Source organism: Sarcophilus harrisii, chromosome 3 (genome assembly GCF_902635505.1).
Source record: "Sarcophilus harrisii chromosome 3, mSarHar1.11, whole genome shotgun sequence".
Taxonomy (NCBI): domain Eukaryota; kingdom Metazoa; phylum Chordata; class Mammalia; order Dasyuromorphia; family Dasyuridae; genus Sarcophilus; species Sarcophilus harrisii.
In genome coordinates, this window is record NC_045428.1 from 297,659,531 (window position 1) to 297,803,709 (window position 144,179).

Consider the following 144,179-nt stretch of genomic DNA (forward strand, 5'->3'; position numbering starts at 1 on the left):
TCAATATTATTTTTCTTTTATGTATTATCTTCTCCCCTTCATTTTTTCTTTTTAAAGATTTGGTTCTCCCCCAGAAGTTAAAAACAAATATATAAAAATATATATAACTATCTATAAATATACACATATGTTATATATGATTTATACATACACATACATACATACATCTATATATATATATATATGTAAGACAATACTGTATACTTCTACTTGTCAGTTTTTTCTTTGAACATGGATAGCAGCTTTCTTCAGAGACTTAAGTCTTTCCATTTCTTTCTTAATCAACCAATTTATTATTTCTTATATTACAGTAATATTCCATTATAATCGTATATACACAACTTGTTTAGCCATTCTCCAGTTGAAGGGAATTTATCTATAGCCAATCTGATAGGTATAAGATGTTAGCTCAATGTTGTTTTAACTTGCATTTCTCTAATCCATAATGCTATCTAGAGCATTTTTCTTATGATTATATAGTTTTGATGTCTTCATCAAAAAGCAGCCTATTCATACCCCTTTATCAATTGTTAATTGGGGTATGACTTGTATCCTTATAAATTTAGTAAAGTTGTCTCTATAGCTTTCACTGGAATTTAAGTTCCTTGAGAGCAGGGACTTTTCCCATTTATTTGTAATTTCAGTGCTTAGTACAGAGTTGAGCACATGGTAAGTGCTTATTAAATATTAGTTAATGATTAACTCATCAAATATTTGAAAGCCTCCTCTGTATGTGACATAAAGAGATAGTCTTTCCCAATCAGAACAGATTCATTACCTATGAAAAAAAAAAGTAGCTCACTTTCTAAAAATATTCACAGGCACCCAGATCTCCACATTTGAGAAGAAATATAAGTATTCTGCATCTGACTAAACTACACATACAAATATTTTATAAGAATAATCTGAGTATATGTAAAGAAATCCATTTTAGGAATTTCTACACCATGCTTGATAGCTAATAACTGTAGCTTGAGCTATTCAACCAAATAATCATGCACTGACAGGCTTCTTTCCTGATAAGTCCTTCTCTTAAAGACCTCCCATATCTCTCTTGTCACTAAAAGCTGAATGAGTTCTAAAATTACACATTCTGTGAGGGTCACCTCAAAAGTTTTTACATGAGTCTCAGTCTACTTTGATAGTATGAATATGACCTCTTCTGATAGAGAAAGAGGGAAGGAAACAAGCATTTATTAGCTGCCTACTTTGTCAAGCTCTATCCTAAGTATTTTACAAATAGTGTCTCATTTGATCCTAACAACAACCCAGTGTAACTATTATTGTTCCCGTTTTACAATTGAGGAAACTGAGGCATACAGAGGTTAAAATGATTCTCCTAGCATCACATACTTAACATCTGAGGACAGGTATTGAATTCAGGTATAATTGACTCAAAGGCTAGCACCTTCTTTTGGTGGATAATTGGAAAGCAGAAAACCCATTAAGGTGACCATAATGCTATGGACCAATCAGACATCAACATTAAATGATACAATTATAAAAGAAACTATCTGAAAGCAAAAAAAAAAAAAAATACAACTTTTTTTTTAATTCATCAGGATTCCACAATAAATCTTTATATACACCATCTTTCTCAGAGGCTGAGTACATTTTTGTACATATTCTTTATGCCTCAAAATATTTATAAGCTCATATAATTAGACATGAAGAGAATTTTTAGGCCTTCTGGTACTTTAATTTTCCATTTGAGTAAACAGGTCCAGATATGTTAAGTGACTAATCTAAAGTTACCCAGATAATCAATGGCAGTTGAAATGCAATCTCCAATTTCCTCTGACTCCAAATCCTGTGTTCTTCCTATTGCTACCAAGTACACAGTGCAGTCAAACCTGTGGTAGCTACAATAACACCTATAGTCTATCAAAGCTGCCTCAAAGCCCAAGAATATAGACTGATATAGGGACTTGAGAAATTACAGTTAATGGTGTTTAGGGAATGCACATATTTGGAATCGTGCCTCAAATATATGTCTGACTTTCCTTTTAGAGAATTATAGTGTCTTAGAAATGGAAAGGATCTTAACCCCCCTATCTATTTTGCAAATAAGGAAACTGAGTTCCAAAGAGATGAAGTGAGTATCCCAAAGACATCACAAACTGTGTGTCTATTTTATTTCCCAAAGTTTGTTCACTAAATCTAACTGCATCTCCTAGTGCTGAAGACATATCTTATTATTTGCTAAACTTATATGGTTCACACTGATTTTAGAAACATGAAACAGTGTTAATATGTCTTCATTTTATGGTGAAAAGTATTATCTGAATTTGAATATAAAAGAGAGATGCTCCCAAAACTTCTCAAACATCCAAAAAGACAGGGAGAGAGAGAAGAAGAAAGGGGGGGGGGGGGAGGGAGACAGAGAGAGAGAGAAGAGAGAGAAATCTTGGCAAGCAATGTAGATCTTTAGAAAGTAATCATTACAGTAGCAACCAGCGAATGGACAACCAATAACTTTATCTAGATCAATGGTTCTCAGTGAGATTCAGGTACCTTTTAGGTATCCCTGAGATACTTTTTAGGGAGTCTGTAAGTCAAAATAATTTTCACAATAATATGAAGATGTGTTCATTTTAAAACACTAAATACTGGGTATATACACACATGCTATACATACATATTTATGTATACCTAAGCTCTTAAAGAGTTCCTCAATATTTTTAAGAGTATAACAAATTTGTAAGATCAAAAATTTTGAGAACCACTGGTCTAGGTAACCTTTAAAGTGCTTTACAACTTTAATCAATAGTCCCATAGTCTAACCTTTATATTTTGTACTAGAGCATGGTCAGAGGCATGGTCAGAGCATGGCCATATATTAAACATTGCCATTAAGCCAGAAACTTTCTTTTGAAAACTCTCTAGGTCTGCCTTTATGAAATCATGAGAAAATCAATTCAGCTCCATGCAATTAAGATTTACTAACAAAGTAGCTACATGGCACAGTGGATAAAGTGCTGGGCCTGGAATCAGAGTGTTCTACAATTTAAATCTGGCTTCAGATAATCAGCTGTGTCACTTTGGACAGGTCACTTAACCCTGTTTTCGTTTTCCTCAGTTTCTTCACATGTAGAATAAGATGGAGAAGGAATGACAAAACATGCCAGTATCTTAGCGAAGAAAAATCTAAATGGAGTCAAGAAGAAGAGTTGGACATGACTTGAAATGACTGAACAATAACAATACATCCTAATATATATCCAGTGATATATCAGACATTGGACTTGTTGAAGTAGATATAAAAGCCAAAGCCTGAACAAATATTTATATTATACCTAATGAGGAATAATATTTATCTATATAAGTTTTGTATCCTTCTAATAAAACATAAGCTTATACTGAGGACAGTGGGTATTCTTCATATACTATACATATACATATATATATGAATAATTACTAATTCATCATAAAGTTCATGGTGAACTTAATTTTATCTAATTCTTTTGGGGATACAACATGTTCACAGATAAATGAAAAGTTAACTTGGAGAAGGAAAAAATATGAAAAAATTTGGAGAAGGGAAAATAATTCAAGACTTTTCAGAGGAAATAGACCTGAGATGAATATTGAAGAAGCAGGTAGGAATACTAGTGTCTTGCAGTCATAAGAAAAGACTGAAAATGTATGGAGATGAGAAGTGATTGATGACAGCACGTGTATTCCTTTAACTTAGAAGGAAAAAAAAAGAGATTAGCAACCAGTTAACAAGAGTAATTAGTTAAAGGAGGAAACTATCAGAAGATCTTCTTCCCCCACTTCCTCTCCCATTCCCTATCAGCTGATATGTTACAGTATACTTTTGTCAAACTTACTTGTGGCTAGGGATCAGCACAAAGACTGAGTACTAGAAATATATATGACATTCAAGAAATTACAAAGAAACTGACTTAATATTCTTACCAAGGGAGAATGCAAAATACTAACTGACATTTTTAAAGCATTTTAAAGTTCTCAAAGAGCTTTAAATATCTACCTTTTTTGGAAGTCATTTGAGGCCAGATTATAAAAGCCAGAATGAGGAATTTTAACACTATGCTACAGGAAGTGAGAACTAACATACGTGCATGTGTGTGTATGTGAGAGAGTGAGTGTGTGTGAGTTCTCCCCAACAGGGGAGTGAGGTGATGAGGAAGATTAACATGCTTATGGTATAGAGAAGGTCTTGAAGTATGGGGGAAAAACAAAAAAAATTCTGTATTTAGAGAAACTAAATAGGATTCTAAGGAAATAATTCAGGTAAAATGTAAGGCAAGTCTGTCAATGTGAATGGAAATAATAATATATATGAGAATTCTGAATAGAAAATTAATGTGATTTGATGACTGACTAAAGATAGAAGATGAAGACTAAGACTACAAAATTTCTAGGTCTCAGAGACTAGAAGGATCATGGTTGAAATGAGAAACCCATATAGTCTTAGATGTACAAGGACCTTTTGAATCACTAAATACAAATGCTTCATTTTTATAGATGAAGAAACTGAATTTCAGATTTTTTATTGTTTAAAAGAATTTATTAAAGTATTTTTCTCATAGAGGTGAAATGAATTACCTAGTGAATTTATAACAGGATCAAGACTGGAATCAGTAGAGGACATTGGATTTTTACTGAAAAAGGGTAAAGAAGGGATTGTTTGGGGATGAGAGTAAAGATGGGGAGTGGGAATCGATTGATCAACAAGCAATTATTGATACCTATTGTTGTTTATTCTTTGTTTTAAAAGAGGACCAATGATATCTTGAGTTGATGCATTGATTTGCAAGTGAATTGGATTTTAAGGAAGGCAAAGTTGTACAATTATCACACTCTCTTCCAGTCTCACTCTTCAAAAATCATAGAAGGCAGTGGCAAGACAAAAGTCAAGGTGATTGGCAATGGCTCAGATCAATAGATGATCTAGTGTCTGACTAAGCTTCAAGTGCTCCCCAGCACCTGCTTCAATTTGTTCTCATCTCTTTATTCTGCTGGGGAAGTCATCACATGCTGGGGGTGAGCATCCTCCTGATTCATTGACCCTTTTGAAGTCAGTGATTTTCCTTGGCTTAATGATTACCTTCAGTCTGGTGTACAGTTTTATTGGTATGGCTGTTGAGCTTCTTGGAGTCACTGATGAAAAGTAGCCACCAGAAATAAATGATTGGCTCTGAAAAAGGTTCAACAAGCCTTCACATCAAATGGGTTCATCCTCCTGAATACTCCATACAACCTAGTGTAGTGTCAGGTATTAAGAATTAACGTTAACAATTACAAAGAATGAAAGGGAAAACTAATATGTATAAATTTGGACATTACAAATACCAATCATTCTATCGATAGACGAGCATGAATTTAGAGTTTATCAGATGTCAGGCTGAGTAAGGGAAGATATAAAGAAAAATGAAAAACAGTTCTTGTCTATGTAGAGATTACAAGGCAGCCTTAGAGGGGCAGGCACTAACAGCTGGGAAGAATGGGAAAAGTCTTTACCAGAAGATTGCACTTGAGCTGTATATTTTTCATCAACTAGAAGCCAAAATACATGGACATTGGGACAAATTTCAATCTAAAGGTTAATTTAAAAATTTAAATAAAAATTTAAATATTGCTATGATTACATCCAGGGGGGAATTCTATCTATTGATAGGAATTTCAACCTCCTTCATGAATGGTTGTGGTCAAAATATCATCTGGCCATCTCTTTGTTGAGTCCCTTTGAACTTACTAGATAGACCTGACCATTAGGCTTGATATTGGATCTGTTAGATTCTGTGTTCCACTGGCAATCTAGTACTGTGTATACTGAGATGAAACAGTAAAGGGAGAGGTTGGTAAAGGCTGAGTATTAATATTCAGTCTAAATCTGCAATGGCCTTTGGGAATCTTTCTTGTTTCCTGAATTTATTTACCTTCACATTTTCCAAATGCTGTGTCTTGATAAAGTTTACATCTAATTTATAGTTGAAAAAAATATCTTCTAAAAGACATTTATTAGTAGTATGCATTGGGAAAAGAACAAAATCAAGGATGGAATAGTGCCATTTCTTAGTCCTTAAAAAGAAATACAAGTATTGCACTTAAATTTAAAAAGTGTACATATTACTGTACATAAAATAGTATAAATATATTACATATAAAGTACATATAAATGGTAATGCTAGCATAATGTGTTACAACGGTACAATTTGCCTTTAGCAAATCACATTCCAACATATTTATTTCTTATTTTATACGGTGCCTGGAAGGAACAAACCTCCCTGGGCACTTTATACTGAAAAGTAAAAAAACAAATGGGGAAATCATTGAAAATGGTATTCTATTTCCTACCCTGCCTGTTGTGTTTTGGTAGTATATACCTCCTTCCAGTCCGGAGGTAGCTACATTTCAGTGTTAGCTGAGGGATTACAGGTAAAGTTATTTCTTCAAGCTGGTTGGATTGAATTCTACTCTCCTCAATCAAGCCAACTTCCCACTGATCTCAATGGGAGTGTTGCCTGAGAAAAGATGGCAGAATTAAACCTTATAGTTTGTGAAGGCATTTGAATGTTTTTCAAAGTAGCTCTCACTCCTTTCTGTATCACAGTGACTCTTTCTCATACAAAGATTTCATTTCCAGAAGGAGCACTGCATATGGAAAAGATATGGAAAGCGTGAAGCAGATTGGAGGTCTGGCCGATATCATTATGTGTGAAGGAGCAAATGTTAATGCATTTTTTTTTTAAGAGCAAAGCCTAATGCATGTCTTGACTATTTGCTCCACTGAGAAATTGAATATTGAGAAATCAATCTTGTAGCTTTACATGAGCAGAGGTTTATGGGATGGGGACCAAGCCAAGCTGATATAGCCAGATTTATTTTGCATATAACCTTTTTAATCTCTACACATATGAAATGCAACATTGAAAGACTTCGATATTCAATGAAGACTTTCATTGCTTGGAGAAATAAGTCAATAAGCATGATATTCTTTCCAAGACAAGATTATCATATTTTGCCACTGAGACTCATGCTATCCACCCAGGGTTTTGGCACAACTTTTAAAAATAATTACAAAAATAACTAACAGATATAATAATACTGTATATTAACACAGTACATAAAAATGCCATGACATCTTTGTTATTCTTCCCTTGCAAGAGAAAAAAAAAAAAGGGTGTCTGTTAGGGTGGTGTACAGTAGTAAATGAGTTAGCAGAAGAAAATGAAAATATTTCATCTAAATAGCAAATCAGAGCAAGTTTCTGAACAGGTCCTTAGGTGCACCTGGGTTTGATTACAGAACTATAACTATACTCTCTAGGAAGAGACTCTCTTTCTATATATATATATATTTTTTTTTTTCCTTCCTTTCTTTTTTTTTTTTTTTTTTTTTTTTGGTAAGAACTGGTCAGTAGTCAAGGAGGCAGATGGCCAGAGAAACAAGATGTATTTTGTATATGTTTTTTATTTAGTGAAAGGTGAAAAGCCTATTGGCCTAGTCTGTTTTTTAATTTGTTAATTTGTTTCAGCATTTTTTGTGCCTCCTTTACCAAGTTGTTGACCCTTTGTTCATCATTTTTTTTTTTGTATCATTCTCATGTATCAGTCTCAATATGGGCTCCTTAAGACCTGTCCCACAAAATGTAAATTTCTGTAGGTAAAAACCTATATATATATATTTTTTTTGGTCTTAATAACCCGAGTGCATAGTACAGTGTATGACTCATGGTGGTAATATTCAATTGTTCAGTTCTATCTGACTTTTCATGACACCTTTTGACAAAGATACTAGTATAGTTTGCCATTTCCTTCTCCATCTCATTTTACAAATGAGGAAACTGAGGCACACAGGATTAAGTTACCCAGGATCTCACAGCTAGTAAGTGTCCATGTGAGTATTTGATAAATATTTGTTGAATTAATTGGAAGAAAGCATCGAGAGAGGCATTTTATATTACCAAGTTCTGAAGATCAAGAGATATAACATTTATTGAGAATCTTCATCATTCAAGGTGCACAGCTACTCAATAGTCAAATACTATTGATGCGCTACATGTTATCTCTTATTTGCTCTTGAAAAAAAAAAATTCCAGTATCAACATCCTAATCAAGTTCCTTATTACCACCCATCAAGGTAATTATAATAAATACTTTATCTTTTTTATCTTCTAACTTGTCTTCCTAACTCCAATCTTTTATCACCCCATCTTAAACTATCTGTTCTTCACAGAACTGCCAGATTTTAAGGATTTCAAAAGATTTAGCATGGAAAGAGATCTTAAAGATCATCTGGTACTATCGTCTCTTTTTAGAGATGAGGAAACTGGAATCCAAATTTTGCCAAATTTATAAAGAAGATAAGTAGGAAATGGGGAATCCAACTACTTTTACAGCCAATGTTTCTCCTATTATATGATACTTTCACTTTGTACAAAGACAGGATTATCAGCACAATAAGTGCTAGCATTTCTTTAACATTTGAAAACCAAGGCTCAGGATACTTTTTATTTTTCTTGCTTTTTATGACATGGCTAATATGGAACCACATTTTACATGACTTTGATGGGGGAACCCTGAAACTGTCTCTGACTTTGGGGAAATGCTTGAAAAACTCCTTGAACCCTCTTCTGAGGGTTCTCCCCTGAAAAAGACCTACCCCAGGGAATCAAGATAAGTAGTTTCATTCTGTTATCCTGGAGGAGACCAGCACACTCCCATTGATAACACGCATTACTGATTACATTTTTTATTGAGTTGAAGATTAGTCCAGGGACACTCATTGAAATCTTCTATTCAATTAGAAGATTTTGATCTGATTTCAACTCAAATTGCCCCCAGTTCCCAGTCAAGATAAAATAGGCATTTGCTAGCTCAATTCTTCACAGAGGCCCAAAGCAGGACCATGCCATGCCAAGGAACCCCTCCTCCCCATGAGGACCTTTGCCCGCTGAGAAAGCATTCTCTTCTCAGCATTAACCCCTCTTTATCTCTCTCACCTATTTCCTTAACAGGACCACATCCCTTTACCTCTCTGTCAGGAACTCTCTCTACTAGGAACTTTAACTTGCCACTGAGGAAGTCAGTCTTCCCAGCAAAGGCTGACTTCTCAGTTCCAACAATAAACTTCTTTTGCCAGTCTAACTTTTTGGATTTGTAAACTCTTTTACAAAGGACCTGCACAGACCAGAAGGGGTTCCCACAACTCTCTTCCCTGCACCAAACCTCATTAACTTCATATGCATTTTGCTGCACAATAGTTTGCATTTGTGTTCAACTCTTTGTGACACCATTGGAGTTTTCTTAACAAAGAACCAGAGAAGTTTGCAATTTCCTTCTCCACCTCATTTTACAGATGAGGAAACTGAGGCAAACAGAGTTAAGTCACTTGCCCAGGATCACACAGTGTCTGAGGCAAGATTTGAAGTGAGGAATATCAATTTTCCCAACTTCAGCCTCAGTATTTTATTTATTGTGCCAGATAGCTATCTTTCAAATATATAATTGATATATTGCTCACCTTCTCTGAGGGTAGGTGGAGACTGGAGGGAGAAAGAGAATTAGGAGCTCAATTTTTTTTTAAAGTTAAAATAAATGGAATATAATAATTAAGCCCAAGGGAAGTTAAATGATTTGAGCAAGATCACATAGATAACATATATAATCTTAGAAGTCAATTCTTCCTCTTTCATTCTGTCACTTCTCTGCTCAAAACCATATATTGATTTACCAAAACCTTACATTGCTTATGAAATAGTCTCAACTCTTTAATCTGACTAATCCTTCACAATATAGCATTAATCAACCTTTTCCTTCCTTGATTCAAATCACTCTTCCCCACTCTTGTATATATTTTGCATGTGCTTCCTTGGGGTTAATAATGTCTCCCTTGAGAGTATATATGTTCCTCAAGAGCAGGAATATCATATTATTTGCACATAGCACAATCCCTGGCACATAGTTTTTACTTAATAAATGCTTACTGATTAATATGCTCCCATACTCAAAATATATGAAACAGAATTTATCACCTCTTACTTGAGTTTTAATAGCCTCCTAATTTATATCCAGGCTTAATTCTCTTCAATATATCCATTATCCAGCTGCCATCCTTATTTTTCCTGAGACAAAATTTTCACCACATCCAGATGGGAGATCTTGGCCTTTTTAAGCTAAGGTCTTTAACAGATCTCAATTTGACTGAGGCAATGCTTAGTGATTAAGGCAAAAAATTGTCCCACTGGGGATCCAACTGGAACTGGCTAGCTGGATAACATAGCTCTTTTTATTTGTTTTGTTTTGTTTTTCCTTTCCCTTTTCTTCTCTCAATTCACATAGGTTATCATATCCTTACCTATAGGTGCTCTGTCCAAAGGAATGTACATTTTGATTATTAAAACTTCACAAAATATCTCAATATTTACACACTAGAAACAAACCTTAAACCCTAACCCCAATTCACTCAGACTATCATGAACTGACCAACAATCCATCATTATTTGGGCCTAGAATGGCTTAGAGTAAATATAAATAGAAATTATTTTTGTTTTGTACAGAAACCCTGAGGGTCTTCCCTTCTAGACTGATTATTATTATTATTATTTTTTGTCTTTCACTAGGTAAAAAAAGACCATTCTCTACTTCATTTCTTACTTAGCCTTAAACACTGATTGGGTGTTTCCTCAGGTCTTAACCTGTTAAAGACCTTGGTCTTCTGCTCCATCCAGGACTATCTCCAATGGTCTGGAACTACATCTTGCCATTCAGGTGACTTCAGGGGAGAAAGTGAGGCTGGTGACCTTGCACAAACCTCCCTCACTGAAATTCAGTTTGTTTGCAAGTCATGGCATCTCTTCCTTGATGTTGTGGTGTGCTTTGGGAATGAAGGACAAACAACAATCTCTTCCTATGTATTCACCAATGCAATGAACACTCTGCCTTATTAGCCTTGAAATTTCACAATCTTTATCTTTTTTCTAGGCCCATTTAGGATACTAAAGCCTTTCCAGATCTCATTAGTTTTGGGTAGTCTCTTTCTTCTCAAAGCACCTTCTATTTAACCATTTGTGTGTGTGTTGGATTACCTATTATAGTGTAAGATCCTAGTTACACAGACCATAGCAAATCTCAGGAGTCTTGAGTGACTCCTTGGTCAGTTTTCTATGGTGCTCCAATGACAGGTAGGTGGCCCAGTAAAAAGAGAACTGGGTTTAGAGTCAAGAAGAAATGAGTTCAAATCCAGCTTCATATACTTCCTACCTAAATGATACCTTACTTTTCTCACTCACTTTTCTCAGCTGTAAAATGGGATAATAACACCCACCTCCACACAGTTGGTTGAGAGAATCAAATGAGATAATATTTATAAAACATTTATCACAGTTCTTGTTTTTCTCCTTAGCTCTTTATTTACATTTTGCTTTTGCTTTTGCACCTTCTCTAATCCCCAAATTCACATACCCTTCTAAAACAGTTCCTGTGAAAGTCATCTATGATTGCTTAACTGTAAATTTCAATGACCTTTAATGTATTCGCATTATTCTTGTCAAATTTGATCATGATACTCCTGCCTCAGGATAAAGCTACAGTCAAATGAATTGTTCATAATATTATATTTGGGCACAATTGTGAATGATAATAAAATTATTTTCAAATGGTCCTCAGGATACCACCTCGCAAGGCTTAATGAGATTTCTCTATTAAGAAAGTTCTTGATGAATTAGAATTTTGAAGAAAGTCATTTGATAACTTGATTTTTATACCAATTCATGTTCTCCTCTTCCTTCATTCTCATGTCTTACAGTACCTGTCAGTATAAGCTGGCCCAAGAGAAGTGACTTTTACTATTTGCTGTTTCTTTGTTGTTTAATCAAATGGTGGGTGGAATCAAGGTTGACTGATCTGAGCAGTAGCCAAGCCAGGATTCTTGGAGAGTGAAAATGTCAGCTGACCTATTGGGAGCTATTCCAGATCCATCTGGAGCTTCCTCAAACACTCTTTAATTACCATTTTGTATTTCAAATGTACCACCCAAAGAGAGGCCTTTTAAAAAATAAAATAAAATGATAAATCTAAATAAGCAGAAAGGCAAGTAAATCTCATAAACTTTCATTTCCCTACAAATTTCACTTGGCTGGGGAGAGTTTTAGCTGTGCTTTTCCAAGAATAGTTTTGCAAAGGTTTGCGTGAATCTAGAACAGCTTGCTAATGTGGACTTTTTCCTTGACTTAGTTTTTGATTTGTTTTGTTTCATTTTTCTTTTGAAATATGGGAGAAGTAGAATAACAGGAAAGATGAGTCAAAAACTTTATGATTATGTCACCATCTTCTCTTCTGAGGCTCCAGGGAGAGACACTGATTTGTGTGAGTCCTGGGTCTTATATGACAGTCACATAGTATATCAAACTTTGCATCTGTGCTGTCACTCCCACTCACCAGCTGTCTTAAGTATGTCTGAATGCCCTTCAAGGGCACATATTTCTTTATTACAATAAAGTTCAATCCAAATCAGTGTGCAATAAGTGAATAGAGCACTGTACTCACAGCCAGCAAGACATGGGTTCAAATTCTGACTCAGATACTTTATTTGCTGGGTGATTCTGGGCAAGATACTTAAATTCTCTTGTTCTCAGTTTTCTCATCTGTAAAATGGGAGGGGAAGGAAATTTATTCTTCTAAAGCTCCTTTCTAGCTCTTCATCTATTATTTTAATAATCATAGCATTTTGTAAATTTAGGGCAACAAGGAACTGTAAAATCCCTTATTCCAGACTTCTCAAATTAAAGAGGAAGAAACTGAGGCTCTGAGAGGAGAAATGATTTATGCAAGGTCATACTTACAGAGTAAGTAAGAGAAAGCCTTTTGACTACAAAGTGGTATTTCCTACCAAACCAAGCTAGCTTCTAAGCATTCTTGACATCCAGATTTCTTTGATCATGATCATATACAACAATGGAATATATTGATCTCTCAATGATATCACACACCCGTATTATGGAAGTTTTTCTGCAAATAAATGAACCTCAGGAAAAGTCTGAAGTGTACCACTGTCATTTCCAATGTTACCTATGATTGCCTAATTGCAAATTTCTATGACCTTTAATTCATTCTCATTGTTCTTGATCATATTATTCTTCATATACAATCATTCTAGTCATTACTCGGAGTTTTCATTTATAAGATTACACATCTAGACTTGGAAGGGTATTCAGAGATCAACTAGTCAAATTCATTTATTTCATAAGTGAAGAAATTGAGGTGCCCAGTGAGATGAAATTACTTTCATAAGTATATTAGATAAGATTTGAACCCAGCTCTTTCATTTTTCAAATCTAATACTCTATCCATTCAATTATTTCCATTACTGCTGTTTTAACAATATACACAAGAACTTGGGATGCTACTTTCTGTGTTCAACCAGATTAATTATAAATATAGACTGAAGTTTATTTTAAATTTAGTTTCTATAGTAGTAATAGAATCACCAAAGTTCAAAATTATATATAATTTCCTACCCTAGTAGTGCTGGCTATGAAATATGCACCATAGCTTACTCCTAAAGAAAAGTATGCATATTGCTTCCATGCTTTGTGGAAAGACCTAGGGAAAATGAGCTTATAATAATACCCAGATTTTACATGAGTGATTATTTTTATTTAGGGTATCAACATCTTTCTAGTCACCCAGTCTGATCATCTTAGAAGCATATTTGATTCTTCTTTCTTTCTCTATCACACCCACATCCTCCCATATCCTATTAATTTCCAAGTCTCATTGATGCTTCCTCTACAATACTTTTCTAATCCCAGTTTCTCTATTCACAAACTAACCTAGTTTGTTTTCATCCCTTCTTTCATGTATTATTGCAACAGTTTCCTAACTTGTTTCTGTATTTCCAGTTTTTCCCCTTTCCAATCCATCCTTTAACCAATTGCCATATTAACAATTTTAAATATATACATCTAATCATGACATTCCCCTTGCTCAAATATTTCATGTCTTCTTATTTTCTCTAGAATGAAAGAACATACCCCAAATTAATAAAATCTTCTGCCATCTGACTTGCACCTCCTTTCCAGACATTTCATAATATTTTCCTTCATTCCAGTCAAACTAGACTACTAGCTCTTATAACTTTGCGTGCCATTTCCTCTCCTTAATCCTGTAGGCTTATGTGATTTACTCTTTCTTCACATCCAAGTTATCACTCCAGGTACCATTGCCTCCAGGAGATAAATTCTGTGAGCTTTAGGTGTTGATGCACTATCCAAAGATCTTTTGTTTTCTTTGTTTTTTTATTTACTTATTATTTTATATATCATATCCCCTCAGCAGAAAGTAAGATTCTTGAGGACAGGGATTGTTTTTGCTTTTGCTTTGTCATTGATTCCCCATGCTGGACACAGTACCTTGTGGCTTTTAATAAATATTTGTTGATTTGAATCATAAAATATTAACATATCTCAACTGATACATTCAAATAAATATCATCCCACAAATTAGTCACCATGACCTGGAGAAAAAAAAAAAAAATTAGAAACACCTAATTTCTTCTTGAAAAAAATGGTTGGAGGTTATTTAGGCAAAACATTTTATTCCCTGTCAAATGTGATCAATATCTTGGTTTTTGCTTCCATGTTTTTGTTTTGTTTTTGTTTTTTCTATAAAAGGGAATTCAGTTTCATTAGGAGAAAGGAAAGGGGGATTTATTTTTTCCCTAGGAAAAAAAATTAAGATGTGAAAATAAAAAGCATCAGTTCACAAACTTATTCCAATAGTGGGGTTTCCATTTCTCAAAACATTTTTGAAACTTTTCAAATTGTCTACACAGATATTATACAAATCTCATCCCATCCACTTCTGCCAAAATGAGTCTCTTCATTTACAGTCATACATTATTTTGAAGGAAGAACATTATTACTCAGCATGATCAACCATCATATTCCCCAGATTTGGCTTGATTTTTGGCTTTTATAACTACCAAATCCACCTTGGAAGAATAAAACTTTATTCCCACCAAGGCTATCCAAAAAAAAAAAAAAATATATATATATATATATATATATATATATATATATATATATACTACAGACTCTGATAATAGTTTGAAAGGAGAAATCCCCAAATGTATTTACAAAGATTGAAATACTTATACAGCCTCATTTGGGTGTCAATGTTTGGTATGTTTTTGTTGAAAAAGCTTCACATTACCACATAGACACTGTTCACATGCTGATAGGAATTAAGATCATGCCAGAGATCGCTGTGATGAGTTGGAACTTCTATATCCCAAATCTGGAGTATGACAAAACACAGACATCTTTGAGCTGACACCAGCCAATTGTTTCATGTGAATTTGGAAAGTGATCTGATCAAAATCTGGGAACTGGCAGACCAATTCCATTTTGTTTTTTTTTAATTATTATTATTAAGAAAAAGCAGTTTCCATGGAAAAATGTTTGATTCCCTAGGTATATTGAGATGCAACAATGAGGAACAGTGAGATTGCTGCCACTCAGGCAAATTCTGATCCAATTTCTTTGGTCGACTTCACTTCAACTGTCATATCCACTGTCTGCTGTTAGCTTTGGGGCCAGGAAAATCTGGCCATCTTCTCTGGGTGGGTATATTTTCCTACATTAAAGGGTGTTATGACAAAATATATGCATACTTTGAATGTTAATTAGACATTTATGAATGTGGGAAGAAATGTTGTAATTTATACTCATGTGGGAAGACTATTGCTTGGCTTTATTGATTTCTCATGTGATCACACTAATTGCAATATGAGTATAAAAAGAAGCAGAAATTAAAAATGCAAGAATCACATCTGACATTCTAGTAACATAAGTGGATTTTAAAGTTTTATTAGAAAACAGAAAATGTTACTGAGGCACAGAGATTTTGGAGACTTGAATAAAATATGGAATCCCCAAAGTATACAACTCTTCTAAGATTATGGAATTAGCAAGAAATAAATTAGATGATGTGTTCAAACTTGTAGCATTTCATCTATTTAAATGGCAAAAATCACCATGGAATATGAGTACAATAAATAGTCAATGTAGAATGTTCTCCTAGTTTTCTGCTTTTTCATTTATATTATGATTTTACCAGATAGCTGAGCATCCCGAGTCTGACATTTACTAATTATGTAACTATAGGGAGCTCTGAACTTTAGGACATCCCCTAAAACTACTAAGTAATAAATGGATTGTACACTGTGTAAGTGAAAGATTTCCCACACTAAGGAAATTACATATGTTAATATGTATGTACATTAACATAACAATAACACAATTAACATATGTAATATATATGGACATATATGTGCATTGTATGGTTATATCGATACTGATATATGTATATTTATCTATATCTATATAGAAACTTGTATTATCTCACTTTTATCAACTCTTTTGTCCTCACTAACCTCCCTAGCTAGTATTGATTGGATATTTGGCTATTCAAATATGGTTTCTCTTCTATTCTCAAATTTATTTTTCCTTATTTCCCCCATTTCTAACTTCTGCTAACCTTCAGCATTGTATAATTACCACTATCCACTTTACTTCCAGTTCTGAAGGGTTATATGCAGCTGAAAAAAAAATGATGTATTGTCTAAAGCCTCTAAAAGTTTATGTTATTTAACTTCAACTAGCCCTCACTACTTTATGGAATTCTTTTTATTCAGTTTTTATTACCTTTCATACTCTCTATATTAGCTCTTCTATGCCTTCCCTTCTCACTCTAAACCATCAGATCTGTTCTCCCATCCCCTCATTATCATAAAATGACTGCTTTTTTTTAAGGAAATAAAACTTATCCAAATAAATTATTTCCAATCATTTGATGATTCAGCCAAACCCCTCAACATACTCCTTACCCATCTTTTGTTACTTTTCACTTTTCAGCCTGAGCTGAGTGACCTTTACCAAAACTAATTACTTCCCCTCTATTTTAATTCCCATTTGTTACTGTTTTTGTGACTTTGCTTCATCAGTTATCCCCTTCAATCTTTCCTTTTTCATAGACTCATTCTCTTCAATCTGCAAACCTCATCAGTTTTCTGAAATATTAAAAATAAGTTAAAATACCTTTATTTGACCCTCCTATTTCCTTAGAACTTTCATACTATCTATCTCTTCAATATTAACATTCTAAACAAAGACTCAGAACCTTTACTACTTACCACATACTCCTCATTAATACTTCTAATCTAGTTTTTCTCCCCATATTTCTTTTGAAATGATTCCCTTATAGTCAATTATAATCCCCTTATCATGAAAGTAATGACTTTTATTTTTCTATCCTCATTTTCTTTGGCTTTTTGCAACCTTTGAGCCTGATATCTCTCTCATCTTATCAATACTCTCTCCCATGGTTTTAATCTCCATTGTTTTCTCCCATCTGGACCTGTGATTCCAATCATGAAGGGAATTCCCTCAAATGATGGAGAACAGTTTGTTGTTGCTTTTCATTTGTTTAAGTCCTATTTGACTCTTCATGACTGTGTTCAGAGTTTTCTTGGTAAAAATATTAGAGTGCTTTTCCATTTCCTTCTTCATTCATTTTACAGATGAAAAAACTGAGGTAAAAAGGGTAAAGTGACTTCCTTAGGGTTATACAGCTAGTAAGTGTCAAAGGCTGAATTTGAAGTCAGGTCTTCCTGATTTCAGCTCTGGTGCTGTATGTACTACACCATCTAGATGCCCCAGAGATCAATTATTATTTATCTGCAAATTAAAGACTTAAAAGACTTGGAACACCAGAAGTCATAGGCATATAACTGGAATATGTCAGAAGCAGAAGTTGGAACCATGTTTTTGTGACTTTTAAGTCAGTGCACTTTTTCAATATTATGCTATTTTTTTCATATATGTGTTGCATGTATATATATATATAAACAAAAACAAGCAATCAACAACAACAAAAAAAAAACCAACCCTCATATTTGTTGAGTTGCACTTTACTTAAGAAAAAACACATTATCAAGGTATTCCTACCTCTAATCACAGTTTTTCTGAGTTTCCTCTAATATCGTATCTTTGGTCCTTCTTTCTCCTGTTGTTATATTCTCTTCCCTTTGTAATCTCATTCAGCACCATAGGTTCAACTGCCATCTTGAAGCAGATGGTTATTAAATTGATATTGTCAGTCTTGACTATTCTTCTGAATATTTTTTGACTGACATTTCCAAAATACTTACAAGAAACACCAAATTGATATCCTATCTCAAATTTTAGAATATTTCCGGCTATTTCATCTTATTTTACTATGGCTATATAAATATTAGCACTCAATCAATTGATTTCCTATTTTTGAAATTTTGATGTTATAGTCAAACTTCTCCTTCTCTCTCCTCATACCTAATCAATTGCCAAGCACACTAATTCCATTCCAACTCTCATAGTTACCACCTCATCCTCATTAGTAATAGAATTTTTTAATAATAGTATTATCATCTGTCTGGATTTTTACATTGGTTTCATAGCATGTTTTATCACCTACCTTCTTTTGTCTTTTCTAATTAAATCACAGCAAAATTGGAATAACCATTCTTATACTCAATTTATATTTTTCTCTTTTCCATAATCTTAGATGGTTTTTTAAATAATCTATTGTATAAAACTGATATACTTTAATTTTTTATCAGTCACCAAGTCTATAGCCCTCTTCCTTTTTCAGATTTATCTGGAATTAGATGTGTTAGCATATTTCACATATTCTGTGATCAAGTCAAACTGGACTGCTTTCTGTGTTATTCATTCTTTGTCTACATACTGTCCCTAATGCCTGTGAATGTCCTGCTTTTTCTTCTTCACCAATTAAACTTTTACCTATCTTTTAAAAATCAACTAAATTTCTACCTCACTCCATTAAATGTCCTTTGAGGCATTTGAGATTCTAATCACATTTTCTCCCCCTACTTTTTCTTCATCTCCCTTGGCTTCCATGATACTCCATTCTCAGGGTTCTACTACCTCTTTAAAAGTTCATTTTTTTTTTATTTCCTATAGACTCCAATATTTCTAGTTATCCTTCCTTTATTCTCTACTCCCTCTGCTTCCTATGAGATTATCTTACTCTTAATTCTTCAACACAGGTGTGAACTCAGTCCATTGACTACACTCTTTGCCTTGGTAATTTGATTTATTTGCATGCCTTAAAATATCATTATCATTCCCAAATTTATATTTTTAATCTTAAACTCTCACCAACCTCTCCTTGTATTTCTAACTGCTAACTATATATATATATATATCTTTGTAAATCTACTCAGTTCTTCAAACTCAACATATCCAAAACCAAAATCATCTTTCTCCTAAAACCTTTACCTTCTACTATTTTATTTATTTTTTGTTAATGGCACCATCATCCTCCCAATCATAAACTTTTCTTCACTCCTCTTCAAATGAGTTCTCTAGTCTTCTTGATTTTACCTCAGTAATATAGTTTATATCTCTTTTCCTTACTCTGATTGCAAGGATACTATTCCAGGATTAGCATTCTAACTAATTAAACATTTCATTATATTAGTTTTCCTCCTTGATAATGTTATGATTATATCATGCCATTATCAAAATTATCCCAAGCCATAAGCCATTATCTAATATATCACTTCTTGAAAAGATAACCTTCTTAGCTAACTTTCTTAAGTTCTGTTTTCCAATTCATTCTTCACACTGCTGTCTGAATATTATTAATATTACAATATCCTGATCATTACATGGATCTTCTTCTACTAAGAAAACTTCAAGTATGCAATATGTCTACTGAGAAGTATTTAAACTCCTGATTCTGATATTTAAAGCTCTCTACAATCTGGTTCTAACCCATCTATCAAGCATCATGTAATACTGTGCCCTGCTCTTTAGTCTACTTTCTAGTCAAATTGAGTTACAACTTAGCTCTGATCATCCTCAAGATTGGCAAGGGCTCTTTCCAATCCTCTAATTCTTTCAAGACCAGAATTATCTACTTTATATGTTTTCTGGCCCAATCCTCCAGATTAAAATAGTCCCATTCTCCTTAAACCTCCCTAGGACTTCAGGACTCTCTTTCTCTTACTAACATCATAATCATGTGTACATCGATAGTTTTCCTCCCATTAGATTTCAACCTACTTGAGAACAAGATCCGTGCCACATCTGTATCTACGTAACCAATTATTACTACGATGACTTGTGTATAGTAGAAACTTAAAGAACATTAACTAAATGGCATTGAGTGGTAACCATTCCCTTTTAAACAAATTTGCCTTCTTAAACTCTGTGCTCTTATACATCATTTTTATCAAATCAGTGTATCATATTTTTTCCAATTAAATGTATATTCCAGTTGCTAGAGAGTGTATACATTTCATTGAAATAACTTGTACATATCTTGATTTCAAGTTGACAATTTGAATCAGTAATAATGAACAGCCTGCCAGTACTTTATATGTCACCTATGTGCATACCCAGAAGCTAGTATGCAATGGGCACATTCAGTAAACAGATGAACAAAGAAAAAATAGCAGCAGAATGTGGGATTCAAACAAATGGGGATTCTTTGCATAAAGTTGGCAAATGCAATAGAAGCCTGGTATTATAACTGATATTTGGAGTTTGGAGATTCTGAGTTGGACTATTGGCTTCCTGACCTTTTTCATTAGCTCTTTTTTCATATTTGCAGTCTATTTGGAATCAATGTTAAATAAGTGTATGTCTTGAGCTAATTTCTGGTGTTTAAAAACCCATATCTTAAGAGATCTATCGCGCTATCTTAAGAGATTGTATTTATCAGAGATATAATTAGTTGAGAAGTGTGTGGGCTTTGCATAAAGGCACCAATGTGGTAGGAAGGCTTCTATTAAGGGTTAGGGAATACTCTTTCCCTGTGTTCCTCCTTAAAATATTTTTGGGTTCCTGCTTAACTGGTCTTCCAGGAGATCTGGCCACAATAAGGTAAAGGTAGCACTTTTGCATCACCAACTCCCACAGTTTCCTGTTACTGTGGGTAAAGAAAAATGGATGATTCCCACATTAAGTTAGATTATGTCATTTTGTTAATAGTTGGTATCCATGGTTTGAATACTATATAAAAACATTTTTAGTTACAGTTGGGTCTTAGAGGCAACTAAGTATTTCAGAATGCTGGATTTTTATTTTGGAAGACCCGAGTTTAAATCTTGCTCATATAATAGCTGGGAAGATCACATAACCTCTCTCAGACTCAATTTCCTCATCTGTAAAATTAAAATGATAAGACTATCTCTTTGACAGGACAGTTGTGAAAATAAAATGAGATTAGAGGTGTTAAGTTATTTGTAATTGTTAAAGTACTACATAAATTCTAGATATTATTTTTATTACTTGGAAATACTATAGGAAGGAAATAAACATCTTGTCATCAAGCTTACAACCTCATCTAAAGCCAGGTGTTGGAGGCACTGTGGGGACTGGATGGAAAATGTTTTGCACTACTGGACCTTGTCGCACACATGTCCTCTCAGTGCAGAGTTACCTTTCTCCAGGTCGAACTGCTCAACTCATTTCTTCAACATTGGATTCACTTTCATCATTTAAAATTTAAGTTCATTTATTATTTAATAAGTGTAACCTCTGTGGTATGATTAAGGTTCTACGGCTTTAAGTTGCTTTCAGGGAATGGGAAGGTAATTTTTGCTGTGTCAGGAGGGCACTTCATTTCTATTCACCACCTGGCTCATGGAGTTTTTATTTAAATTGAATGTTAATTTTCGCTGTTTTAAACATTCAATTATTAGTGACAATAGCAAAAATGGCATGAAAATTCAAAAACTATGAACTGTATTCCTGTATTTATATGCATATATGAGCATTTATAATGTTATGCTTACTCATAAAATTTTAAACCAAAGAGTGAAGCCATAGTACAACAAACTGAGTTACAGGAGTTAAAATTGTGTCCAGTTTCTTTCAAGTTTTCCAACCAGCTTTGCCTAATTTCCTACTTAGAAGCATCACTTCTCACCTTCATACAAAGAATTTCTGGGTTTTAAGTTCTTCATATGTAAAATGAAATAGTTGAATTAAATAGACTATAAAATCATTTCTAGTTCTAGATCTTATGAGCAAATAAGAAACCTTAACTTTGCCATCTTCTCTAATTTAGAACTTCCTGGTTTGAGGAAGTTAACTATTTTTGTTTGTTTAGAGATCTCTCTGCTAGGTTTTGTTCAGAAAGTATATGAACATAAATGTAAACATGAGTTAATGGATTGCTTTAACGAATGATGTCTCCATTTCTACTCAATTATATTAATCCTTTAATAATTTAGTGGTTCTGATGGTTGACAGTGTCAAATGTTTCAGAGAGGTCAAGATGAAAACTAAGATAAGGACAGAAATTCTTTATTATCATTATTGAGGATTTATATTAATGTGAAAATTACTTTTTATAAAAATGTTTCCAAAAATGATTCTGGATTCAAATCCTCCTATCTTATCTGGTATAAACCAGGTAAAGGTAAAGTTTTAGTACTAATTTCGTTGTCCCATTGCAGTCCTGTCCAAGCCAAGGCGATCTTTTGACTTGCTCATATCCCTTGGATTTTATGTTTGATTAATGCAACTTTAAACATTATTCAGAGTCTACAGTGTTCAATGTGAGTCTGTCTAGATCTACTTGCATTCCTTTTTCTGAACCCTGCTTATACTCCAGTAACTGAATTCTGTTTCATAATTCTACTAAGGTAGATCCTCAGTTCAATTTAGAGTCAAACTTCTTTGACCAACAAGTTCTGAAAAAATGCATTTTACGTTTAAGGGAATATGATGATACTCAGACCAAGGTCTGATAATAGATCTTGATATATGATAATAGGCCAAGATAAATGAATAGATTAGAATAATTTATAAAGTACAATATCAATTTGAATGTAAACATTAATTTACCAAAATCTTTATAAAACATTGCATTAAGTATGCAAACACACTTCCTGAAAGTTTCCCTAGCTAACATGCATAATCCAAAGAAAAAAAATAAATTTAGATACACTAGAAAGATTCCAATTTGACTGGGAATTGGGACATTTGAGATCTAGACCAGCTCTGCTACTCTCTTCCTTTTTGACTCTGAGTAAGTTTTTGAACCCTCTGGGATTTGGATTTCCTTCAAAAATCTGGATGAAGCATATCTTAACCAGTTCTCTATTTTTGAGCATTAACCATGGTAAATTCCGGTCAACTTAAATCTGCTGTTTTTCCTACATAACATTCCAACTCCATTTCCAGAACAGTAATCCTATTGTTTCTCACCTCCACCTCTTGGTATCTGCCTGTTTATAATTCCTTCCAATTATCCTGCATTTACTTTCCATATATTTTGAATTAATTTTATATATTTGTGTATATTGTCTTCTTACTCTCTTGCATAGAACATTAACTCATTGAAGATGGGGACAGTTTTCATTTTGTTTTTGTATATGCAGTGCCTATTACTGTAATGATCACAGTAGCAAGAGCTTCAAGCTTGGATAAATTGAAATAAAAAGCATAGCATTGGAATATTTCTCAGTTCCTTTTAGCCCTATTATTTGAAATTCTAAGGAAAGGGAATTTCCTGTGTTCCTGAACACTTATAGAGCATCTACTATTTGCCAGGCATCATAATGTTTTACAAATGTTATCTCATGTGATCTAAAATTTTAAAACTTTCCCAAAATTTAGAAAAAATAAGGTTGATATATGCACAGCTGATGAATATTTTCATCCTAAAAACTTTTTCTTAATGTATTTTTCCTTTTGTTAAACAACAAAATCAATGAATTTCAGTTGTAAATGATTATACACATATATGAACATTCTTTAACATACATACATACATATATATGTATATATATATATGAATATGTATTTATTTCTTTCAGAATTATAAAGATCATCAAAGACCTCAACTCTGGCTACCCATGATTCTAGACTTGGTTAGTCAAGAGATGTATGAATCTGCTTCCACCGAATAACAGCTCAGTCCACAAATCTAACATAAGGTATTAGAGGAAATGAATTAGCAAAATCAAAATTTTACTTAATTTAGTTTTTTTTTAATGAAAAATCAAACACTTTAATGTGATTATCTTAAATATGGCTTAATTGAAGCATTTCTTAATAACATTTTATAGATTCAATAATACTGTTATTGGGATAATACTAAACTGTGCATTATACATTTTGCTATAAAAAGTCAGCTTGATGAAAGAAAAACAACAACAACAATAACAACAACAAAATTTTGAGATTAGAGCCATGCATGGCAAATTGTAAATTGCAGAAGATTTATTTTGTTCAGTTTGAAAACCTTGAATTTATAGGAAATACTTTGTACAAGATAAAGATTTGGGAAGGATCTAAGGATCATCAAATTTAGGGTTTCTTAAGCTTTTCCAGTCATGATCCCTTTTTGCCTGAGAAATTTTGATATTGCCATGTGTACATAAGTATATAAAATAGCTGTAAAAATCAAACATTTACTGATAATAAATCACAGTTTCCCTACCCCAGTAATTAGTTATGTAATCTGATATGGAGTCATGCCCAAAATTTAAGAAGTTGGGATATAGTCAATATCTTCTTTTTAGAGATGACCTGACTTCAAGATAGAGAGATAAAGAGATTTGATTAAAACTATAGTGATAGTAAATAACAGAGGCATAATCTGAACCCAGGTCTTTACCTCATGTTATTATACAATTATACCAAAAGAAAAAAAAAAGGAAAAAAAATAATTTAGTGGGTTTTTTTTATTTCATCAATTTGCCTACTCCTTGGAACAGACACAAAACCAGGATAACAACTCATCCTTTGTGATTCTGATTTACCTCTTCCCTTAAATTCTCCATAAATGAGACACCCACCTTGCTAGAGGTTTCCTTCTAGGGTCTTTAATACTGTATCTGTACCAGTACAGCACTTGAGTTATTTATCAATTGCATCTTGCCTTTTAAAAATGATTGTTTTTTGCCTCTATTTCTAATCATGGTCTATCATGATACCTTTTGTGTAGAGATGTGCTGGCAAATGTTTTGACCTTCAGGAGAGAAGGGGACATACACACATGCACATACAACATTTTATAGATAAAACTGCTCTTTTCTGTCTAATCTGAATTGTTAAGATTTTCTCCAACACTTTAAGCCTAGACCATCAAGAAAACAATAAATCAAATCTTGATTTGTAGGCTGATTTCTTGGGTTTAAATTCTCACACTGAAATTTTTTTTCTTTTCCCGCTGGATAGTATTTTATTTTTCCAATTACATGTCATAAGAATAATTGGAATAAAAATTTTTTAACATTCCCTTTCATAAAATTTTGAGTTCCAGTTTTTTCCTTCCCTTTCTCCCCTTTCCCGCCTCAAGACAGAAAGCAATCTAATATAAGTTATATATGTATAATCATATTAAACATATTTTCAAATTAATCATGTTGTGAAAGAAGAATCAGACAAAAGGAGAAAACCATAAGGGAAAAAAAAAAAAAAGTGAAAATAGGATTCTCTGATCCACATTCAGGCTCCATAGTTCTTTCTCTAGATGTGGTCAGCATTTTCCATCAAGAGACTTTTGAACTTGTTTTATATCACTATGTTTCTAAGAAGAGCTAAGTCCATAAAAATTGGTCATTTCAGAATATTGCCATTATGGTATATAATGTTCTCTTGGTTTTGGTCATTTCACTCTGTATCAGTTCATGTAAGTCTTTGCAGGTTTTTCAGAAATCTCCCTGCTCATCATTTCTTACACTACAATAATATTCTATCACCTTCATATACACATTCCCCAATTCATTGGACAGCCCCTCAATTTCCACTCAAATTGAAATTTAAATAATTGATTCTTGAGACAGTCTGCTCCAGCTCCAGCTCCAGGACACTCATGCTCTGATGCCCCTTTTTACATATACCACTGTTTATAATATGATATGGGGGACTTTCATTTTCCATAGCTCTTTGTGGCACCTGAAGTTTTGATGGCTTAGAGATCATTATTATTCCTAACTATAAAGAATTAGTGATAGAAATAAGGATGGGGATAGGGATGAAGATCAGATTAGGGATAAAGCTTGAGATAGGAAGGAGGAGATAGATAGGATCTGGACCTGTTGTTTGATATAAGGAATTTCTAGATAAGAAAACTGCCTTCTTTGCAATTGATATTCTCAGAGAATTTACCAGACTACTGCTAGCATTCTTGAAGTCTCAAGCCAGTATGTTTCAGCATGCAGGAGCTGAATCTATTATTAACCTGGCTCCAAGGCAAGTTCTCTATCTGCTACATCACCTTGTTTCTCTCATGCTGCTGTTAGACAGATTATTTCTGTGTCCATGAGTAACTTGGGGTCACTGTAAGCATTATGCTATTTTCTAAATGGAATCTATCTTACTCTTTCTCTGATTCGATTGTAGAATCGGCTCATTGTCTTTCTCTATTGCTTGTCCAAGATATATATACTGATGAATTAATTCAATTGACTGACTGAATGTCACATTTTAAGCAATGTCATCCTATTATTTCAAAACTTTGGGCTAGAAGACACATATTAACAGAAACTTAAAACATTTCAGAGATGACTATATTCATTGAAGCTATTCTCTAACTATGTAGTCCTGGGTAGGCAACAAATGCACAGCTCAGCCACATATCCAAGATTTAAGAGCTAGTGTTGTCAGGATTTACTATTACTTCCATGATCAAATATAAAAATCCTCATTTTGGATTTTAATTCCTTCATAACTTCTAATCTTCTTATAACTTATTCCCTCCCCTCCATGTACTGTGCTTTCCAAAGGCAATGGTCTCCTTGCTCTTTCTCACATAAGACATTCCATCTCTTGACTCTAGGCATTTTCACTGGCTGGTCCCTAAACCTGAAACTCTCTCCCTCCTCATTTCTGCCTCTTGCCTTTCCTGGCTTCTTTCTGTGTTACTTGACTAACCATCTGCAAGAAGCCATTTCCAATCCACTTTAGTAACATCTCTCTGAAATCATTTCTAATTTATCCTATATCCATCTTAGTTGTATGTAGTTGATTGAGTATTGTCTCTCTAATAAACTGAGTTCTTTGAGATTAGGAATTGGTTTTCTGTTTGTTTTGTTGTATCCTTAGAACTCAAAATAGTGCCTGGCATAGGCACTTAATAATAGTAGCTTAATAAGTGCTTACTTGCTGACTGCCTCATTGACATGATAGGTATTTAACAAATGATAGTTCACTGTAATTGGTAATAGAAAGTGTCCAGTAATGTTAAGAGCACTGGGGAGGGGTTAGGGTAGATGGGAATCTTAAGGTGTTCAGAAAAAAAGGAGTATATTCAGATTCCCAAAATCATTGAGAATAGTTCTAGTAAAATGAAATTTAGAATTATATAGTAAAGGAAAAAAGGCAATCTAGAAAGAAGCAACGAAAAACTGTTTGCTTTGAAAACAATGGCTAGTGTTAATTACATAGGTTTTCATGAATTGGAAATTTACTATTTTATATTGAATCCTCTCATTTTCTGCTGTATATATAGACTTTTTTTTCTTTTCTCATTTTGAATTTGTTTAAAATGAATAAAAAATAAAACAAGTAAAACAAAAACAACAAATAAAAAAGAGAGAACAGTACTGGAAATAGACGAAAGAATCAAAGTTGGTTCAATGTGTGAGAGAATGAGAGGAGTTTGGGGGAATCCCAATGATTTATAGGTGATTGTGGTTTGTATCTGTAAAGAAGGAGAGTAGATAAATGGAGAATTGGGATTAGATGAATCAGAGAAGTTTCAGGATGGTTACCGTACCAAATACAAGGGGATTAAGAGGAGAGTACATATGGCAGAAAATTGGGTGGTAGTCTTTATGTCAGATGACTTATTGTATATGTTTTTATTTAGTGTGTTTCCAAGTTCCCTTTCCTCCACAAAGGAAGAGAGGAAGTATCCGGGAAGGACAAGGTGATTTAGAGGTCAAGAATTCAGTGAGATCAGTTTAACTGTGAAAGTGAATCTATAATGTCAAAGGGATAAAACCAAATCTTAGAATATTAAAGTGTCAAAGCTGGAAGAGACCTCAAGGATCTTCAGATCAAATCAATGAAGCCCACAAAGGATACATACAGCAAGCTAGATTGACTAAAGCTCTGTCTCATGGTTAATAATAATAATAATAATAATCCATCATATTTGTATCACATTTTACAGTTCACAAACTGTTTTCATATCCATTATCTCATTTGACCCTCACAACCCTGCCAGGCAGCTTAGCAATTATGAGAGGTTAAGTGATTTGCCCGAGATCATACAGAGAATTAGAAGCCCAGACACTTGATTTTAGGCCATCTTCTTCCAGGGTTATTATGGAGGAAATGCGTTGTAAACCTTAAAGTGTTATATAATTGTGAGTTATTATTATTATTATTTTAAATCTGGCACTCAGCCCACCACACCATTATGCTAGGGTTAATTATACATTTGCAAATTATCCTGGACTTTAGTTTCTTCCCTTTCTCTTTCCCTTTAGCTAATATACTACATATAAATACTTAGAGCAGAGGATAGGGAAGAGAAATAAAAGAAGATGAAATGAAAGCAATTCTCATTTCAATTCAGCTGGCAAAAAGAAGACCCCTGATTGTTTACATGTAAGAAATATTTTCATGGGGAAAAAATGAAACTCTTGTCTAAAAGGCAGCAAGGTGCCACAGTGGACAAAGTACTGTTCCTGGAGTCAGGAAAAACTCAAATCCAGCCTCAGAAACATGCTAACTGTGTGATATTGGACAAATCACTTCATTTGTCCTTTTCAGTTTCCTCAGCTGTAAAATGGGCATAGTAATAACACCTACAGTCCAGGCTTATTATAAGTAACAAATAAGTTAATATTTTTAAAGCACTTAGTGTAGTGCCTGGTACATAGTAGATATTCAATAAATATTTATTCCCTTCTGTCTGCAGAGCCAGAGCAAAACTCATACATTCTAATAGCTTTCTCACCTCTTTTCTTCAATATCATTCAATTTTGTTTTCTTACCTAATTTATCTAAAAGGGAAAAATAAAATATGTTTTTAGAAACTATATTAAGCAAAAGGTATTTTTTTTTAAAAAACAGAGCCTATGCCATTTAAAAATTGTAGTTAATTATTATGATAATTGTTTTAATTTTGAGGACAGCCTGAAAGGGTCTTGAGCTCCCAAGAGTTCCACAAATCATACTTTGGGAACTGTTGTTCTAAACTACTTTTCACTGGGACAAGTCAGAATGATGTATAAATGACCCACCATTCTTGTGTCAGTTGCCTATCATCTCTGAAAGAATATCACTAAATCTGCTGTAAGAAAAGTTCTATATTGTAAGTGATTTGGAAAAATACAATTATCCTATTAGGATATAAATAATTCAATGTGACTACTATACCAGTTTGCACAGAACAAGAGTATATGGAATGGGATGTTTTAACTCCATGAAGATCCATACTTAACAATGCTATATACAAAGTGATGCATATAATGATTATTTTGAAAACACAAGTCATTGGTGCTGCCAGAACGAAGAGCATGCATTTATCTGATCAGCAGTGATTCAGTGGGAAGACCTTGATGCTTTCAATATCTTTCTATTATACTCTCAAGCCTGATTTGGAACTGTACATTCAAAAGTTCACCCATGGAATTAGATTGTCCTCACCAATTTAGACACTTAATGGAGATAAGAACCCCAAAGGGTGGCTTCTTTCCCAGTTTATCCAAAGAACTTTTGTCTTCTAAATTAAGATAAAAGGGCATCTCTGGCAAGATTTCAGGTATAGTATTTTCAGCTTTCTGTCAAGTCAATTATTACAGTAATTTACTGTGTTAATGGTACCATTTTGTTCTTTCTGATCTCTGCCTAAATGCAAAGGCAGCAGTTAAAAAGGGTTGCAGAAACATTGCTTCAACTATAGAGGAAAAAAAAGGTTGTGATTATAAATAATTCAATTTGTAGAATAAATAATGCACTTGCAGAAAGCAAAGTAGTATTGCCAGAATAGCTTCTATGAAGGCTATTTTTTCTAACAACCCTAATGGCATTACCATTTCACATGTGAATATGAAGAGGAGAGACTGAAGCATCTATTATTTTATTAAATATTACATGCATACTCTAGTAATGTGAACTTGTGCTGCTAAAAACTGGATGGAAATCTAACCTTGCCACTCAATTCTATAGATAACAGCATAATTAGAAAAGCTGGCAAAGCGTATATATAAAAAATTAAAACTATTCCAACTAGAAAAGATCTCAACCTTGAACTACATAATTTAAATTTCTTAAGAATTATCATCCATCCTCTCTTGGCTCTTCTTCCTTATCTTCTTCCTTTGTTCTTCATTCTAATCATAGAAATCACACATTTCAATTTCAGAAAGATGCAAAGATTCAATATAAACTTTGATCAAATGTTGTTTCTTCTTCCAGGACTCCAAAAAGACAACAACAAAAAGTTCCCAAGCTTGTAAAGACTCTTTGCCACTCTTGATTAGAAGCCCAGTGGCTGACACAGTAATTGCTCTGTAATCATACCACAGTAGCAGACCTGGTTTATGCATATAATCTATATTCTAATAGCAGTCAACAGGTCACCAGTTAATAAAAATACCATTAACATCCCCCTGTGACTAAGAAATGGAGATATTCATCTCACTAGGCCAGTGGTGGGCCAATATAATTTCCTTGGCTGTTAGTGTAATTAACTGTGCTGGTGTGAGGATTTCCCTTGAGAACTGGAGATAGGATGACCTTGAATCAAGCATCTGATGGTAATGTGTTGGTGGCCATAGTTTCTCAAAGGTTTGGGTCAGTTACATCTTTTCCCCTCAGCTCAAGGGACTTTTATGGCTTCTGTATTCAGCTTTTATGTAACCAGGTACAAAATGAAGGTAAATAGGGGTAGCCTGGTCTAAGATAAAACTGGGAAGTGGATAGAATTTGTCTTAAATTTCTTATAGTGTCTAACATAACAATACTTTTGCTAGGTGCCAAAATTATTGTGTGTGCCCAGCAGTGGGAATTTGTCATTCTGTGAGGGGGCACTGTAGTAAGGGACCCCTGAGACTGTTGTTATGGAGCTCCTTGAAGTCTCACTGTATCGTGTAGGCAAAGGGAGGATCACCTCAGGAGAGGAAAGAAAGCTTTCATGTCTATGTCCTGGAGAAAAACACTGGCTACAGGGACTTAGCTACCGCTTCTGTCTCTATTCTCTTTTATCGATTCCTTCCTTCTCTCATGTGTTCCCAAGAGAGGTTCACAAAAAAAAAAAAAAAAAAAAGACATTTCTTCCAAATATTTAAGGGAGGATGGGAGTAAAGGAGGCAATGTGACAATGTGACAGAACACTCTGCATGATGAAAAGATGTCTTAAAATTCTGTCATAATATGAGCAAACATTGAAACATTAGCTCTTGTTTGTTTAATTGGTGAGGGGCAAGGGAATTTAAAGCAAGGGGAGTCATGGTGGGTAAACATAATCCCTATTTTCTGTTAACTGTCTTGATAATTAACAGGTAAAGGTTTTTAATAAAAGAAATGGAGAGGAAAAGGAAAGGGGGGGAGGAGAGAGAGGGGGTGAGGGAGAGGGAATGAGGGAAAGGGAGGAGGAGATGGAAAGAAAGGGGGAAAGAAAAGAAAAAGAGAAAATAGGAGGGAAAGAAGGAGGGAGAGGAAGAGGAAGAGGAAAGAGAAGAGGAAGAGGAAAACTAAGAGGGAGAGGGAGAGGGAGAGGAAGGGGGAGACAGAAGGAAGGGGGAGAGAGAAGGGAGGGGGAAAAGAAGAGGAAGAGGGAAAGGAAGGGAGAGAGGAAGAGAAAGAAAGAGGAAGGGGAGAAGTAGGGGGTAGTGGAGGGGGAGAGGAAGAAGGAAAGGAAGGAGAAGGGGGAGAGGACAGGGAGGGGCCTCCTTGTCTTAATTCTAACTCCAATTCTACATTAAAAAAAAATTAGATGAGTAAATGCAAATTAAGTAATATTTTTGTACTATCTGATTAAAAGAATGAATATGAAAAATACAGAGAAGCCTGGGAAGAGTAATAATATCAATTGACCTTGAGGGAAATAAGCAGAAACAAGAAAACTATGAACAATGAGTTTAACAATGTAAATTGAAAGAAAGATGAAACAAAACAAAATGAAATACTACGTGATTATAATGACCCCAATTGGCTCTCTAGAAGGATTGAGAAAATGTACCTCCCATAATTTGCAGATGTGAAGGACTAAGTATCATTCTATTTTTCTTTTCATTTTATATTTTATTTCTACTACCAAGCACTTATTTTCTCTTGTCCCACCTTTACCCTCTTTAAAAAAAAAAATAAAAAATCTTTGTAACACACATGCCTGTTCAAGCAAACCAAAATCCTAACTGGCTATGTACGAAAATGAATGTTTTATTCTACATCTTGAATTTATAGGTGGCACAGCAGACACAGTTCTGGGTCTAGAGTCAGAAAAATTCATCTTCCTGAATTTAAATCTAGTTTCTGACTTTTACTACCTATGTGATCCTGGGAAGTCACTTATCCTGTTTTCTCCAGTTTCCTTATCTGTAAAATGAATTAGAAAAGGAAATGGCAAACCACTCCTGGATTTTTGCCAAGAAAACCCCAAATGGAGTCACAAAGAGACAGGTACAGCTCAACAACAAACAATAACAACAGGATTGGGGCTGGGGAGAGGAGACTGGGAGAGAAAGCATGTTTCATCAGTCCTTAGAATTCTCTTTGTTCATTACATTGATTAGAGTTAAATTTTAGACTACTGCATATGTTCAGATTCAGTTTGTGTATTATTTGCCAAATTGCTCTCTTTTCTTAAAGAATAGCAAAACTTTGTTATAAAGGATGGTTGACTGAACAGCAAAGCAGCAAGGGATATATTCAGAAATGAAGGTGATATGAAAACAAAAGTTTTTGTTTTTTTAAAAAAGACCTTTAGCATCTTATTCACTCATCTATAAAGCCCTAGAAACCCATCTGAAATCAGTATTTTTAATGCAGGGCTCATAGTCCTCCCATTATACAGCTTGGGGATGGTTTATAAACTCAGGTTTCTTTTTCTTCAACAATACTAGGAAAGAAGAGGGGGAAACATCCCGATAAGAAAACAGCTGCTTAATTGTTCAGATGAAAAGATAGGACCAAGAGAGGCTTTGCTGGGTGGATCTATTTTAGCATATGGACATTTTATAGTCAATGTGTTGTCACTGGCTGATTCTCAGAAGCACTTCTGAAGCATCAGGGTGTGAGGAGCCAAAAAATCTCCTATCGAGAAGGACTGCATCCATTCCCTTTGACCCATGCTGTTTAATTCCTGAAGCTTGCTATTTTGGTAATGTCACAGCATAGGGAGAATGACTGGAAGTCTGCAAAAAAAAAAAAAAAAAAAAAGGGGTGGGTGGGTTTTATTTAGAAATGTTCCCATTGTTTATAGTTCTGTGATTTCATGGATCCCATATGGGCTAAAAGAAAAATAAAAGTAATGGGTAAAGAAGCGTGGATCATGAATGGTCTGGACCTTTTCTTAAGGATACCAGTCACCTTCAGAAAACAATATGTATCTGACTCTATATTAGCATTTGTTCATATATAGAAAGTCATTGTCACAGGATCATTTCATAGCTGAGACAGGGGATTACTTTGTTATTTAGGACTAAACTGGTTATACTTAGCAAATAATAGGATCTAGAGCTGGAGGTGACCTATAGGATATCTAATCTATTGATTTCATTTTACAATTGAGAAAGCTGGCAAAAAGCTATTATTTGACTTTCATAAGGTTACACAAATTTTGAACCCAGTACTCCTGACAACAAAGGTAATGCCCTTTGAACTCTATTACACCACTATTAAAAAGCACTTTGTTCACAATACACTGCCTTGTCTCCTTTTTTCTTAATAGCAGAGTAACTGAATTATAGGTAGTAGATCTAGAAAAGAGATAGATACATAAGAACCCATCTGATACTATGACCTGTCATTAAAAAAAAATGAGAGAAGAAAACAGCCCACATACAACTACTCAGTCAGATATCAAAAAGAGAAGTATGACATAAAAAGAAAAGCAGTGGAAGTTCCCAATAATTCACAGAAGATGCTGCTTGGAAAGAGAGTCAGTAAAAAATGTTCAGATGCCTGGAATGGACAAAATGATAACTCAATTTTCAAAAGGGAGAATGAAATAAAATCTTTGAAATATGGGGAAATGAATTTAACTTTGATTCCTGGCAATATTCTAAAATCCATTAATAAAGAGTATTTTTTTTTCTTTTACTAGACCTATGACTTGATGTGACCCCTAGTCATTCAACCAATACAAGTAAGAGGTAGGACTCAGATTTAAGTCTTCTTGACTCCGATGGGAAGTCTTTAGCCATTGTACTCTTCTACCTCTCATCTCTTGAAAGGGAAATAATAATTGTTGTGAATTAGGTTGAATTCAGAGATAACTTATAAACATGGATTCTAGAAGACGAAGGTGGTGAGTGAAGATTGAATATCCCATCAAATCCCATACTTTCAGTTTTCATTGTTGAAATATAGTTACATCAAAAATGAATGTGGAGCTTTGAAAGATTTAGTAACTTTGATCAAAACAATGACCAACCCCAATCCAGAGAACTGAGGATAAAATACCTTACACACTGGGAGTTCAAATTGCGGGATGTGTACTATACTAAGTCCAATAGGAGGAAACAGGAAATAGAGAAAAGCAGAAGGCTCTTATTTTGTTCAGTCATTGTCATTTGTGTCTTACTTCTTGTGACCCCATTTGGAGTTTTCGTGGCAAAGATACTGGAATGGTTTACCACTTTTTTTTTCTCCAGCTCATTTTTACAGATGAGAAAACTGAAGTAAAAAGAATTAAGTGACTTCCCCAGGGTCATACAACTACTAAGTGTCTGAGATCAGATTTGAACTCATGAGTCTTCCTGAATCCAAGCCTGGCTCTGTGCACTATGGCACCATCTAGATGCCTAGGGCTCTTATTACAGTAATATTTATTGGGAGAAGGAATTCAGGCAGAAGACTCTTAAATCAATCAATCATTAAAAAAAATCCTAAAAAGAAAAGGCTAGAAAGGGAAATATGTACACATGAATTTGTCCATAAACTCATAGACTATCAGAACTAGAAGTGATTTTATCTCATCTTATCCTCTCATTTCATAGGTTAAAAAAAAAAAAAGACCTAAAAATGTTTTGATTTGTGCAAGATCATATAGACTTAAGAAGTCATATAAATTGTTATATCATCTCACAGAAGGATTTCTCTTATATTTAAATATCTCAATGGAAATAATTTCTCTTGGTAAAGTATTCCAAATTTAACAAACTTTACAATCAGGAAATTATTTTAATACCTAACCACAGTCTCACATGCTATAGCTAGTGCTCATTGCTTCTAATTCTATTCTGAGCTGAGATTAAAAAGGAAATTTCAGGTCCTTCCAGCATGTTCTTTCTACCCATATTAATATGGAAAAATCTTATGTGGAATATTTATAACTGCATTATCCACTGACTATGCACTGTGTATCTTTATATGCCAAATAGCTAACTAGATTAAAGAAATGCAGTGTGCACAGTTGATAAATAACCCACCTAGAACCCACTTTCAAAGTCTACTGGTCTCCAGCTTTATTATTTAAAAAAAATAGAAAATGTGCAAATGAATTTGGAGAATAGAATTATTCCTTTAGCACAAAAGTGATGAGAAAGAGGAAAGGAAAAAGAAAAAAGAAATGAAAAAAATTGAAAAACATAACAAAGGAAAGATATAAAAAAGGATGGAATTAATCAAATTAATTCAGAAGAATAAACTAAGGAGGGGTGGTGATAAACAAACCAAGAAAGACAGAGAGAAGACCATTTAATCATTTCAATGTCTTCAGAATTATTCAGAAAAAAAGAGACAAATCTAAGCTGGCTAAGCTGATCATAAAAAATTATGAGTAGGGAAGGAAGACTCTATATCCAAACTGATCAATATGCAATTGTCTTTTCTCCCAATATAGATGTTCTCTCTGGACTTTTGCTTAAGATACGATCTTAAGTTTGCTTATAATTTTATTAAAGTTTTTTTTTTTTTTGCTAGTATATAATTGTGAGTTAGGGTTTAGATTCACTCTCTCTCACTTGGATAGAGACATAGATAACATGAATACCCACTTTTCAAAACAAGGAGGGCTAACTAGATTTTACAGTCTGGATTCAAGAAGACCTGGATAGGCTAGAATTTTGACCTGAATCAAATAGTAGCATGTTGAATAATGATGAATGTAAAGTGCTGTGAACAAAAGTATGGCACAGACTAGTCTTGGGCTCATTTTTTTGTATCTAACATATACTAGTTGAACGATCTAGGTGTAATTACTTTTATCAACAGTACCAGCAGGCAAGTCTTTAGGATTCTTAATTACAGATGAGTTACTTGTATGAATTAGTGGAAGGAATTTTCATACAAGACTTCCACAATATTAAAGAAATCATTGTTCTAAGGGCAAGAATTTCAAAAGAATTAATGAAAAAAAAAAGGTGACCTAGCTATATCAGACCTAAAACTATATTATAAAGCAGAAGTCATCAAAAACATTTGGTATTGGCTAAGAAATAGAGTAATCAGTGGAATAAGTTAGGTTCACAGAACAAAATAGTCAATGACTATAGTAATCTAGTGTTTGACAAACCCAAAGACCCCAGCTTTTGGGATAAGAATTCACTATTTGACAAAAACTACTGGGAAAATTAGAAACTAGTATGGTAGAAATTTGGCATTGATCCACACCTAACACCATATACCAAGATAAAGTGAAAATGGGATCATAATTTTGACATAAAGTGTGATATTATAAACAAATTAGAAAACAAAGGATAGTTTACCTCTCAGATTTGTGGAGAAGGAAAGAATTTGTGACCACAGAAGAAATGAGTACATTATTGATCACAAAATAGATAATTTTGATTATATCAAGTTAAAAAGTTTTTTAACTTACAACTACTAATGCAGACAAAATTAGAAGAGAAGCAACTGCTTATATCCCAAAGAGATCTTAAAGAAGGGAAAGGGACCCACATGTGCAAAAACATTTGTAGCAGTCCTTTTCATAGTGGCAAGAAACTGGAAACTGAGTGGATGCCCATCAGTTAGAAAATAGCTGAATAAATTATGCTATATACATGTTATGGAATATTATTCAGAAAGACCTGGAGAGACTTACGTGAACTGATGCTAAGTTAAATGAGCAGAACCAGGAGATTCTTGTATATAGTAACAGCAAGATTATAGGATGATCAATTCTGATGGACATGGCTCTTTTAAAAAATGAGATGATTCAGACCAGTTCTAATGATCTTGCGATGAAGAGAGTCATCTACACCCAGAGAGAGGACTGTGGGAATTGAGTATTGATCACACATAGCATTTTCACTCTTTTTGTTATTGTTTGCTTGCATTTTATTTTCTTTCTCACTTTTGGTCCTTTTTGATTTGACTTTTCTTGTGCAGCAAGATAATTATATAAATATGTGTGCACATATTGGATTTAACATATAATTTTACTATGTTTAACATATATTAGATTACTTGCCATCTATGGGAGGGGTTGGGAGAAGCAGGGAAAAATTGGAACATAAAAATTGGAACAAGGGTTAATGTTGAAAAATTATCCATGCATATGTTTTGAAAATAAAAAGCTTTAATAAAAAAAGATGAAATCAATGTTCTAAATGATGATGAAGATGTCATAGAAGAGATTTCCAGCAATCTACTTCATAAATTCAAGTGGAAAATCATGGTTAGACCACACTTTTTTTGAGGGGCAAAAATGATTGTCCTATAAGCTCAGTCAATAGTGTGATATGGAGAAGTAGCTTATTCTCTACCATAGTGTGTCCCAAAAGTCTCAATGTACTTTTGCTGCAATCAAAGCTGTTCAACTTTAGTAGATTCAAATTGCACTAAGATTTTTGGGACACAGAAATGTTAGTGTTCATAGGACATAATGCTGCTAAGCTCGCACTCAGGAAAACCAGCAACTGAAGCCTCCTTTTGACACATTTGTGACCACAAGCAAGTCACTTAACCTCTGATCTTCAGTTACCTCATCCATAAGATGGAAATAATGAAATCTGTAATATCTAACTCAGAGAATAAGTCAGTCAATAAACATTTAAGTGTCTTATATGTGACAAGCATTATAAACTATGCAAAGTTTAAAGGGGCATGTAAATATATATATATATATATATATAATTATTATTATTATTATTATTAGTCATCCTGGAAAGTGAATATTACTTCTGGCTGCATTGAGAAGTATAGTATTCAGGAGTAAAGAGATAAGAGGCCCTCTGTGCTTTGTCCTGGTTATATCATAGCTAGAGAGCTATTTCAGGAGCAGCATAGTGAATAGAGTAGAAGACATAGGTCAGAAAGTTTCATTTCCTGAATTCAAATCTAGCTTTAGACACATATTAGCTGTATGACTTTGAAGAAGTCACTTAATCCAACTTGTCTCATTTTCCTTGTGAATAAAGTATGAGCAAAAATGAGAAAATGTAGAATATCTATAAAATGAACTGGAAAGGGAAATGGCAAACCACTTTGGTATCTTTGTGAATAATTTTCTTGACTCCAAATGGATTCATGAAGAGTCAGACATCATTGAAGCAAATAAACAACAGGAGAATTTTGGAAACTGTACTTTAAGATATACACTAATATATGGCAGAATCTTCCAGGAAAGACAAGTAGGGTGTAATGAGTGATAAACAGAGCTATGCTGGAACCAGATGGAACCAGCTTTTCTGTGTGAACATTTATATCTTGGAAATCAGCAAATGCTATAAATCAGGGCTTGATTTATTGTTTTATCAATTGTCTACAATTAAGAAAGTGATGGGAGAAAGGTTAATACTACAAACTTAACTGAAAAGTAAGACTTTAATACATTTTCGACCATAGATCTAGTTATCTACTTTTACTAGTAGACACAAGGTCTCACAAGGTCATTCCAATTTGAGATTAAATGAAAACAAAATAAAAAAAAAAAAAAAACCTCAACATAGACATCATTGCTATAAGTATCAGGATAAAGAGGAAAGTGTAAAAACAAAAACAAAAACAAAACAAAACAACAACAAAAACAAAAAAAAAATCAGTAGGTTGAAGCTTTAATGAGGTCAATATTGGTTTGAGTTAAGAAGTAAATCTCTTAATAATTAGAAGATCCAAAGAAGAGTAGGTCACTTTGGGAGAGAGTAGATCCCTCCTTATTAAGATCTCTAAACAAATGCTAAGAAACATTTATTGTTATGGTTGGGGAAAGGGAAATTTCCTCAGTATATAATTCTAAATGCCTTTTTGAACTCAGATCCTGGCACTCTATGATTAATAGTCATGTAGTTTTAGGAAAGTTGCTAACACTTTTTTGCTTCAATTTCCTAATATGTTAAAATCAGTTTAATATTTTTGTGCTTCAGTTTCTTTATCTGTAAAATACATTCCTGTCTTCATATCTTAGTGCCTCCCACATAGCAGATGCTTCATAAATGATTATTTGATGAATGAATGAAAAAAAATTTGCTTAAAACTTTAATATTTCAGGGCAGAGACAAGATGGTGGAGAGTAGACATGTCTTTATCTGAGATCCTCCTAGTATACCTCAGATCATCACCAGATCAAACCCCTGAATTGGTTTTGGAATGACAGAACGCACAAATATTTGGAGTGTAACAAATTTCCAGAAGAAGATACTTTGGAAGAACTTCAGAAAAGGTCTGCTTTAATTGGACAGGGGGAGAGGCTGCTGAGGACAAGTTCAATGCAAATAGCCTGGGACAGGGCTCATCCCTCATCTGGGAATCTATTGCAGGGTTCTTAGGCTATTCTCTCCTGGTTATAAGCCAGTAAATCAGGAGATTAACTATGATACACCAAAGCAAATATAAAAAGCAAATAGTGAGCCTCTGAACCCCAGAAAAATGTGGGACCTGGTCACACCTACCCAGCAGCAGAAGTCAATTAGCAGCACTGGCCCAAGGCATCCTAAAGGGGTTATCACTCTTTTGCCTTAAAAGCAGACCTTAACTTTTAAAAAAAAATGAGTAAAAAAGCAAAAAGAACATTTATTATATAGCTTTTATGAAGAAAGAGAAGAACAGACCTCAAATCCTGAGGATCCAAAAGGTAAATCATCTCCTAAATCATCTCCAAATGAACCCCCAAAGAGTGATATGAGTTAGTCCCCATCTCCCAAGGTTCTCTTGGAAGAAATCAAAAAGGATCTTAAAAGAGAGTTAGAAGAAAAACAAAGAAAGGAAATGAGAACATGCCAAGAGAATTTGGAAAAGGAAAAACATAAATTATCTAAATCAATAGATGAAGCCAAACTGTTATTCAATATATATATATATATATATATATAAAAATCAGACATTTTACAATTGATACAAAAAAGCAAAAAAAAAAAGTGTGTCAAATCTTCTCCTTAATAAATATTATGAACCAAAAATTTTGATTATTCTGCACATGTCTTCAGTAAAACTAAGGCAGCTCTGCATTATATTTACCTCTGTCACAGCAAGAGGCAATGTCAAATCCAAGTTGTAGTATGTCCATTATGGCACATTAAAGTTTAGAGATTTCTGTATATTTAATTGGTATTAATTAATTAAGTCTATATTTAATTGGATTTCTAAATTTCTTTAGACAACCGAAATCTTGAAACTTGAAACTTATTGTATTTCTATCTTCCTCTCTCCCAATATTAGTATCTGTCTACAATAAATGACCCCCTTTGGATTTTCCTTTATTTCTAAATTTCCTCCTTTAGTATTCATTACACTTTCTTGCAACAAGAACTTTTAGTTCACTTATTAGATGAAAGTTGTTGATGAAAAATATGTCAAAATCATAGCGAATTATCTGAGATTGTAATGATAATATGATGCCAATGAAGGAAGACAGTGTGGTAGCAGATTATAAAACCCTGAACATGAACAATTTGTTCTAATCAGATATTCTCTTTAACCCTTGCTTAATTATATTCCCACCTTCTCTAAAAGTAATCTTTTAGTCTTCAAGTTTTCAAAGAACACTTTATTTGAATTTCCCCATTGCCCCATTATATTCCACAGTAGATCTAATTATTTGCATTCATGTTACATATCCTTTAGTGGATTATAAGATCACTGAGGACAGACTATTTAATACATGTATTGTTTTACGTGTTTATATTTTTGATAGCTAACACAGTATCTGGCATATAGTAGACATTTAATAAAGATTTGTTGAGTTGAAGAAATATATGTATGTGCTTTTATATATTCATATGTAATAAGCTAAAGAATAATACCTAATAACAAAAAGGAAAAATAATTAACAATTCATCAATTGAGTGGTTTAATTTCAAAGATTAACTATTAACTTTTTAAATTATACTTTATAGCCTACTCACTCTTGGTGATCAAATATATGAAAATCTTAACTGACTTTGGCTTCCTTATAAGAAATATAACACTTATAAGAAAGAACCAACTTTGAGAAATGAAAGCCCAATTTCATGGATTAATGGCCATTAATGGTTTGTTATCAAGGAGAAGATTCTAGTCAAATAAAATAGCTTATTTATTTATTTGAAATAACAAAGAATAATTATATTGCTAATTATTCTTTATTATCATGTAACACTCCACCTACTCAGCGGTTAGATTTTTAGCAAACTCTCTGTAAAAATATTTTTGATCATTCTCTTTTGCCACAAGATTATTTTTGCATATCTTCAGTTAAGGATAACAGACATACCACTACTGATTTATTTGAAGAAAAGGTATTTTGAAAATTATTAACAATAGTTTCCGTTCTTAAGTCTGAATTTTCAATTCTTCAGTCTAAAATCCTTCAGAGCTAATTTATTTCAAGTAAACACCTATGTTCCACAAGGGCTATTAATTTCTCAGTGTTTTTTTCTATACAGCTATTTGATATTGACTCAGTTATTTTATAATGTACAATGATCAGTTTTGGAGGTTAATTTTTTAGCAAGTCCCTCTGGCATTTGCTTCTCCTTTGCACTGCCTGCTAAACATTACAACTTGCCCTGAAGCTAAGCTCTTCAGGACATATAACTGTAGCAGTTCATTAGCTAATTAGTGCTTATTCCTTAAATTATGCTGTTCTTGTCTAACCTGGGAGATGAACAGCAAATTATTCTGGCTGCCCTCTCATCTCCCATGTTACAACAAAACTGAACTGTAGGGGAAAAAAATCTCTTTTCATATTTCTTTTTGTCTACCTGACTGTTTGGTTTAATTAGGAAAGAATTTTTGAACAAGGGCAGAATATACCTCTGGTTCCTAAAACTATACTCCTACAATTGACTTAAGTTTATTCAGAAATAGTTTACCTACCATTTGTAAAAGAATCAAGTACTATGTTAATAAGTCTCCATTGCTTTGGCTGTGTGTTAAGACAATTTGGCAACTTGAAACCCACGCTGATTTCTTATGGACTAAAAATAAGTGACCATATCCAACAAATAGAAAACCATATAGCCTTAATTGAACAGCTATAAAACAGATTTCTATTGATTAGAAATCCATTTGGTAAAATGTATGCATATCATTGTACACTAGATTTATATGTTATACAATAAAATCTCAAAAAAAAAAACATGAAAGTATTTATTATATTGCCTATTATCATCTTGTATACTTGATAAAAATAATAGATGACATTCACATAGCACTTTAAGACAATGAAACATAAATACAACCAGAATTTATTAAGTGCTTATTAGCAAGCTCTGTGCTAAGTTGAAAGTTTACAAAGTTTACAAAGATCTTTATACGTTTTATATCGTTCAATCTTCTTTAAAAAAAACTTTGTAAAATATTCTACAAATATTATCTCTATTTTGAAGAATAGGGAACACAAATTCAGTGAGATTAAATGATTGGTTCCCAGTGACCCCCTAGCAAAGAGGGTTTGTGTCAGCTGCAGATTTCTGCTATTTTCAAACCTAGTGTTCCTTCCACTAAACCATTCTACCTATTGTTGTATGACATGACTTCATACATATGAGGTAAATATTGGCCAATAGATGATATTGCACCAATGATGCTATTTCCTAATATTATTAACTCATATTAACTAAACCCTATCATGACATTATGAATTCCTGCTATAACACTCATTTTATTACTCTTTACTATGAAAATCAGTATTTTGTCATATTATTTCACCTAACATTGTGTTTTCACAAAAATATTTCCACAGAATTAATTAATGCTGATAAGTAACATACATTTGCCTATTTTGATATTAAAAATAGCAGTAATTAGAGACTAGCCCTTAGGTAAAAAGTGGATCAATCAATTGATAGCTACTCCACCAGACATTGCACACTAAGCATTGTGAATATAAATATAATGGGCATGTGGTCTATAATCCCAGTCCTTATGACCCTATGTGGCAGATTGTATCAGTGTGCTAAGTGCATGCAATACCCTAAATGGAAGAAATTGGAGGTCTGGCTTCTGGGAGACTTATGATGATATATAATGGAAATGCCATGGAAAGACTTTGGAACATGTGTAGACATTCTCTAAATGGCACAGGTCTGCTAATCACATAGCAACCTCCATATGGCACCTTTTTTGTTGGCTCCAGTTCTAAAACCAGAACTGTTGGTGCTTTCAAGAAAGCATTAATCAGTCCAAGTCTTGGCTCTCTTTGCTGAATCTTGTTCTTGGTTCTTTTGCTGGTGGAGTCTAATGAATGACAATGCTCTGAGGGGAGAGAAAGTCCTCTCTCTCTAAAGTTGGCACATGGCCCATGAATACATGTCTTAGTTCTTTACTTTCCTTGTCATTTGTCCTTTTGTTTTAGGGAAAGGTATTAGAGCCTGTGACCTTGTGAGTTTTTAAAAGTCAGGAGAGGAATCATTTTGGAATTTGGATTACCAGAAGTCTGACAGTTGAGTTCATGCTAGGTTTTTCAGCCAATCCAACATGATTGTTTCAAGTAGAAAAGAAAGAGCCAAAATTCACCCAGAAGCAATGCTGCATCTGATAGAACAAAGGGTACATAGAAATCATGCTAAATTTGAGTTAACTTTGCTCAGGGACTAAAGTATGTTCCTGAGATGTTTGGGGAAAATATTTGCTCTTTTGTTTTCACTATATCGTCATAGAAAAGCATTACCACCACCCCCTAAAATCTAGCTGATATCAAGTGGCCAAGAGGAACTGAGGTGCTAATTATTGATGGATATGGAGGACACATCTAGAATTGAAGTTTCAACCAATGACATTAGAAGACACTTCTAGCCCTCAGAGGTTCCCTTAGAACTCTGAATGGAAGACCTGTGTCTTTCTTGCTCTTAGAAATTGAGACCAGAGAGTTCAATTTATACAAACAAAGGAAATAACAATTCTTGCCTTCAAGGGACTTCCTTTTCTTTCTTTTTTTTTTTTTTTAATTTTTAATAGTTTTTTATTTACAAGTTATATGCATGGGTAATTTTACAGCATTGACAATTGCCAAACCTTTGGTTCCAATTTTTCCCCTTCTTCCCCCCACCCCCTCCCTAGATGGCAGGATGATCAATACATGTTAAATATGTTAAAATATAAGTTAAATACAAAGTAAGTATATATAAAGTGACTTCCTTTTCAATGGATGTGGAAGCACAGAGTGTAAAATTTGAATCATAATGGAGTACCTCTTTTGAAATGTGAAAATAACTATAGACAGATAGGACCACCCACCTCATCTCATTCATGAAACTATACATCTTTATTTAAGACAATCATTAATTAATACTTCTATGCATAAACAACTAGTCACTGATAATAATGAAAATTCTAAAAGGGTAGCATAAAAAATCATGATGATGATTCCATTACACATATTAGCACTGAAAATTATATTTACTAGCTGTTTGCCTTCAAAACCCTTTAATTTGTTCTTGTCCATCTAAAATGAACAGGTATCTCTGCTGCTGTGTTTAAGACTGTGTAATGGTTTTAAATCTAGGACATAGCCTTTTATTGCATGTCCAATCGATTTGTTAAGAAGCTGATCCTGAGCTAATAGGGCTGTGGACATTAAAATTCATTCTTTAAAAATGTTATCTGAATTGAATGTTGCAACCAGCCTTCATTCTATGTAAACTTAGATGTATCTTTTAATCCAGATTTTCTTTTTAGCTGCAGAAGCCTAGATGAAGATGTTTGCCAGAGGGAATGTTGTTATCATTGATATTGTTGTTATTGTTTTACTGTCTAAAGATTGAGCTATGGCCAAAGTAAAATATATAATCTTATGAATCAACAAAAATAGTCAACCAATATTTATTAAACATTTACTATCTGCAAGGGAAGCTAGATGACATAGTTCCAGGTCTAGGGTCAAGAGGACCTGAATTCAAATTCAGCCTTAGACAATTGCCAATTATATGAGCCTGGGCAAGTTACTTAATCCTGTTTGCCTCTGTTCACCTGTAAAATGAGCTGGAGAAGAAAATGCCAAACCACTCCAGCATCTCTGTCTAGAAAACCCCAAATTAGACACAACTGAAATGACTAAACAACACATTATATGCCAATCATTGTATTGGGATGGCAATGTTCCAACCTAATCCCTTCTCACAAGAAGTTTACATTCCATAAAATGAGGCAGTGAATACATATATAATTCTATATCAAAAATAAATAAAAGGTAATGGTGGGGGAAAGCTCTAATATCTGAGAGGATCAAGAAACGTCTGATATACAAATGACATTTAAGTGAATCAGTTAACAAGTGATGTGGAATTATTCTCTTCCCTTGCCAGGAAGAAGCCTGTCTGGCTATTATTGGGGATAACCATTTCCCAGACCATGCTGTTCTATAGAGTGTGAGGAACTCTTTATCAACACCCATTGTCTATCCCTCAAATCTTTAGACATATTTACACAACCTTTAAGATAATGATTAGCATATCTTTTAGACTTAACAGGACCTAATCTGCCATCTGGATTCTCCTTGCCCCCTCCCTCTGAGCTACCAAATTCTACCCTGGTCCTGTGAAATCCCAAGGCTATATTTCCCCTATAAAAGATCTACTCATGATGAAGATCTCCTTAAAATTTGTCTCGGGATCATAGTATATCAGAGAAGAAATACCCCTCAAACATTCCAAACCATAGCAGAAGAATTTCTTCTGTAATAGTTTTGATTATATAACAATCAATGAGCATTTATTAATTACCTACTATGTGCTAGGAAATAGTCATCCATCCTGAACTTGAGAATTTTCAGTGGTAGGGAAATTATGATGTTCTGAGACAAAGCATTGCACTTTTGGACAATTCTCATTCTTTGAAATTCCTTCCTCCTCTGCTCCCTCCCAACATACTGTGCCAAAGTCATCCTCATTGCAACAATTACTCATTGATCCTCTTGTTTTCATTTGAGGTCATGTAGCATGAATATTTTATGACAGCCTTTGGAAAAGCAAAAAGTACATATAATTTCTGCTCACAGCTTTTTCATCCTTGACTATGTCTTGGATTTCTAATGATCCTCATATTTCATGAGTCCCTTCACCTTTCCATATATATATATATTATATATATATATATATATATATATATATTTGTCAGTAGAGAATATGATATAATTAAAATAAAATGTAAACCTGTCATTTTTTTGTCAAGTCTTTGGCTCATATTAAGCTTACAGGTCTCTGAAATTCAGTTTGTTCAACTGTAAAATGGGGATAATGCAATTGCCACACAGGGTTGTTGTGAAGATCAAATAAGATAAAATTTGTAAAGTGTTAATTGCAGTGCCTGGCACACACTAGATGCTATAAAAGTGTTTATGCTCTTTTTTTTTCCCATTTCAATCTGAAGGATTTCTTTAGATGAAACTGTTTATATCCATGTGTCTTTCATAGTATATTTACATGGTTGGTTTGTTTTTAATTCAAACATAGGGTTTTTTTCCTATTAAATTTCATTATCTTAGATTTGGCTCATCCTTCCAATTATATCTGCATCTTTTCAGATTTTCATACTGTCAACCTCTTTATTGACTATCCCTCTCAGCTTTATGTTATGTTATGTTATATTATGTTTCAAGTTATCGAGTTTTTAATTTTACATGTCCCAGCATGCAATAGTACATACTTTGTTCCCATATTTGGGGAAAAGTGATTTTTCTTGTTTTGGGCTTAATATAGTACCTTATGTCTCTCATATTCTTACCATGTTCTATTTTGTGACATCGTTCTGAATATACTATATCATTTAACTTCCACTAAATTATCAGCTATACATGGGCAGGGAGAATCTTTTCTTCATCTGTTGTTCATCCTTCATTTTGAAGAGAATCAATGATGTTTTGATTTGCATGAACTGGATTTAAGTGAAAGAGAGTTGCAAAGTCATCAACTTTTCTCTCTTTTCCAGCATTCTTAAAATCCAATGGCAGGACAAACGTCAAGATAACTGGCTCTAGCCTAGATTACAGTGAATGACCATGATGTCTTCCTTTTCTGATTAAACTCAAATTCTAAAACTCCATAGCATCTGCTTCAGCCACCTTCAAGGCCTTTGGAACAAATCGTTTTCATTCACTCATTCTGTTGGGAGGAAAATCTTTGCATGGTTGGGATAACTTCACCACCCCCCAACTCACTAATGAGGTCTGGCAGTTGTTGACACAAAGTCTACTGAAATGCTTTTAACAGGTATAGCAGCATCGGGGCTACAGCTTCTTGGAACCACAGGTGAGAATTGGGTGAAAGTGATACCAAATTTGTAAAGGAGCCCTATAAAGGGCTCAGAAAGCCTTCACACCAGAGATGACAATCTTTGCTGAACACGCCATCATTTAATCTATGTATCTGCCATTAGAGGTTCTATTGTGTAAGAGATGGCTGACTTGCCTGGAAGAAAAAAAAAAAACCAAGTCTCTAAGGTTCAATTACTGCCACTGAGGCATATTGGCTTGGTGACTGAAGAATGCACTTAACTTCTCAGTGGCTCAGACAAGTTTCAAATTCTAAATCAAAGGTGTTAATCCACCCTGGTAAGGAAGATATTTTTAGAAGGAAAGGGACCCACAGGTGCAAAAATGTTTGTGGCAGCCCTTTTTGTAGTGGCAAGAAACTGGAAACTGAGTGGATGCCCATCAATTGGAGAATGGTTGAATAAATTATGGTATATGAATGTTATAAAATATTATTGTTCTGTAAGAAATGATCAGCAGGAGGATTTCAGAGAGACCTGGGAGACTTACAGAAACTGATTCTAAGTGAAGGAGATCATTGTACAAGGCAATAATAAGATTATACAATGATCATTTTTGATGGATGTGCCTCTTCTTAACAATGAGATGATTCAGGCCAGTTCCTATGATCTTGTGATGAAGAGAGCCATCTGCACCCAGAGAGAGAGGACTGTGGGAACTGAGTGTGAATGACAACATAGTATTTTCACTTAAAAAAAAAAAAAAACATTTATATGTCTTTGACTTAGAATTTTTGTGGATAAATGAAGCCAAAGCTCATCTAGTACAAGCATATAAATCAATTTGCCCTGCCCTCCCATCCCATCACTTTGGATATAGTAGGTCCTTACTACTAATGTTTAGTCAATTCATTTTTCTAAAATTTTACCAATTACCATTTATTCAAATAAGGATTCAGTATTATATAAATAAAGGGGAAATGACCTAAGAATCAGAATATCTAGTGTCTAGGCCTGTTTCAGGCAGTAAAGAGTTACGTGACCTTAACCAAGTAAATGTCTGTCTTTGGGCCACAATTAAATGAGGGGCTTTCTATGTTTCTTCCTAAGTTTCCCTCCTGTTCTGGCAGTCTGGATTCTGCACACTTCACTATTTCATGCCATGGAGCTATTGAAAAGCACAGCAGTGAATGAAGCATAACAGTGTCATGCCATGATTATCATACCTCACCAGACAAGTATCAATAGAGTCAACTCTTGATTATGCAAGCTCATGAAGTACAGAAAATACCATACACAAAAACACTGATAATGCAAGGTCTCAGTCAAGCAGATGGATTCAGCCTCCACCTCCACCTGACCTTCACAAGTAACAGTTCTCTGTAGCAAAATTGTCTTGACTTTCTGGCACTTTGAGTCTTCCCCTACTTGTTTCCTGAAAAAGGTGCTATAATTGGTTAAGTGGCAGAAAGGAGACAAGGAACAGTGGCAGAAGTACCAAGTAGTGTTAGGCATATACAACCAGATGGGGAGTTTCTCTGCAGTGACCAAGACAGATTCTGTAGAGTAGCAGGAGAGTAAGGAGGCATTCTATCAAAACTTCATTAGTGGGGCATAAAAAACAAAATAGGAGGCATAGGTAATATTTTGAATATCAGAAAAATAATTTGATATAATAATTCTTAGCTAAAATATTATGTGTGTCTTGCAAGGTAAAATATAATATTGGGGGAGAAGTGGGGGAAGGAGCCAGGAGAAAGGGTAAGTTTCTGGGATGAATGTGTATATGGGAATGGAATTGGGAGAGAGGTAGGTAGGAGGGCAGATTATTGGGCAAAACTGATATATCAGGATAGTATCTATGATAAAGAATTATCTGGTATTCTTTCTTTTCCTTCCTTCCTTCCTTCCTTCCTTCTTTCCTTCTTTCCTTCCCTCCCTCCCCCCCCACCTCTCTCTCTCTTTCTCTCTCTCTCTCTCTCTCTTTCTTTCAGAATGGAGTTTCATTTAGCATAATCGATGTGGCACTGGCATGTAGAAAATACCTGGGGGTTTGAAAGACTGAAAGCAAAAAGATCTGTTCACAGATCTATTACAATATCACAATTAAGAGGTAATGGGGGTCAGAATAAAATTGATAGCAATGGGAATGCATAGGAAGTGGCTTATAAAGACAATGAACAGTTAAGAAATGGAAAGGCAAGGGTAAAATTTGCCTCCATCATGGAGTTAGAATGACTAGGAAAATGGAAGTTCCATAAACATAATCAGCTAAGTCAAAAAGAAAATCTTGTTGGAGAGAAGGATGGGTCAGAGGGGAGAAGGTAGAGGATAGGACAAGAATTTTAGCAATGGTACCTATAATGTTTTAAGTGGGATATATCAAATTGGAAATTTCTAGCAGACCATTGGAAATATGTGAACCTGGGAACTGGAAAAATCTAGGGATCTAAATCTTAGGAATATAGATTGGGGATTCACCTGCATGGTGATGATAGTAGGAAATGTTGAACTGGTGGCTCAGCAAAGAAAGGAATACTCTAAAAGAATATATTAGAATTGAAGACAGAAAAGGGAGAAAGAACTAACTAAAGAAAACTGGAAAAAGTGGTTGCAGATAGTTGTCAATGCCAAAAAGACTACATTGTGATGGAGATTAATTTTCCCTTCCCTTCCAATCCTCCTACCCCTTGCTACCACAAACTAGAGAAAGCACATCAAAAAGAATATTTGGGATTTTTCATATGTCTATTATGGAGAGAATTCCCTTTGAGCACACTCCCTTAATCCTGGTAGGTGAGTATCTGGTCTGCAATTTACCTTTTTAAAGAGTTACTTGGGGCCAGAGATTAAATGACTTGTCTAGGGTTACATAGCCAACATGTATTAGAGACAGAATCTGAACTCATGTCTTAATGACTTAAAGTCTATCTTTCTATCAATTGTGCCATCTATTTTTTCTTTAAAGCTTATACTTAAGGACTGGAAAGAAATTGATTTTTAAAAATGGAATTCTTAGAAACTATGACAGTTAGTTTCTGAGGTATTTTCTGAGGTGGGGGAGGTATTTTTTAAGCAAAAGGGTTTGATAAACCCCTCTAAATTCATATATCACTGCCTTAGCTTACTTTATTTATGTGTAACCATAGGATAACAGACTTATAACTAGATGATCTCACCATATTACATATGAGCAAACTTAGGTGGAGGTGGGGGATACTTCTCAAGGTGACATAGTTAGTTGGATCATAGAGAAAGATTATAGATCTGAGGCCCACAAAGCAATAGGGCAAATGTATCTCTATTCAGTCTGCAGGTCACATTTTCCATACTGTTAAAAACTTATGTGAATTTGCAGAACCAGTGAAGGACTCTTGCTCATGTCACTAGCCCCATTCCCTGTAGCACTGTATGTTTAGCAGCATGAAGTGTAATCTAGTTTTAAAAGACTTTAGTGACAACGCATCCATCACTTCCCATGGGGCAATATAGCCTCACCGACCTCACAAGTGGGAACATTTTTCTGATTTCCTACATTTTCTTTGAGGGGATTTTTTTAGGTTTAACCTAAGATATTTCCCCATGAAGACAGAACACGACACTCCCTGCCAAGGGGATACCAGGTAAACAGAAAAAAGAAAGAAATGAGAAGAATTCTTATTAGAAGATTTCCAATTTGCCTGAGATGTGAGCAGATATGTAATTCAGCTGCACAAATAGTGAGGAAATTTCCCTCCCCCGCCCCAGTCCTAGAAATTGAAACCATGCAAAATGATCAGGGGACAAAGGAATGAAATCACATAAAAACAAACCACCGTCTGGCCCAGCATGTGAGAGCTGCCTTTATGTACAGTGAACAACAGTCATATTACCATTTCAAGGATCCCTGCCTTCCCTCCTCTTCTAAGAGAGTTCGGCCACCTGTATAGTTTCCACCAGACAAATACTTCAGAAGATCTCTTTTCACTTACCTAAAAAAGAAGATAGAAAAATAAAGAGAAAATAGTTTTACCGCAACCTCTTGTTTTGTTGTACTTTTCAAAGACAGTAAAAATACAGGTATATTTGTTCAACCTCAAAAGTATTTGTGATTATCAATTAGATGGCTATTCAGTCCACTAATACAACCCCATGGTACCTTGGTGGATGCCTGTAAAATTTCTATCCTGCTCTGATGCCTCATTGTAAACAGATGTTTTTAGGCTCTCCAATCTAAAACTGGGACACAGGTTCTGCTAAATTCACCCAATTGAGAGTCCCATTGTTGAGAATTAAATCATTTTCTAAGGGTCTCTTAACTAATATGTCAGACTAGAATCTGGCTGTAAAAGATCATACAATTAGAGTTGAAAGGTACTTCAGACACCCTAAAATCCAACTCCATAGAAAAAGAAACAGAATCAGAGAAAATTAGGCCACATAACCAGTATGTTTCAGAGACAAGATCTGATCCCAGGTACTAATTGGATTATAAACTATGTCTGAAAAAATCTAGAAAAAAAAATCACTACTATAAAGTTGATTTATAGTTGATACATTTTAGGTGTACAGGCAAATTACATGATTTGCCCAAAAGTTATAAGGCCATCTGAAGTACCAAGAGGCTGTAGCAACTTAAGAAAAAAATCATATATATAATTATATGTATAATAACAATTACATAATTGTTATCATTCTTTCAAAGGTACTTTATTTTCATCTCTGATCAATTTTCAGTTGATAACTGTTCCAGATTTATTTGTTTGGTCTTTCTTCAAACATCACGCCTATATAAGATTGCTGATTCTTGACTTTGAGAATACATAAATTATTCCTTATTTGATTCAGGAAATAGAGTGTATTTATCTGTGACATCCTTTTCTTGGCAATTCACTGTATTGTAAGACAGATAAACTACTGTAAGAAGTCCCTTCTCCCACGCACCCTTCCTTACCTCACCATGCTCCCACTGCATCTAAACACAATACTTCAGTCATTAAAAAATATATATATATTCTCTCAGTGCCAAAAAGTTTTACATATCTCTGTCTCTGTTAAGGTACCCCATATAGGGCCACTAAAATATTAAGGTTATGGGGAGTACTGTCAAACTCTTCCTATACCAGGTCACAAGAACGATGGAGTTAGCTACCAAATGATGAAGTATGGGGTGATAATCCAGAAGTACATTGGCATTATGGACCAGTGTTGCAAATTGTCCCAAAATAATTTATAGGTGTAGATTTCCAAATCAAAGGGCATTATGCTGCTAAGAGTCGGTTAAATCTATGGAATTTTTAACAAGCATATGAATTTTTAGCAATTAACAAGAGTAAAGCAAGTTCCCTAGCAGTACCAGGAGGAAGGTGTCATTAAGAAGGAAGACACCAAAAGGTAGCATTACTACACTGACTTGCCAGCTAAATTCATTAGAGAAGTTTAGCTGGTTTATCAGAGAAAAGGGAGGGGTGGAGAGGGAGGAGATGGGAAGAAGTCATTGACTAGCAGGCTAACCCTTAAAAGGGATTTAATGCCCTAAAAGATTCAACAACAATTTATAGGATAAAAATGTTTGTGGCAGCCCTGTTTGTAGTGGCTAGAAACTGAGTGGATGCCCATCAATTGGAGAATGGTTGGGTAAATTGTGGTATATGAATGTTATGGAATATTATTGTTCTGTAAGAAATGACCAGCAGGATGAATACAGAGAGGCTTGGAGAGAATTACATGAACTGATGCTAAGTGAAATGAGCAGAACCAAGAGATCATTATATACGTCAGCAACAATACTGTATGAAGATGTAATCTGATGGAAGTGGATTTCTTTGAAAAAGAGACCTAATTCAGTTTCAATTGATCAATGATGGACAGAAGCAGCTACACCCAAAGAAAAAACACTGGGAAATGAATGTAAACTGTTTGCATTTTTGTTTTTCTTCCCGGGTTATTTTTACCTTCTGAATCCATTTCTCCCTGTGCAACAAGAGAACTGTTTGGATCTGCACACATACATTGTATCTAGGATATACTAGGACATATTCAACATATATAGGACTGCTTGCCATCTAGGGGAGGGGGTGGAGGGTGGGAGGGAAAAATCGGAACAGAAGTGAGTGCAAGGGATAATGTTGTAAAAAAATTACCCTGGCATGGATTCTGTCAATAAAAAGTTACTATAATAAAAACAAAACAACAACAACAAAAAAAAAAAAAAAAAAAAAAAACCAATTTATGGGATAAGCAGATTTTTTTATAGGGGAAATATAACTCCAGGATTTGACAACATAACTTGACTTTCTGACTGAATACAGTAAAGGTGGAGTTTCTAGAAATCTTTACCTTGGGGTGGGACTATCTGAAATCAAAAGTCCATTTAAGGCTGAGTTGATCCAATCCTTTTTTCTCCCTGCTTGCCTCAAAGAATATAATAATCCTATCAGTGCTTCAGGGTTTCTCTGCTAAGACCCACCTGGATACCCCAAGACTTTGTCACGTCTGTGTCTGTCTCTGTCTCTCAGACACACACACACATTTTCATATATGTATTATCACATATATAGTCTCATTGTGAAATAGAATTATACATATAGTTTCTAGGACCCTAGAGTTTCCCAAACAGGAAGCCTCCAGGGGAAAATCAGGCCTGTCTGGGATGTACATATGATAACTCAGCACACCGGTCTCTGGGAGAGGGGCAGGAAAAGCTTTGTTCATTTGACTGACCTTGAGAGTCCCTCACTCCTGGACCATAAACATCTTTGTAACATCTTCAGGGTAATGTTCTTGGCTCACAACGCCCAAGAAGAAGGTGTTTAATTCTTCACAAAACTACAGTGTTTTTTGGGGGGATGAGAGGTGGGAATGGGGGTGTCCACGTCAAACATTTCAAATGGATACTTTTCTCCCATCTGTGATATAGACCACGTTTCTTGTTTTCTTTCAAGATTAACTCAATTCCCATCAAATTTATTCCCTCTGCTGTCTATGTGTGTCTGTCTTTCTCCCTCTCTCCTCCCTCTCCCCTTTCCTCCTGTGACTCCCACCCCACACCAGTGTCTTTGAGCTCTTACTTTATGCTTTTACAAGAGCTATCTCCCATGTTTGGAACGCTCGCCATCATATCCACAATCTCGGACTCCCCCAGTTCAAATCTTGCCTTCCTGGGGAAAAAAAAAATTCTCTCTTCCCCAGTCCCCACCTATTTCTCCACCCCTAAGCACTGTTATTGCCTTTCCTTAGAGCTTATCTCTCATCTATACTGAATGCATCTTATAGTTGTTAGCATATCTTTTCTTTCATTATTATGAATTCCTAGTGGCCAAAAGTACTTTTGTTTACATTTCCCATCTCCAAAGTTTAGTTCCTGAACAGGTACTTTATAAAAGCTTAAGAAATGGTGATTGATTGCCTAGAGAACTTCCCACCAATCTCCACACCCCAGTTTATAACTGGCCAAACACCTTGCCCTTTAGATGGTGAATTACAAAGGAGTGAAAGTCAGAGATATCCTGAGAGTATTCATAGAAAAGCTACTTTCCCCTTAGTGAAATCTGTATAGGTCCCTTCAAGATTTTATACTTTGGAGTTTCCTATCTACTGATTCAATGCTATCCAGATTGTATTCTATCTTCACATTCACAAAGAGTATTGGAAATCCTTGGCTTTCATTCCACCCCCTCCAAGAACAAGCAGTGAATTCCTTTCAGTGGGCTTGTGACAAATGAAGCTGTTATCAATGCACAATGGAAGTTACTAGAGCTATCAGAGGATTGCAAAATGAGCAAACCTGCCTCCCAGCCCGTGTGTACCTGCTGCTGGCTGAGGGTGAGTCAATGCACTTTAATAAATGGATAAGATTAGGCTGGAACTGGCAAGGGCTCCCAAAATGACTGGAAGTTCATTATGGAGGAGTTATGGTGAGGGTAGAATGGGGCAATCAGCTAGAATGCCTTAGAGGTCGTTAGTTACAAGAAATGTGTCTGATTTTTATGTTTTTTTCAGTACTGGTCTTGAAATTCTATGTCTAAAATGTGTTCCCACCTATGTAAAAATAGCCTACATGTTGTTTTAAAATTTTAGAATCAGAGATTCAAAGAATGCTGGGGCAGAATTGCTAGAAGAAATAATTTCTTCCAACTTCATATTACAGATAAGAAAGGTGAAGTGACTTCCCCACAGTCACAGAACTAGGTAATCCAATATACAATCATCCAATCTAATTCAATAAACATTTATTAAGTGCCCCCTAAGAGCTACTAGTGGTTCAGTGAATACAGTATTAGGCTTGGCATAGCAAGGCTGATTACTGAGTTCAAATACAGACTCAGACACTTCCTACTTGTATGACCTAGAACAAGTCACTCCCCCCCATATGCCTTGGTTTTCTCACCTGTTAAATGAGCTGAAGAAAATAGCAAAGCACTTTACCAAGAAAGACCCTAAGGAGAACTGAACATGACTGAAAAATAAATAACAAAAGAAAGGGGCAGAGCGCTGACTCTCAAATATAGCTCTCAACTCTAAATTCAGTTCTGGTTCTACACCAACATGCTTTTAGAGAACACTATTCTAATACAGTTTCTAAACAGGTTTAGATATATTTTAATTATAGTAATTATGCCTTCTTTTTTGCATTGCTGTAGTTTATAAAACATTTTTTCATATATTTACTCTTATGTAGCAATATTCTCCCTTCAATGTAGAATTAAAAAACCTTGTATCGGTCAATTGGCAGGTATTTATTGAGGACCTACTATTTTGCAAGCATTGGGAACACAAAATTAAAAAGAAAAGGAAAATGAATAAACACCAGTTTTCAAGGAAGATAGAAAACATGCATAAATAAATATATACAAATGTGTTCAAAGTATTCTGGGGAGGAACCTCAAGAGGGAACTTGGGAATCAGGAAAATCTTCATGTAGAAGACCTAGTACAATATAGGCAGACTATGAACTGGATTATAGGAAGATAAATCTAGAACAAGAAGGAGTTTCAATGACCATTTTATCTACTGAACTCATTTTTCAGAAAAGAAGTCCAGGAAGGTTAAGTGATTTGACCAAGGTCCAGTCAGTGAATCAGCAAGCATTTAGGTAAATACATTGTCTATGTCAGGCACTGTGCTAAGCACCAGAAATACTAATGCAAAGAAAATGAAAAAGTCCTTGCCTTCAAGGAATTTGCATTCTAAAGGGGGAAACTAAGGTGCTGAAGCCAGTTGTATCAAAAGAACATTTTTACTTCAGAAATTGGTAGGATCTGATTTATCAGTTTGTTAATGGTTGACTTGAGAAAATGCTGAAGAGAATGTTAATAACACAGATTAAACTTAAAAGTGGAAGAAAACATTGTAGGATTTAGTGCTTTCCTTAAATAGAGGGTCTAGTAGGAGCCATCCAATCAGAGTGAGAGAAGCTGAAAGAGATGGATGGAGGTACTTCTCATGTGTCAGTTACAAGGTTGATTTAAGCTTTCAAAACAAAGAGCTTTCTAAAGCATGGTAAAGAAATAATTCCACTCTGAATGTGAATTCATTGCAATTCAAATGGTTTAAGTGTTAAGCTTTATTAATTTAAGCAGTAGTTGCCACAAGGTGGGTATTCTTAATATAGAACTTTCCTAATAAAGTGAATTACTTGAATTATACTAGTGAAGAGATTCTAAAATTGATACAGTGGGAAAGGAACTGGTTATAGTCCAAAGCTGTGGGATCAAATCCTATCCCTGAGATTGCTTGTATTATTTATGTCACTCATGAATAGTGTGACTTTGAGCAAGCCAGTGCCTCATTCTTAGCCCATTTTCTCAACTATGAAAGCAGGTGATTGTACTAGATATTCACTAAGATCCTTTCATACATACTCTGACATTCTATAATTCTACCACTCTAGAAGTCTCAAGAAATTGGTCATGCTGGGGGAAAAAAAGTACTAAGGACTCAGATCACTTTTAGCAATCTGCTGAGATAAATATTCTAGATGTAGTTTCAGATTTACTTTTAGAATAAGCTATATATAAGAATTCAGAAGTCCAGGCTGGTGAGATTTCCAGTAAAGGCAAATTCAAACTTCTTATCAGGCAGCTAAGGATTTGATAAGTAGTCTATGGGAAAATTTCTTTCACTTTTTTTTCCCCATAGAAAAGATGTTAGAATTAAAGAACCAGAAGGGTTAGCCATGGATGAGACACAGGAATTAAATAATGTCTTTTTTTTTTTTTTTTTTTTTAAGAAAATGTCCAAACTTGAATAGACGTGAGTCATTGGGAGGGAAAGGTGAAACTATGAAGCCACTATAAGGTAAGTAGTAGTGGAGAAAATAACTAAGTTGAATCACAGATATGAGACCTGTGAAGAAGAGAGTATGGGAAAAGTCAAAAGAAGATACCTGGGTAAACAAAGTGAGGGATAAAGGAAAGGATGGTAAAAATAATTTCCAGTAAGGGTAAGAGAATAGGTATTTCATAGAGACTATGCTAGAAGGAAAAAAATATATAAGAAAATTATGGTGTATATGGGTAGATAGATATCACAGAGCAGGAGTAGAGTTGAATAATCTGATGTACCTGAGCCACTGGACTTTTAGAGAAGTTATGAAAAGTTATAAAAAAATGTTAACTCAATACCCATCTGTCAATTGACTCTCAGGCACAACTCAAATAAAAATATCATCAACAGAACCAGTGAACCAGGTAGCTTGAAAAAAGCTCTCCAGGGGACCTCTTCTTGAAGAAGATACTGCCACTGATGTTGCTTACTGATAACACACTTCCAGATTCCCTGGTTCTCACATATGGGAGAGTGATCCCAATAGTTTTCTGAGAGAAAAAGGACCCAAAAATGATCTTTTTATTAGTAATAAAAACAGCAAGATCTTGTTATCAACATCTCAGTCAGATAAGCAATCTATACACATTTCTTATAATCCTTTAATACCTCTCTCCCACCTTCTTGGGGAAACCAGTTTTTAAAACAGGATACATGGATGAATTTCAGGGAGTGAATAAGAAAGGTGATTTGGTAGAGGTTTATCAGTGAATCTGACATTAGGTCAGCATTAAAACTGAAAAAGTGGACTTTTTTTTTTAAGGTAACCAGATATGTGAATGTGATCAATAGCAATTGAACTATAAGAAAAAAAAAACAAATAAAACAAGTAAATCAAAGAAGCATGAGAACCTGTATGAAGTGATGCACAGTGAATTAAACAGAACCAGAAGCACACAAGGACAACAAATATAAAAATGAAAATAACTCAGAAGAGCTTCAAAACTGATTCATAATCACCAATTTTTTTCTATCATAAGAACAGACAATGAAATATACATTTCTCTCCTCTCATAGAGAAATGAAGGATAACAATTTTGAATTCTGTATATACTATCATACATATTCCCTGTTTTTGTTCTGTTTTACTCCTTCCCTTTCCCCCAAATTCTGTGCTATAGGAGAAGTTTCAATTTAGAGAAAGGATCTGGACGTGTAATTCCATTCAGGGTAGAAAAGCCCTCCATTAGAATGTAAGTTTTTTGTGCATAAGAATTATTTCATACTTTCTTATATCCCGATATAGTGTCCAGAACATAGTAAATGCTTAACAAATATTTGATGCTTGATATGTATTAAAGTTAGGGTTTAAATCCAGGTCTTTTGGGCTATGAAATGTGTTCTTTATATTGTATATCACCCTGCCACAATATACAACCAAAGCCTCTACTATCTAAAAAATAACATGAAATTCTAGCCAAAGGTTTTTAATTCTATCCAAAACATTTTAAGTATCATTTTACTGTTTCCCCATCATTACCATTACCCCTTTTGTAACTTTATTCTTTAGTCCCCAGATGAAATGCTGCCATTTTAGGAGCAGAATGAGGTAGCTGCTCAATAGCTCATAGCAATAACATAAGAGAAACAGAGACACAGAGAGACAGACAGAGAGAGAGAGAGAGAGACAGATAGAGAGAGAGAGAGAGAAGAAAAAGGAAGAGGAGGAGAGAGTGACGGCAGGAGGGAGGGAGGAAGGTAGACAGATAGAAAGACCAATACAGAAAGAGACACACAGAGAGATATAACAGAAATAGGAGGAGGAAGAGGATGAAGAGAAGCAGAAAAAGGAAAAGGAGAAAAAAGGAAGGAAGTGAAGAAAGGAAAAAGGAAAAAATAGAAAAGGAAGAAAAGAGAAAAAAGGAGGGAAAAAGGAGAGGAGGAAAATTGATAATTGGAATGTAGAGAAAAATTATTTAAATTTGAAATTGTACAAGATATTGAGGTTAGTCCATTGCTTTCACAGAAATATTATGTATGGGTCCCTTAATCATGACTACTCATCAAGAACTTGATACATAGTGATTCATTTAAAAGGTAGCATCACCAGCAGCACTTAGATCCAAAAAGCCACAGAAGGAAGAGGAGGGGGAAAGAAAAATACAGTTCCATACAGATTCATGAGCATCACCTGCAGAACAGGAATGTTTTCCTGAAGAACTTCCATTTGAAAATGTGATATAAATCTGATACATAAATAAATAATGATTTATACATACAAACAGACCCGCCTTCTCATGATACTTTCATCAAAGCACCAAGTGCTCTGGCAACAGATTTATTTTGAATTTTCTTAAAGATTTAACTGTTCTCTTCCTGATGATGGAAAAAAGTTTTAAAGTAATTTTCACAGATGCCCAATGAAAACTACAGTCATATTTCTTCTAAAATTCAATGCATGATTTCATTGAATTAACCACAGCTTTTGATCAAACATTCCAACTACCAACAGTGTGGTGCTTAACTCTGCTGCCACTTCTCAAGGACCATTGACCAGAAGGGTCACCTATTCTCAATTTGTGATTCAACTAATGAATTCTAGGCAAGAATGCCTAATTCCATTCAACTGAATAAATATTTATTAAGTATTTATCATGTACAAAATACTGTGCTTGGTGTTGAGCAGAAAACAGAGTAAGACACAAACTGTCCCCTCAAGGAACTTAAAATTTAGTCAGGGATTTAAGATATGGATGGGAATTGAATCAAGCATGTCAATCATCTAGTGCAACTTCATTATTTTACAGATGAGGAAAGCAAGTTCCAGAGAGGCTGAGCAATTTATTGACAGTAAATCCAGCACTCTTCCTACCACATTATATCTAATAACCCGGGTGCCAGTTTACACCAAGGCATAGAAATGCAGATGCTAGCATGGTAGTCTTTTGGAATACATTATAGATAGATCCAGAGCTGGAATCTAAGACAGAAATTCTATTTTTCTTGGAGAGGAATACCTGATTGTTTTTGTGTACATACCTTTTGACAATATAGTAAGGTATTTACATTCTTTTCAGAATTTTGTGTTTTGAAATGATTGAAGGAAATACAGTTGGAGGTTAGTGAAAATCAAGATATACTTTTCCCCCCACAAATAAGCTCATGGCCACTCTAAAATTTACATGAAACCTAAATTAAGATCTCCTACTCTAGAAGGTGAGGAAGAAGGCAACAAAAGAATTGAATCATCAACATGACTTTCAGGTGGAGAGACTTTGGAGTAGTGGATATTTGAATGAGAGAAGGTGAGCCCATGAAAAAAACTGTTATGAGAGATATGAAGCAAATGACACCTAGATTTTTTTTTTAAATTAGAAATTATGTACATTGGAGAATAACAAAAAAAGGTTTCATAAGGAGGTAATATTGGAATTGGATATTAAAAAATGTATAGGGTTTCAAAGGTTGGATATGAAAGGAATTTCAGTTAGAAGTAATCTTGTGAGAAAAGGCGTAGAAGCTGAAAGCCCAGAATGTGTTCAATAAATAAGGACTATTCTAGTTTGAGAATCTTATAGAATGGTGGAGGAAGATGAGACTAGAATGAGTAATTGGGAAATGTTGTAGAACTCTGAAAAAATTAATCTTATTTTCAGTAGACACTGAAAAATTTGGAATGAAAAAAAGTTTTGTGATTTAGAAAAAGAAAGCTGGCAGGATTGTATGTAAAATGGATTATTTAAATAGAGACAAGGGAACCAATTAGAATGCTAATGAAATAACATTTTTTGTTTTAAATTTGGTTATATTTCTACTAAAGAAATAATTTGAGTAAGAGATGATGAGGGCCCAAATTAGGGTGGTGATAATGGGAATGAAAGAAACAGATAGCTTCTACCCAAAATCATTGCTCAAAGGTTACTAAACAATGCTTTCATCAAATTTGTTTCTCAGCTTTCATATTCTTTAATTTCATTGCAATCTTCTATATTGGTTGGACTAAACTCACTCTTGTGAAAACTTTCTTTGTTCTCCTTTGAAGAACTGCGTTTTCACTGATCATTCATTATTAGCTTGCTACTTTTTAATTGGTTTCTTAACTACAGGGACTCCTAAGGTTTTAAATTTCTTGGTCCTCTGCTTTTTGGTCTCTGTACTTCAGGAACCTCATCATTTCTGAGAGCTTCAAGTATCCTATACCTATAGATAATTCTCGATCTATACTTCTAATACTGACCTTTCACTTATGCTTTTATCATAATTTGCAGTAGCCTATAGTTTACTGAAATCCCTCAAACTTAATATTCCTAAAATAGTTTTCATCATTTTCTCTTCCAAAGTACTCCAGTTTTATAAAATTCCATTTTTATATTCAAAGAATAACTATGTTTTTCTACCTTTGTGTCATCTTTATCTTTTCTCTCTCCTTCATTCCCTATATCCAATATGTCACTATGTTCAATCATTTTTCAAACAAAATATGTCATATCTACACTTTATTTTCCATTCCCACTTCTACCGTCATAATTCAGACATTCATCATCTCATGCCTAGATTATGACAACAGCCTTTTATTTTATCTCCCAGTCACAGCTCTTCCCCTTCTCTAATTCATCAGGAGAACCAATGCCAGACTAATCATTTCAGAACAGGTTTATCAGACCATACTTCCTATTCAGCAGGCCATGTTAGTTTTCTATTGCTAACCTCCATCAAATATAAATTCTTCTATGTGGAAAGCACCTCCAAAATTTTCTAGTCCACCATCTACACCCTATCCAACACCACAAAACCCAGTAGTCTCTAACACTATATTAATGATTATGAATTTAGAACTGGAAACGTTTATTTTACAAATGGAGAAATTTTGGCTTAGGAAAGTTAGTGACTAATTACAAAGCTAGGAAATAAAACCCAGAGAGAGAATTTGAACCCAAATCTTCCTAATTTCAAATCCACTTTGATGTGCTTCTTCTTGTTATCTCTCTTTTATGACTTTGATTACCCTACTCTTCCTTCTTAGAATGCCTATTTCCTCTTTTCTTCTGTTATTCTACTGATTCTTTAAACCCAACTCAAGGAACAGATTCATAAGGAACTTTACCCTTAAGTATAGCTCTCAGTGATTATTGATTCAGAGTTGTAAGAATAGTTATAAATGCTTATTTTCACAGGAAACAGATTCCTGGAGAGGTAAGGCAATGGATCTGCTATCATGCCAGTGAATAAATTGCAGAAACAATGTTTCAACATAGGTCTTCTGTCTCCAAATCTAACAACTTTTCCATTGTACCACATTGTCTTCTCATAGTGATCACTTCCTTTTGTGAAATCCTGTGGTGCTTAAAAGTTGAGACTACACAGCTTAGCATTTAGTTATCTTCTCATTTATTCATATGTATTAAATTTGAATTAGATTAAAAGTTTTTTTTTATTTTAAGGATATAGATTAAATGATAAATCTTTTTTTTTGGGGGGGGGGGAGGGAGCAGATGATGGTGGTGGGAGTGATGAGAACAATCCTTCCCAGAGCTAGGCTCATAGTTGGTATTTAATATAAAGTAGAAATAAAGTTTATACTTTATCAGGTTCAAGCAATCATTTATATATGGAGAAAGTGAGGTTTACAGAAGAGATGTGAACTGCCTCATATCAAACAGACTTTAGATTGTAGAACTGGGATTGGACTCAGAATCACAAAATTTTAGAGTTAAAGGGGACCTCTCTTATCTTCTAGTCTTACCCATATCAGAAGCCTTCAGATTTTAAATCTGTCTTCCCACTGCTGTTTGTTGATCCACAAATGGCAAAGGACAGAATAGATTTAGGTTTCTACTTTCATAGAAATCCACCAAGTGGGCATAGGATGTTCAGAGTGAGTGAAGTTTTAGATGTCCTATTTGCATATTTCTCATCTCTTGGACTTTGGGGGGGGGGGGGGAATGTGATTAATCTGAGATTAACTTTAATTCCTCTAAAAAAAGAAGTTATTAATGATGAGAATTAAAATTTTCCTTTCATGATATTTGGTATTATATCTTCAATAAGACAACTTTGAAACATGCGTGAGACCATGTGGACATGAGACTCTCTTTCTCTCTGTGAGTATATATGTCCAGATAAAAGTCACATACAATTAGCATTTAGAATGATTTATATAATTAACAAACTGATTTTATTCCCATCCTTCCCTATTCACCCCTATCCTTGCCCCTAAAGTGGAAACAATTTAATTTACCATCTCCAATCCTCAGTTACATTTTTATATGATTCAGTCTAGAAGAGATTTTAGAGATCATTTAGCCCTCATATCACTTCTATTGTATAATTGAACATACTAAGGATTTTATTTATTTTTCAGCATATACAGAAATATTCTATTGCATAAGGGATCTCACTGATAGCAATTCCTATCCTATTCTTATTCCTACACCAATGCCCAGCACACGTTATTCATGTCCACATCTTCCTATAAGTTTGCCACAGGTAATTGGCCAAATGAGCTGAGGGAGTCTTCCTCAAGTTCTTTTAACATCCCAAGGGTGCCAGTATCACAGTAGTTCTCACACTGTCCTTTGGTTTTCCCTTATTTCCTCCACACAACCAGGCAATCATCTTTTTTGATCACATATTCTTTTGCTGACATCCTTTATGCTGCTTCTCCTTCATCATTCTTTGTTCATAACATATTAAAGCTTGCTCATACCCACCATGCATCCCTCTATTACCCTTTGGGCTATCATCAACTTTAGTTCTTCAGAGCATGTAGTGTGCCATGATGCACAGCCATCTAACATCACTCGAAGAATATTGGTATTAATAGATGGCCCTTTGTTTTTAGCATCTATAATTAATTATTCATTAGAAACAGTTTTCACACATGTCACTGCATCTAGTTTTGCTTAATGTGCTTAATCCCCTATTCAATCTCCTGATTCTTCTTTTTTGTTCCCCTAGGTTTCCCATTGTTTAGGTACCACAAGAGAGATTTCAAAACACTTTGAGAAACCTCTCTTCTTCATATCCTTCCTCTTTCTTCTATACTTTCCTTCACTATATTTTTAAACTTAAAAAAATAGAAATATAAGGCAATGGAACCCTGGTTCAAGCCCTTCTCACCTCTCATCTGTACTTCTGCAATAATCTTCTAATTGTTTTTACTGCCTGAAATTTCACCTCACTTCAATCCATATATTTTCCAAAGCTGCCAAAGTGAATTTCTTTAAGTGCAGATGTGATCATGTTACTCCACTTGTGGGGGGAAAAAAAGAACTCAACCAGTTCCCAATTACTTCTTGGAGCAAATATAACCTCATTTGTTTCACCTTTAAAACTTGTCACTACCTAGTCCCGAATTATGTTTTCAGCCTTATTACACATTCTCCTTTATGTGCTCTATTGTCAAGTCACTTTGGCTTTTTTTTTATAATAGCTTTTAATTTTTCAAAGTACATGCAAAGATAGTTCTCAACATTCACCTTCGCAAAACCCTATATTTTGAATTTTTTTCCCTTCCTTCTGCCTCCCCTAGACAGCAAGCAATCTGATATAGGTTAAACATGTGCAATTCTTCTAAACATATTTCCATATTTGTCATGCTGCACAAGAAAAATCAGATCAAAAGGGGGAAAACACATAAAAAAAAAAAGCAAACAAGCAACAACAACAACAACAAAAAGTGAAAATACTATGCTTTGATCTACATTCAGTCTCCATAGTTCTCTCTCTGGATGTGGATAGCACTTCCCATTCCAAGTCTATTGGAATTTTGGTTTTTTTGTTATTGTTTGTTCTTCATACATAGTACTTCATTCTCTACCTTATGCCTTTAAAATTTGATGTTCTCCAATTCTGCTGCCATCTTTTGTTGTTGTATTGTTCAATTGTATCAGACTCTTCCTGACCCCATTTGGGATTCTTGGTAAATATATTGAAGTGGTTTGCCATTATCTTTTCCAGTTTATTTTACAGATGAGGAGACTGAGGCAAATAGGGTTAAGTATTTTTTTTCCAGTGTCACATAGCTATTCATTAGCTCTCCCTTAGAATTCCTCATTTCCTTCAAGGTTCATTTCAAGTCTCTTGTTACATGAACCCATTCCAGACACTTGCAGGTACAAATACCTTCTCCTCAAATTATTTATTGTGTATACTTAGTGTATATACATTTATAATTGCATATACATGTTATACACATAATATATGTTGCCTCTGATTATAGGCTTTGAGCTTCTTGAGAGCAGGAAATGTTTTCTTAATGTTTTCACTATCAAGTTAAGTCCCTTATATATTGGTGGATATTTAATAAATGTTTTCAGACAGCTAGGCAGCATAGAGCGCCAGGTCTAGAGTCAGAAAAGCTTCATCATCTTCCTTAATTCAAATTGGTCTCAGACACTTTCTAGCTATGTGCTCGTAAGCAAATCACTTATCCTTACTTGCCTCAGTTTCCTCACCTGTTAAATGAGCTGGAGAATGAAATGGCAAACTAGTACAGTATCTTTACCAAAAAAGAATCAGATCCAATTGAAAGAAATGAACAAAACAATAACAAAAAACACAATAATGCTTGTTGAATTAAATTGAAACTTACATGAAACCACAAGGGCAATTCTCTCCCTTAGAACCTGATACTTCTGAGCTTTTCCTTTGCCAGTGATTCTGACTTTGCATGTGTTGCACAGGTCAAACCTTGTGAGCCAAGTTTGTGTTTGTTTGTTTTTCCAACACATTCATGTGTCTATTACCCAAGGAGTATCCCAAACCTAGTGACACTAAAATACCAAACCAACCACACAAAACGAAGATTTCACAGGTAACTCATTTATTGTGGATATTTGTCCTCAGCTCCAGGAGCAGAAAGTATTTCTAGGTCTGCTCCTCCATTAGTTACTTCAGCACTGCACAAATGACTGTGCCTCATCAATCCCATCTCCAGCTCCCCTCCCTTTTCCAGCAGGGCTGGAGGAGTAAATTGCATTATATTCTTCTGCTCTATAAACTATGTCAATTTCTGTAGAAACAATATTAAATATGGTAATTTCCTCTCTTCTTTTCTTAACCATTACATCCTCTAACCTCAGTCACACCGACCTTTGAAAGAAAACAACTGCAAAGGATTCTGGGTAATGCTATTATGCTAATTTGCTAGCTAATCTGTTAAAAAAATCAAAGAGTAGCTGTTACTTTGGGATCTCTGAAAAGAAAACACTGAATGGGGTAGAAGTTATAGGAATCAGATTTCAGCTCCATTTAAAAAAAAATGATTTTCCAACAATTACAGCTAGTCCCAGTAATGAAATGCTATTTCAATACCTAGAGATGGAAGAGACCTTTGATAGCATTTAATTCAATCTTTTTCTTTTACAGATGAGAAAACTGAGGTTGAAAAAGGGTATGACTTTCCTAAGATTACATAAGGAGGAGGAATTTGTAGGGAAGCTTGATGGCGACTTGTAGTTTTTCTTGTAAAAGGGATCTTTGTTCTAGATAAGGGATTAACTGACTGACTTCTAATATGACAATAATTGTAATTGCTAGCATTTTTGTAAAGCTTTAAGGTTTTCAAATCTGTTTATAATTATTATCTCATTTGATCCTCACAATATTCCTGGGAAGTAAATGCTGTTATGATCTTAGCTCAGGGTTACACAGCTAATAAGTGTTTAAGGCCAGATTTAAAGACAGATCTTCCTGACTGCTGGCTCTACCTTCCCCATGTGCCTAGGTATTTTAACAAATGTTTATTGACTGATTCATAACTGAGAGAGTGGAAACTTCATGTAGAATCATAATAGGGAATTTCTGTGCTTAGGGCATGAATCAAAAAACAAATTTGGGGGGAAGTAGCAGGAGTCCTCATTGAGAGAATTAGTTTCTTTATCTTGTGATTCACATTCCATGTGTCTTCCTTTATCAAATCCACATATCTAAATTCAACTTTTTTGAGGGATAAAAATCATCAACATAGTAGAATGTAAAAACTGAAAGAGACCAACTTTCTTATTGTACAGAACAGGAAACTGAGACTCAGGGACCCAAAGTCACTTTTCTGAGGTCACAGAGCTAGTTAGTGGCAAAGCCAGGCTTGTTTCTTATAAATAGTGCCTCAATATACAGTTACAATGGCATAACATTTTAATTGGGCTAATGAACTCGATTTAATTGAGTGCATTGTTTAAATGGGCCTGGCAGACGGCTTTTATGATAATGTCAGTGCTATGGCAATGGTTCAGCACTGACTTGTGCATCTTTGAAATGGAAGGATCATATCTTCTAACAGGGTACAGATGAACATATGGAAATTAAAGAAATATAAATAACCCTTATCTTTGCCTCAAACTCTCACACAAACCCTGACTTGAAGTTTTTATGATGTTGGGAAAATTTGTAAACTAAATATAAAGCCATGCTTTATTTTGACACAACCTTGCAGTTTTCTGATGATAAAAATATGTTCTATTTTCTAATCTGTCTTCTTCCATACTCACTCAGGTGCAATCTTTGTACCATGTCAGTTTAAATGAATTAATTATCTAAATAATACTCATCACTCTACCACTAAAATACTTTATAGTAAGTACAAGGACAGAAGAAAGTGTAAGCATCATCAATCTATACTTTATACCAGGAGGTTAGGAGAACTGGGAAAAGCAAATGTGCATCAATTACTGAATGATGATGAAAACAATAACAATAATAACAACTGGTATTTAGGTATCACTTTAAAAGTACATTGCAGATGTAACCTATGGCCCAGCATCTAAAGCACTGAACTTATGTGGACTAGATTCAATCTTGGGATAATTCCTAAAATCCCAAGTCCCTTTGGCTCATTTTTACCCTCACCTAAAGTTACCCCAGAGAAATTTCAGAATATAACTCAAATATAATTCATGTCTAAATGATTTATAAATGTTCACTTATAACATTCAGGGGGGTCCTCAGTACCTATGTAAATACTCAAGGTAACAATGCATATGTTTGAGAGAGAAAAACCTTTATTTGATTTGATTTTTTTTTTATTTATTTGAATTGATAAAGAGGCAGAAAATATCCAAAGACCTCATAGTATCAAAAAAAAATGTACATATGTTTCCTTTTCAAGTAAATACCATTCTTCCTGGGGTTTATTCAATCTCTAAGCAAAGGTTACCACCTATTTAGATTTCCTTTTGAAGGAAAAATATTTGGGTTGCTAAAAGGGCCATTCCTTTCTCCCAATTTTTGAAAACTCCATTTTAATCCCCAGCAACCCTTATAGAACTGGAGCTTTATGATACTGACTGTAGGGATCAGAATCCCATTGAAAGAATAGTAAGCTTGGGTCTGAACTACCTTTCAGGCAGATGTAGTCAAAACCCAGATATTTTGCTTCCCCATAAAGTAACTCTAGTCACATGTAATTTTTCTGCTTTTCAGAGTTATAGGTCTTCTCTCCCCAAAGATGAATATGTCCATTCAATTCCTTCAATTTGTACATAGAACCTGGAATCATGAAGTTCCACCAGTTGGCTCTGCCCAAAGATAGAACCAAGAAATTGGAGACCAGGAATCTCAACTTGAACTGCATGATTAATTCCTGTTACTCCTATAAATTTCTATTCCAAAGTAACCATTAGCCACGATTGAGGAAAATTCCTATCCTTTTCTAACCCAGGACCAGGTTTTTTGTGAGCTTTACTGGTTTTTCAGGATATGAAAGACTGCAACTGATCTTCTTTTTAACACATCCAGAACAAAAAGCTAGCTTCAACCTACAATAATCTGAGCCAACCAATTTGTTCCTAATTAATGAGCCCCATTATCTATAAGTACCAAGGGGCTTGTCCATGTTTTCCAAAATAAGATGCAAAATGCCAAAAGCTCACTGAAATGTAAATTCCCATGTCAATTCTATAAAGATGATGATAGCTAACAATGATATGGTGCCTACTATGTACCAGGTACTGTGCTAAATGCTTTACAATTAACTTTACAATTACTCACTTAATTCTTACAACAAACCTGAGAAGTAGGTACCATTGTTAGCTCCATTTTCTAGATGAGGAAATGAAGGCTGACAGAGATGTTTTAACTTTTCCAGGGTAACACAGCTAAGTATATGAGACTAAATTTGAACTCATGTCTTCCTGATTCCAGGTTCAGCACTCTATCCATTTTATAACCTAACTGTAATATACATTATTTAATTCTATCCTTTCAACAGTAATTTAAAGCTATTGTAATAGGTCACTAAATTCTTATTTTATAGAAGAAGACATCAAAGTTCAGAGAGGTGAAGGGATTTGTTCATGATTATATAACTAATAAATTTCAATGACAGAATTTTCAGAGAGTTGAAATAATTGGTTTCATCTACCATGTCCAACCAGTGGCATGCTAGTAAATGTTTAACAACTGGCTCCCTGGGGGGGAGGGGAATGAACATTTAACAATCAGTTCTTTTAAGATACAATTCTAGTTACCTCCAGTATGCTTCTGCTTCTAGCTTTAGATCTCTGAATCCAAGACCCTCTGATTTGAATGCATGTTCCTTCTAAATCAAATTTGGGCCAGTGTTCTTTCCATTATTCAAGATGATATGGTGAGGGTTATCTTCCCCCCCCAAAAAAACAAAAACAAAAACAAAAAACTGTATATAAATTTTTTCCTCCCACTACAAGCAACTTAGAGACCTTTGACTAAGCGGTATACCAATTTACACATCATTTTTGTAAACTGCAAAATGGATATCTAATAACAGTAGTCATTAATTAGACCAATAATTATTAGTTATGTCAGGCTACCAATTGTAACAGATACCAAAAGTTGCAGCAAAGGTCAAGAGACTGATGATATCTTACAGACATATATAAAAATGGCACTACAACCTTTTTCCTTTCCATTAACACTTCTCTCACACTGCTCAGGCAGTAAAGCTGGATAATGGAAAGAGTTCTGGATTTCAGGTGGTTCAAATCTGAGCCCTGCCATTTAATATTTTGGTGATCTTGGATACTTTATTTAACCCCCTTGGACTTCAGTTTCATCATTTGCAAAATCAAGATTCTAAAGTTCTAAAGGATCTCTGAGATACCTTGTATTTCAAGCTCTATGGTCTTGTGACCTCAAAGTTCCCTTTAAATTGATGATATTTTTATCTAATGATTAACTTCTAACCAAGACAGGTGGCTTGAAGGATGACCCATCTCTAGTGGCCTTTAAGTTCAACCAGGTGAATTACTGAGCTTTATAACTAATTACTGATACAAGAATTAAAAGCTAATTTAATATCATCAAAATTTATTTCTTCCCTTTAAGTGAATAATGATGATTGTTATCATGTCATTTTTTTTCTCTATTTTTTCCTTTTTTCTCTTTTATGATATCTTGAGAATATAGACCCAGTAGTGGCACTACTAGATTAAAGGAATGGTATTTTATTTTCCCCAATTACATGTGAAGACAGTCTTTAGCACTCACTTTTACAAGATTTTGAATTTCAAATTTTTTTCTTTCCCCCTTCCTTCCGCTATTCTTAAATAGGTAGGCAACTTCATATAGGTTATACATATGCTATCATGTAAAATATAATATCAGGGCAGTTACAGTTGTGAAAGAAAAAAAAACATAAAAAGAAAAAAATAAATGGAAAAGAATAAAGGAGATGAAAAAAGCATGCTTTGACTACTTTCAGAGAATATCTTTCTTTTCTTTATCTGGAAATGGATAGCAATTTCCTTCATGAGTCCTTTGAATTTGTCTTGGACCATTGTATTGGTGGGTAAGAGCTCAGTCATTCATTGTTGCTGATACTGTGTATGATATTTTCCTGGTCCTGCTCATTTCACTTTTTATTAGTTTGTATAAGTCTTTTCAGGTTTTTCTGAAATTCGATTGTTCATCATTTCTTATTGTATATTAGGGTTCTATTACATGCATATGTCACAGCTTTTTCAGCCATGCCATGATTAATGAATATCCCTTTAATTTCCAATATTTTACCACCATGAAAAGAGCTGTTATAAATATTTTTGCACATGTAGGTCATTTTCCCTTTCTGATGATCTAGCACTGTTATTCCTGGATTAAAGAGTGTACACAGTTTGGGCATAATTCCAAATTGTTCTCCAGAAGGCTTGGATCAATTCATAACTCTATCAATAATGCTTTAATATCCCAATTTTTCCATGTCATCTTCAACATTTATCATTTTCTTTTTTGTTGTTGTGTTAGCCAATACGATAGCTGTGAGGTGGAATTTCAGAATTGTTTAATTTGCATTTCTCTATCAAAAGTGATTTAGAACACTTCTTCATGATTATTATTATTGCCTTATATTTATGAAGACCGTCTGAAGGAAAGATGGAAAAAAAAAATCCAAAATGTCCTTTCCCCGAAGGTCTAACACTGGTAGTATGAAATACTCCTTGGGGAACCTTTTATGCCAGTGTTCAGAATAGCCACAAACAACTGACTCAGGAAAGAGCAAGATACCATGCCATTTCCATTCTCTATAATCCCAAAACATTTCTAGTTTGGCAGAGGACTATGGCTGTGTGGGAAGGTAAATGAAACTTCAATAGCTGCCAGGTATCCTACATGCTCTGTGGGTGTTTATGTTATTTACTATTTTCTCTTCTCAGTTTTTTCTTTCTCCTTTCCTGTCTCCTTCTCTTCCTCCCTCCCTCTAGCTCTCTTTCCCTCTCTTCTTCCTTCCTTCCTTTCCTCCTTCCCTCCTTTCTTCTCTCTCTTTTCCTTCTTCCCTCCCTCCCTTACTTCTTTCCTTCCCTCTCCTTCTCTCTTTTCTTTCCTCTTTCCTCCCTTCCTTTTTTCCTTCCTTCCTCCCTTCCTTTCCTTCTTTCCTCTTTCTTCCCCTTCTTCCCTCTTTCCTTTCCTCCTTCCCTCATTCTTTCCTTCCTTCCTTCACTATTTTCCTCCCTCCCTTTTCTCTTCTTCCCTCCCTCCCTCCCTTCTTCCCTTATCCCTCCTTTCTTTCCTTCTTTCCTTCCCCTTCTTCCCTTCCCCCTTTCTTTTTTCCCCTACATACATTAAAAACAAACTGGCATAATAAAGAGCTATAAATGAGAACACAAATAGCATAATATGAAATTATGTGTGCCCATCCAACCCAGTCCCTTTTTAGAGAAGGTAAATAAAATTACCAACAAGGACAATTTGCATGATCTTTTTGGACATTCATAAACCTTCTTTAAGAAATGTCCACACAGGCCCCCTTGCCTTTTGTTTCTGTACACTGTTTAACTCCTGTATTTACTGGTGCATTTCTTTTAAACCTAACAGCACAGTCGAGCGAAGTGACAACAGGCGTCGAGATTATCCACAAGTGGGAGGAACAGGAAGAAAAGATCTTTCCTGTACTCCTCTGCACAGCATTAGGACCTCAGCATCAGCTGTGCGTGATGTACAAGCCATAGCCCTGAGCAGCTAGGGGGAGCCAGCACACAACTTAATTTTCCGATTTTCCAAGATAATTTAAATTCTAGCTTGTCTCAGCCTGGGTACTACTGTAGGTTGGAAATCCTCCCTTCTCATCAGCCCTGAGGGAGAGGTGGGCTATGTTTTATCGGAGGACAGAGGAGGAAGTGGAGAATTTTTCCCTGAAACACTCCGGGAGGTATCAGACAGCTGGAGAAGGAAACCTCAGCTTCCTGCAGAGGAGCCTTGCAAGTGGCAGAAGGGGACACTTCATGGGCAGTCTACCATGAGGAAATTCAAGATGCAGCGATTATTGTGTCTTCTTCGTCTAACCACCTGGCACGCTGTTTACTTGATGAATTCTGTGTTGTCATTTGGTTGCTGTGCATATTTTTTAAAAGATCCTTTTGATTTTCAATTATTTATTCATTTCCTCTGTTTTAAACTTTTTTTTTTTTTTTTTAACCACAGGTAGATTAATAATGGTGAGAAAATTCTTCTCAGAGCCTAACTTTGGGAAAAGACAGAAAACAAACAAACAAAACTTTTCATTATCTGTTCAGAAGAAGAGACCTAAAAATGGGTGAAGTTAAGAAACACACAGATGCACCTTACATATTTCTTAATGTATTTTTCCTGAGAAATTCACCCGGTATTTAATTTTTTATTAAAGTCATAGGACAAATTTATAGCAACCTCCATCTAGGATGTAGTAGGGGCAGTTCCTCACGGACAGCCTTCTCTTCCAAATGGACATTGGTTAGGTTTCCAAGACAGTCTATAAATGTCTATTTAACCCATAAAATAGTTGAAATGAATCATAATTTATAGTGTTGTTTCTATAGGAAAAGGTATTCAAGAGTTCCAGCTTATAATGCCACGAATGCATCTCCTATAGGAGGAATGACTAAAACAGATCTCTGGCCAATTGAAGGGATAGGAAGTGAATTCTCTTTTCCTCTTTAGTTACTGAGGACCTCACTCTACTCCCCACTACTAACCAACACTAGAGAAGTGAGAACCAGGAGAGAAAAGTGCAAATTAGGATCCCCCTCCCTAGTTTCCAGTCTGTCTAATGATGGAATAAGAATTCATTTATTCCAAAATATGAATTTCCTATTATGCTCAAAGGAGGTACAAAGTTACGAGGATAAATATGGATAAATCTCCCTTGGAAGAATGTAATCTCTTTGAGGGACAAGAACTATTTCTTTTTTGCTTTTATATCTTTAGATCCTAGCACAATAATGGCTCTTAATAAATACCTGTTAAACCAACCTGTAATGGCTGCTACCAGGGAAGGCTAAGTAAGGCTGGTTGAAAGCCTGTGTTCTTAAATAGTAAGCTTCAAAATGGCTAAAGCCAGTCAGGTTCACAATAAACCCAGTACCAGTATGAAAAGCTTTCAGGAGCCTAAAGAGGTAAATCAACCCTGGTAGCAAATGGGGCAGGTCAAAGCTTTCATGCTAATCAATATAAATATCAGGCACATGAGCAGCTACTAGACTTCCAGCCTCAGTGAAATAGGGAGACTTGTTCTCAAGTGAATGAAATAAAATAAAAAATAAATGGTTGTTAGTTGATTGAATGAGTAATCAACAAAATACAATTATCTATGATTTTACAATAGAGTTTGGCAGGAAAGCCATTATATTTTAATATATATGTACATATATATTTACACTTATACATAAATTATATCTTTTATAAATTTATCATATTATAATTTGTGGTATATGTGGCATATGTATGTATCACATCCTTCCATGTTAGATTGGGATCAGGAATGGATTTGTGATATCATTGCTATAGTTTGCTCTCAAGGAGGAACTTTCTCTGGCAAATTGGTGCCTTCTCTACACTTAGAAACTGAAAGTTACCTAGAACACTGAGAAGTGACTGTGTATGTATGTGACACATAGACAATATAAATTATAACATGACAAATCTATAAGTGGAGTTTAAATTACTATGTAATAAAATGAATGAAGGAAAATCACTCACTCACGGTGGGAAGAACAAGAAAGCTTCAGGAAAACAATGGTGTTTGAGCTAGCAAATACTTAAATATGAGGAAGGAAGAGTAGGAGAGGAATTTTATAATTGTAGAGATTTTTATGAGCCAAGGCAGTGATAAGGGAAAAGTGTAGGATTTATTTGGTGGATAGGCACTTTTACTGATCCATAGTATTCTGAATCAAGACTAAAAAAGTATTTTAGAAACAAATGGCATAAAGCCCCAAATGTCATATTTAAAGACTTTGACCTTTATTTAACAGTTTCCATAAGCCATCAGCTATTTTTCAGTAGTCAACTGTCATGATCACACCTACTTATTAAAAAAAAGAAAAGAAAAAAAAAAAGAAATCTGGCAGTAGTGTATAGGAAGCATTGGAGAGGGATAAGGTTAGAGGCAGGGAAATTTCTTATGAAGTTAATAGAATAGTCCAGGAAAGAAGTAATGAATTCCTGAAAGGGTATGGTGGCCAATGGGAACAAAAGTAGCAGACGGAGAAAATAGAGATTAAAGAGATAGAATTCACAAGCTATTCCAAAGTAATTAAATATAGGAATATATAGAGATAACCCTGTTTCTGATTCAAACTTTAATCAAGCTACTAAGTTACTCTAAGTTTTCTAATACTGTAAGTTGCAGGCCATTTCCTCACCCGCATTTTTCTTATTTTAATAAGTTTCAGATTCATTCTGTAACCCTGTCTTACTATACTATACTATCTCTTACAAACAGTTGACATTTAAAAAAAAATATGTATATGTAAAATGGGTATTAGGATGACAGAGATTATTACTTTGAGCATTTTACACATAATTTCACACCTGCAATTCTGGTGGAAGCTGTAGAAAAGTGTTATGAACTTTAAAGAACGACCTAATTATTATATATAACCAAATTTCACTTCAGAATCCAAATTTGTGTTTTATTCAATTATTTTTCAAATATTTCTGAAAGTTGTGCTTTATACTGTTTTAAAGTCAATTACAGGTGTTTTTGAAGATTTCTTTTTAATTACCAAAATACTGTTTGAGTTTTCTGAAAGTGACCATTTGCCTTAAGGCAGAAATAGATTCTTAATAAGTATATCTATAATACAAAATAAACTATTATTTTATTGTGAAATTCTCATAGAAAATTCAATTGTATATTTTTTCTGTTCATTTGTTTTTACAAAATAATCTTACCCACTTATTTTTGTACCATATATTATGATTACCTGTATAGTAAAAATTAAAAATATTGATTGAAAAAAAAAAGAAAATAAAAGAGGAAGATATCTCATCATTAAGGATTATTGAAAGGAATAAGCATTTATGAAGTGCCTAATATGATCCAGACTGCTAGTCACTTTATAAATATTATTTTATCATCATAGAAACTCAAGATATATGTTAGGATTAATTTGGCATTCAAGTCAATGGCTTTTTTTTTTTTTCAAAGTGAGCAAATAAAAATTCTGAAGTATATCTCCCTTTTGTAATTTTAGCTGATTTCCATGAAATTTGGTACATGGGAGATAGTACTAAAGTAAGGAATGGATTTTGGTTTAAAAAAAAAAGATTCATAGAATCATATTTCTAGGAGAAAGTCAAGAGGTCATCTGTTCTGACTTGAAACAAAAATTATTTTTCCAAAATCTCCACAAAGAGTTGTAAAAACTGTGAGATAAGTAGTCTATCGAAATGTAAATTATTATTTGGATGAAGTGCAATGGATACAGAAGCATGAATACACATAACTGAAAGAAATGAAGGCCACAAGGGAATTTCTTTTGTAATACACAAATGCAGAAGCAGAGATAAAGTCCAAAGAACAATATTCACAGTAAACAGCAGAAGGTCATGTAGAGCTAATAAGAAAAAAAAAAATCTATATTAAAGAAAAAAGAGATTTTTTTTTCTCCCCACCCCCCACAGTGGATAAACTATGACTCACATAAAGTGGTATTAAATAAAGAATAAAGATTTTAAAGACAAATTGTAGGATGGAGAAAATGGATGGTGATGATACAAGTTAAAAATCATATTCATTATGGTAATAAAACATTTACTAGAGATTTTTCAGACCATATTAACCTGAATGATATAATATCTACTAGTAAAGGACAAGTACTATTTCTTTTACAGCATATATATATATATATATATATATAATTTCTAGCTATCCTCATCTGCTTCTATCTGTATAACTGGGTTCTCTTTCCCCTTCTCTCAATTTTTTCTTCCCATTTCCCTTTCTTTTCCTCTCTTCTATCCCCTGGGCAAGTTTAGAGAAGCTATCAATAATAACACTAGCCATTATATATAATAGCCATTATATATAATAGACAAAGTTTTGCCAGGTTCTGCTGTTTCACCCTATGCTTATTAAATTCATTTTATTTTTGGTATTTGTGTGCTTAGGACATAGCCTTATATCTGTCACACAGTTAGTGCTTAATAAATGCTTGTTAAATGGCTGATTGAGTGATAAATTTTTCAAAATTCAAGTATGTATTTTTTTATTCAATCCTATTAAATGCAAAGTTATTTAATCCAAAGTTCTAGTCTGTTGTCAAATCTAGCTGAATACTTATTTTATCATTTAGATGAGACACCTGCATGTAGTGTTGTTATGAAGATATTAGTTTCTGTAGCTTTTCATCATTTCAACTTTGGAATACATGTCAACTATTCCTTCACTAAAATAATTCATGCAAATGTTTGAAAATGCAAGGATAAGGTTATATTCCTGGGATACTGCATTAGAGATTTCCTATCCAAATCCATGAATGATTAATCACAAATACAGGTTGAGACGTTCAACTAAATCTGAGTCCAATGAACTGGATACTATAATTTCACCCATGTCTTCATCCTATTCACAAGAACTGAATGAATGATTTCCCTATCCAAGAAACTTCATTGGTTCCTTTTCAGTTTTAGGATCAACTATACAACTCTGTTTTGAATTCAAAGCTTTTCACTCTGGCCCAAACTTACCTTTCTAGGCTGATATGGGTTGATAACTTAACATTTAAGTCAAATTGAACTTTACATTGCTCTTCAATATACAACACTCCATCTACTATCTGGATACATTTATTTGAGCTATCCTGGTACCTGGATGCATTCTCTCCTTAACCTTTATCTCTCAAAATCCTTAATTTCTTTTTTCTTTCTTTTTCTTTTTTTAAGGTTGCATTGACTATTTTTTACAATAACTTTTTATTGACAAAACATATGCATGGGTAATTTTTCAATAGTGACCCTTGCAAAAACTTCTGTTCCAACTTTTCTTCTTCCCTTCTTCCCTTCACCCCCTCCCCTACATTGCAGGCAGTCCCATACATGTTAAATAAGTTAAAGTATATGTTAAATACAATATATGTATACATATTTATGCAGTTATCTTGCTGCACAAGAAAAATTGGATTTAGAAAGAAGGTAAAAATAACCTGAGAAGAAAAACAAAAGTGCAAGCAAACAATAATAGAAAGAGTGGAAATGCTATGTTGTGGTCCACACTCATTTCCCAGTGTTCTTTCGCTGGGTGTAGCTGGTTCTGTTCATTACTGATCAATTGGAACTGAAAATTCTTAGTTTCTATAAAGATCAGATGTCATCTTTTATATAAAACCTTTCTTTATATCCCTTCCCTCCCACCAACTTCTGGTGCCTTCATGTTCTCAACATTATTTTATGTCTCTTTTGCATAAATGTGTATGCTTATCTCTCTGAAAGAAAGTAAGTTACTCTTTAAGAGGAATAATTTTGATTTTGTTTTTGTATTCCCAGGTCCTAGTATAGCATCTGGCAATATTACGTTTTTAATAAATGCTGGTTGACTGATTAATTTCTGCATGTGTTTTACTTACTTTCTTTTCCTAATGGATACTTCACTTGACTGGATTGAACAAATCACTTAACTTTTCTGTACCTCAGTTTGCCTATCTACAAATAAAGGAGATAGCATTGATGGCTTTCTAGGTCCTTTACTGCTTTATATTCATCCCAAGATTGTGCTATATAGATTTTTGCCTTTAGTAGGCCTTTGCAAAGTGGTTATTGAATTGAATTGAAGCAACCAATTTGACTAGTCTCCAGTATAATCCTGAACTAGGCTGGATTCTCTAAAAACTCTGATTAAGGAACAAATAACTTTTTCTGTGGAGAAAATCATGATTATCCAAGTGTTTTGTCCAGTAGCTTCAATGGATTACATTGTGAGGGAAGTGTGCACTGGAATCACACATTCTTGTGACTATATTTGAGTTAAAGATCAGAATCCAGTTCTTACTACTGTAAGTTTTATTTAAAACAACCCACTACAAGAACAGAAAAGGAAGGTTTATGTATAAAGTAATTTTTTTGCTTCAGGGATGTCTGGATATCATCAGGAGAACCCAGCTTTTAGGGGGAAAAGTAAAGATGTTTTCCCCATCTTTGATGGATCCACTGAGTTGATAACTTAAAAAATAACTAAGCTGTTCCCCTCCCCCCTTCACTTTCTCTCCTCTCTTGGGAACCTGAAGTGAAGCTCCCTCCCTTTCTTATCTCACTGACTACAGTAATGAGCTCCAGGGGGACCTCTGCTCCTGCCTTTGAAGTAACTCGTTTCTGGAATACACTTTGAAATTCCTTTCTTACATTGTTTGTTTTTTGTTTGCTCTGACTATCTTCTTGTAAAGGGGTCTGACAGCTGTTGGGAGGGGAAGTCCAATATGACAGCTTTGGAATGTATAAATTGAACGAAAAAATATAAGGAAAAAGAAAAATCCCTTCCACCTCACAGCCCCTGCAGGAATGTAAACTCCTAGATTGGAATTGTTGAAGCATCCTCAAGGCAGCAGGCAAAGGAAGGCAGCTAGGGAGTGCAAAGGGCAGATACAGCTGGAAGGGTTGAGAACTGTCACAAAAGAGAGTGTCTGATGGAGTCAGGATATCATCTGAGACAAGCTGCTGTGAGAAAGTCAAGCTGAGGGGAGAAGGCTGGCAGGCCAAAGGGAAGAGAGAAAAAGACAAGGAAACAGTCTAATATCCATTCCTTAGGATTTTAAAGTAGCAAAATATTTTCTAGCAAAACCATATTACAAAAGAACAAGAGCCATTTCCCAATAGAGAAATGGTCAAAGGACAGGAATAGATAGTTTTCAAAAAAAGAAATTCAACTTATCCACAACCATATGGGGAGGGGGGATGTTCTAAATAATTAATAATTAGAGAATTACAAAAATAAAACAATTGAGGATTTCACTTATAATTGGATTTGCAAAGATGGAGGAAAAAAGGAAAAATAACTATTGTTGGAGGGGCTGAGGAAAAACAGGCAAACTAATGCTTTTTTGATCGACCTATGAATTGTCCCAGCCATCCTGGAAAGTAATTTGAAAATATACCCCCACAAAGATAATAAACAGTGCATGATACTTAATCTAGCAATATAACTACTAGGCTTAAGGACCAAAAAGAACAAAAAAAGAATGGACTCATAGTTATAAACATATTTATAGCAGCTCTTTTTATAGTAAATAAATGGAAACCAAGGGTTTCAGATGGGAAATATTTGAATAAAACACAGTTTATGAATATAATAGAATATTATTGTATTGTAAGTCATATACAGAGAATAATGGAAATGCCTATGTGGACTCATAAAGATTGAAGTGAACAGAATAAAGAGAATAATTTATATAATTTCAATAATACTGAAAAAGAAAATTGAAAGATTTAAGAATTCTGATCAATGAAATGACCAACTGTAGTTCCTAAAGAGAACTTGTCTCAAATGGAACAAAGGCATTTGATCAATGAATGGTCTTGCTATCTACATGACTTGAAATTATAAGTTTGATGAAGGATGAAGGGCTTGCACCTGGAATTTAATCACAGAACTATTCATGACATATTTAATGAAGTTCAGTAAAAATAAACATTGGAGGTTTCAGAGAGAAAGTTACAGTTTTGCCTTCCACATAACTAGGATTAGGGATGTGATACTCCTTTAATCTAGAAAATCCAAGTAAAACTGTTTAGCCTCCTCTTTATACTAGAAGTCTGAATTTTTTTTCTTTTATGCAGTATTTATAGAACTTTATTGTTAAATTTGGGTTGATATTATACAATACTATACATATATTATTATACACTTCTGAGTATTCAAACTTTTTCTGAATTATCTGCTAGTCTCTTTGTGTTGTTTGCTGTTTCTGCAAAACTCTCCCAAATTCCCATTTGATTCCTTATGCTGAGCTATGATATGTTCAAATCATGATAGATAAAGTTATGATGTAGAAGGGATAACTGTACTTTTAAAAAATGGTTCTCTGGCATCCTGGGTGCCTATGCATTTTTTTTTTTTTTTTTTTTTTTTTTTTACATAGTGAATAGAAAAAGAGTCAGAGTGACCTACAGCTCTGTCTAGGATGCTGACACAATAGATATTGGCTCATTCTACTTTGTGGAAGTCATCCAATTAAGGCAAGGACAAATGCAGGTGGGACTCTCAGTAGGGAAAAATAAACCATACATATTATAAGGGAATGAACTACCTATATGCACGTAGAATGAAGGATATTCAAGGGGTGCCGAATGGATAAAAAGATACCTCATCCCCCCAAAAAGAGTGACACTCAAATTCATAAATCTAAGTAAAGTAAATATGAACCATACTGATAGGTTCTGAGAAATAATTTGTGTTTATGGCTATAAGCAAATACAATATACTCATAATCATCTAATTAAATAATATCCAATTAAAGACTACTATCTCTGTATGCTCATACCAGACATTTTTGTTGGACACAAGATAAACATATATTGTGTAAAAATTGGTTGCTAAGCATGATTCATTTCAAATGAGAAACAGTTAACTAGTGAACTTCAGCTTGTGTACATAATTGATAAGGTAAAAATATGACACACTGTCTGTTATATATGACCAAGAAGTTACTAACATAGTCTTGATAGAACATCAATTTTGAGTTGTTATTGTGGTTGTTATTTTTCTAATAGTGGTGATGGATTTGTGTTAAGTGGTCCTCACAATTTACTGGTTTTGCTTACCTCATTTAGAGGTAAGGTCTCTAGTACAAGGCCAAAGATGTCTTCGCTTTATTTATTCTTTGGTTCCCATCTTGGATGAACACATAAGCATGTTGATCACATTTTTGGGTGGCATGAGTGTGAAAGGCAGAGCTAATAAATTAGATGATGGAAAGTTAACTAAAAATACCTCAAAAGGCTAAAGTGATGATCTGGAACTCACAAAATCCAACTCAATAAATATTTCTTAAGTATCTAATGGGTACGGGGTACCATATTGGTTTCTAGAGATACAAAGACAAACCAAAACATTTCTGCTTTTGAAAAACTTATGCTAGTGGGTATGAAGAGTTAATAGATCAGGAAGTAAAAAATATAGTCCTGCATTTAGGTTTAAAAAATTAATTCACTATTTTAAGATGAGGGTTCATGTTTAACACTGGATGGATTTTGATGCCTAGAAACATGATATGTCAACAGAACTAGAGTTATTATTCTGAAAAAGTCACATATTAAACTCAGGAAGAGTTACCTTTCTGATTTCAAACTGGCCTCAGAATCTTACTAGCTATATAACTGGACAAGTCACCTAACCTTGTTTGCCTCAGTTTCCTCATCTGTATAAATGAGCTGGAAAAGGAAATGACAAACTACTCCAGTATTTCTGCCAAGAAAATACTAAAAGGGGTCATGAAGTGTTGGGTAAGATTGAAATAACTGAACTACAACAAAATCCAAGTATTAAAAAACAAAAAAAAAAAATTGAAAAGAATATAATTTAAGAACTCCTAGTCTAAGAAAAATAATTTATTCAATAAAAGTAGTACAGTAAAGAGAAACAACTTTTAAACACTTAAGTACTGTGATCAACACAATGGAATTAACCACTGTTTTAGATTATTCATTAAAAAAACATGCTATCAAACTTCAGATAGGGAAGTGAACATGTGCAAATGTGAACATGTATGAATTAAGGAATATATCTACACACACACAAATACATACATACAGATGCACACACACATATATATATATGCATATATGTATATATATATATATACACACATACATACATATAAAAATATGTATAGTCAAGCAAAAATAGCCATGGTAAATATATAATATAATTTATAATGGGCTTTGATTTTCTTGCTTTCTCAATAGGTTGGGCCAGGGAAGGTAAAAAAGAAGAATTTGGAAATCAAAATTAAGATTGACTCAAAAAAAAAAGTTCTGTTTAGATCAAATGACATTGTAGTTCCATTATACCTTATAGTGTTCACATTACTTCTAGAATATTGTGTTTAGAATCCATTGAAAAACTGAAGTGTTTGCAGAAAATCACTGTCAGATTAGCAGGTGCCTTAGGAAATATGTGCTATGAGGTATGATTAAAGGAACAAAGCATATTTAACTACTGGTTACAGTTTGGTTCAAGAGCAGGAATCAAAGCTATATGAAAAGAAAATGGATATTTTTTGAAAGCAGTGCGCTCCTCATCACTTGAAAGAGTTAAGAAGATTCTGGATAATGACCTAATAGGGATGATATAGAAATAGGGATGCTCTGTAGAAAGTTGAACTAAGGTTCCTTCCAGTTCAGAATCTATAATTACATGATTCAGTGACATGACATGAATCTACTAATGACATCTGGTTAAAGCATACAGAGCAATCTGTTGCTATGGATGGTGCCATAGCCTTCCACTATTAAGGGAGGATTGCTCATTAGTCTTAATATGTAGATAAGTTATTTTTTGTTTAATTGGGAGTACAGTTCCTGAGAAGGTATAATGACACTTGAAGATGAATCAGAATCCTGTATAAGAGAAGATGGGTGGATCAAGCAGCTGGTGTGGAAAAAGGCATTCATTGTTTATTGATTCTGGGGTTTATGTTATCTTAGCTTTAACTACAAGCTAGAAGACAGGGAGGAATCTGTTAGTCAGGTCTTAAGTGTAATGGGCTGAGGTTTGAGCTGATGCACTGAGGTCCCAAGTACATGAGGCTAGATAGTAATTGGGCTATACTCTATTAATATACATGATTGGATAAAGAATGGTCCCTGCCCACTCTCTGTGCAAGTCCTGATGTTTTGTAGGAAATGACGATTTTGATGGTGGAGCAGAGGAGGAAAGACAAGCTGGAAGATGGCTGGGTTTGAGACTCCGAGCTGCTGGTTGTGTGGCTGCTGGTCGAGCTAGCTTCTTGACTCAGCTGCACACATTGCTATGGCCGATTCTCTTCCACCTCCGATCCTTCTTCACTGAGAATAAAGACTGACGATTTTCCCCTAATCTGAATTCCTGTCTCGTGCTGATCTTAAAATATACGATCTTCACATTTGGCGCCTTATTTGTCTATTAACAATACTCACCCAAGTTCCTGGTCACCGGAGACTTCTTCAGTCCTTGGTTCCCACCGTTGGGCGCCAAGTCTTTATTCTCAGTCTTTATTCTCAGTGAAGAAGGATCGGAGGTGGAAGAGAATCGGCGATAGCAATGTGTGCAGCTGAGTCAAGAAGCTAGCCTCGACCAGCAGCCACACAACCAGCAACCTCGGAGTCTCAAACCACCCAATCTCTCCCAGCTTGTCTTCCTCCCTCTCTCTCTGCCTCCACCCACCAAAATCGTCATTTCCTATACAACACATCAGGACTTGCACAGAGAGTGGGCAGGGACCATTCTTTATCCAATCATGTATATTAATAGAGTATAGCCCAATTACTATCTAGCCTCATGTACTTGGGACCTCAGTGCATCAGCTCAAACCTCAGCCCATTACATTTAAGGAAGAGTACATATAGGTTTGACCTGAAATTCAATTAAAAAGTGCCAGGAAACAAACAAAAAAAACCCCCAAAAAACAAGGTTTCAGATCATTTAAAAAAAATAGATGTTGGAGTATCAAATATGTAGTACCAGGCCGGATGCACCCTAGAACAAAAAATAATAAAAACTCTGATGTTACTACTGAGACACCATGGTTCATTGCAAGTAACTAATCAGTTTGTTTCAACAAAACGATGACAAATTAGAAAACAAGTCAAAGCATTTATATATTCTTTTTTTAAAAAAAAATATTAATTTATACTTGTAATCTAGTATAGATAACAGTGATTCAGGCAACAATGGATTATTCTTTGAGGAGGGCTGGTCAGGAATTACATGAGATGGATCTTGGTAGGGAAATGACCTAATCTTGGCATATATTCCACATAGGTAGCTTTAGAACCTTAAATGAATGATTAACCTCTCTGAATCTAAGTTTTTATTATCAGTAAAATTAAAAGATTAGATCAGAGAGTCTCAAAGGTTTCTTCCAGTCATAATATTCTATAACTTTACATGGTCTGAGTTACTGATGTTTCCAGATAATCCAACATGAGGATACTGAAAGTTACCAGGACAAATCATCAGTGTGACAAGAGAAGCCGAGTTTTGGTGAATTCAGTCTTAGTAGGAAATTAAACTTGGTAGGGACTGAGACATTTAAAAATTTTGCTAAAGTCAAAGTATATTCAGTATGCAACCAAGATTTTGATCTATAATCTAGCCTCAACTAAATGAATCACAGTCTTGATTTTTCAAGCAGATTGGGGGTTTGGACACAATGAGTTGGAAAGGAATTAAGGAGGAACTAAGGAAGAACAATGAAGTAGCGTAGTAGAGTACTGGGCTAGGAGTCAGAAAAGTTCAACTTCCTTAGTTCAAATCTAACAAGTGACAACCCTATTTGCCTCATTTTCCTCATCTTATAAAATGAGATAGAGAAGGGAATGCAAACTCCTCTAGTACCTTTGCCAAGAAAACCCTAGATGGGCTCACAAAGAGTTGGATTGCACTGGACAACCCCAACAAAAAGGAGGAACAACCAATTAGAGAAGACCAAAGAATAAGTTTACTTCCATGTAAGTCTACTAATATGGATGTAATGGACTGATTAGACTTCTGTAAACTTTGTAACTTCTCCTTATATTTCTTTACATTTTTTAAAATTTTTCTTTTCTTTTACATTTATATTTTCCCCTTGTAGTAATTTACTCCATCTCTTCAAAACATGTGGGGCTTTGTTGTGCTGCACAAAGAATCCTCACTCTGAGATCAAAGCCTTTGGGTGCAATACTATCTCTGACACCTGTAGTACCATGGGTAAATCACTTTACATCTATCTCTAGGTTTTGTTCTCTTCCAGCTCAGAATATATGATATCATTACTCTTGAACTTTTTAATAGAAAAATTACATGGGTTATTTACAGAAACTAAATATCAGAGGAAAAAAAAGTTTTCTTCTACAGATTCTCAGATGGTAAAGGAATTCAAGTTTAAAGATCAAAGATGAGTTCCACAAAAAACCCATTAAAAAATATTGGCAGCCAAGCCATGGGACTGGATGCTGAAGAAAAGATTGGGCATACAGGGTCCAAATAACCCATGACATTCTACTTGGGGATTGAATTTTCCATGTAAAGGACATTGGCAAATCCAGGGATGAAATGAAATCTGTGATAAGGTCTTTGTATCAACCTAGTTAAATGGCTCATAATATTGCAAGTGGTATAAATAAAAAGAAGCTTCATTTTTTAACATCAGTTTAGACAAATTAACAAGCAGAAATAAAGAACTTTAAACTGTATGGGTTAAGGCTAAAATATATATATATATATATATATATATATATATATATATATTCATACACACAAACCACACACACAGCAGGGAAGAATCAGTGACAAATTCATGAATTAGAGTTTCTGTTTGTAATTCTGTTGTAAAGGAAAACACATCCCTGCTGTTTGTTAGCATAAAATCAGCTCTATATTTTGAACAAAAAAATTGGGACAGGAAAGTTCTGCTTTGTAATGGAAGGCTAAAATGATTTATAAGATTTAAGTATAAATAGGCTTTTCATTCAAAACTTGCTAAGTAATTTTACCTTTTCCTCATGTTAACTATGATATAGGAATGAGGACTTCCTTGCAGAAATTCACCCATATAAATGTAGACATCCCTATCTACAAACATCCAGAGAGAGACCCTGAAGGTGGTTTAGAGACCAGTTAAAATTAGAAGCTGCCCTTCTAAGTCCTGAAAACCATGTCTCAAAACTCCTTATTTAGCTCAATGCTTTGCTTGCCCTACTTCAAGTAGTAGAGAACTTGTTTGCATCATTCCTCACTCTTTTGAAAAAGGTGTCTACACTCTTGTTATTTTTTTATTGGCCTTAAATGAGTGTCTCATACTTAAGCTGGCTTTCCTCATCTAGGCGTAGCATGTACATGCATATATTCAAATGAAAGTATTCATTTTGTTCTATGTTATAATGCAACTTCATGAGAATTTGATGTCACAGGAGCAGGAACATTTAAACTCATGGTTTTAAATGATAAGCTTTAGGAACTGTCATGCTAAAATGATCACTAACATTTCAGCAGAAGAGTTTCTTAGTTCTGACAGGGCCATGGAATATTTTATGACTTTATAGACAAAAGCTACATGTGCTGATTTGTATGGGGAAAAGCACATGACTGGAAAATTTTGCATAATAACAATGCTTTGCATTTATGTGGTGCTAATCCCAGGAAAAAACTCAAATCCTTTAATATAAAAGCAAAGTCCATTAAAAAGTTCAATTACAAAATTCCAGTAATACAATCTATCAAATATGATCAACAAGTATTTTTTTAAAGCAGTTACTATGAAACAGTTTCTATGCTAAATACTGAGGAAATGAAGACAGAATCAAACAGTCCTTGAACCTCAAAGAGATTATGTTCTATCAAAAAACAAATATGTATACATATAAATATGTCCAAAAGAAATTCAAAGTCATTTGAAGATGAGTGGACAGCACTTGCCAATGAGAGGATTGAAAAAGGCTTCATGGAGAAGGAGGCTCTTGATCTAAGTTACTAAGGGTATAAAAGACATAGGACTCAGATCATTTGCCTCCAAGTTCTACTCTCTTATACTGCTTGTTCATAGTTATCATGTCCCACCCTTTCTCCTGGTTAAACATCCTTAGTTGTTGTTGTTTTTATGATCAATGGAATTGATAAGAACTCATTTGAATCTTTTTAAATCTACTTTTGTAAAACTTAAAGCATTATATATTATCATTAGCAAAGAGGAAGAAGATTCATCCTACTCAACCCCATATAGACCCTTGGATTAGGCTTTTGTTATCTCTTGAATTAACAATCAAATACTTGAGAAATAATCTATAGCTTTTAAACTACAGTCTTGATTTCACAGAACTTTGTAGATAGAAGAAGCCTTGGCACTTATATATGTATGTGTATAAACAAATGCATAGATATGAAAGATTTTCTATTACCATATCTCCAGAAAATGGTCATCCAACTTCTGCTTGGACACTTCCAGTGCTAAGAATCTATTGTTTCCTTAGATGGCTTATCTCATTTTATTAGAAATAGTTTATTGTTTCATTTATTCATTTATTTATTTTTTCTGAAATCTATCTCATTGTACTTTAATAGCTTCCTTTCAGTCACCTTATTTTTCCTCTGTAATCTAGCAGAATAAGTTTAATCTTTTTACCATAGGACTACCCTTAAATAATTAGATCATATTGTAGAGTTGGAGACTTCAATTAGTATAACTTTCTAATTTGGCAGATGAGAAAATTGAATTCTAGAAAGGAGAAAGTAATTTTCATAAAATAACATAGAAATGTGAGAAAACTGAAAATTATTCAAATCATTTGTCTCCAAGTCGTACTCTGTTATGTTCATATGTTCATAGCTATCATTCCTATACTTTCTCCATATTAAATATCTTTAGTTGTTATTTTTATGAATCAGTTCTCCCATGTAGCTAATATTAAATGTCTGCACTTACTAATTTATTAAGTACCTACATTTATTTTCATTATAATCTATCATTTAAAGTATTTTATCAGTTGCACTTCTTGGTGAATTTATGTGAGTGTATATGTAACACAAAATGTTGCCATACAGTAACACAGATAGATGTTTTAAGAAGAATGATAATACTTAAGCAGCCAAATGGATTTTGTCTTTCTGTGTTTCCATGATGAGAAGCCAAACAGTTATTCCAATGATGTTATCAATGCTTAAAACATTTTAGTAAATCTCTCTTATAAACTGCCTTCAGAGTATGTTTACAATCCCACAAGATATTCAATCTGATTGTTGTAAAGTCACATGTTCTTTCCCCCAGTTTGATTTTCCATCTGATTCAATAGACTTGGCTTGTGGTTGACTTTTTTTTTTTTTTTTTTTGCTTGAGTCAAATCCATCCTCAAAGCTTTGCCATCGTTCAGGATGTTCTTATGAATGTGCCAACAGCTACCAAGGCAAATTCAAAAGCATTTCAAGGAATGTTTTGAATGGTGACAGAATCACTGAAATAAACATGTAGTAACACAGAGTCTATTTTGAAGGGGGCATTAATTTTGTCCCAAAAATTCTCATATGTTTATTTAGAAATTTATAAGAAAAAATAAAACATTAGCTTAAAAAATGTCCTACAGCTATAATGTACAGAAGTGTACATACCTGCATTTCTGGGTTTGTTTTGTAATCATACTCTTTAGTTCACAGTCATCCAAAAGAACAACTTGTTCAAGCAACCACATATTGTCTGTTATGGGTAATAAAATTCATCATAATATAACAATTTATGCTCCAAATTTGAGCAGGAATGGCAGCACTCACAAACATGGCTAAGAAAGGCATATTTTAAATACATCATTCATTTTTGTATTTCACTCCACAGAGGGTGAGATTACAAAGATGAACTTTTATCTACAAATAAGAAGGTATCCATGAGATAAGGAGAAACTCCCATATTATGATTACTGGTCAATTCCAAAGTTTGCCTGAAAACACGCAAGCCAAACTTCCTAGTTCCACAATCATGTTTTGTACCCACAAATATGAAGGAATTTGTGATTCTCTTTAGATATACCTCTCATCCCTCAACCAACTCTACACCATGTCAGTATGCTGAAAGCCACAGACAAAATTCTGATGCAGCCCAAGACTGTGGCCCATAGTATATTATATCCTTATTATATTTGCAGATTTAATAAAAGTCATTTTTCAGAGTAACATTGCCATTTAGGCAGTACTGTCTTTATTTTACAAATATGAAAATTAAGTTGTAGGAAAATTAAGTGATTTCTTCAAGATCATATAACTGAAGTAGTAAGGAATTTCAATTCAGGTCTTCTTTCTCTAAGATCAATAGTTTCTCTACCATACCATACTGTTTTTGCAACTGCAAGAATTGAGAATATGACAAATAAGATGCAGAAAAAAGACAATGCAATATTTCAGTATTTAGTAAACCTAAGAATATAACGTCTTTGAGATTGGGGGACTAGAGAGAGAAAATCTCTTCAACAAAATTACCTGAGAAAGACATGAAGAGTTTTTTAAAAATTAACTTCACAATATATGTGCCATATGTGATAAAAAGTCACTTCATTAAAAAAAAGAAATAAAGAAGAAAAATGGCAGAAGGTACCTTTTGCAGTAATAGGAGAGAAATTCTTAACCAAAAAAAAAAAGGAATAAGGAAGATGATAAAAAAATGAATTGAGCATTTTATGAATACATAAAATTGTAAAAGCTTTTTTTCCATAAACAAATCCATGTAGTTAAAAAAAATAAAAAAGGAAAGCCCTTAAATTAAAGAAGAATCTCTGCATTATTTTTTTTCCCCAGACATAATTTCACTTGTATAGTGATTTCCTGGAGAGTAAACTGTCAGTGCAGATGAGTACCTGTTCTGCAATTTGAGATTCCTACCACCTCAAACTCTGGTTTTTCAACTTGATGCAATCTTTCTTTCTTTTTTTAAAATTGTATTAAGTTTATTTTTAATACACATTGCTTTATGGATCATGTTGGGAGCGAAAAATCAAGAAAAGCCATGGGAGAAATAAAAAAATAATAAAAAAAAATAAACATGGCATGTGTTCATTTTCATTCAGTCTCCTTGGATCTTCTTCTGGATGCAGATGGCATTTTCTGTCCAAAGTCCATTGGGATTCCTTTGGATCATTGAACCACTGAGAAAAATTAAGCTTTTCATAGTGGATCATTGCACATTTTTGCTGTTATTGTATACAACATGTTTCTGGTTCTGTTTGTTTCACTCGGTATCAGTTCATGTGAATTTGTCCAGGCCTTTCTATAATCAGCTTGTTCATCATTTTTATAGAACAATAATATTCCATTATCTTCATGTATCACAATTTGTTCAGCCATTCCCCAATTGTAATGGGCAATTACTTCTTTTTCAATTCTTTGCTACCACAAAAAAGAACTCTAAACATTTTGATGTGTTCTCTCTCTATTCTCCCATCTATTGAAGCATAAGATCAACATTTTTGATTCCTTTTCCTTTATCCCTCATTCAAATCTAATTGGCAATAAAATTAATTCTACATCTTGAATGTCACCCATCCAATCTCATTTTACAAAGAAAGTTCTCTGATGATCAGAGAACTTGAGACAGGAATGAAGTCACCTTGGGAATATGTATCAGAGGAACCTGGAACCCAAATCCTCTGATTCCCAAGACAGTGTTCTTTCCCATACACATTGTTGCCTCTTAAAATAGTTTAGTGATAGAGAGAATTTTCCTTTAAATTTCCCTAACTTTCAAAGTTGTTTTTGGTCCTTTAGTCTGTCTCTTTTTTCTTTCCCCATTACAAAAGTTACAGCTAAACATGTTTCAAGATTATTTTTCCTATTGGAATCTAAGGCTTGCAATGGTGGCTTGCAATCTGATACTGAAAAGAACTGGGAAAGGTTTTTTGCTTTGATATATTGACTATGTTTCTAATTAAGACCCTTTTGATTAAAAAAAAAGAACAATATTTCTTCAGAGTCAAGATAAATTATCTGTGTGAGAGGAAGTAGAGAAATGACAGGTGCTGTTGTTTTAAGGGTCCACAGTTAGTTTCTGTGGACTACTTTCTAATTCTCCTAATAGACCCCTAAAGGATGCAGGTGAGCACTCATGTACAAAGAAATAAGTCATGTCTCTACACGCATTCAGCTATTATTGTTAAACAATGGCAAGAAGCCCACACGGTTTTTCTGTTTGTTTATTTGTGTTTGTTGATCTTTTAAAAGGCTTATGGCACATCCTTGTCAACAAAAAGGGATAGGGAAGATTTGCCTTTAGCTACTCTATAGTGGGTGAGGATTGAAAAAGTTCAAGTTTTCCATTTGTCCTCCACAGTTTGAAGTCCATGATACAGCTAGGGTATGAACTGACTTGGCCTATGGTTAAGATAAGAAAAAAGGAACAAAGAAACCTATGTTAGCCCTTTAAGATGGGAGTTCAGCATGGGAGTGATGGATGTAAAAGGTGAAATTCTCCAAAGAGTATCTCACTGTTTGTTCTTTCCACCTTGGCCTTGAAAATTAAATATAGTCTGATTCCACCTGTGGAATCTGAAAATGAAATTGCTTTCTTCCTCCTGCTTTGGATATCTTTAACAGCCAATAGTTTGGGTGATGATGAATGAGGTTAAAGAAATTACGGCCAGCATTTTTTTCTGTGAGGTCTGCTTTGCAGACAGTGCTTTTTAGTCATTATTTGGGCCAGAGAAGTCACAAGGAGCTAATCTGTATGGTAAAAATACATTATCTTTGTGACTCCTAGAGGACCTTGCCAAAGTAGAGAATTATATCAACTAAAATGGACTTGAAAGTTGAAAAGCTAGCTCTCAAATTGCATTAAAAAATAGGGATTTACCTAATAATCTTAATTCAAAAAAGTACATGTTTAGGGAAAATTTGGTGTGTGTTAAACACTAAAAAAAAAAAAAAAAATACAGAATTTTTTTTAGTGTTTAACACACACCCACCAAAATTTCCCTAAAGATCCACAGATTATAGATACAGGATCAAAGATTTATAGGTGACAGAAACCTTAGACTTCAGCTTATCTAACCCCATCTTTTTACATATGATGACAATAAGGTTCACAGAGCTTGAAAGACTAACCCAAAGTCATTGAGATGATAAATGGTACATCCAGGATTCAGGCACCAGCTATTCTCATTACATTGCACTTTAAGAGCTACCTAATGTTTTAGTAAGATTCTGCTAGCTCCTCAGCATCACTGAAACTTCAGGGCATTAATAAGAGAACTATAGTAATATAGCTATGGGTATTCTACATTGAAGATTTTCCAACATAGTCTGATTTTTAAGTATCCTCTACCATCAAAGTTCCTACAATATTTCAAAGTTGGTCAAATAATCACTTAACAAATCAAGTAAGCATTAAAATAAATGAGAAATAATAAGATTTAGAGAGACACAATTGATGAAATAACAGACTTTACCCAAAAGGGACAATAAGGATTATGAAATGAGCTTGAACCATTCTAATTAATGTTCATTCATTGATGAGTGGAACTGATATTTGTGTGTGGGGTGTGACCCAGTGGTAGAGACATTTTTATGTATAAAATCAGTTAATTCAATGCTTACTACCTAATGTGGCTATGGGAAAGTAAGAGTGAATTTCTAGTCTCTTACAGATCTAAACTTCACAATACTTTAAACATGCTGTTCCAATTTGAAGATTTAAAAATGGTTATTTCTGGACAGTTTTTACTTAAGAGTTAGAACCCTCAGAGAAGGAAGATTGTGGAAGGGAAATGAATTGTAAATATGAAGAAAGGAGTACTACATGAATTTATACAATTAAAAAAAAATAGCAAGAGCACAACTAGGGTATAGACACATTTCTATTAGCTAAGTTTGCCAAAATGTTTGTATTTTCTTTCTTTCTTTCTTTTAACACACACAAGGTTAAGAGGAAAAAAATTTGCTTAGTCTGCAAAATTTTTATGTCCCATTTACATTTATTGATACTATTCTATCCCTTTCCTCTTTTGATTATGAAATGTTCTTTTTAAAATTCTGCATTATTTATTATGAGAAACATTTGCTTCATTAGACTAACCCAATCTTTACAACCCTACAAATGGACTTCAGCTTGTCAGGAGGTCTGTATCATTCACTTTTAGTTAACTGCACAGTAGAATTAAAATGTATAATCACAGCAATTGAGATCTAGCCACATAAAATTGACTCCAAAGTGTTTTCCCATTCTGTGAACTTTTCCCCTACTCAATTCTAATTTCTGGCTTCCCTGCCTTCCTTCTAAACATAGCCAAAATCCCACCTTCTTCAACCTTTTTTCTAGTCTATCTTAATTTTAGTGCCTTTCCATTATAATTATCTCTATTTATCTTTTTTTTTTTTTTTTTTCTGAAGCAATTGGGGATTAAGTGATTTGCACAGGGTCACCCAGCTAGGAATTGTTAAGTGTTTGAAATCTGATTTGAACTCGGGTCCTCCTGACTTCAGGGCTGGTGCTCTATTCACTGCGCCACCTAGCTGCCTCTCTAATTTATCTTGTTTGTTTATAATGTCTGTTTTTGACGGTGAGTTCCTTGAGATCAGAAGCTGTATTTTTGTTTTTTTGTGTGTTCCCAGAACTTAGCATAGGGTCTGTCACATTACAGTCCTTAATAAATACTAGTTGGCTGATTGAGTGGATTCTGGATCAAACCATTATGGATGTGTGTGTGTGTGTGTATTTCTAATTATACATACTATATATCATATATTTTAATAAAAATATAAATATATAATTTCCTTAAGAACATTGGGTCATAGTCTCCTCGTGTGTAAATTGAATTGTTTGCTATAGATTCAATTGAATTTAACAAGGGCTTATGAAATGCTTCTTTTTAGGTGTCAACGATACAAAGACAAAAAAAAAAAAGAGAGAGAGAGAGATAACACCAGAAACTATAAGATGATAGTACTGATGGGTTCAATAAGAGCCCAGGTCCCTGATAGCTGAGTAGATGATAGAGAGGAGCACTAACAGGTTAAGACCTAAATTATTTTCCAAGCTACCTTCAGCAAATAGGGAAGAATTCTGAGATGATCTTTAAGTAGGCCTTAAGTGGACTTTACTGCAGTAGGTCCTTATCGAATTCTTGGTGGAATGATTTGCATTGAGAAAATTATTAGGACCTCATATTTCCTGTATCCAATCAGGAAGGTAAGCTATGAAATCTACCCCTGAAATTATTTTTTTTCTTATAAAAGAAACTATTCATACTTTGTTTGTTAAGTCCTTTTATTCCTTTTAGGGTAAGTCTACTTGCTAATCAACAATGGCTAACTTATTTTAGAATGCTAAATCTTTTTAGAGTTAATCTGCTTATGAAGCCTCATATGGCTAGTTTCTTTAATGGTGAGTCCATTACTATTACTTATAGTCCCCTGTTGACTTCTTTGGTAATTCAGTCCACTTTATGGCATTGCTGCTTCATTAGGAATTTGCCCTGCTTTATGGCATCTTCTCCCCTGTTGTGGCATCTTCCCCTTAATTATTTTCTAAACTCTCCTTTTTGGAACTTATCCTGCTGCCAGAAGTATAAAAAAATCTTTATTTGGAGATGGTCTAAGCCTACAAATTTTGTTGGGATACCTTGTGATACTGGCCCCAAACCCCAATTTATTGGGGGATTGAAACTCTACTTCCCATCATTTGGTGGTCAACACAGGGAGAATGCTGGAACTCCAATATGTTTTTGAGGTTCAGTGCTTCTGCACCCTATACCCTAACAGGATCAAACAACTTTAGACAAGAAAGACCCAAAGAAATCAGAGAAATTACCTAACAGTGAATGATAGTGAGTAGTCCTTTGTGCTGAAGGCCATTGGTAAGGTTCCACAGAGATTGGTTCAGTCTGTTTGCCCTAAACAAGCAGATATTCCTCATGGTAAATGATACAGAATTGTAGAGAGGGAATTCAATAATCAGCAGAGGAAAGAGATAAATAGTAGTGGTAAATGTGAATGGGACCTATGGACATTTTGCAGACCAAGCAAATTATTTTTCCCCTAGACCTAAAGGTATGTAATTTAAAACAATTTTATTATTTTATGTATCAGGAAATTGATGATAAGTGACATAGCAAGGGACCTAACACACAAAAGGAACACAAGTAATTTGTGCCTCTGTCAAAACATAGCAATTCTTTGAGGGCAAAAGTTGCTTTCTTTTTATACCCCCAGGACCTAGCATATAGTGTAATGCCAAAGTTCACTTTTAATGGGGTGACCAGTTCCTCCATTTGTCCTATTTCATAATTCTGCCTTAAGGTTATGACCGTCCCCTCTTAATGGTTGAGATAAAGGTGGTATAGGCATTCCTTAATGTCATTAGAATATCAGTAACCTCCCTCTATCAGGTTATCCCCACCTAGATCCCTCTCTTCTGTCATTGTTCTTGTTATTCCATAAAAGGCTTGCTATCCCGATACTTGGGGTTAGACTCTTTGAGATGATAGTCTCCTCTAGCCCTGGGATCCATTCGTCCCAGTATTTCTCTCCATTTAATAAATTATTGAATTAGTCTCTAATCTCTGTCTTGCTCAGTTTCTTTTGGCATTACAATAGTAGATCCTTGTTAATTGATTGAGGTGTATTCAAACACTGGTTTTCTGTATTCTGTCATAAAGGAGATTACATCCTACTAAGATCATCTTCAACCCCTTCATTTTATATAGAAAAGAAAACTTTTCTAGCATTGTTTGGGAGCATCAACTGTGTTGCTTTGGGCATATCACTTCACCTCAGTTCCTAAATGTGTTAAATGAAATGGTCAGAGTAGCTAATATCAAAGCCCCTTCCTTGTTGTAAATCTATGATCATCTAAAGTCTTTGGTACTTCATGTTCCTATCTTTTGCCCTACTTTGAATCCTCAGCATTTAACCCAATGCTTGGCACATAGTAGATCTGAAACTACTTATTGTCTGCCAGAATTTCATTTGAAACAACTCTGGAAAAGCTATCTATACTCCCCCTGCTCACTTCCTTAGAAGAATGCTTTTATCCTCAGGACCCATCCTCAGCTCCCATTCATTTTTAAACTAGCAATATGAGTTCACTGTGGAGAGTTCCATTAACATGCAAATGTAACAAGAATTTGTTCAGTCAGGAGGGAAGGGCATCCTTCCTGCTCTCTCTAGGATGCTGTGGATCACTACCCCAGGACCAACCCTGAGTTGCTAGGTTCTTTTTCCATGAATAAGCCTGAGACATTTATACTCTGTTGGCAGACCCAGAGCTCACATGCAGGTAAGGGGTGCACAGAGTGACTGTAGACCATAGTTTTGTTCCTCCTACCGAAGCTAACTGGCCCAACCTGGGATGAGACTTGTAATTTTGGTCTCATTAGTACCAACTGAGTTAAACAGCCCACAAGCAAACTCAATAGAGCCATAAGCACCACCTCCAAGGTGTTAAAAGCAACACAAAAGGAACAAATTAAAGTTTGCTGAATGTGAAAAGCCCCAACTGTTAGTGACAGAATTGCATTTTTAAATTTCCAGTGAGGGATGCAGAATAGAAGGGAAAATCTATTAAGAAGTATGTGATAGCTTCCTTTTACAATGCCCACTTTCAATACTGATTTTAATTTACATTTTATAAATTATACAATATTTTATGAGGTAAGTGAAGCCATTTAATATTCCATAGTCTGACACTATATTTTTGGCAGCTTACAGTTTTGAACATATAATTTCACATTCCCTGATTCAGTAATAAGCTTTCCAAAGGTGAGACCTGCAGAAATGTTGAAATGAGTTATTCCATCTCCCTGTCAATTTTTTTTTAAAAAGTAATTTCCACATTAAGCACTGTGCTTATACATAGAATCACAGGGGTGTTGGATATGTCCACTGTAGAAACCTAAGGTTAGTTAACATTTTATCAGGATTGTCTATTTTAATCATTAGAGAAATATTAAAAGTAAATATTCAGGTAGATATTTAAATTAACTCTTGCTATTTTAAGTAATATATTATTAATAATAACATAATAATAATAGCCAACATTTATATAATACTTTGTGCTAGGCACTGTGCTAAGGGTGTTTAGTTACAAGCTCATTTGATTCTCACAACCACTGTAGGCGCTAGATACTATTATTAACTGTGTTTTACAGATGAGGAAACCAAATGGTTAAATGACTTGCTCAGATTCACACAACTATTAAGTGCTTATCAAAGGGGACAGAATAAACTTGTGATTTGTTCAGAATCCCTATATGCCTAGTATTTTGTAAAAGAAAACATGAAGAATGCCTGGCCTTTAATACCTTAAAGTTTAAAACAGTCAACCTTGATGTTGATAATGTATCATGGAAAGAATTTCATGAACTCTTCCAGCAAAGAATTTTTAAAAATAGTTCAAACTACTAGCACAGAGGGTTTTCCAGGTCAGATCACTCGTAACTAAGGAAAGCCTAGGTGTACCTTTTGCCATACTTAAATAATAATGTTGTGCTTACCTAAAAATTGGCCTTAAAATAATTCTGCCATCCTGTACATAAATAAGTTAGTTCTAGTATTGGTTTTAAAATACTATAATGCACAAGTTCTGAATGGTGTGTGTGTGTGTGTGTGTGTGTGTGTATAAAATAAACTTTTAATAGCCTTGTGATAGCTTAAGGACTCTTTCTCAGAATAATATTTTTATATGCATAAAACAAAATTCATGGAATTACAAAGAAAACCAATTACATGAGATAAAGATGCAATTTTTCTTCCCATTCCAAATTCATAAACCCATGAAATCTATCCAAGCAGTCCTTAAAAGGCTATGGGCACAAAATTGAGAATGCTAGCTGAAATTTATAAAATCCAACAAAAATTTAATTGCTATTAAAATAAGTATATTCCATGCATCTTAAAAAAAAAAAAAAAAACTAAAAATGCTTTATAACGTTAAGGAGATGACTTTAGAAATGGAACATAAGTCCTTGCAAGTTCTACAATATTAAAAAAGCTTCAAATAGGATTTCAACAGCAGAATGAGTTTGCTGTGCAACTAGCAAATGAGAGGATCATCAGCAGTATGGTGGCCTCTGCATAATGAATTCACTGACTATGGCAACCTGTGAAACAAAGAAAAAAATGACCCTCATTCCTTTTTGTTCTCCACAGTGATGATAGTAGAATGTTTAAAAGGGTTAGGATCACACAGTTTTTAGACTTATAATAAATGTCAACCTAATTATAAATACTTAAAATAGGAGATCTTTGTCTAAAGACTAAACCAAATAAGTTATTGGAAAACCTATACCACATCCATATTAGAATTATTGTTTTAAATGAAACAATAATTATAAAAGAGTTAAAACTAAATGGAAGATTGATCACTAGTTTTTCTTGGAGAGGCAAATATACTCAGCAAAATTGGTTCTATCATATACCCAAAGGCAACAAGAAACATTTTTCATAGGGCACTTAATTATCTCATCTTTTAGTGTTCAAGATGATTATAAACAAAAAGATCATGATGAAGACAATTACTACTTATGAATCAACATTTGTTGTATAGGATGAAAAGACAAATAATTTCTTTGAAAAACTTAACAAGATCCTGCAAGCAAAATCACCATGTACTGATTGCCTTCAATATGAAATTGGGTACAGGGAAAAATGGTGAAAAATCTACTGGAAAATATAACAGTTTTCAAAAACAGAAGAGGTCAAAGATTTCTGTGCTTCAAGTTTTTTAATTGTCTTTCTATGAATATTTTCTTTCCAAAGAGAGTGGGGATGTGTTAGACATTGTAAGCACCAAATGATATCACAAAAAAATGAAACTGACTATGCCTTAAATGGAAATGACTAGTAACTAATATAGAAAATATATCAGAATCAGTTGTTTGTTTATATTGACTCTTTAGAGCAAGAGGCAAAGCCAACATCAGATTGGAAGAAAGACAAAAAAAATAAAAAATACCTTTGCATAACTGTACAAACTCCAAATCAATCTGCTCAAAGAAAATGTCAATGCCTAAATAACAGGAATTAAAAAAAACCCTATAGTTATTGCCCTCAATTATTGTCATTTCTTCTAAAAGCTTCACAAATATAAAGCTGTTTCCATAATGAGAATCCTAAATAACCCAGAAACTACCTTGACCCTTCACATACTTTAGTTTCTTAAAAAAAGGACTCATTTTTTGTCAGATATTTGCAAACCAAATTTTTATTTATTATAATTTTAACTAAATTATTTAAGATTCAACTTAACTATGAAATTCTATGACTCCTTAGAAATTAGAAAAACATGATTAACAAGGTTATCACTAGTTTTGAACAAAACTAATGCTAAAATACTACAGAAAACCATGATTTAAGATTACAAGTAATATAAGCTTTCAAAATAGTGGAAAGACAATGGAACTACAAATAAATCTACTGAAAATTTGATTCATGATTTAACTGAGCCATCACATCATGTAAAGAATATTCACAGATGGAATTGATAGAACAACAATGAAATATAATGTAACAAATATGACAATACTCCAAGTCAACCTATTTTCAACAACATCGACAGAATTTAGACATCATTTAGACCACATTTAGACATCAGTCTCTTATGAACATACAAGGAAATTGAAATTTCATGTAGAAAGATGAATTCAGGAAAAATGAGTGCACTAGACAAATTACACACTATAAAAATACATTCTGAGCAGAACCAGGAGATCATTGTACATGGCAATAACAAGATTATATTATGATCAATTCTGATGGACGTGGGTCTTTTCAACAATGAGATGAACCAGGCCTGTTGCAATGATCTTGTGATGAAGAGAGCCATATTACACCCAGCGAGAGGACTGTGGGAACTGAGTGTGAATCACAACATATCATTTTTACTCCTTTTGTTGTTTGTTTGCATCTTATTTTTTTCCCTCTTTTTTCTTTTTGATTTGATTTTTGTTGTGCAACAAGATAATTATATAAACATGTATATATCTTTTGGATTTAACATATATTTTACCATGTTTAACATATATTAGAAAACTTGCCATCTAGGTGAGGGGATGAAAAGAAGGGGAGAAAAATTGGAACACAAGGTTCTGCAAGGGTTAATGTTGAAAAAAATTTGTTTTGAAAATTAAAGAGCTTTAATAAAAATATATATTCTGCAGGTGACATCATATAAAAGTATTGGGAAACAATTTTATAAGATATCTCTAGGAAGGGAAGATCTCAGGGGTGTGCTTGAGCCAGTTTATAGCTAGCAAAGAGTGATAGTTAATTTTTCAATATGAGCTTTATCCTTTAGAAACTAGTAAACACTACAAATAAGGGCATTTTTATTGTTTTCTTGACTGTTAGATTTCAAAAAGTTATGGAGAAAATGCTAATAATGCAGATTAAACTTAAAAGTGTGTCTGCCTTTTCTGGAAGCCGGTTATTAAACATTTACTAGCACACTACGGGGAAGATACCAAAAGAAGAAAAGATCAACGATGACATTACTATCCCAAAGTGGCAATCAGGGAGTGTCAATAACTACTAACCCATATGCCAAACTTTTCCTCTTTATGAAACCTTTATGAGAATGATAAACACATGTATCAAGGGTATCCTTGATGAAAATGTGAGAAGGGAACAATCAGGTTTTTTTTCCAAGTGAGTGTCTGCTGCAGTCCACATCTTTGTAACGGCATAATTGACTGAACAGCACAGATAATATAAGATCCTGCTGTGTTGATGTTTTGTTGATTACAAAAAAGTCATTTGACTTGGTATTTCAAAATAATCTTAAAGGTCTCCTGTAAGAAGAAAACTATCATGAATATGTTAAGAGAATATATAATTCTTTTGCAAATGTAACCACAGAGATAACATTACTAAATGTGCCTGTAATTATTAATATTAACCAAGGCGTGAAGTGGGGAGATACAAATTCACCAGAGGTATCTATCAGTGTTGTAGAAAATAATCTGAATAAGTTCTGGCAGAAAAATAAATACTCTAGAGATGGTGAGGCCCTGCAGACCCTCCTAATGGCACATGACTTTGTATTGACTGTATCAAGCCCCAAAATATTATAAGGTTTCTCTTTAATACCATTTTTGACTAATTATAATACTGATATCTGGCATTTATTTAGTGCTTTAAGGTATTCAAAGTGCTTTCTATGCTTTAAACCCTTTGATTGTTTGAGAGTTATAAAAGATAGAAACTGTACTTTTACAGAGAATGAAACTGAGGATCACAGAGATTGTGATCTGTCCAAGGTCACAACAACCAATAAATATCAGAAGTAGAATTTGAACATAGATTTTTATCGACTCTAAGTTCAGTGCTCTTTCCATTATACCATGTTATATCTACTCAAAGAACAGAGATTACTCAAAAGAAATTGGCCTAATCATCAGTTCTGGAGGGGGGAGAGTAAACAAATGAAAAATACCTGACTGTCATATACAGTTGAGTAGTCAGCATATGGAATTAGTACTAGCAGGTAAATCAAGATAAATAGAGAGAGAGAGAAACAGAGAGACAGAGACAGAGACACAGAGAGAGAGAGACAGAGAGAAGGAGAGAGAGAGAGAGAGGATAAATAGACAGACAGAAAAATAAATTATAGATAGACAGACTGATAGAGATAGAGTAATTTGGAACTGATGTGAGAAATGGGAAACAATGACACAGAACTTTCAACATGACGTGCCACTATCAAAGAAGGTGCTGCACTCTATGAGCAAAACAGAATTGCAGTAGTTTAAAAGAAACACATGTGCAAATTTAGAGACAAGTACATTCCAAATAGTCATAGGAACTATTTGTGCCTGATAGCAGAGCCTTCTGAGCTCCTATTAGTTTGATCAGCTTTTTGTCATAGCAAAGAATTTGCAAAAAAAAAAGGGAAAGAATGCCCATTAATTGATAAGTGAGTAAATCAATTATGTTATATGAATATAAAGGAAAATTATTTTACCATAAGAAATGCTGAAAGGCATGGTTTTATTTTTTATTTTTTTAAAGTATGCTTTTGTTTGAACTGATGCAAAGAAAAGAAAGCAGATCCAGGAGAACAATTCATGCAACAACCTCAACATTGTATGGAAAATTAACTTTGAAATACTTTGATAATAATGATGTCAACTATATTTATATAGTGTCCCCAAACTCATAGAGCAATTGTAAGCTTTAATAACTTGAATACTGTTTTAGGACACAACATATAGCACTTTAAGACTTACAAAGCACTTTACATGTATTGTCTCATCTGATCCTCACAGAATAATCCTAACAAGTGGATGTTTTTATTATCCCTATTTTGCAAGTGAGATTGAGAAACAGAGGCAGACTTAGCCAAGATTATATAGCTAAATAAGTGTGGGAAGTAGGATTTGAATTCACATGTCCCTGATTTCAGGTTCAATACTCTATCCCTTTGTGCCACTGAGCTACCAAGGACTCTTATCAATGGAATGTTGTAACAAATTTAAGGGAGAAATTATGAAGCATGCTACCTACCTAAAAACATAACTGACTCAAATTGCAGAATGAAAAATATTTTTGAATACTGTGTCTATGTGACTCAGTTTTATTTTACTATACATATTTATTACAAAGTTTTCTTTTCTTTTCTTTTTCTTTTTTTTTTTATGACAGTGGAAAGACAGTGGGGGGAGAAAGAGAATAGAGATGACATTTCCAAAACAGGGAAGGAGAAAGGAAATAAGTTCATTGAACTTTTAAATGAATATTTTTTACTGCACAGAAGGAAACAAACAGTATAATTTTGAAAGTTATATATTGAGTTTGTTATATAATTAAAAAGAAGCAAAATAAACAGAATAGAGTTCATAATTTCATAGGTAATCCTCTTTTCCTGTTTTACTTTACATTTAAATCTGCTCATTTTATTTATTGTTTAGATTAAAAATCTTTTTTTAAAATTTAAAAATTTGTGATTTCAAATATGCCTTCCTTTTGCTATAATTCCTTGTCTTGAATTATTTAGCATTGGGTTTATAGGATAGTGAAGTATTTTTTATAAGGTGGCCACAGTTTTAACCCATTAAATATTAATAATACCTTAATAATCAGTATATTTTCTCATATTTAGTCTTTCTAGCCAATAGGTTATTGATGTGTTTTAGATCAAGTTAGTTCTTAATTTATTGAACGTTATATCCATTTCTTGAAGTCATATCTTAACCTTTCATGATGTGAGACACGGTGCAAGATCCTGTTTCTGTGTTCCATCTTTATTTAGAAATTTTTGTAATTCTGGATTAATATTTCTTCTTAGTATATCAAGATATTTATTTGAATTCATCATTCTAAAAATGGTGAAAAGTGTTCCAAGTCTAAAGGAAGTAAAGAATCCTCAAATATTTTTAGGGCTTATGTTTTAGATAGTTTATACACATTCTCGGCATTTACTAAGTATTTACTTAATCTAGTGATCAACATTTTCACGAAATCCATGAAAGAGCATACACAAGAAGTATGGGCAGGTTATCATCTTCTCTAAGGGAATGACACAATTATGAGATCACAGATATATCTGTGCAGCAGTTGATAGATGTCCACTTCAGTTTCCTTTCATATCAAATGAGAGTTTGGGGCTAGATGTTTTATCAGCAGAGATGCGAGGGTCATGAGAGCAGGATGTTGCATATTTTATCAGATATATTTACTAAAGTTGGTTGTATTTGTTGAATATCTTTCCTTTTTTACAACAGAGGTTTGGATGATCTATTTTTTTAAATGACTATGATAAAATAACAATTCTAATAAAACTTATTTCTATGCATACATTCATTTCTATATAACAGAGGGTAGAAGGGATATGCTAAGAAAAAGAAGAAAATAACAGAATCCAGAACAGCTTTCTGGAAAAATCCAGAAAGGCTTTCAAGATTTTGGTCTTGAATTTTACTACAGAGAAAAGTCAAAAGTTTTGGACTAGGACTCAGAAGACTCAGGTTGTACTCCTAATTGTATCACCTTAAGCTAGTGATTGCCAACTAGATGGTACAACAGATAGAGCACTGGTTTTGAAAGTCTGGAAAAGTTCAAATCCTGTCTCAGACAATTATTAGCATGAACCTGGACAAATCACTCAAGCACTCTGTCTCAGTTTCCTCAGGTGTAAATTGGGGATAGTTATAGTATCTACTTCCCAGGACTGTAGTGAGGATGAAATGAGATCATATTTATAAAACACTTAGCACAGAGCCTTGTACATAGTAGGTACTTAATACTTTACTTTCTTCCTCTCTCGGATTATTTCCCTATCTACAAAATTAGACTTTTGGTGGAAAGTATTTCTAACTTTTGATTTCCAGCTTTTACAAAGTTTGTTGTTCTTCCATCAATTGATAGGTTAAACTCCTCTGCCATATTTCCAATGTTTGAGTCAGACCCCTGATTTTATTAGTGTGGGGAACAGCCTCTATTCATTAGCATCCTTTTTGAAGCTTAAACTCTTGGACAGTTGCTTGGGGGAAATGAAAGGTTAGACACCTCCTCAATTACATAAAATAAATACATATTAGAAGCATTATTTGAAGCCAGGACTTTGTTATTCCAGCATTATTTTCTATCTACCATTCTATACTGTAATGGGCTGAGGCTTGAGTTGATGCACTGAGGTCCCAAGTACTGAGGCTAAATAGTAATTGAACTATACTCTATTAATATACATGATTGGATAAAGAATGGCCCCGCCCACTCTCTGTGCAAATCCTGATGTGTTGTATAGGAAATGACGATTTTGGTGGGTGGAGGCAGAGAGAGAGGGAGGAAGACAAGCTGGGAGAGATTGAGCCTGGGTTCCATACTCCTAGCTGCTGGTCATGTGGCTGCTGGTCTAGCTAGCTTCTTGACTCAGCTGCACACATTGCTATTGTCCATTCTCTTCCACCTCCGATCTTTCTTCACTGAGAATAAAGATTGACGATTTTCCCCTAACCTTAATTCCTGACTGGCTGATTTTAAAATACGCAGTCTTCACATTATACTGCCTCAAGAAAAAAAAAAAAAAAAGAGATGTATTTGGCCCCAATAAACAGGAAAAATCTGGGGACAAAGGAAGGGTTAGCAAATCACTATCATCTGTTCTTCCAACCAAAAGATAAGTTACCTGGTTTGCCTTGGACATATATCTGATTTCCCTTTGAAATCATGGTAGGATCAGAGATCAAAGGAAGGGTGATATAGCTGATCTGCTTCTGTGTAGGAGAATCATTCAGTGATACTATTCTTTGTTTTCTAACTTTTTAGATATTAGTTTCATCCTGATTTCTGCTTCGTCTCCCAATTTGACTTATAATCTTTCATATGTCAACTTAGGTGAAAATGCTGCCTTGTCCCCTTCCACCTCTCATTTGACCTCTATAAGATCAGCAGAGCCTGAACCTTAGTGAGACTAAATATGAGGGAAGAGGGAGAGATGAAAAAAAGAATATACATATATATATATATATATATATATATATATATACACACACATATATATAGGCAAAAAAGGAGAGTAGGACATTTCCTTGCTTAATGAATATTTATTGCAAACTCCTGCTTATTACCTTTTAAAATTTTTTAATATACTTCTCATGTCTTTCATCTGTTTCATGTTTTGGTTTATCTAACTGTGAAAATTGTATGTATCAGGTAAATGTTGATTTACATGCAAATTGTCTTTACTAAACTTGACTTTAAGTGAAATAAGATTTGGAAATTATTTTTTCCTCATTAATGTGTAGTTTCAAAAATGCAAATAACTGAATTCATTTGTAAATAGAAAACAATTTTTGGGGTATTGCTTTGCCATTTCCCCCCTTTCTTGAGCTTTATATACTTGTCTTTGTTTACTGAAGTCAAATATAAGAACAATTATGCATTTTGTTATTTTCTCCAGACTTTTAAAAATGGGATACACAAAAGATGAACTCCTGGTCCAAATTCATGGCTCTGATCTGTATACTTCCTGTGAAAGGTCATAAGCATGTAAAGCTAGAAAATAATTCTCTAGAAAAAGAAAGAAATAAAGAAGGAAAGAAAAAAAAGAAGGAGAAGAAGTAAGAAAGGAAGGAAGGAAAAAAGAAAATCAAGCATAATAAAGCTTAAAATATAAAAATATTTAGTCAGGAAATTCCTAAAATTCCCATGTGTTACACTTCTAGCCTGTTTCCTCTTTTTTTCATTCTATCCTAATTGTTGAAGGTTTTGTTTGTTTGATAAAGGATATTAAAATATTTTTCAGTTACTTATCATAAATTGAAATTAAAGAGAACCATCTAATTTGTTCATTGTACTAAAATAATATAAATAGGAAAATGAGGTTTGTTTGTTTGTTTGTTTTTGTTTTGATCAGGCCTGTGGTTTTATCTACTTAGGTAAGAGAATACAGGGAACTAGGACAAGTGGCTAATTGTGAGAATTGAGTGAACCATACTGACTCCATTTGGTGAGTCAGTTCAGGAACTAGCTTAGTTTCTATTCAATTATGGGCCTAATATAAAACCTATTTTTTAAGAAAATGTTATTCAGTTGTGGGAACTGGAAGAAAGACATTATCTTGTTTGAACTTAGTTCTGCATGAGTGGGAAACTGTATCTTTTCTCCTTGCTGTCTGTAGACCCTTAAACAATTATGTAGGTTATGCTGACCAGTTACCCAGTCAGATCCAAAAATTGATGCAAGAAATCTACTCACAATGGCACATCTCAAGGAAACCAAGTCTTATCTGAAAACTGACCCCATCAGTCAGTTATTGTTTTTATATTACTTTTGTTTAAAGATGCTTTAGGAAGTAGGACACTTCCTCTTCTGATTCAGAATATTGCACTTACTCATTCTCTCTCTCCAATTTATAAAGTCTCCAATCTTCTTTCAAATTAGAAATCAGATTATCTTATGTATCCAATTAATTGTTTCCTTTTAATTAATTGGCCTTGTTAGATTGTTTTTAATATATGTCTGTCTTTCCCTATGTTTTCCTTAGCTGAACTGAGGAGATCTGTTCCTGGTTAATTAGGCAATGGGTACATATTGCTTAATAGATAGATATGCTCAGAAGATCGAGCCTTTGTTTTCCTCCGTCATTTCATCTTTCATCTATTACATATGGAACTTTTAGAAACCTCCAGTTCATATTGACACCTCCTTAATTTATGTTCTTACGGAGCTGCTGGAGGTGGGACATGAGGGAAGGAAAAGACATTGCGTGGTCACGTGACTTGTTCATATTGCCATAGAGGTATGACTTGAACTCAACTCTTCTTGATCTCTTCAGAGGTCAATTATCTAACAACCTCATAACTCAAATAGAATGCAATGAATAATGCTGGTTCCAGATGACTGATGTTGAAATTTATCATCTTCCTCTGAGTAAAAATGTGTTAGATTATGGTTAAAGACAGATTTTTTTGATTCTCTGATTTGTCTGTTTATAAGAAGGTGATTTCAGAGTGGGGAAATGGAAAAGTGAATATATAATTAATAAAGTGCCCAAATAACATTCTAGAAGAACCTTTTCATTTTAAAAATACAGTACAGAACACGGCTCTAAAGAAATTCATGGTACTTCAAAACAGAACCAAAGAAAGTAACATGTTATCTTTTGAAAGATCTAAAACAGTAACATAATAGAAATATATAAGGTCATAAAGAAATATAAGGTACCAAATTAGGAATTTTAAGTTATTGCAGTATATTCAATAAGTAACAAATAGGTATATCTTAAATCTCATTTCATAATATTATTATTTTAAATTTTATGTCCAGTCCCATGTTCTTTTCCTTTCTCTATTCCCTCCCCAACTATTGAGAAGAGAAGAAATACAATACTCATTATACATGTACAATCATGAAAAATATATTTCTGCATTAGTGATATTCCAAAAAAAAGCTTTCTTGCCTTTCCATGTTGTCTGGAATGATTTGATCCATAAGTAGCATATTACAATTTTCTACCACAAAGAAGCAATATATTGGCATTCAGACAGTGACATATTTGCCAAAAGGAGTTATAAGATACCTCCATCTAATAATAAACATATTTGTCATGCCCAATTGGAATAGCAACACAACAAAGTGTCTGGCACATAGTAGGAATTTAATTATTATTTATTTTCTCACTTACTGGCTGAAATTGTTCCCAGGAATATTTTTATGACCCTCTAGAAGTTAACTTTACATTCCAATACTCAAATTCAATTACAAAAAAGAAACAGAACAAAAACCCAAACACCACCAATAACAAAAAGAAAAATCTTATCCACCTTAGCAAGTGATCATATAATATAAAGTCTAAAACACTAATAATGTCTGAACTTGTCTGAAGACCATTTCTACTTCAACTTTGCTGATAAAAGATGAGACAGATAATAGCACCACCATCAATAATAATAGTTAACATTATTGCTAACTTCATCACAAACCTTGGAATCAGGAGTATTCTTATTTTACAAATGAGGAAACTGAGACTCTTATAAAGAATAAATTGTTTGCCCAAGGTAAGAGGTATAAAACCTGGGATTTCAAGCTGCTGATTCCAAGTCCTGTTCTTTTGGCCTACTACTTAGCACACAGACCCAACCTTAGAATATATTGCCATAATAAACACTAAACTATGTAAACAGACATAAGAAAATAGACTACCAAAGATGAAAAATAAAACAAACAAAAAATGTTGACAAAGGAGTATTATCACCAGTACATGAAAATATTATACACTTTGAAGGCTTTTTAATTCATCCCTATTACAAAGCTTGTAACATTATGACTATTAGCAACAGTTTATTTTGCTAACGAATGTAAAAGTCATTTGTTAATCAATTTTTAAAAGCTTGTAAACAAAATAGGAGATTTCTTCTAGTAACTATCAAAGGAGAAGTAGGGAAAATGTGTTAACTAATGAATTTCTAAGTTAATCATGTAGGGAATTTCCTTGTTAATATTAGCACTTATTTATAAACATTGAATAACTTGAAGAGATAATTTTCATATATTCTGGATAGTCCTGAGTAGACTCAAAATAATAAGCAAATACTTGGATCCATCTCTCAGGGACTTTCAGTAGGAAATCCCTGACAAAAGATTTATCCCCATCTGCTATTAGTACCAGCTCTCTTAGTAAACAATCAACATCTGGGCAGTCACAGGGAAATCTCAATACAATTAATGAGTGTCACATATTTCACAGGTCTAAGATTGTAAAAAGCATTCTTTTAAAAAGATATTTAAAACAATAACAACATTAGAAGCTTATTGAGTTTAAATGATAGCAATAGCATCATTGCTTAAATGAATAATAGTACAATATTTAATCCATAGAAATAGGGGATTAAAAATGAAGATAATTATAATATTTGCATATATGTATACATAGCATATATGCATATACATACATTTACATATATTTTATATAGCATAAATATATATCTATATCTATTATGTGTTTATTTATTTCTAGATATGTGTAAAAATTTGTACATAGTCATTTGTATGTAGTCTTAGACTATAATCTCCTTGAAATATGAGATAGGACTATTTTGCCTTTGTATCCCCAGAGCTAAGTAAAATATCTGGCATATAGTAGACATTTAATAAATAGTTGTTGACTTGACATGGATAGACTGTAAAGTAACAATCTAAGCAACCCAAATAAGAGGCATTTGTAGATACAATAAATCTGTTCATTTTTTTTTAAATAATCATTTTATTTATTATAATTTATTTATTTTCGAATGGGACTGACTGGGTGAAGTTTTCTCCAGTCTGAGTCTAAGCCTAAGTCACATGATCCCTATTCCTAGAGTTCTGCAGAGCTGCAAGATCAGGTCTTGGGCTTAGGTTGCAGAAGTCACATGATCTGGTTGCAGGAAGTTACATAATCTCAAGGCCTAGAAGTCTCTAAAGTAACATGGTATCCATAAAATATTAAACTAAATGCCCTAAAATGCATAATGCTGAGATATTTTAGTATATGAACAGTATAAATTCTGCCCAAATAAAATAAAAACAGGATTATAGTTTTATAGCTTTTAAAATATTACTGACCTTTAAAATAAGGTTTCTTATTCTGGAATTTGTAACCTTGTTTATACACATATATATACATACACACACACACACACACACACACACACACATATATATATATATATATAAAATTCACACACATGTGAAAAATATGTATTTTATATAGGTAAGTATATAGGTTTCCTTTGTCATTCTATGTATTCACTCATCTGCCAAATGGATCAATCTATTTCACCGAAAATATTAAGGATGATTCCTCTAAAATCTATTTCCTCCAGCTCCCTCTCCCATTCATGCCAAAATACTATAAATTTTAAGCATTATGAAAAAATATTTACCTAATCCAATTCATGTTTTGTTTGAAGATTTAACTTATTTTTTTCAAAAGAGTAAGAATTTGTTTAGTTTTTTTTCTGCAAAATGTTTAGAAAGAATGAGAAGCTGATTGATTCCTTGAAGTTGCCAAAGGGTGAATTGCTGGTTGTATTGAAAGAAAAGTCTGGATTGAATTAGGAGAAGCTAAGAAAAGACATAGTGCCACACCTCCATCCTAAGGTTGCAAGAAAATCATTTTGCAAACAATCAGCCCTCTATAAATGTGAGTTATTATATTAGTCTTCATTGTGAAAGACAGCTCAGTGCTCCTCAAAAAAGAGGTCATAAAGAAAAAGAACTAAGAGCAGACTGATTATTTATTAGTCTAGACACAGAAAAGAGAAATTAGATTGAAATAAGTAGATGGACATTAAATATTCTCAACAAATAGCCCAAAATGTTGCTTAATATGATATCTAGCCATAGGAGATAGGGACTGGACCTATGATTTTATTTGTATATGAACTCTTGGAGGAAGAATTTCCTCATCCAATGAACTACTTAAACTAGAAAACTAGTATGATCCCAAGATCTTATACCCAGAGTGTATTGGATGCTTGAACTAAGTCTTCCTACCTTTCCTGCTATCTCCCTGTCCATGTCATATTGTTTTTCTAATATGGTATTTAACACCTATATTTTTGTTTAAAAAAAAAAAAAAAACTTTTTTGTTAAGTGGAAGTATATGGGATGCAAACTATTCAAATTATCCATGAGAGGATCCTCCTACCAATCAGTGAATCATAGAATCTTTTAGTTGGGAGGAATCTCAAAAGTCACCTATTCTAGTCCCTATACATAAAAAGCAATTCCTGAGAATTAGCTATTCTTTTTTTTTTTTTTTATTTAATAGACTTTTATTTACAGGATATATACATGGGTAACTTTACAGCATTAACAATTGCCAAACCTCTTGTTCCAATTTTTCACCTCTTACCCCCCACCCTCCCTAAATGGCAGGATGACCAGTAGATGTTAAATATATTAAAATATAACTTAGATACATAATAAGTATACATGACCTAAAACATTATTTTGCTGTACAAAAGAATCAGACTCTGAATTATTGTACAATTAGCTTGTGAAGGAAATCAAAAATGCAGGTGTGCATAAATATAGGGATTGGGAATTCAATGTAATGGTTTTTAGTCATCTCCCAGAGTTCTTTTTCTGGGTATAGCTAGTTCAGTTCATTACTGCTCCATTAGAAATGATTTGGTTGATCTCGTTGCTGAGGATGGCCTGATCCATCAGAACTGGTCATCATCTAGTATTGTTGTTGAAGTATATAATGATCTCCTGGTCCTGCTCATTTCACTCAGCATCAGTTCGTGTAAGTCTCTCAGGCCTTTCTGAAATCATCCTGTTGGTCATTTCTTACAGAACAGTAATATTCCATAATTTTCATATACCACAATTTATTCAGCCATTCTCCAACTGATGGACATCCATTCAGTTTCCAGTTTCTAGCCACTACAAAAAGGGCTGCCACAAACAAGAATTAGCTATTCTTGAGAAGAAGCCATCTAAACTCCAGGAATTTTTGGTAAAGGAACTGACTGCCTACCAAAACCGTCTAACCTCTTCTCTAAAAAGAAGTCATGAGGTATTTAGAACAAAAAAAAAAAAAAAATTGGGAAAGGACATTTAATTAATTAAATAAAATAAATGCATAAAATGACCTTTAAAATTGGGTTTCTTAACCTGAATAAACTTGTTATTTATGTGTGACAATCATATATATATATATATATATATATATATATATATATATATATATATATATTTGTCATTCTATGTACTTTATTTTATGTATTAAAATTATGCTTCCAAGAGGGAGTTCTTAGATTTTTCCAGTCTGCCAAAAGTATTCATTACACAAGAAATTCCTGCTCTACAATCAAGGACATATTGAAACTCTTTTCTATGTGATATATGTAGAAGTTGAGGTTTCTGTCATCTGTGATTTGGACTCTGAGAACCCTAGCACTCTATGATGTGATTGAGGAGAGCAATTTCTAGTTCCAAATGATGTATTCTAGGATTAGCACCAAATGTTGGGGTTTGTTCATGTGAATAGCCATTCTCTTTGGCAAAAGGTGAATTTATTTATGAGAAAAGATTATAGACAAAATGAAGAGATAGAATAGACGCCAGAAATGGTAAATATGAAATAGAGTTTGGAGAATATATAGTTAGTAAGGAAAAGGGTTATAATAATTAACAATGGAAAAGACAAGTTCCCTAGTGGAACTTATAATTAGCCAGGAGAAAGGGAACACCTTATGAGATTGGAGGATATTCTTAATTGGCAGGCTAGATCCTTAGAGGATTTTAGCACCTTAAAAGAGTTACTTAACTGTAAGAAGGAGAAAGACATCATGAAGGTTAGGTGGGGGGATGAGAGGGAAGACATCACATGGCATAGGGAAGGGGGGAGGAAAAGACACCACAAGGCAGAATGCAGTGATGAACTGACCTAAAGGGATTCAGCAAAGATGGCATGGGCTATGGACAGATTGATAGGGAAATTTAACCTCAGGGGTTTTACATAATTTGGATTTCTGACTGGACATAGCAAAGCTGAACTACCCAGTACCTCCACAAAGGGACTGAATTGATTTCTATTAGTGCCAGTCCTCACTTGCCTCAGGGAGTAATTTCATCAATACTTCAGGCTTTCTAGTTATTCAGGACTTCCTCATCTGATTTAAGTAAAAAGTTTTGGGATGAGTCTAAACCTTCCACAAGTGAAAAAAAAGAATAATAGATTGGAAGCATTATAACTTGCATTATAATTTTCAGCATAAACTTCAGTTCATTTGGTCTCAATATAATTTAATTTCCCAGAGAGTTTTATTATCTGTTCTTTCCTCTGTCTCCCTCCTTTCCTTCCTCCCTCCTTCATTCTTTCCCTCCCTTCTTTCATTCCTTGCTTCTTTTCTTCCTCCCTCCTTCCCTTCCTTCTTCCCTCTTTCCCTCCTTGTTTCCTTCCTTTCCCCATTTTTTCAAACCCTTCCTCCCTCCCTCCTTTCCTTCCTTTCCCTCCCTTTCTTCTTTCCTTCTTCCTTCCTTCCCTCCCTCCCTTCCTCCTTCCCTTTCTTCTTTCTTCCCTCTCTCCCTCTCTTCTTTTCTTCCTTCCTTCCTCCCTCTGTCCCTCTCTTCCTTCCTTCCTTCCTCCCCCTCTCTTCCTTCTCCTCTCCCCTTCCTCCCTTCCTCCCTTCCACTCTTCCTCTCTCTCTCTCTTTCTTCTTCCCTCCCTCCCTTCCTTTCTTCCTTACATTTATTAAGTTTTCCTGGAGAGGAACTCCCCCTATCAATGTAGGTCAGTACTTTCTTTGTGGTTTAGTCACAAAGTCTGCCAGATTTCTGAGATCAATGATTCATTCAGCATTGCATTGCCACTATGTACCAAATCTGGGACTTGAATCCAGGTCTTCCTGGTCCCAAAGTCAGTTTTCTATTCATTATGTTTTTTTTTTTTTTGCCTTTTTTTTTTTGCCTTTTTAGCACATAGCATAGTGTCTGGTACATAGTAGGTGCTTAATAAATATTTATTGATTGATCAATGATAACACAGAGCCCCTCAGGTTCTATGAACACAATAACAAAAAAATTAAAACAATTTCTGATCTTAAGGAAGGTATTTGTAATATATGCATTGCAAAAGATATAAAGAAAATTTAATACCAAATAGAAAAAAAATCAACCTAAAGTATTTCAGGGACCATAAGAATAGATTTCATGTAAAAGGTGAATGTGCCAGACCTGGAGTGAGGAAGTTTTAGCTTTATGAGTTTAAATCTGGCTTTCCACACTGACAAGTTTTCTGACCCTAAGCAAGTCATATAATCCTATTTGCCTCAGTTTCCTCATCTGTAAAATTAGCTGGAGAAGGAAATTGCAAACAATTCTAATATTTTTGCCAAAAAAACCTCAAAAGACATCATCAAGAGATGAAAATGATTGAACAATAATAGAAGGTAAGCTTAGCCTTAAAGAAAAACACTGATTCTGTGAAGCAAAGTTGAGGAAGTGAGCATTTCAGTCAAGGAGATGGGTCAAGAGAAAGGATGTTATGTAAAGGGACTATAATAATTATTGTCCTGATTTTAAGATTTACTAAAGAAAAACAATGAGCAATAAATCCAAAGGGTAGGCTTGAGTCTTATTAGAAGAGCTTTATAAGTAAAAACAAGGAGTTTTTAGTCTTCCTAAAGGCAAATGGGAGCCATTGAAAAGAACAAAACAAATACCAACACAAGAATCAGTTACAGCTCTCAAGGAACTCCCTACCTAAAGTGAAAGACTATATTCAAACTATTTACAAACAAGATATAAAAAAAGAATAAAATGGGAGATAGTCTTAAAGGAAAGCTACTAACATTAAGGAGGTCTGGGGAAAGTTTCTGGTAGAAAGTGAATATTTAAGTGGGACCAGAAGGAAGCCAGATATACCTAGGTGATAGAAATTATGAGGGATGGTATTCCAGTAATGGGGGATAGCAAGTAAAAATACTTGAGGCCAGAACAAAAATGTTATTTGTGAGAATTTGAGGTTAAAGATTCACTGTTTGGGAGAGTATGTGGAGTAAGGTAGAGGGATAAGGTAAAAAGAACACTGGAAAGGTAAGGGGCTGTGGCTGAAAGATGGGACATCATTATCATACATTCTTTCTACCGTTGTCTCTGTACTATTACAATTAAAACTCTTGCAGTACCTGACAAATCAAGTCATGGCTTTCAAACAATTATCCTATCTAGATAGAGCAGCAAAATCAGTACAGACACTTTCATAGAAATACCCACCGGACCACAAAGCTAGGCTGCTTTTGGGATCAAATCAGGCTATTTAACTACAGGCCACAGCGACTGTGATTTGCATGAGTAATTAGAACTGATTAATAGAATGACTTGCTTAATTAAGCTTATTTCATAAGGGCACCTCTTAAAAACTCATGAGCTTGACAGTTCATAGTCACCACAGATATCTTGGGATAAAAACATATTCAGCTGCAAGGAGTGGCTATTGGAGTATGAGAACTAGATATATCATATAGGCAGAAGGTACAGGGTGCATTTATTATGTCAGGGAAAGAGCAAGAGATTCAGCTGTTTTTTTTTTTTTTTGTTTTGTTTTGTTTTGTTTGTTTGTTTTGTTTTGTTTTTTAGAGCACTGTAGAAAATCATATAATGACTTTATATTATAAAACATACAGGATCATAGATATAGATCTAGAAAAGATATCAGTGTCCCTATAGTGCTTTTCATTTTACAAATTTGGAAGGTGAGGCCCCAGAGAGATTAAGAGCTTTGCTAAGGTCACAGAGGTGGTAAGCATGAGAGAAAGGAGTTAAACCCAAGCCCTGTAATTCAGTCAGAATTCTTTTTAGAGACTCTTTGTAAAAAAAGAAAAAAATGTGAACAATTTCAGAGTTGTTTAGAATCAGTTATTTTAGTCACTGCAATGCTTACATCAAAGACAATTCGGTTTGACTCAGTAAGCTCGGGGAAAAAAATAAAATAAACACTATTTTCATTCCAGACACTAAATCTCTAGGGATAATGACAGAAAAGAAAATAGTTCCTGCCCTCATTAAGCCTACAACCTATTAAGGGGAAATAGCAGTTACACATACATAGGTAAGTGAAGAAAAGAAATATAAGAGGGAGGAATGAAGTAAATTGTGTAGAAAAACAGTTATCCAGGAACTAAGATGAGGAAACACATTTTATAAAATATTCCATGCTTCATACTTTCCATAAAGTATCTAGGTAGTATTAACTAAGTTTTGTTGTTCTTCAGTTGCTTTTTAGTCATGTCTGATTCTCAGTGACTCCTTTTGAGATTTTCTTATCAAAGATATCGGACTCATTTGCCATTTTTTTCTTCAGCTCATTTTACAACTAAGGAATTAAGGAAACAGAGTAAAGTGTCTTGCCCAGGGTCACACCACTAGTAAAGTATCTGAGGCTGTATTTGAACTCATGAAAATGACTCTTCCTGATTCCAAGTCCAGCATTCTATCCACTATACCATTTAGTAACTAATATTCAGTATTTATTGAGCCCTCTTATGTGCAAAGCCATAATGGAGATATTGTGTGGAGATACTAAAGAAATGGGTAATTTTTTAAACATGGGAAGAAAATGGCTTTTGAGGAATTTGTAATTATTAACTCTTCAGGGAAGGCAGTACCCAAAGAAAAAATGAAGGGAAAAAAACTCAGTGATGACTAATATTATTGTAGAAGAAATACAATGTAATGCTGAAGTGAGGAAGTATTTGGAACTTAATAACATTCAAAAAGGGAGGTACACAGAGGAAAGAATTTTAGACTTTTGACAAAGGAAAGAATCAGGGTTTGAAAGACAGATGATTAGAAAGCATTTTAAGTGGTATGAGGGCCAGAGAGAACTAGCCAGACAATCATCAATGTTATTTATAGAGTTAGGAAAACCTGAGTTCAAATTGAGCCTCAGACAATAATTGTATAACTCTAGATAAGTGGCAATCTCTATTTGCCTAACTGACCTCATCTGTAAAATGAAATTAATAATAATAAATATCATCTTGGTTGTAGAGAGGATCAAATGAAATAGTAACTGCTTGTTTTTTCAGAGAAAGTGGCTTGTATTTATTTTTTCCTCTTTTATCAATAATATTTTATTTTTTCCAAATACATATAAAGATAGTTTTTAACATTCATCCTCATAAAACTTTGTGGTCCTAATTTTTTCTTCCTTCTCTAGCACTCCCCTCCCCAAGACAGCAAGCAATCTGATATTACTTAAATATGCACAATTCTTTTAAACATATTTCCATATTCATCATATTGTGCAAGAAAAATCAGACCAAAAGAAAAAAAACATGAGAAAGAAAAAGAAGACAAATAAAAAAGGTGAAAATACTGTATTTTGATCCACATTCAATTTCCATAGTTTTCTAAGATAGTAATTGTTAAGCTTAGCACAGGCCCTGACACATAGTAAGCAAATTATAAATGTTATCTATTATATATATATAGTACTTTAAGGTTTGCAAAGAACTTTACATATGTCCTTCATTTGAAGAACACCCTTGGAGCTTTGATATACAGGTCTTATTGAACCCCTTTATTTAAATATTGCATATATTATTTAATTTTTTTTCATATCTGGATAAGTTTTGTTCAGTTTTCTCTGTTTTTTTCACTATTTGCTGGGGCAATACTTTGTAGAAGGCAAGAGAAAATAATACAATATATTGGACAATGTATGTGATGTAAGAAGAAAATATTAATAAAAAATTTAATAAAAAATAAAGGAGTTAGATGAAATGATTTTGGAGGTTCCTTTCAGTTTTATATGAGTATTCTTATATTCTATTTATTTTCCCAATGAAGATCCAATTAAATCCAAAACAAACAAATAAACAAAAACAAAAACTCAAAGCCTTGATTTTAGTTATTTAGGGTGGAAAGAGAGACTTACTATTAGAGATTCTAAAAGTAACCTCCAGCCATAAAACAGGGCAGATCTAACTAATCAAAATCAACAAAGCTAATATTTTTTCAAAGTGAAAAGAATTTTAGTCAATAGCTAGAAATTTGACTGAATTGTCTAAAGTTGGTGATATTATTGTACTCCATATGTAAATGTTTTGTTTTTTCTATGTAGTTATCATATATTTAGAATATGCTTCTTTAGGAACCATATTTGATGGGCACTTGTCTATATATCAGTTAGCTAGGTTGACAACATTATACCTGAATGATTCCAAGTGAAGCGTTATGATCCAAATCCTTTTCTCTGTCACCCTCTTGTGCTCGTAATTGGCCCCACACATGCATACTAAGAGAATGTAGAAATCATGATTTTGCACACAGAGCAAGCAAAACAGTCATGGCAGGCAGATTGGTGCTTAGAAAAGTTAATCTGGGGGCTGAGCCAAGATGGCAGAGAAGACATATACTTTTTCTGATCTCCCATGACCTTCAGACTAACTAACAAATCCATCCTCTGAATTAGCTCTGGACCAGCAGAATCCACAAATATTGTGAATGCAACAAATTACCAAGATAATTTCCAAGATCGACAGAAAAGGTCTTCTTTAATTGAGCATGGAGGGAGGCAGGCCAAGCACAAGCAAGCTGAGCACAGACACCAGTACAGCATTGCAGACCCAGGGAGGTGGAAGCTCCACACAGTAGAGAATCTACAGTGAGGAATCTACAGCAGTGTTGGCCACTCTGCCCTGGCTGCAAGTCAGGAGATCAGCAGAGAAGTTATAAAACATCCAACAAAAACACAAAAGACAAAGAGTGAACCCTGAAGGCCATATCTCACAGGACCTGGCCATACACTCACCCAGCACTACAAGTAAGTCAGCATGGACTCAGCGTGGCCATTGCTTATAGAGGAAGCTTGGAAAATCTCCCCTACCCTAAAAACAAATCTCAACTTTTTTTTAAAAAAATGAATAAAAAAGCAAAAAGAAGTCTGACCATAAATAGTTTTTATGATGAAAGAGAACATATTTCTTTTTTTTTTATTTTTGCTTTAATTTATTTATTTAACCCAGGATTTCTATAATTAATACAAAATTATCTCAGAAGGGAATGGTCTCTGACAAAGAGAACATTCAAATAAAATAAATATATAAATAGCAAAGAAATCAAGAGCTTTAGAAAATTAAAGATGCTATAGTTTAGTTTCTTTTTTTATTGTTATAGCTTTTTATTTACAAAACATATGCATGGGTAATTTTTCAACACTGACCCTTGCAAAATCTTCTGTTCCAAATTTTCACCTACTTCCCCCCACCCTCTCCCCTCAATGACAAGTTGTCCAATACATATTAAATATGCTAAAATATATGTTAAATCCAATATATGTATACATATTTATACAATTATCTTGCTGCACAAGAAAAATCGGATCTAGAAAGAAAGAAAAAAACCCGAGAAGGAAAACAAAAAACACAAACTAACAATAACAGAAAGAGTGAAAATGCATGTTATGGTCCATGCTCATTTCCCATAGTACTCTCTCTGAATGTAGATGATTCTCTTCATTACTGAACAATTGGAACTAGTTTGAATCATCTCATTGTTGAAGAGAGCCACATCCCTCAGAATTGATCTTTGTAGTCTTATTGTTGCTATGTATAATGATCTACTGGTTCTGCTCATTTCACTTGGCATCAATTCATGTAAGTCTCTCCAAGCCTCTCTGAAATCATCCTGCTGGTCATTTCTTACAGAACAATAATATTCTATAACATTTATATACCATAACTTATTCAGCCATTCTCCAATTGATGGGTATCCACTCAGTTTCCAGTTTCTAGTCACTACAAAAAGGGCTGCCACAAACATTTTTCCACATGTGGGTCCCTTTCCCTCCTTTAAGATCTCTTTGGGATATTATTTTAGTAGAAACACTGCTGGATCAAAGGGTATTCACAGTTTGATAACTTTTTGAGCATAGTTCCAAATTGCTCTCCAGAATGGTTGGATCCCTTCACAGTTCCACCAACAATGTATCAGTATCCCAGTTTTCCCACATCCCCTCCAACATTTGTCATTATGTTTTCCTGTCATCGTAGCCAATCTAAGAGGTGTGTAGTGGTATCTCAGAGTTGTCTTAATTTGCATTTCTCTGATCAATAGTGATTTGGAGCACCTTTTCATATGACTAGAAATAGTTTCAGTTTCTTTATCTGAAAATTGTCTGTTCATATCCTTTGGCCATTTCTCAATTGGAGAATGGCATAATTTTTTATAAATTTGAGTCAATTCTCTATATATCTTGAAAATGAGACCTTTTATCAGAACCTTTGAGTGTAAAAATGTTTTCCCAGTTTATTGCTTCCCTTCTAATCTTGTCTGCATTAGTTTTATTTGTACAAAAACTTCTTAACTTAATATAATCAAAATTATCTATTTTGTGATCAATAATGATATCTCGTTCTTCTTTGGTCAAAAATTCTTTCCTCCTCCAGGTCTGAGAGGTAAACTATCTTATGTTTTTCTAATTTATTTATAATCTCATTTTTTATATCTGGATCATGAACCCATTTTAACCTTATCTCGGTATCAATGTTAAGTATGGGGCAATGCCTAGTTTCTGCCATATTAGTTTCCAATTTTCCCAGCAGTTTTTGTCAAATAGTGAATTTGTATCCCAAAAGATGGGGTCTTTGGGTTTGTCAAACACTAGATTGCTATAGTTATTGACTCTTTTGTCTTGTTAACCTAACCTATTCCACTGATCAACTATTCATTTTCTTAACCAGTACCAAACAGTTTTGATTATCACTACTTTATAATATAGTTTTAGATCTGGTACAGCTAGACCACCTTCATTTGATTTTTTTTCCCCCTTAGTTCCCTTGAAATTCTTGACCTTTTGTCCTTCCAGATGAATTTTGTTATTTTTTCTAGGTCAATAAAATGGTTACTTTAGAGTTTGATTGATATAGCACTAAATAAATAGATTTGTATAGGTAGTATTGTCATCTTTATTATATTCATTCGACCTATTCAAGAGTACTTGATATTTTTTCCAATTGTTTAGATCTAACTTTATTTGTGTGGAAAGTGTTTTGCAGTTTTACTCATATAATTCCTGACTTTCCTTTGGCAGATAGATTCCCAAATATTTTATCCTATCAACAGTTATTTTAAATGGAATTTTTCTTTGTATCTCTTGCTGTTAGATTTTGTTAATGATGTATAAAAATACTGATGATTTATGTGGATTTATTTTGTATCCTGCAACTTTGCTAAAGCTAACAGCTTTTTAGTTGATTCTATGTGGTTCTCTAAGTATACTGTCAAATCATCTGCAAAGAGTGACAATTTGGTTTCCTCATTATTTACTTTAATCTCTTTTTCATCTCTTATTGCCAAAGCTAGCACTTTTAATACAATATTGAATAGCAATGGTGATAGTGGGCAACCTTGTTTCATCCCTGATCTTATTGGGAATGGTTCCTGTTCATTCCCATTGCATATGATGCTTACTCATGGTTTTAAATAGTTGCTACTGATTGTTTTAAGGAAAAGTCCATTTATTCTTATACTTTTCAGTGTTTTTAATAGGAATGGGTATTGGATTTTATCAAATGGTTTTTCTGCATCGAGATAATGTTTTTTTGATTATTGATATAGTCAATTATGCTAATAGTTTTCCTAATATTGAACCAGTTCTGCATTTCTGGTATAAATCCTACTTCGTCATGGTGTATTATCTGCGGGATGATTTTATGTAATCTCTCTGCTAATATTTTATGTAAGATTTTTGCATCAATGTTCATTAGGGAGATTGGTCTATAATTTTCTTTCTCTGTTTTCATCTTACCTGGTTTAGGTATCAGTACCATGTCTATGTCATAAAAGGAATTTGGTAGAGCCCTTCATTCCCTATTTTTTCAAATAGTTTATATAGTATTGGAGTTAATTTTTCTTTAAATGTTTGATAGAATTCACATGTAAATCCATCTGGTCCTGGGGATTTTTTCTCAGGGAGTTGATTAATAGTTTATTTCTTTTTTTAAAATGGACTATTTAAGTAATGTATTTCCTCTTCTGTTAATCTGGGCAACCTATGTTTTTATAGGTATTACTCCATTTCTCTTAGATTATCAAATTTATTGGCATAAAGTTGGGCAGAGTACAGATTTCAAGCCCTGCAGAGACAAAAAGCAGATTGTCTTCAGATGAAGCCACAAAAGGTGATATAAATTGGCCTCCATCACACAAGACTCTCCTAGAAGAAACCATAAAAGATCTTAAAAGAGAGCTGGAAAAAACTGGGGAAAGGGCAAAGAACTTTGCAAGAAGTTTGGAAAAGGCAACACAAGATAGACTTAGTGAAATAGAAAAAGCATATAACTCATTAAGATAAATTTGACAAAATGAAAAAAGAAAACAACTCCCTAGAAAACAGAATTTGTGAAACAGAAAAAGAAAATAACTCCTTAAAAGAACAGAATTTGTGAAATGGAAAAAAATTCCATAGAACAAAACAAGTTATTTAAAATTTTAACTGGACAAATACAAAAAGAAGTAAAAAAAGTAAGTGAACAAAATAATTCACTTAAAATCAGAACTGAACAAATTAAAATGAATAACTCAATGAGATAAGAATCAATCAAGAAAAAAAATGAAATACTAGAAAAAATGTAAAATACCTAATTGGGAAAACAACTGACCTCGAAAATAGATCTAGGAGAGACAATCTAAGGATTATTAGATTCCCTGAAAACCATGATGAAAAATAGAACCTAGACACTATTCTTCAGGAAATTGTCAAAGAAAACTGCCCTGATATCATAGAATCAGAAAGTAAAATAGCCATTCAAAGAATTCACCAAACACCTCCTGAAAGAGACCCCAAAATTAAAACTCCAAGGAATATTTTTGCTAAATTTCAGAACTATCAGACCATGAAAAAAAATATTACAAGCAGCCAGAAAAATACATTTCAAATACTGAGGAGCCACAATAAGGATTAGCCAGGACCTAGCAGCTTCCATCTTAAAGGATGAAAGGGCCTGGAAAATGACATTCTGAAAGGCAAAGGAACTTGGAATGCAGCCAAGAATAAACTACCCCGCTAAATTGAGCATTTTCTTTCAGGGAAGAAGATGGACATTCAATAAAACAGGTGAATTCCATTTATTTCTGATGAAAAGACCAGAACTAAACAAAAATTTTGACCTCCAAATATAGAACTCAAGAGAAGCATAAAAAGGTAAAAAGAAAAGAACTCTTGAGAACTGTATTTCTGTTATGGGTATACATAGAGAGTGCATGTATAATTTGATTTTACTGGTATAATATAAAAAAGAAACTAGAGGTGAAAAGGGGATTGTACCAGAAAAAGGAGAAAGCAGAGGTAAATTGAGGAAATTACATCTAGGGAAGAGGCAAAGAAAAGTTAAATTTGCTGGGGTTCAAACACTAGCTCTCCACTAGTCACCCTACTGATGTGTACCTCAGGAGAAGAGCAGAATGATAAAGCAGCAGAATTTCATGTTATTACTGCAGTTTCTTTACAATGCATTATTAATGAAATTAGTGCAAGATGATATTGGTTAGGGCAAAATATGTGGGTATTATGTGCCAATTCCTGTGCTTGGTGACCCTTCTCTGTAGGGACAGAAATTGGGAGTTAGCTTAGTTGGCACACTTCAGATAGGTAGCTTTTGGCCACAAATGATTATTGCTTACATAAACATTTCATCAATGCTGGTATATACTGTATATGGATTTTAAAGTAGTACAAATCATAATTCTGGGCTGAAAGACATTGGTAGATATCTCATTCACCACAAAGACAACATATGAGAAAAGGATAAGGGGGGTGGGAGGGAAGGGTCTAATTGCCTGCTCTGATCCACTATTCTCTGCCAAGGCAATTGCTAGAGCAGTGAATAGAATACTAAGATTAGATTCAGAAAAAAAAAAGTGGAGTTCAAATCTGGCATCAGATACTTACTAGCTGTGTGATGATGGCAAGTCAATTAACCTCCTTTTGCCTCATTTTCTGTAATAAAATGGGAATAATAAAGCACCTACCTCATTGGAATGTTGTGGGTTCAAATGAAGTGACATTTGTAAAAAACTGCTCAAGACACATAATACATAGCTGCCATATGTACTATATATGTATGTATATACGTACATACATATATATACATATGTATATAGTATATACATGTATACTATACAATGCTTTTTTAGGATTATCTAGTGTGATGACCTTTCAGAGAAGTCAGTGACCATATAGCAGTCAATCAACAAGCAATTATTAAGTCTTAACTTGATGTCAGGAATTGTACTAGGTACTAGGGAAACAAATAGAGTAAATAAGATGGTTCCTGATATTGAGGAGCTCGCATTTTAATGGGACAAAAACATGCAGGGTTTTTCCCAAAACATTAAAAGCTATTAAAGCTTAAAATTTTACTAAGACTTTTGGGAAAATCAAGATACATAGAGAGCAAAGGAAAGATAATCATGGAAAGAAGACATTAATATCTAAATAGGATATGAGGGGAGAGAACAAGAAAAGGCATCCTGTAGAAGGTAAGCTTTGATTTGAGATTTAGATGAAAGTAGGGATATTAAGAAGGGGGAGAAGGGACAGTGTTCCAGGCAGGAAGGATGGACAGTGCAATGGTGTGGAGTCAGGAGATAGACTGACATGGACAAGGTATACCAAGTAGACTCCTACCACTGATTTTGGAGAATAAAGAGAGATGAGACAGGTACATCAGAAGAGCCCAACTTTTTGACTTTCAACATTTGTATAGCATTGTGTTTTTAAGTAGAAATTCTGGGAAACTCTAGTAGGTTTCATAAATAAGAATTCAGAGAGCTAAGTTTGCTCACTGCCCATATTAAACAGTGTCACTTACCAAATTCCAATTCTACTCTGCTCTTACAAGTTCCCAGTCTTCTTCCAAATAATAACTATTTCATAAATTTCCTTCTTTCCACAACCAATTTTTTTTTTACATGATACCAGGAGCCTTAGCCTACAACTCCATTGAACAGTCTGAGGCCACCCAAATGGTTTCTTTGACTCTATCAAACTTCAAAATATTTTGTATTAATATTCATGCTTGATTCTTTGTATTCATGTAATTTTTTAAATTTAAAAGATAACATTTATATAGACATTTGTATTTTATACAGTATTTTACATATATTATCATCTTATTTTCATGAAAACCCTAGGCACTATTATTACTCCATTTTACAGATAAGGAAACTGAGGCTAAATCCAAATGCATCCAGGAGTTCACAGCTAGTAAATGTCCATATTTCTGTTGCTTATTCTCCACTATTTATTTTCCATCTATTGATAAACACACCCCAGTTTCCTCAATTCCAAAAATTATATTTCCTTGGTCTTTCTTTCCAATCCATCATATTGTTCTTCCTCTCTACTTATAATTCATTCCTATTACTTTAAAAAAAGTTATCTATACCCAATGCCCTTCACCATTCATTTTTTTCTTAATCTACATTCTGACCACTACCATTTTAGTAAAATGCTTCTCTTAAAGGTCATCAGTGATCTAATTGCTATATGACACATTACTTTTCTTTTTTAGTTTGTCTTCATATCTCTGTAGATCACTTGTGTTCACTTTCTCCTACCACATATTCTTGTCTTCAGAAACACCATATTCTTCTACTTATTTCTCTAATTCTTTTTTTCTGTTTCCTCCTTCTGCCCATTAAAAAGGCTGTTACTTAAGTTTTATCCTTTTTATTTTCATGTACTTCTCTTCCTTTGTAATCTCATTCCTTCCCATTGATTCATCTACCACTTCAAATTGTTCCTTATGACTAGAATTATCTTTCCAGAAGTTTCCTTCCAAATTCTTATCTAGAAACCTAAATTCAAAGAAACTGTTCTGTAATCTCCTCAGTTTATAATCACACTTGAACCTGTAGACCTTAAAGAAAGCTTGTTTTGTACATTTCCCATTATCTTAAGCAATAATACGAATAATAAACAACATCTCTCTGTATTTTATCTCTCTATTAGAATGAATTTTATGAGGTGGACCATTTGTTACTTAGACTTTGTATTTTTTCTGTAACTGGTACATTTCTTTGTGTTGACAAGATAATTAGGTGACAGTGGATTAAATGGAAGCATGGAGTCTGGAAGATTATAGTTCAAATCCTGCCATTGACTTTTAAAGGTGGTGAGACTCTTAAGTGCATCACTTAACCTCAGTTTCCTCATTTGAAAAATAGTGATAAAATAGTATCTATTTGAAGGGTTAAGTGGATTAAATTGAACAATAATTGTTAAGCATTTTGCATAGTGATAGGCTTATAGTAAATAGTACATAAATGTTAGCTATTATTCTATATACAATAGGTACTTAATATGTGTTTGTTAAATGAAATGAGAATACTATTGAGGTAAGATTCATGGATTATTTATCAATTCCATATATTGCTGAGTTCATTCATTAATTCCAAACACTCTGTTACATAGTAAATTCTCATGATTGGAGAAAAATAATAGCAAGTATTTTATTGGATTTCCCCCTATAAAAGTTGTGTTTAGAAAGATAGATGAATTATTAAAAATGCTCCTAAAAAGCAAAACTTTTTAAGCAAGTTAGCCTTGTGAATTTCAGTATATACAATTGCTGTCTGACATTTTTTTTTTTTTTTGCAGCTTTCCTACATAGAGGATATAATTCATTCCCATTTTATATATGAGGAATTTGAGAAAACAGCAGGTTAATGCCCAGAACCACAAGTCATAGTGAAAGAAGAAGTAAAATCTTCATTTTCTGACGCTTCCAATTCTCATTCTGTGCATGATCCTCTTGACTAGTCCACCTCTCTGGCACTAAGTCAGAAAGATTTTGCTTCTGGATGGGTTGAACTTGGTGTGCACATTTTCTCTGATAGACTAATATGAAGTAGAGACAAAGAGGTCAGATAAAAGAAAAAAAAGAAATGAGCTGCATCTATCAAAAGGGAAAAGGCACTTATTGATAAAGATGCAATGTGTCCATCCGGCTTGTGTCTACCAGGTAGATACAGAAATGCAATTAGGAGAGAAGAAAATTCTAATGTTGATATTTCCCAAACTGAGACTCTGCTCCCAAAGTTCTCTTTGAACAGAAGGCAATGAAGCAATAGTTTATCTCTGGCGCACAAAAACATGGGCTCATCTTCAAATTTTGCTATTCAGAAAGTAGACCCAAGACCTCCCTTGTGCTTCTAAAGCAATAGCATCACTGAATACTAGGCAATCAGTTGTAATTGACCACACTGTCTATTACATCGGAGTTCAAATCATTCCTTTTCCCAGCAGTCACGTCACTAGAGCAAAATGAAAGGTATTAGAAAACAGACAAGCAGGGGAAAAAAATACAACTGATGGAGGATTTAGTCACTTTCCCCATTTGTAAACTAAAGATAATTATTCTGATTCATTAATGAGTTGCAATCAGAATGAACTAAATTTTCTAGCACATTGCTGGCTAAATGTGATCTTGTCTAGATAATGGTTTTCTGAATTAAACTTTGATGGTATAATTTTGACTTTATCTAATACTTTTACAATTGACAGATACTGAAAGCATTCTACTACAGACTTGATAGATAAGCATAGATAACCACTATGTTCCCTGGGGATAAAATATCCACTGATCCACCAAACTCTGAGCCCTCTCCTGATTTCTGGAATAGTGTGGCTCACTGGGTAATATTTGGATTTGGAGGCAGATTTAGTTCAAATTTAATTAACATCCCTTATTTAAGTCAGCTATGTATGTGACTGCAGGTGATGTCCTCCCTAAATCTCAGTTTAGTCATCTATAAAATGGAGATAGCTGTCTAATAGCATTGTGGTTAGCCTTAAATGAGGAAAAATTCGAGTTATTTGCAAACTCTAAAGGGCTATGTAAAAAAGAACTTATTTCGATATCCTGAAGCCATATTTTCCAGGATCTATAAGCCAATTATCTCCAGCAAAATGGGAGAGATTTTTCTTTTTTTCTTTTTTCTCTGAAAAAGAACTGACTTTTTACTCCTGCTTTCCTATTCCCACTTTCCCAGTTTGGAATTATGGGATCTTAGTTATCATCTAATTCAAACCTACTATTTTTTGCAGATAAAGCAATTGAGGTCTACAAAAGTTATAGACTGGGTTAATGGTAGAGCTAAGTGCCAATTCTTAGCATATTTGCTCACCTCCATTGTCACTCCTGACTCTTCAGGTAGCACAAGAGATTGAGTACTAAATTTAGAAAGAGGGGGAAGAAAGAGAAAGAGAAGAAAGAGAGAAATGGAGTGAAAATGAAGAGAGAGATATTTGGGAAGAAAGAGGGAGACATGGGAGATAGGTGGCAGATGATATGGATAGATAGCTCTCAATAGATCTTTCTGTATACATATGGGCATATACATAACACACATATATGTATATTATATTTATAAAGATATATATATATATTTATTTATTTGATAGATATAGATATATTGTTGATGAGGTCCTGAGTAACTAGCTGTTATTGCCAGAGAAAGCCTGAAGTACTAATAAGATTATAAAAGTCCCTGAGGCAAGCAGAGAGGGCACTGATGGCAATTAGCTCAGCCATACAGGGCCATTCCTGTGGAAGTCTTGGGAAACTCCACTTCACTTTGTTTAATCAGAAGCAAAGCCCTGAGGTTAAATTTTGTCCATCAATCTGCTGATGGCCTGTGCCATCTTTGCTGAATTATTGGTGTTAGTCTACAGTGGCATTCTGTCATATAGTGTCTTCTCACCCCCTCCCCCATGCCTTTCAATAAAAACTTAGATAATATGTAAAACCATTATATCCAAATATGCACATGATGTGTCTCATGATATTTTAGAGCTGGAAGTGTCCATAAAATTCCTAAATTGTTATATCTTCATTTTATTGATGAAATTGAAGACTAGAGAGCTGAAATAATTTACTCAAGTTCCCTAGCTACTTGTTGACAGAGCTAGGGCTAGACCTTTCTCCCCAGTCAATAGCCTTTTGCTTGCTTGTTTGTTTTTGGTCTAGATCCGTGGTTTCATCTTAAAAAGGAATTCCCAGGGTGTAAATTCCCTCTACCAAGGTGAACTACTTAATCTTCTGTAACTTAGTCTTTTAGAGTTGCCCAAGGAAATAAAAAGTTCAGTGATTTGCCCATGCTCATATAGTATGTTTCTTTTTTTTTTTTTTTTTTTCACATATGGATCCTTTTCTTTTTTTTTTTTTTTTTTTTTTTTTATTTAATTAGCCTTTAATTTACAGGATATATATACATGGGTAACTTTACAGCATTAACAATTACAAACCTCTTGTTCCAATTTTCACTCTACCCACCCCCACCTCCCTAAATGGCTGGATGACCAGTAGATGTTAAATATATTAAAATATAACTTAGATACACAATAAGTATACATGACACAAATTATTTTGCTGTACAAAAAGAATCAGACTCTGAATTATTGTACAATTAGCTTGTGAAGGAAATCAAAGATGCAGGTGTGCATAAATAGGGACTGAGAATTCAATGTATGGTTTTAGTCATCTCCCAGAGTTCTTTTTCTGGGTATAGCTAGTTCAGTTCATTACTGCTCCATTAGAAATGATTTGGTTGATCTGTGCTGAGGATGGCCTGATCCATCAGGACTGGTCATCATCTAGTATTGTTGTTGAAGATACTAATGATCTCCTGGTCCTGCTCATTTCACTTAGCATCAGTTCGTTAAGTCTCTCCAGGCCTTCTGAAATCATCCTGTTGGTCATTTTCTTAGAACAGTAATATTCCATAATTTTCATATACCACAATTTATTCAGCATTCTCCAACTGATGGACATCCATTCAGTTTCCAGTTTCTAGTCCACTCTACAAAGGGCTCACAAACATTCGTGCACATACAGGTCCCTTTCCCTTCTTTATAATCTCTTTGGGATATAATCCCAGTAGTAACACTGCTGGATCAAAGGGTATGCACAGTTTGATAACTTTTGAGCATAGTTCCAAACTACTTCTCCAAAATGGTTGGATTCTTCACAACTCCACCAACAATGAATCAATGTCCCAGTTTTCCCACATCCCTCCAACAATCATCATTATTTTTCCTGTCATCTTAGCCAATCTGACAGGTGTGTAGTGGTATCTTAGCGTTGTCTTAATTTGCATTTCTCTGATTAATAATGACTTGGAGCATCTTTTCATATGACTAGAAATATTTTCAATTTCTTCATCTGAGAATTGTCTGTTCATATCCTTTGACCATTTTTCAATTGGAGAATGGTCATATAGTATGTTTCTAATGGATGACTTGAAACAAATCTTCCTAAAACAAGACTACCTCTTTTCATTATGTTATGTTTCTCTTCTGTAACATACTTGCAAGAAATATACAGCAGAAAACTCTGCATAAACATGAGTGTGCACACAGAGATATACTCAAATAAGATTCCTGTAGAATGAAAAGAGACTTTTCAATTCATTGAGGCTGGGAAAATTAACATCAGGAAATGAAATCATAGTCACACTCTTCATCACTTAAGCCTCACTCTTATAGTGTCCTAGATCCCTTGAAATCTTACTCCTGAGGCCTCAAACCATCTAACCCTGTCTAAAAAGTACAATGAATATGATTTTGATTCCATTTCCTTCCAGAATATAGTTTTTGGTACAATTTTTTCACACAGTTATGTTTTAATTTTTCACCTTCCTTTTCTATAGAGCTAAAACTATGGCTTCTCTTTTAGTGAGTAATCAATCCCTTGAGGGAAAAAAACACAATTCACATAAAAAAATCCATTCTCTTTAGGAACCTTTTAAAGTCTGAATTTTCTTTCTTTCCTCTTTACTGCTTTAGTATCAGATCTTTAGAATACAATTCCCTGAGTCTTGACTTAAAAAGATACCAGAAACCGTTTGGAGTCTGTGTCTATTGTCTACAGTGTTATAATTCATGGATTCATCCTGGTGGAGTTGTGAACTGATCCAACCATTCTGGACAATAATTTGGAACTATGAACCAAGGAATATGACACTGTGCATACCCTTTTAGCCAACAACACCACTGCTAGATCTATATCCAAAAGAGATTAAGGAGGGGATCTATCTATATAAAAATATTTATATTAAATATTTTTTTTGTGGTGGCAAAGAATTGGAAATTGAGGGGATACCCATCAATTGGGGAATGACTGAACAAGTTGCAGCACATGATTGAAATGGAATATTATTGTGCTAAAAGAAATGATGAGCCTGCCGATTTTAGAAAAACCAGAAAGACATATATGAAATGATACATGATGAAGCAAACAAAATCAGGAGAATATGATATATAGTGAAAGCAATATTGTACATTGGTCAACTGTAAACAACTTAGTTTTTATCATCAGTACAATTATCTCAGACAACTTTAAAGGACTCATGATGAAAAATGCTATCCACCTCCAGAGAATGAACTAATGGATTCTGAATGCAGATTGAAGTATACTGGCAATTTTAAACTGGGAATCATAAGATAAAGGAAATGCCCTGAGTATATATAAGAATTAAATGAAGAAATTGGAAGTCTTTAATAAGGAGAAAAGAAAAGGGAGATGTAAGAAAATGCAATAATTATCCTCAAGTATATCTTTTTCAAGGTACCAGTGTGAATGATGAAAACAGTTTAGCCTTAATTAAGAAGATGGAAAGGAAGGGTGAACTATCAATTATGAACAGATATCATCAAAGTCAATCTTAGGGAAATATCCATCTGATGCAAAGTGAACAAAACAGGGATAATTAAATTCAACAAACATTTATTAGGTATCTACTTTGTATAAGCACTATGCTAGGCATTGGTGATCAAAAAAATAACTAAAATAAGAAGGTCACTTGCATCCAGAAACATTTTTGGAAAGCCGGGTAAGAGTAATACCTATTGCCTTTACTCGGCTATGTCAACATCCTTCTCGTGATCTTTGACTTATCGATGTCCTATTGAGTGTAGAATTTTTACTAATTTGTAACCAATATGAAAGGCATAATGAAGCTGCACCTATAATTTACTAAGACCATAATTATTTGCTTTTAAAATTCTTTTACAATGTGATTAAAAATATATGGCCCTTTACTATTGTTCATTGTCTGTTCTTTAGTGGGCATGAAGGAAAACAAAAACAAAAACAAAATAGAAATGAAAAAGCAAAGAGCCAAGAATTTCAGAGGCTGGATAGTATTCATAAAGCTTTGTTCAAGAAAAAGGATGTTAAGAGCTCAGCTGAGGAATCTTTGTTCAGAACTGCACTTTGTTCAGAACTTATGGTTTGCAATGCATTTTTACATACAGCATCTCATTGGATCCAGAAAACTACCCTATAAACGGGATATAGTTACCATTCTTATTTTATAGATGAAAAAACTGAGGCTAAGAGGATGATTAGATGATTTGCTCAATATTGTACATCTAGTAAATGCTGGGAGTAGAATTTGAACTCAGATCTTTCTGACTCCTAGTTCCACATGCTATCCATTGTATCACACAGTTTTTTTGTCTCAAATAGTATTTCTTCTGTTTGAATTTTGGTGGTTGTTCTGGCTATTGATGGGGAGTAATAGGGATAGAAGGTAGCTTTGATCTGTGGATGTAGGATTCTAAATTAACAGCTGATGAGAATACAGACACTTGGAGAACATCCTCTTTTTGTGCTCCTTTCTAATCTGTTTGTGCAAAGGACATAACTACGAAAAAAATCTCCTTTGAGTCAAGTCCCAGAAGTTCTAGCAGCAAGCTCTGTTCTCTAAAGCAATTCTGTTTCTTTGCTGAAGAAGTTGTTTTTTAGTAAAGCTACCAGAGGTAGACTTAATATTGATTTCTTTTCCTTGTCTCAAACCCTCTTCACTAACCACAATTGCACTTTCACTGAGGCTAGAATGACATTAAAAAATGCCATTACAGGTCAGACTTAAAGCACAACTAGCCCAGAATTCTGTCTCTGATTGTGGCACTCTGGGATGTTTTATGAGAGGTTGGCATTTGCCCTCCATGAAGTCATCCTCAAAGGTTAAGGAAATAACATTAGCATCCTTAACTTCTCTTTTCATTGGTGACCACATTTAAATCTCAAAATGATTTGAACTGCTCATGTCATTCCTCTACTCAACATTTCCCTATTTCCTGTGGAATGAAGCACAGTCAACAACTGACTCTGGCATCCAAGGTCATAAATAGTCTGACTTCACAACTTCTTGTTCAAATTCATCTCCTACTATTATATTCATATATTCTATAGCCAAGCCAAAACACAGTTTTCTGTGCCATATTTTAAAAGATTCCACTTCAATTTTCACATTATGATACATTCTATTTGTGCCTAAAATGAATTCTACCTGCACCTCTATTGAAGACCCTGTCTTCCTTCAAAGCCCAACTTTAATGCCACCTGCTTCTTAAGTTTTCCATGATTTCCTTCCCCAGTCCTTTTCTCCTTAAATTTCTTGGTCACTACATGACTTTATCTGTGCTTTTTTTGAGATTGCCTCGTTCTTTCACATTTTTGTCATTTCTGTGCATAGCTTTTCCTCCCCATAAGACTGTAAACTTCTTGTGAGCTGGTTCTGTGCCATAAATATTTTTAAATGCCCAGAACCTTGCAATTTATACATATTTGATGAATGAACAAATTTGGTGACATTTTTGATTTATGTAATAAAACCTCTATTAATTTAATTGACACAATTCCTCCCACCCTCTCCTAAAAGAAGAATCAAATAATTCCCATTCTACTTCTACTAAAAGTAAAATGAAAACAAATAAAATATAGAGATTATTATCTGAGCAGCATACTCATGTGTTGGATCCAAGCTGCCATTGACAAGTCTGTATATAGCATTATAAGATACTTTATCTCATCATCATGAAATTGATGGCCCATGCTGGATATATCAGCATCTCATCCACAGATAGCATTTGGTAGACCTATTTTCATCATTTACTTACTGTGTAAAACAAGGCGAATCACTTTACCATTTTCAGCCTTAGTTTCCTTATCCATAAAAGGATATCTGACTAAAAAAGTTTAAAATTTATTTCAGCTCTATGTTATAATAGGTAATAGGTAGGCAAACTATAATAGGTAGTTTGGTATAGTGGAAAGATTGTTTGATTTGGACTCAGTAGATATTAATAAGAATCCCAGTTTTGCCATTTACTATGAGCAAAGGCTTGAAAGAAGTCAGGCTAATATGGATATAAAGCTTAAGGGATGGAGTATTCCAGACTTAGGGGACATCCTTCCCATAGAGTTAAAGGTGGAAAATAAAGTAGTGGGTTCATGGACATACAAGTAGCCCAGTGTAGAAGAATATGTAAAAGAAAGCTAATATAGAAAGATTGGAAAAGGAAAAAGAGTTGAGGTTACGAAGAGCTTTAAATATATTTATATTGATTCTGCAAGTAATAGGAAGCCACTAGGTCTAAGCATGAAGGTGAGCTTAGCATTTAGCAAGATTAATTAGTTAAAATGCAAAGGTAATAGATGTCATTCTCACTTCCCTTACCTGTGGCCTTAGACAAGCACATCTAACCTCTGTGGGTCTGTTTCCTCATTTGCAAAATGAAGGGCTTGGATTAAATGGTTTCTGAGGTCCCGTTTCAGCTCTAGATTTTGTGAACTTATTATCCTATTTAAAAGAAAACAAAACAAAACCCTCATAACCTTTTTTTTTTCTTTTGCTGCCTAGTTCTAATCTTCTTATACCATTGTTAGCCTCTTGTAGAGAGATTTCATGGTATGTGGCAGGAAGAACTTGTGTTCCAAGGTCTAAGGTCTTCAGATCACACCTAATAAAACTTATTATGGTTGCATTTTGTGGCTTCATTTTCAAACACTGGAATAAATAGTTACAAATCTAGTTGGATTGAATGATCTCTGATTTGTTCCAACTCATTCTATGAATCTTTAAGTGTTAGGCATATTATTCCCAACAAAGTTTTATAAGGAGAACTATGATGTAGAAAGAACAATGCCTAAACCTAAAATGGAATTTACTTCCTTCTTCTAACTGAGCAATTTCATAGGATTAGTCTTGTGCAATGGGACTGAGGAGGGGAGTCCTAGGGGCTGGAGGAAGGCAGAGTGTCACCCTATCTCTTTCTTCGGGGCATCCATGTGTCCCTTTGTTGATGTCTACCATATCCAGGAATGAAACTTTTCATGCTCATTTAGAAAAAGCCAATAGTTCCAATTTTTAGAGGCAGAATATAGTGAAGCAGCCTCAGCCCTACTCTGAATATAATAAAAAAAAGTGGTGGATCACTTTAGATTTGGTTATGGTGTTTAGCATAGAGCTGTGACATGAATTGCTTTGAAATGATTATTTTCTCCCTTGTGGCAAATATAAATAAGTAGGAGCTGCAATTCAAACCAGAGAAAAATTTCTGTAGGGCCTCAGATTCATCACTGGCTACATAAAATAAAGGTACTAGAACTCCATTAACCCTTGCTCTAGCTTACATCAACAAAACTTTATTGTGATATCATATGTGAACTGAATATCAAATGAAGAAATATAGTGATCTGCTCTACGGATTCTCTTATATAACATAGGACTTGTATGGCAGGAAACTGAGGTTTATGACCTTGAATTGATTTTTAAAAAAAAGTAACCGAGGTGATTATCCACAGAATCTATGCCTGTTTCTGAGAGCTGGAAAAATTTTATCTCCCTTTCTTGGTGACATAGTGGATAGAGTGCTTGCCCTAGAGTCAAGAAGACTCATCCTTATGAGTTCAAATCCTACCTCAGATACTTTCTAGCTGTGCTTCCCTGAGAAAATCATTTAATTTTGTTGCCTCGGTTTCTTCATATGTAAAATAAGCTGGAGAAGAAAATGGTAAACCATTCCAGTATCTTTGCCAAGAAAACTCCAAATGGGGTCATGAAGAGTTGTATATGACCAGAATGACTGAACAAGTAACAACAAATCTTTTAAAAACCAAATGCAAGATTTTTGGATAAATGACAGTTCAGTTTTTAAATTCTGAAAGATAATTGAATGTTGAATAAGAAAGTACTGGGTTCAACATCTATGCTGTAGTCTTTATCATGTATTCTACCAAATATTCAAGGTACTGGTGCCAGGTGACAATGAATAAAATACATAAAACAAGATCTGGATGGCATTCTAGGTTCACCAATTGACACACACACTCTCTATCTCTGTGTCTGTGTCTGTCTCTATCTCTGGGCCATTTTACCTCTTTATTATTTAGATCTGACTGTGAGAGATTTGTTTGGCTGTATTTTGTGCCTTCTTAAATGCTCACTCTCTAGGATATCTGATACTATTTACTTCTTGTGGTAGCTAATACTTCACTTCTAATATATATCCTTCTATTCTAAAGTACTCAATATGACAGATATCAATCCCTAATCTTTCTACAGGGAAAATATAGATGGGATTGTTGATCATCATATAACATCTCAGATAGCAGTAATTTGACAAATAAATAATATCAATTTATCAACAATTCTTCAATACTAAGGAGCCTCTACTCTGGGCAGAGTATTCTAATAGATGCTAGCAATATGTATGTGTATATAACATACTCACATACATGTGTATACATATATGCACTCACATATATGTATACACACAATTTATACATACTATATTAATTATATATTACTATGTAAATTACATATGATATATAATTATATCTTTTTTGTATAAGTTTTCATTTCCATTATACTATTCTGATTTTAGAATTTGTGATTATGTGATGACAGCTCATCCAGTATAATAAGTTTACAAACTTGTCTAATAAATGGTTTCTCATCTTGCTGGCATCTGTTATGGAGCTTTGCCCAGGATGGAGGTGCCTTAGTTTTGTAGACTGGTTGATTAAATGACATTACTTGTTTGTCAGATTATTACTAGTTGGACTTGAATGATTAGACTGAGATAAATGATACTAAAAGGTATTTTTTAGATTATTATGTTATAGTTGGATTTTTATTCTTATGCATAGTTTTCATCCTATTGTCAAACAGACTTAGATGATTCACTGGGGTCAATCACTCCCAGAGAATGGATTTTATTTCTTTGGATGCTTTGGTCTTTGTTGGTGGTCTTTAGTCCCACCTATTTCCTGATTATTTTAAATGTCAAATCACTTGGGGGAGGGAAGGCAAAAAAATTGCAACACAACGTTTTGCAAAAGTGAATATTGAAAACTATTTTTGCATGTATTTGGAAAAATAAAATACTATTAAAAAACAAACAAAAAAAATACAAGTGAAATCACTTACTTTGAAATGTGACTATATAATTTACTATAATTTGGGCTTGAATTTTGTCCAAAGATAATGAGGAACATTCTGTGATAGATTAAACATGTTTATAGCATTACTCCAAATCTCTAAGCACATTCAGGTGTTTTAGAATGTGTCCTTTGTTCTAGTAAATCCAAAGTATGTGATCATTGGATTACTGGATCAGAATTTTCAAGCTGTAATAGATATTTACAAGTTACTACATTTAATTCCTTATTCTACTAATGAGGTAGGTAGGTAATTGAGGTCCATGAAGATGAAATGGTTTGTCCAAGGTCACAATTAGATCCAATATTTGAACCTAGGTCATTTACCACAAAGTTAAATATTTTAGGACATATATTCATCTTCAATCCAGTTCACTCCCTTATATTGCAGGAATAATCAACCCATGAATGAATGGAATGTAGCAAAATTGAGACAGAAGATCCAGAATCCAACTGAATAGATTTGCACATCCTTTCTTTCCATGACTTAAAAAAAAAATATCCCACCTGCCTTAGCAGCTCCTTCATTTGATACATTAATGAAGTAGCTTATGGAGCCCAGACACCTGTGCCTTTTAAAAATTCTTTTTTAAATGCATTAAGCCATAATCCATATGTATAAATTCACTATGCACATGTACTGCTTATAACGCTATTAAGATGCTGAATTTCCCAGTGCAATTAAATGGTGAGCTAAAGAGATGATTGCAATTTTCAGAATGCATCATAAATATGTGGTCCCTCATAGCTGACTGCTTGTTGATTAGTTAGATCTAGTTCATATTATGAAATACCATAAAAGAAAGTCAAAGTTTAAAAAATTGAGCCCTAGAAAAAAATAACTGTATGGCCTTACTATTATAGCCTCACCTCTTTTTTTCCCCCTGAGATGTTGAACATGAACATTATCTTAAAACTTCTTTAAACATCCTCATGAAGAAGAAGTAAGGTGGTGATATGTGTAGAATCTATAGGATGAGTTGATACAGAGTCAGTCCCTAGGTGAAGAAGCTCACCCTAAGGTCATACATAGTACTGCTGACCCTGTCTAATTAAGTTGCTGGGCTCATTTCATTATACTGCTGAAAGATCTTTCTGAGTTGTGCTATAATCATCATGCACAGATGGTAGGGATCATTATATCACAGGGGTTTGCTGCATATAATGGATTGAAGCACATTGTTTTCATCTCCAAGGACCAAATTTTATTTCAGTGGGAAGCAAAGTGCTATATAGAGAGGGTAAATTTAAATAGAACCTGAGTTTTGCAACAGGAAGGAACACTGATGAAGGGAAGTTCAATGGCAATTATATTCTCCCAAAGAGTTTATGAGGGGTTCCTTTCTTTCCTGGTCACAGCCTTTCTATTTATGAAAGAGGCTGGATTGGCTCCATGGACCTGGGGAAAATGGCACTGTCCCAGTATAGAACATCAATAAACAGTAGTGTTGCCCAGGCAAGGTTAGAAAATGGTACCCTCATGTTCTACCATCCATAGGACATTTTGTGCCGTTGCTTTACACGTACAACTTGAATTTTCAGAAAATAATACCAGCACTGGGAGGGTAAAATTTGTCGGAATTACCACCATACATCTAGAAAGGATCTTATGGGACATTAAATAAAATCCCCTTATTTTACAGAGGGATACAGAAGATATATAATTTTTCTAAGGTCACACAAGTACTAAACATGAGAGTCAGAATTTGAACTTAGATACTTTATCTCTAGAAGCTGAACTCTTTCCACTGTACCAAACTCACACTACATCCTCTAAATTAACAGGTATTTATAAAAGATAAATATTAAATATTATGCAGCAGGCTTTGGTGATGACCCGTAGACAATCCCCAAATGCTAGTGTTCTACTCACAATGATATTAAATTTATCTTTCATAAATGTTGTGCATACTTATTTATTATGTGTTTTTGAGTGTATGTGTGTTGTTAATTCTGAGAGAATGTTAGCTTCTTGAGGGTCAGGAATTTTCATTTAGCTCTTTTTTTCTCAAATTCCTGGTACTCTGCATAGTACATAGTAGGCATTAATAATTGTTTATTGATGGATCGATTGAATCTATCCATGAGCTAATCAACCAATAAACAATGTGCATACTGATATGGAGGGAACAAATAAGACCTGGTCAAAACCTTTATCGTTTGAGTGTTACACTCTTGCTGGAAGCTACAAAAAGAGCACATTACACCTTGATTGACTTCATATAATATGTTCCTGTCCTTTTTCTGAAATGTTCATCTCTGGGCCTTTATAAAGAATTTATCCTTGTAAATTTTCAAAGAAAGATCCTCATGTTTGGATTACTCTCCCTTTCTGGCTTTTTTTCAACATTTGCTTTAGGTGCTACTTTCTCTTATTGCCCTCTCTGTCTTCAAAGTATCTTGCCTTCACTTATTTGTGTAAATATTATACCCCTTAGTATTATTGGATTTTTTTTTAATTTGTATCTCTAGTCACTAATAGAATGTCTTGCTCACAGGCATGTAATAAATGCTTGCCGTCAGAGTAGGAGAAACTAATGTACACTAGAGTAATTAAATAAGACTTTAGAAAGTAAAAGAATGAGCTGTCAAGGTGTGATAAAATGTGAATCAGAAGGGAAGAAATATGGTGTTTTCCTGTAGGAATATGACATGAACAAAGATATTTCTATGGGAATTAGCTTGGTATATGTGAACAGCAAGGAAACTAGAGAAGAGAAAATGTGTTGAGTAACCAAGGGAAATAAGATTGGAGGGAGAAAGTGGACAGACAATTGAACACCTTAAAAATGGAAAGCAGAATGTCTTATAATTTATTTGTGGGACAATACAGTTTCTTCAGCAAGGAAAAGGCTTGAAAAAATTCAACTATTATCAAACAATGTCAAATAATTGTTTCCTAGTTTGTTAATTTTTTTTAGAAGCTATAGATGGTATATTATCTCTTGGAAAGGAGCAAACCAGAAAAAAAAGTTAACAAAAACATTTATTGCATGTTTGTTGAAATCAACTATCAAATATCTTTCTAGGAAAGCTGAAATATAGACTCAGGCTACAAAATATTTCATGGTTTTCAAGTATGTTATTTAATTTTATTCTTCCACTAATTCTAAATCGTCTATAATACTAGCCCTAGAAGCTTTGGCGAAGCAATATTTCTCCCAGTTTTATACAAAAAGGAGATGGATTTGGGACTTGTCTAAGGTCATATAATTAATAAATCAAAAAGTCAGGACTAGAATCATGATCTGTTGATTCTTGATCAAATGTTCTTTTCTGTTCTAGAAGGATCATTCTTTCATTATATACTATCTTGAGTGAGGAAAAGAGACCAGAGGCTGAGGCTGTCACAATCTAGTCATAAAAATTCAAAAGGAATAAATGACAGGCTATGATAGAAGATAGGATGTGGGAATATTAATAAAGAAAAAGCAGAGAAAACTCCAAGATTTTTAGGCTTAGATTCCTTTATTATAGATCTAGAACCAACCACACCATAGTTTCAACCTACCATAATTTGAGCCAGCCAATTCACTCCCAGTTAAAAACCCCATTGTCTATTAGATCCCGAGGGCATTGTTTATATTTTCTAAAGAAAGATGCAGAATATCCAACAAAAGCTTGCTGAACTACATGCTCCCATGATCAACCCTGCATATTATCTCATTCTATGCTTACAATAACTATTTGTAATAATTTCTATAAATCTTTCATTTTTATTTTATAGATGGAAAAAAAAATCTCAGAGAGTTTAAGGGACTTGGCCATTGTCACATAACTAACAAATTTCAGTCATAGAATTTTGAGGAGGTTAAAATAGATGGCCTTCCAACCAAAAGATGTGATCCACCAATAGAGACCAACAGATGGTCACTTCCAATCACTGGTGTACTAGCAAATGTTTAACAACTGTATCTCTATTTTCTTTTTTTTTTTTTTTAATTTTCAAAGCATATGCAAGGATAATTTTTCAACATTGATCCTTGAAAAACCTTGTGTTCCAATTTTCTCCCCTCCCCTCACCCCTTCCCTTAGGAATAAATCCAATATATGCTAAACTTGGTAAAAAATGTGTTAAATCTAATAAAGGCATACATATTTATACAATTATCTTGCTGCACAAAAAAAATCAGATCAAAAAAATGAGAAAGAAAATAAAATTCAAACAAATCACAACAAAAAAGAGTGAAATGTTATGTTGTGAACCACACTTAGTTCCCACAGTCCTCTCTCTGGGTGTAGATGACTCTCACCATCACAAGATCATTGGAACAGCCTGGGTTATCTTATTGAAAAGAGCCACGTCCATCAGAATTGATTATTGCATAATCTTGTTGTTGCCACAACATATCCCTAGAACAATACATATACACAAATATGTGACTATGTATATATACATGTATATTTACTATATGTGTGTATATATATGCACATATATGTATAGGTGTTTGTTGCACACACATATACTGAGCATTTAAAAATTTAATCTGCATTAACACTTCCTTAAATCTCAATAATCAACAAAACAACAAATCAAACTCTGATTTGTAGTGATTTATTATTTCTAAGATACAAATGCTCATTTAAGATTTAACATTTGGCTCAGAACTAGTTCCAGTGGTAATTACTTTTACAGTAGTAATCATCAGGGAGGAGGAGTCCCCATTTTACATCTGAGAGGGAAGGTGCCCCAAATGTTGGCAGCCTGGGACATTAAAACTCTGATGACTCCTCTAATGAGTAGAATACAGCCCACAAATATGACAAGTGCTGAATCAAACCAGTTATGTGTTTCTAGATTTATCTCTTATCTCCTATTGAAGATGCAAGAAAGGAGATGGTAAGGATAAAACCCATTCTCAAATTAAGTAATTCATAAACACTCCAAGACAGCTGCAAGAATAGAAACTTGAATCATTTCAGCTGTTTCTCTTGTGTGTTGATCTTTCGGATGCACACATCCTCAAGAAAGGGGAAAAAAAGAGAGAGAGAAAGGGTGGGGGAAACAGGGACTACTGAAATTTAAAGAAAAAATAAGCATTTAGAAAAATAAAACAAAGTGCTGCTCATCTCCTCTAGGGATTTCTGTTATATAATTTCCATTTTAAGTGAAGCCAAAATACTTCCCATAACCAGAGAAACACTTAAAAATTAAGAAACACTTGTTCTAGTTAATGTGTCTGAATAGCACCAAGGAAAAAAAAAAGTCTCCCCCAGGAGGTCATTATTATTCAAAAATTACTCTAATTAGGTCATGAATATATTAGGCCTTATTCAGTGCCAACATGAGAAAAAAATAGAATTGGAAATGTGACATGCATAGCATTCCCAATGTGTTAGGGTGATTTTATTCCAAAATGCCATTAAAAGATGAAAAGGTCACCCTGTAGGGAAGTAATTGGTACAGCACTCTTGTAACTGATTAAAGGGGCTTTCATTTAGTTTCCTTTTTTTAAGAGAAAAATGAGGGGTCTTTTTAGATGGAAGAAAGGACATATGATACTGATCAGAGAGTAGTTTTCAGGACAATGAGGCTGGAGAAGAAAACAGGAGCCCTTGACTTCTATCAAAATAGAGACACTTGTCTACTGAGAAC